The 138,248-nt window shown below is 42.3% G+C and overlaps 1 protein-coding gene across 5 annotated transcripts; it reads right to left on the reverse strand.

Moving 5' to 3' along the window:
• Nucleotides 1-47,375: 47,375 nt before the first annotated feature.
• TRUB1 (TruB pseudouridine synthase family member 1) lies at nucleotides 47,376-109,490 on the reverse strand. 5 transcript variants are annotated; one of them, XM_053312021.1, is made up of 9 exons: nucleotides 109,346-109,490; nucleotides 105,199-105,294; nucleotides 89,792-89,847; nucleotides 71,014-71,095; nucleotides 62,785-62,857; nucleotides 58,556-58,695; nucleotides 54,222-54,278; nucleotides 52,391-52,584; nucleotides 47,376-50,981 (listed from the first exon to the last, which is right to left on the reverse strand). In XM_053312021.1, exons 1-9 carry the CDS (start codon nucleotides 109,371-109,373, stop codon nucleotides 50,943-50,945), a joined length of 765 nt encoding a protein of 254 aa, XP_053167996.1. In that variant the 5' UTR covers nucleotides 109,374-109,490; the 3' UTR covers nucleotides 47,376-50,942. The 5 variants fall into 5 exon arrangements, with proteins under 5 accessions (XP_053167996.1, XP_053167994.1, XP_053167998.1 ...); XM_053312019.1 differs by having other exon boundaries at nucleotides 109,220-109,490; XM_053312023.1 differs by lacking the exon at nucleotides 109,346-109,490 and adding an exon at nucleotides 107,660-107,867 and having other exon boundaries at nucleotides 105,199-105,291.
• Nucleotides 109,491-138,248: the final 28,758 nt, after the last annotated feature.

Here is a 138,248-nt window from a genome sequence, read left to right on the forward strand (position 1 = left end):
TACAAGCCTTGATGGGCGTGGTCACGTGGGTAAGAGATGGCACAATGAGTCCTACTGAATCTGATCAAATTCAACACAGTTAACAGCCACAAATTAGTAACTGAATTCAGCAAGAAGAGAACACATTCCAAGGACACAGAAGAGAGGATGATAACATCTGAGGAAGACAAATCTGTGGCTGTAAAGAAATTGTGCCTTTGCCAATGTCTCAAATACAAGGAGTAAGAAAGATACTAGTATGAGCTCTGATAATATGTGCAAGACCCCACGCCAGGAAAACTGATTAAGAAAAACTCTCCCACACTAAAGGAGGCAAGCGGGTGGGAGGGACGTTAAATAACATTAAACAGTATTGTCATATCCATGAATTTGTAATGGGACTGTATAAAGCAGCCCTGATTTGATCTGGAGGCTGCCTCAGTGCTTGAGAGGGGCCGTAGATTTGATATGGGACTTTCAGTGGGGGGTGGTCCTGCTTTGCTTCAACCCAGTTCAAAGTGGTTGCTTTGATACAGGGCTGAAGCGGTCTCTGTCTGCCACTCCCTCAAGTGCTGCTCTGAAGGTACTTATCAGACCAGATAGGAGAAAGGCTAGAAGAAATTCATCTTATTCAAGTGGAGAGGGAGTGCCAGTGATGGCTTGAGATTGAAGACAACTTCTGGAAAGTTTTGCCCTACCGTTCCGGGAATTGTAGTCTTTTCCAAAGCTCCAGCCATGGCCACTGGTTTAAGTCTCAAGCCAGTACCGATACTCCAGATGAACTACCAGCCTCCTGCCTGAACTGGGCGCTTTCCAGATTCCCTGATGTTCAGTGGCAGTTTACTTCGGCTTGGCAGAATCGTTTGAGGATAATTTTGAAGCTGTAAATAGAGGTTGTTAAACAAAGCCATCAGCAGGGGAAGCAGTCTTTCCTAGCTTACACAAACCTCCCTGCAAGGGGGAAATACAGCTATTATTCTACAACTTCGTAGTGCTGTATCACAAAGAGAAAATCCAAAATAAGGCATTAGAAATGTGAACAGCACCTTGCTGACAGTGCAGAGAATGTGATGTAGAAACACAGGCAGTACAGAAGGACACTATTATTATTATTATTATTATTATTATTATTACATTTATATCCCACTTTCCTCCAAGGAGCCCAGAGTGATGTACTACATACTTAAGTTTCTCTTTCACAACAACCCTGTGAAGTAGGCTAGGCTGAGAGAGAATTAACTAGCCCAGAGTCACCCAGCTAGTATTATGGCTGAATGGGGATTTGAACTTGGGTCTCCCTGGTCCTAGTCCAGCACTCTAACCACTACTGCTGCAGTATCCAATCTGGAAAGTGCCCTGGTGAGTTCCTTCAGCTGGCAGAATGGCAGATGGGCCAAAACTAAGGTTTGGCAGTCTAGTCAAATTGGACCAATACTTTAATTTAGCTCCAGTTGAGCCCAAACTGTAAAGTTTAATTTAAGTCAAATCTGAATAGGCTTCTGAGGATTTGCACAGCTCTATTCAATAAATATTAATAATAGACACAAAGTAACACAGTCCAGATATGAGTAAGTATCATGACCCCAAGTGTATCCAAGTGTATCCCAAGTGTATCATGAAAATACACTTGAAATTAGCTGTGTTTGATCTCTATCTAATAGCATAGTGATACCTATATACTTTGGACCTGATCCACCTCTAGTTGTACACAAAAACTAGTGGTTCTGGATGGAGAGAGACACTCTTACCTGCATCAGGACACTTCAAGCCTGCGTGAACATCACAGTTTAGAGATGGATGCACATCTGCATCAGATGCACATATGGAAGAATGTCTTCACATTCAAACTTCCCTTGCTGGATTGTGACATTTGCTTTATCAAAAGGAATAGGATGATAATTTTCTGGATATTTTTTCAAAGTCTGCAGACCTTTTGCTTACCCTAATATCAAAAATTGTATTTCTTCTTTAAATCCAACAGTTATTTCTCAATTTCCTCTGTTATAATAATTTCTGACTGATGTGTTGATGGATAAATCCGACAAAAAGTTTTATTTCATAGTTCTGAATTACCTTTTCTCACTTGGACTGCATAGTAGTATATTATTGTCAAAAGCACTACAATATTGATGCCTCATTCATGCAAGCAGAGAACCAAGTTCTGGCTGTATAATAAAACATTTATTATAATGAATGCAAGAATTGTAAACCATAACAAACTGACAAGAAAAAATCATAGGTCATCAAATCTTCAAACATGCATAGAATTTGCAGGAATTTTTAATTCTATTCCATCCTGTCTCAGTTCATTCATGTGTATTTACAGTCCTGTAGTGCTCTGGAGTCTTCTATACCAGCCCATGCAATTAGAAAGGGGATACACCACGAGTGTGCCCATCGCAACCTCTTCTACAAATCTCCTTATGCCCTCCTGGCATGTCATTTGGGGTAGGGGGGACTGTTCATCTGAACAGCCACTCTATACATGCTCCAAGGAGCCATTCAGATTAATAAACTCTCCACATGATAAAGATGTGCCAGGAGGGTGTTGGAATGCTACAAAAGATATCATGACAGACACATTCTTGTCACATCCCCTTTCTAATTGTGTGGGCAGGTAAATTAACATCTGAATGGCTCCCTCTGAATTCAGAGAGTCAGGATATCCAGATGATCTCAAGATGCAGATGATATGGCTTTAGCTGTACTACTGTGTTTATTTATTGTTGGATTTTTATACTGCCTTTCATTAAAACAATATCACTGAGGTTTCCAAAACATTTCAAACAATATAAAACTTTTTTAAAAAGTTACACAATAAAAATATTAAATTGGAATATGAAAACACAAATCTAATTAAAAGTTTTAAAACTGCACACAATGACTCCATAAAATACAGAGCAGCAGCAACAAAATCATTTGTATAAAAGCCTGGGTAAAAAGCCAAGATCCCACTTGCTTTCTAAAACTGTGATGGAGGCTGAGGAGTGGCTGCCATCTAGGAGAGCATTCCAAAGCCTGGGGGCAATGACTGAGAAGGCCCTGTCCCACATGCACAGCAGCCAAGCCTCCCTCATTGTCGGCATGCAGAGCAAAGCCTTCTCTGATGACCTTGTCAATTGGGCAGAAAACCTTGGAAGCAGGCAAATATTTAGGGCCCAAACAATGAAGGCCTTTAAAGTTCAAAACCAGCACCTTGAATTGGACCTAGAAAAATATTTGCAGCCAATGTAGCTCTTTCAATATGGGTGTCACATGAACAGCAGACAGCTCTGGATAAAATCCTAGCTGCTGCACTTTGCACTAGCTGCCATTTCTGAATATTCTTCAAGGGCAGCCCCACATAGAGCATGTTACAATAATCCAGCTTTGACATGACTAAGGCATGGGCAACTGTGGCCAGATCTGCCTTCTTGAGAAAGGGACGCAGCTGACACACTAGCCAAAGCTGTGCAAAGGCACCCCTGGCCACTGCCTCCACCTGAGCTTCTAAAAGCTGAGCTGGGTCCATCAATACCCCCAAGCTGCGCACCTGCTCTTTCAAGGGGAGTGCAACCCCATCCAGAACTGGCCGAATCCCTTCATTTGTTATTGCAAAGAATTACAAGAAAAATGCATGTGCCAGCAAATGTTCAGGCATCGTGATGCATGAAGTCTGCAAGTTATTAATAAGTAATTACATTTCTTGCTCCCAGTCTATTCATACGTATGTATAACCTTGCTAGCAATAATGGCAATCAAAGCAGTCACTGTTGCCAGTTAGCAAGCTGGCCCTCTTTCAATTGCTCTTTCTAGGGACAAGTAGATGCCCCATCAATACATGACAGGCTTCTGAGACAATTTGGTAGTGGATGGATTTTCATCATTTGTTTATGCTCCCTTTCCCTCTGTCACAGGACCCATACACATATACATTGCAATTATTTTGGGAACTGAGACAAACAGTGCAACCAGTCACTGAAACCTATGTTCACTTCTGAGTTTACTCCTCCTGGTGGTCCATTCCTGTCTCTGTGGCTGATGCAAGTGAAGGTAGTGACTGTGCAAGCTAGGCAATCTCTATGGGTTCCTACTTTGGCTCACAGATGTCCTATGAACCAGGCATGGTTCACTACCACATTCATGTGCCCTTATCACTTTCATGTGCTTTACATAACATGATGCACTTCCGTGTATTCTCTTTGTGCAGCAGGTGTGTTCTTATATGCGCCGTCTAAGACCCAAGAGCTACTTCAGGTTCACACAATAGGATTGTTGGCTGACATGATGCACAACAGTAGGTCAGTTTAAGAAGATCTGTAGGGAGCCTCTAGTGGCCCGACAGAGATGGACTGTTGCACGGCCAAGTGGGAGCGGAGAGGGAATTTCCGCATCTCTTTCCTCCCTAAAAAAGCGTTTTCCACTTACATAAATATGTTCAGTCATGCATTTTGGAAAGAGGGGTTATAAGCAAAAAATACTTCCTCCTCCTCCTCCACACCCACTTGGCTGAGCCAAGGGCCATCTCTGCAGAGATGCTAGAGACTCTCTGAGGACCCACAGCTCTTCTTAAGCTGACTTACTGCTGCACATCATGTTAGCCATTATTATTAATAAAAATTACCACTAACAGAAGACTTTCCATGTTATATTGCACATCATGTACATTTGAAATTCTATGTATTTCAAAAGCTGCCTGGCATTCAGAATGAGGACTGCATGTGTCCAAAGTTCCACTGCGCATGCAGAATTAGTGGAGGTATTCTTCAGATCCTACCTATAGCTGCAAAGATTATATAAGCTCAACACACTGTGGCTTTACATGCATTTATTTTACTATTATCGATCAACCACAAACACACAGCAAAAAACTGAGAGGATAGGAATAACTACTGCAAGTGGCTTTCTTGCATTTGACTTTGCTTTCAACTCTCTCTCTCTCTCTCTCTCTCTCTCTCTGTTATCCCCATAGAATTCAATTTCTTCATACTGCAGCACTGAATAATGGAATCTTTGTCCTCTGGAGGGTAAAAAAGCTGCATTGTTACAGAATACAGTGTCTACATTGTGTGACTGCATAAGCAGCATCAGGAGGATACATGATTATGAAGAAACACATACACAATAAAGTGTACCAAGAACAGTGGATGAAAATTAGCTACTACATGACCTAGAAAGCAACTGTGTCAAACTGGTTATTTTAGCACATAGTGAGCTCATGCACACTGTGGATCAATTCACATACCTAAATTCCTCCTTCAGATCTAAAGAACTGCCTAGAGCCATCTGGGTGAGGCGGTATAAAAGTCAAATAAACAAACAAAAAAGCAAGCAATCCGTCTGGGGCTTTTTCGTTTGGAAAAGAGACCCCTACGGGGAGACATGGTAGCAATAGCAATAGCACTTACATTTATATACCGCTCTATAGCCAGAGCTCTCTAAGCGGTTTACAATGATTTTAGCATATTGCCCCCAACATTCTGGGTACTCATTTTACTGACCTCAGAAGGATGGAAGGCTGAGTCAACCTTGAGCCCCTGGTCAGGATCGAACTTGTAACCTTCTGGTTACAGGGCAGCAGTTTTACCACTGCACCACCAGGGGCTTTTATAAACCTGCAGAGGTTTATAAAATTATGCATGGAGGGAAGAGCATTGAGAAAGAGCCTATTTTTCTCCCTCTTTCACAATACCAGAACTGGGGGTCATCTAATAAAACTGACAGCCAGGAAATTTAGAATTGATGAAAGGAAGTACTTTTTCACACAGCAGAGATTGAATTCTCTGCCATGGGATGTGGTAATGGCTGCCAGCTTGGATGACTTTAAAAAGAGTTTGAACAAATTAATGGAAGACAGGTCTGTCAGTGGCTACTAGTGTGGATGATAGATAACAGGATGCCTCTAAATATCAGTTGCTGTGAGAGGACACACCTTCACCTCTTGCCTGTGGGCTTCTCAGAGGCATTTGGTGGGCCACTGTGGGAAACAGAATGCTGGACTAGATGGACCTTGGGCCTGATGCTAGGAATTGAACCTTGGACCTTCTACATGCAAAGCAGATGTTCTTCCACTGAACTATGGTCCTATTCTCCAACATTGGAGACATTATGACATATGGTCATAATCTGTTCTGGATGTTTGTGTAACCCTCTCTGGCAGCAGCTGACACACTATATCGTACTGATCTATTATCTATATGTAGAGCCTTCATTTCCTCCCCAAGGGAATGAATATATATCTATACATAACATATCCATATACACTTTCTGCATTGTGCTCCTTAATAATAAATCACACTCATATAGACCTTGAATGTTCCACAGAGTGCTTCACTTACATTATCTTATAATCCTGGCACCCAGTATTATTGTTCTCACGGGTGTAGTCAGCACATGGAAGACCTGTGTTTGCCACAATCAGACACCGCCCCCCACCCCGTGCGTCTCTTTCCCTCTCCTCCTCACCCTCCTCTGCCAGCACAAGCTGTTTGTGCTTCCTGCTTCTGTGTGCAGGAGTGGCAGAAATGGAGGCAGGCACTAGTGGAGGCAGAGGTGGGAGGCTGTAAGTGCCAACGTGTGGGAATGGTGGTAGCAGAGGCTGGCCAACTGGCCAGCAGTGGGAGGGGGGAAAGGGCATGGTCCCAAGGAGCGTATGGGCTCATGTTCTGGAGCCACCCTGGAATACCAATAGCTCCACCCCTGATTAGCCAAAAAAGAATTATTTGGCCTGTTTTGGTCTAAGACCGTAAATAAAATTTGAATTGAATTGAATTATTTGGCCTAAAGCTACCATGTGAATTCATAGCAAATTTAAATCGGTGACTTCCTGATTCATAGCTGTTTCTCAACCACTATACTGCTTTATTGTTTCTACTTACTTTTTACACCTCAATCATAAGCTAATCTCTCAGAAGCTTTGGACTTTTTTTTTTTTTAAGAAGATTGGGGATGGTAGGGAAGAATGGTGTGGATGGTATTTTTGACCCATTCAGTCCTCACACACACACCATTTCCTTGGACCTAATTCATCCTATTTAGCCCCCTTTCTAAGATCAGTTCAACAACACTGGTCTCTCATGGCAGAAACAGCAGCAATGAAATGCAAGACAACACATTTTCCCCTCCAATGATTGCCTTTCGTCCTAGATGTCTTTAAAGAGACTGTTCAAAGAAAACTGAGAAGAGGTACATGTAATTCTATTTATCTCTCACAGTCTTCCAATCTTCCTTCATTATTGATGGGTTTTTGTCAGAAGCCTTTTTGTGATGGGAAATTCCTCTTTATTCACTTAAAGGAAATCAATACTGTGTTAGGAAGTCCAATTTTTAATTCTCTATCTATTGTGGGAGTGGAAGTAGGTCTGTTTTTCCTTTTGTGTCAATGCAGATCACCGTGCCATACGATTAAAATGTTTTTCATTGTATCAATATTGATATTTAATTTCTGTAGTTCTGGCAGGTTTAAGCTAGGTCTTTTGCATTCTGATAGAAAAGGGATGTCTCAGAAAAAAATGGCCTGAAATAGCAAATTGCAAACCAGAACCATCAAATAGTACATTAACCTTATTTAACCTTGATCCTCTCCTACCATTTACAAGAACACAGCTTATAGTAGCTAGAGGTGCATCAAGGTAATCTTTTGCAGTCACAGCTACTTTAGTAGTTAAAAAAAAAAAACAGTCTCAGAGAAAAATATTAAACCTCATTCACAACATTTGCCTGCTTTAGAGTCCCCCCACCTCCACCCTCCTGATTCTTATCAGCCGGAGCAGAAAAAACTGCACTATTAACTTTCTCCCAACCTCCCTATGATTTGTTTAATCGAGTCAGCACCGATGCAAATAAAATCTTTTCCATGTCATAGGCATTTCACATATTCTCCCGAAAGCACAATGAAAACTTTCCATCCTCTACACCCTCCCTCCAGAAAAATCACACATACCCTTTTGTCCAAAATGGCTGTTACCACACTTGCTCAGACACATGTAGTGCCTACATGTCTACCTATGTTTTTAGGGCAAACTGGAGATTTAGCTCAAAACCAAATTTGCAACTGTGCATAACAACCAGTCTGGAGATAGGCAAACCCCAACATTAGGGCATCACAAAGGAGCAACAGACTCAAGAACGTTAATACAAAGAAATAGGTTTATTGATAAAGCAGAGGCACAAAGCAAACGGTGGTATTTGGCAACTTTGTTTTTATTTGTTTTTAAATATATATTTATATCTCTTGATTGAGGCCAGAGCTTGGTATCTAATACTAATAAACTGGGCAAGAATCAACTTAATGCCCTCTCGTCTCCTTCCCTTGTTATTATTGGATAGGCACTGCTCGAGCTGGTGGGAAAACTGTATCAGGAAACTCCGTACCTACGGTCTTTCGCCTGAGGCAATCCTCTCTGTGGGATTGGTCAGGGCCAAAGAACTTATTAAACGAAGGATCTAGGATATTGAGTTTCAGAATGTTTCGAGGACATCTAGGTCACTCCACCTGCTCAGTGGTGGGATGAGAAGTTGCCCAGCAGATTATCAATTCCTGCTCACCTTCCCTAAACATAGATGGGCCTTTTAGAGGGCCCATATGAATGCCCTCCCTTCGGAACTTTGGTCTGGTAGATATAGTAGAATGCCAACTGAGCAGAGATCTTGCCCCTGTAACTCTGAAGAGATTGAGTCAGTAGCACATGTGCTCCTGTGATGTGTCTTTTATATAGGTCTTAGGTGAAGGTTAATTGGCCTGTTTTACATAATCTGCCAGGATGATCAGATAAATTCTACGTCAAATATCTGTTAATAGATGTGAATCCGTCTATCACACACACAGAAGTGCAAATTTCTGTTGCTCTGAAATACAAGCTTGATGCGCTCTGCTTGCTAACGGTTTGATCCAGTGTACAGATATGTTATTAATATGGCTATGTTTAAATTTTACATTTGTTTTAGATGTTCTGATATTGGTCAAAGACAGTAGTAAAGACTGACCACAAATATTTATACCATGCCCGCCTCTCCCACTCACAACATTAATAAAACAGATACAAGGAAGAATAAAAGATTAGTAAAGTTAAACAAGTTAAAAGGCCAGGCTAAAGCCAAATTATTATGATAAATTCTTAAAATTATTACGATTTTTTTAAAAAAGTTTCAAATTAAAAGTTATTAATGAAAATCTAAAAACTGAGAACTATAAAAACGAAAGAACCTACCAGATATAAGTAGCAGATAAAACATTTAAAAGCCTCTTTTAAAAGAGGTGTTTTAAATTGATTTTTTAAAACACGGGGCGGGTGGATCGCAAAGCTGTTCTCCCTCTGATACTTTGACACTGATAGTGTCACAGTTGCAAAGTGAGTGAATGCAACTTCAAGGATTAGATAAGGAGCAAGGAGGAGTGAAGGCTCTAATAGCTTAGTGATTGGTGGTAGGGATGTGCACGAACCGAGGTTCATGCGCAGGTTCGGCACCATCGGGGGTGGGGGGAGCAGCGAACAGGACCTGCTCTCTGCCACCCTGTTGCAACATCACTCCCCCCAAGAACCCGCACATGGTGCCAGCACACACCTTGGTTCATGCACATCCCTAGTTGATGGGCTTTGGAATACAGGCAGAAAAAGGACTGGGAGAGATAGAGAATAAATGGGAGGGAAAGAGCAGCTTGTTACCTGTCCGTATATGCTGTTTCATGAGCAATGCCAAAAGGGAAGGACTTCCCACCAAAACAAGATCTGACACTCCTCACAAAAGTTTTGCCAAAGTGAGGGAAAGGACACACTGTGAGGTGCCAGGGTGGCTCCAAGGTGGCTGTGTGTGTGTGTGCCCACAGCTAGCAAAAGGGAGCTCTGGGGATTCCCAAACAGTCAGACACAGGGCTTACGCCATGACAAGCCCATCTAGAAAATGACCCATCCTCTCTAGTGTTCTGCTTAGGAGTCTAAGGGTTCTCAGGCTGTCAGGCTTAGGGATGGTCTTGTGGTGAGCCTGAGCATAAAGTAACCCAAGGACCCGAGTCTCTAAGACTGTCCAGAGCAGTCCAGTGCAGCTCTCCCCAAATTGTCCCACACCAAGAATGCTCAAGACTACTGATTTTAGCTCAGTAGTGATTCTGGATTCTGTGGCCCAGTGTTCTAAATTAAGGCTCAGCAGTGGCCCAGTGATTCAGCTTAGAGAGGGGAAAGGGTTTGAATACACAGGGATACTTGGCTGGGTAAGGCTTATGGAGCAGTAGCTGCCAGTTTGCAGCACTAGACTCCACAAAGGCAGCAGCAAAGACGTTCCTCGGGAACACACACACACACCTCTCTCTCTCACACACACAGAGACATGGTGGGAAAGCAGGGACTTTTATGAGGAGAGCTGGTCTTGTGGTAGCAAGCATGAGTTGTCTCCTTAGCTAAGCAGGGTCTGCCCTGGTTGCGTCTGAATGGGAGACTAGAAATGTGAGCACTGTAAGATATTCCCCTCAGGGGATGGAGCCACTCTGTGAAGAGCAGAAGGTTTCAAGTTCCCTCCCTGGCTTCTCCAAGATAGGGCTAAGAGAGATTCCTGTATGCAAACCTGGAGAAGCCCCTGCCAGTCTGGGAAGACAATACTGAGCTAGATAGACCAACGGTCTGACTCAGTATATGGCAGCTTCCTATTTTCCTATAAGTTTCTGCCTGCAGCAAGCAAAGGCAGAAAACTGTTAGGTTGCAGGGTGGACAAAGGGACTGTACTTGAGGAGGGTGTGGTTGTAGCAGTGGCTATTCAGAGGAAGCACAGGTCTTGTTTATGCCAAATCTACACAACTGACATGGTACTTGATTATGCATTCCTGGGTGCTTTTGACAGTACAAAGGCTCTCTAAACTCTGTACTCATGAGCACTAAAAACCAGGGTCTCTAGCTTTGTTAAGAACACACTAGGTTCAGTGGGGGTGCAGTAATTTCAGTGGAGGTATTTTTTAGCTCCTCTTAGGTAGTTTTTACATCAGCTCACCAGCGTGACACTGCTGCTTGATCCAAGCAGAGGCCATTTTTCTCTTTGGCACCAAGTGTCTGTTTATGCCAGGCCTGCTCAATTTTGCCCCCTCCCCCAGCTGTTTTGGACTACAGCTCCCATAATCCCCAGCCACAGTGGCTAATAGCCAGAAATTATGGGAGTTGTAGGCCAATATCTGCAGGAGGGCCAAAGTTGAGCAGATCTGGTCAATGCTCTGTCTCCATTGTTCTCTGTAGAAAGCCAGAGTCCCAAAGGATATGGAAGGGAAAGAGGCCATATGCTAACAGGGGCAATTACTGACATACATTATTATTTTAAAGGTAGCCCTCTTGAATCTCCATGGCAATCTCACCATTGGTGGTTCCATTTGCCAAAGATTAATGGATGAAGTGGAAATTCAGTGCTCATGGTTGAGAGTAGGCAGAAAAAACCCAAGGAATATGGGTGCCTGAGGTAGAAAATCCAAATGATTGCCCCTCCACCATAAAGATACAGTAAAAATATCATAATGTCCATAAGAACATAAGAACAGCCCTGCTGGATCAGGCCCAAGGCCTATCTAGTCCTGTTTCACACAATGGCCCTCCAGATGCCTCTGGGGAGCCCACAGACAAGAGGTATGTGCATGCCTTCTCTCCTGCTGTTGCTCCTCTGCAACTGGTATTGAGAGGCATCGTCCCTTTGAGGCTGTATGTAAATGTAGTTTTAAAATATAATAGATGAAATACTTGATATTTTGCTGTCCTTTATTGGTACTTCAGAATGTCCTACCTGAGGGGAGTCTCCTCACCCTGTCTAGTTATGGTAGGCCTCATAATGGAGCTTGGACATCTCCGCATGCAGATACACATCACACCTACACAAATCCACATACACCCAACATATGGCTGGCAGGAATCCCCACCTGTTTAAGGGTTAACAAGAACAGAATCTAGCCCCTTTCTGATGAGCACTGCCAAAATTGGTCACCCAGCCCATCCATTTAGCAGATGAGCATAAAGAAATCTCTGTATGCAAGAGCATGCTTGGAGCCCACCACTGTGCCCCAGAACTTATGGGCTGGTTTCCAATCAACATGCAAATATGTGTGCAAAACATATTAACAAAAAGCAGCAAATCGACACTCTTTTCAGGACGTTATTACTCTATATTTCAAGATAAAGAGTTCCTACTGACTAAGGAAGAAACAAACAGATGGTACATTACAGCTAGCTTTTACAATGGGAAGAGCACTCGGTGCAACCACTATTATAAGAGCATATTGTGTTGGGGAATTTTCTGCAGATTCCTGTGAATTAAATTGAGTCCACATACAGCCATAAAACAAGTGAAGCATGTCCACACATGAGTTTGCACCTGTTTGACTAAACAAATCTAAAAGAGAGAGTTCAGTGGAGGATCACTTCTGATTACTTCAATATTTCTGTTAGAAATGGTACATAATAGCAGAATCACAAAGTGTCTACTTCATGCACACTGGAAACATTCTGCATAGTGGACATTTTATCTGTTTGTATATATGGTATGGATGGGCGAAGGGGTTTCTGGATGGAATAGACATTTCAGTTTTAGAAGCTACTACTGCCAAATCTGCAACGTTCTTAAGGTGAAAATCTTTTGAGAGAAAAAGTGCTCCAGCAGCAATTTTCAGCTGTCGTAGAAATGATAAAACAGAATGTATCCAATTAATTTCAAAATAGAATTCTACTGGTTGTCAGGGACATATATTGTGCATTTTATATTTCCTTGGCAGATGGGTGTGGAAACCGGATGTACATGAGCTAATGCATAGCTCAGAGATCAGAATGTATATTTGGCCTCCTGTAAATGTATTAGCTTAAGCAATATTGCTCCCGAGTACCACATTTACTTAAAAGGTGATGTTATGGTAGATTGTCTCTAATATTTCAGTGCCAATTTATATTGCACATTATTCATGCATAATTGCATGGACACATTCAGTAATGAGACTCCACATCTGAATGAGACTGCATATGGTTCCCATCTCTTTCTTCCATACACTCATATCTTAAAAACCCAAAGGACAGTTTAATATGCACCATCCTTCAAGCTCTTAATGTACACTGGAAAATACCTTCCACACAAGAACAGAGAATCAAATCCTGGCCATCTGAGTCCGGTGGAAAGAGTAGCTATGTCCAGTGAACTGAAAGCCCAACATCAATATTCCCTCCCCACCTGCACCGCCACACCAAATGAGGTGAACATCACGGGTCTTCACTTTCCATTGTGGGATAAGGATGATAGAGCTCTTTAAAAAGGTCTTGCCCTACAGCTTTCAGCTTGAGAGAACAACGTGAAAATTTGCCACAGAGAAGGCAAACAGTGATAGTGAACGTGGTCTGAACAGGCTGGGCATTGTGACTTATGGGCAAAGTAGACATCTGCATGATGAGCTACAAACAGTCTCATGTGATAATGGAAGGTATGGTAGATTTGCAAGGACCGTCAGGGCCCTCTTATCCAATGGGATCACTCTCAGGGGCCCACCTGGCTTGGAGAAGGCTAAAGGCTATTTCATATAACAGCTTAGAAATATGAGGATGCCTGGAAATGCCTTCAGTTGAGCCTGTATCTATCTTTTAGACTCTTACCTTGCCCCCAGTAGGCCGTGAACTACATGAGGAAGTCACTGTAGCAAATAGTACACTGGTGATGCTCACTGGCAGAATGGCTGCTTCCTCAAACGCTTCAGTGCACTGTTCCTAACTGGTCTCTTTGCCCTTACTTTGCGAAGCCGGGGGGGGCAGGGGACAGGGAGTTAGGTTGTTCCTTACAGTCAACTGTTTCTACCTCATTTGTCAGTCAGTAGACTGGTTTTCATTGATTGGCTGCTTGAAAATTAGGCATGCCAGACTAGAACAGCAGCCATTCCTCCTCCTTAAATGAATGCCTGCATGGTAAGGGGGGGAAAGCCTGTTGAAAAACCACTGAGCATGTTGATGTTTGAGGCCTCACTGACTGAACTGATCATAGCACAGTAGCAACATTTAAAAAGAGCTATTTAATGTGATAATGTCCAATATTACACAAATGTCGAAGAAGGAGTGATGAAAGACATTCAGAGAGGAGGAGAATAAATGAATGGGAAGCAGGAGAGGACCGTGAAAATAAATTGGAATAAAAATGAAGGCGATAAATGCAATTTATTTATCTCCACCCTAGTTAAGGGGGAAATGAATTAAAGGAAATGAATGCAACTCAACAGGAAGGGAGAAATGAATTGGTGAGAGTGTGCGGAGTTAGTGTCGATGCCAAGCAATGCTGGAATGATCTGGTAGCCTATGATATCATGGAAAGAAGGAGGACAGAAGATCTTTGTAGGCTGCAAAATAATCCTATGCATGTCGATTCAGTAGTATGTCCTGTTCCGTTCTATGGGACGTATCCTTAAGTCACTGTTTGTACCAAAGAGTGCAGGCTTGAAAACTTTAGATTATTCAGTCTGCCAAGTTGTTCTGTTAAGGGAATGAGGGATGACTGGTCTGGAATACAGTGCTAAAGGCAATCTACAGATAGTAGGAGTCTGCACATTTTGTTGGAGATGGAGTTCCAGTGCATCGACCTTTTGCACCAATTATCCTAATGACGTCGAAGGGCATTGGGTGTAGAGGTAGTTAGTGACCTGTCCCTGCTTTGCCTCTACTCTATGACCGCTGCCTTGACTCCTCAGGTATTTCCTGTAGTGAGTAAGTTCTACTTCCTTTCTCCTTGGAGAGCAGATGGGAGCATCTCTCTCTCCCCCCTCCTATTCACTATGTATTTCATAGTTAAGATAGGTCTTTCCCATCTCAAATGTACTTAACCTAATAAATCTTATTTCCTTTATACTGCACTACAATCTCCATGCTTGTTCTTAACTAACTGCAACAATAAGGCTCTGCGCTACTTCATTGGAGTGGGCAGCTTCTTCTTGGTGCTTTGCTAAACAATCACAAATTACAACACATTTAAATGACCAAGGGGGATAGATGGACAGACAGAACAAAGAAGGTAGTCTCAGTCCTACCTGAAAAGTCCTTTTGACTGAAGATGCATGTCACTGGTTGTGTTTACTATATATGATGGATTTTATATGCACTTCCTTATGTTTATCACTAATAAATGTAATTTATCATTATGGCACAGCAGGTAAATGCTCAACTAACAAGCAGAAGGATGCTGGTTTGAATCTCCGCTGGTATGTTTCCCAGACTATGGGAAACACCTATATCAAAACACTGATATAGGAAGATGATGAAAGGCATCATCTCATACTGTACGGGAGATGGAAATGGTGAACCCCTCCTGTATTCTACCAAAGAAAACCACAGGACTTTGTGGTCGCCAGGAGTCAACACCGAATCGACAACACACTTTACATGGTACTTTTTTAAAAAGCAAGCAAGGGCCTATTAGTTTATGCTTTGCCTAGGACCCACTGATGCCTTAAGGCAGCTATTGGGACAGGGCGCATGAAGTCTCTCCTAGGACTAGTCCAAAAAGAGAAGAGACAGTAAGTGCATCTTCTCAGGAAAAGGAAGGCTGGGACTAAGTAGAGGATTCTCCCATTCTTTAGGACTCATGAACATTCTACTCATCTTTAGCCTACTTTCCAGTAGGCTTATGAGATCACCAGGCATTTTGTGTGTCCATGTGTGTGTCACCTCCATCAACTTCGCAACGCATGGACCAATATGAACCAAATCAGGTACAGTTGTAGGGACATATAAGGATACCTCAACAGCATAGTTTGTGTTGATGTCATCCACTCTGATTCAAGATGGCGGAAGTGTAAACTTTTGAGGTGCAAGTGGGATAACTTGTGAACCGCCTAACCGATTTGAACCAAATTTGCTATAGCTGTAGGGACACATATCGATGCCCCAATGGCGTAGGTTGTGATGATGTCATTAACCCCAATTCAAGATGGTAGATGCATGAATGTTTGAGGTGCAAGTGGGCTAACTTGTGGACTGTCCAACCAATTTGAACAAAATTTGGTACAGTTGTAGTGAGTGACACACAGGGACACCTCAATTCAAGATGGTGGACACATAAATATTTGAGGTGCAAGAGATCTAACTAGTGGACTTCGATTTGAACCAAATTTAGTCCAGTTGTAGATATAGTGAAAAGAAATATGCAGATTAGTTCTTACTAGAACAACTTATTTAAACTAGTACAAGTCATATCGACTAGTTGAGTATTTCATCCCTTTCCCCCTTTATGTACACTGAAAGAGATACTGAAAGGCTCTCACAGGATCCTCCTCCCTATCTGCATATGGAATCCCCACTGCCCAATCACCACAGTGCTTCTGCTTGCAAACTCTCACAAGAGCTGCTACACATGGGATCAGCCATGGGTATGCCTTAGAGAATTATATAGATAGATAAGTTATGGACTTCCCTAAATAAGTCAAGGTTATAGACTCCCTAACTATCAGACTAGAGGTACAATGGGTCTGTTCAGCATGCCAGATAATAAAGAGTAGGGATCTTATTTTCTTTTGAGGGCCAAACTAGACATGTGGGACAATCACATTTACATTAAATACATCTATCCCATTCACACATAAAGTGTGGATGGAAATCTCTAAAGAAAGAGGAACATGCAGAGGATAGAAGAGAATCCCAGCACCCTTCCCAGCATTCTTGCTGCATTCCATAGCTTTAAGCCATTTTCTCTCCAGCTTGCTTCTGGTGTCAGAGCCTACAATGGATCTGCCTAAAGATGAATGACAAAAACAACTTTCCATTCAGAAGTTGGCAGCATAGTTCTTTGGCCTTTCCTGCCAAGCTTAATCAATCCAACATAGCCCAATTTTCAGCCCAGTTCTAACTCCTGTTTTAGCTCTTTACTGAGCAAAATCAGACAAGCCATCATCTTTGACATTAAAGAAGCATGATCTCTAAAGCAAACTGACAAGCAAATTGCCATGAGAAAGTAGGGGCTCTTAATGTTATCTGGTAAGGAGGATAACAAGATTAAGGCAAGTACTAGGAACTGTGATTGATCCTTTGACAAATATGGTTTTGGAATGAAAGATCTGATGATGCATAGTGAAAGGGTGCAACAGCTGTCTAAATTGTCCAGTGCTTTCAGTGTAGTCCAGAGTAAAGTTCTCCTGGAAAACCCTGTCCTGGAGACAAGAGCCAGTACCATGGAAAGTTTTTTCCTGATGGGTCATGTGACATCAACTCCTAAGAGTTGAACATATTCATCAGTATGTTGGGAGAGAAAGAGGAGGAAGGGGAGCTAGTCTTGTGGTAGCAAGCATGGACTGTCCCCTTTGCTAAGTAGGGTCTTCCCTGGTTTGCATTTGAATTGGAGACTACATGTGAGCACTGTAAGATACTCTCCTTAGGGGATGGGCCGCTCTGGGAAGTTCCAAGTTCCCTTTCTGGCATCTCCAAGATAGGGCTCAGAGAAACTCCTGCCTGCAACCTTGGAAAAGACACTGCTCGTCTGTATATATAATACTGAGCTAGATGGACCAATAGTCTAACTCAGTATATTTATTTATTATTTTATTTATTATTAAAACTTTTATTCCGCCCTTCCAGAAGCTCAGGGCGGTTTACATTAAAATGGCCTTTACATGTGCCATTACATATGGCAGCTTCCTATATTCCTATCAGTCTGCCTAGGATTCTTGCAGTCAAGTACCTCTTCCAGGCAGTTCAGTGAAAATATTCCTTTAAAACCTTATCAATTGAAACTCATTGAAATGAATCTTCTATTCTGCAGCTGCTTTTTGTTTTGTTGTCACATGGCATCTTTCAAAGACAGACAACCTCAGGTACTCAAGTACTGCCCTTGGGGCCTGGATTCTAAATGACTGCAAGAATTATTGAAAGCTTGCAAGGTGAACAAAAGAGTAATGGAAGAATTGGAAGAGAGAGAAAATATCAGTGAAATTCAAACATAAAAGACAATATAAGATCTAATAAATCCGGATTATTTCCTTCAGAAATGTTAATTTATAGCTCCACGACATAACACAGTGTAAGTGATGGGTATCTTACTAACAAAATTCAGCCTGAAGATGCTGTTTCTTATTCAAACAGAAAAAGGTGGTGAAGGTTAAATCAAAGGGCAAAAGTTAAACATCAGAAAACTTTGCCATTTATTGGAATTATTCCTACTATCATTTCTTTGTGCAAGATTTAGTTTAATTGTATGAATGTTACATATTCTTAAAGATAAATGTGGCAATGAACACCATTAGAAGTCCTCATTTTTCCTGAAAAAGAAATCATTATCATATTCATTTCTCTAGGGCTAGGAAGCCATGAATACATCTGCAGCAATTTGACCTTTCAAATTACTATTTCAAATTCCTCTAAGGAAGGGGCGGGCCACATAGCAAGCAGGCCGTACATTCCTACTCCCACCTCTGGGACATTTACATGTTAGCCTACAGGCTCTTGTCAGAATCCTGAGGCTCTTGAGTTTTCATTTTTCAGAGGAGGACATTTTAGCTCCCATTGCTTTGCAAAGGCTACAAATGTACTGTAATCACAGTCAGTTCCTGATCACAAAAACTAGAGAGCAAACAAAGTGAATCCCAAGTGGAAAACTTTCAAGCCCCATATAGTGCTAGCCTATTGTTATGGGACAGACTCATCATATTGAATTCTTTGGAGATAAACAAAAATATACTGACCATATGTTTAATCCACCTTGCAATTTTAAAAAATCCCAAGGTGGCTTCCTTTTTAAAATATACATTATTATCTGTAAAATTAAACAAAATAGCAAAAGGTATCATAAAAACAGATTTTAAAACTCAATATTAAACACAGACCTAGACTTAAGCCCAATGAATTATTTACTGGATTTACCGCTACAGTCTCAACTCACCACTTCAAACAAAGAACTCCTTAGCCTCCTAACTATATCAGCAGAATTTGTCATCGCCTCACAATGGAAGAAAAAAGGGCACATTTCAATTAGAGCATGGTTCAACAGAATATGGTCTACAATGGTTATGGATAAAATGTCTTTACTGCTGAAAAATGATACTGATCAAAATTTAAGCGCACTATACTATGCCAGGTGGGAGCTCTTCTGGAAATATATAGAAGAGGGTAAGGACCCAATGCATGACTCTAATGCTCTAAACTATTTACTCTTGGTGAAAGTGAATGTTACATAAGAACAGCCTTGCTGGATCAGGCCCAAGGCCCATCTAGTCCAGCATCCTGTTTCACACAGTGGCCCAGCAGATGCCGCTGGAAGCCTACAGGCAGGAGTTGAGGGCATGCCCTCTCTCCTGCTGTTACTCCCCTGCAACTGGTACTCAGGGGCATCCTGCCTTTAAGGCTGGAGGTGGCCTATAGCCACCTGAATAGTAGCCGTTGATAGACCTCTCCTCCATGAAGTTATCCAAACCCCTCTTAAAGCCATCCAGGTTGTTGGCTGTCACCACAATTTGTGGCAGAGAAATCCACAAGTTGATTATGCATTGTGCGAAAAAGTACTAACGTTTGTTGGTCCTACGTTTCCTGGCAGTCAATTTCATGGGATGACCCCTGGTTCTAGTGTTATGTGAGAGGGAGAAGAATTTCTCTCTATCCACTTTCTCCACACCATGCATGATTTTATAGACCTCTATCATGTCTCCCCGCAGTCATCTTTTTTCTAAAGTAAATAGCCCCAGGTGTTGTAGCCTTGCCTCACAAGGAAGGTGCTCTAGGCCCCTAATCATCTTGGTTGCCCTCTTCTGCACCTTTCCCAGTTCTACAATGTCCTTGTGACCAGAATTGTACACAGTACTCCAGGTGTGGCCACACCATAGTTTTGTATAAGGGCATTATAATATTAACATTTTTATTTTCAATCCCCTTCCTAATGCTTCCTAGCATGGGATTGGCCTTTTTCACAGCTGCCGCACATTGAGTTGACACTTTCAACGAGCTGTCCACCACAACCCCAAGATCCCTCTCCTGGTCAGTCACTGACAGCTCAGATCCCATCAACGTATACTTGAATGTTCATTTGTAGAAACCAGCTGATTCTAGTCTGTATGTTTGAAACTGGTTAATTTAACAATGCAGGGGGAATTGATGTTATAAATATGTTATATGTTACAGAATAATAACTTATTGTTATTCCACCATACCTAACTGTCATTGTATTTTGAAGGGGGAAATTTTAATAACATTTTATTTAAAAAGAAAACCCTCAAAATATCAAAGTAGTAGTAAGAGCAAGTGTATGCTTCGCCTTTCCACCAGCTGATGCAAGGTACCTATACTATAAGCATTCAAAATCCATTTAAACCAGTTTCCTTAAAAGGCTAAAATGAGAAAGATACATTGAGGTATCCTTCAGAGGATCTTTTCAAAGCAGCTGGAAGCTTTCTGATTTTTTTTTTTTTCCAAAAATTAGAGCAACACTGCAGATCTAGGACAGTTGCCAACCCAAGATTGAGTTCCAGTCCAGTGCCTCAGTCTAGCAAATCACCTTTCTAATTCTTCGACAGTCAGGGCCAGGCTATGCACTAGAAGCACATGATATACTCAGATGCACAAGTTCACAAGCATATTTTCTGTAGCCTGACCGGGTAAGGAGGGGCAGGAGAGGAGAAGCCCAAGCCAGGGAGCTCATGGTAGCAGTTCCTGCAGAAAAACAACCAGTGGCCTGAGATAACTCTTTTTGCACTATGTCTCAGACCCATGTGCACCTTCACATTTCATATGAAAAGGTGAGATTTGGGTGGTCCAGGAAATGTTTTGTTGAGAAGGCAGGTTGAGGGGAAAGTTTTGAATAGAATGGATAGAATGGTAAAGCTGGACACTTTGTCATCTGGCCTTTTTACAACTTTCGCTATGAGAGGGCTTTGCTGCAGCTTTCTCTCTGTTCTGGCTTCTGCTGTCTCCCTGTAAGTTAACTTTGATATGTAACACCTGCTGGAGGGAGCCCATGAGTGAGACATGTGGCTGGCTCGCCTACTGATTAGAGGGCGGCCAGCAGCCATCCAGCACAGCTGTTGGTGTGGCCGCTGGGCATGACGCCTGCAGGCAGCCGCAAAGGGGTCCAGTCTTTGGTGGAAGTCTTCAGTGTGAGACAGAGGGTGGGTGGTGGGTTATGTTTGTCTTGCATTTTTGACAGCCTTTGGGTGGAGTCAGAAACATTCATAGTCCATTTTGGGGGAAGAGCTTTTTTTTGGAGATCCTTTTTGTCATTATGAAGGAACTCCTTTTGCTCTTTGTTAGTGCCTAGCTAGTTACAGTTATATGTCAGGATTCTGATACAGAGGAGGGAACCCCTTGGGGGTTCAGGAGTGGCTATTGCAGTAGTGGTTGGGAATAGAAGATTTGTCAGCAGGCCACTACCAGGAAAGGGAGACCAGAAATCTAATAGCTGTTTCCCCTTCTGGCTGTCCTGTCAATTATCAGGCCTTGTTGAGTAGTTCCAACCACCTTCCAACCTTGCTCCTTTACATTGCCAGGTCAGTTCAGAATAAGACCGAAATAATTTATGAGTCGATCATGGATGAGGGAGCTGACTTGGTTTTATAACTGAGACGTGGTTAGGGAAGGCTAGTGGGCCAGTATGGGCTCAGCTTCTCCCTGCTAGGTACTCTGTGGTGGAACAAGTTAGAGGAAGTGGGCAGGGGGTGGAGTGGCTGTGATCCATTGGAACAATATTTCCCTTACCAGAATCCTTGTGAGACAACTGGACCATGTTGAATGTGTGTATCTTGGCCTGGGACTCAGGATAGATTGGGGATTCAGTTCATGTACCAAGCATCCTGTTACCCAATGGAGTCCCTAACTGAGCTGATGGAGCTGGTGTTGGAGTCACCCAGGCTTTTAGGGTTGGGTGATTTCAATGTTCACTTCAGGGCTGGCTTGTCTGGTGCAGGTCAGGAGTTCATAGTGGCCATAACAACTATAGGCCTATCTCAATTGGTCACAGGGCCAACTCACAATGCTGGTAACACTCTCAATTTGGTCCTTTGCTCAGATCAAGGTTGTGTTCCATGGGTGGAGACTCCTAGAGTATCTCCATTGTCATGGATAGACCACCACCTGGTTACGGTTGGTTTCATGGCCTCAACCCACCTCTTCAGGGGTGTAGGACCTATTAGGATGGTCCACCCAAGAAGGCTATTCTATATCCTATAGGATTCTAAGAGGCCTTGGAGGATTTTAGAGTTGGTTCTTCCAGTGGTTCTGTTGATGCCCTGGTGGGGACCTAGAATAGGGAGTTTACCAGGCCAGTAGACACTATCGCCCCTAAGAATCTTCTGCTTCAAAACTAGCTCCATGGTATACTGAACAGCTACGGGAGCTGAAATGGCAAGGGAAAAGACTAGAGCATAAGTGGAGCAAGACTCTACTTGAATCCAATAAGACACAACATAAAGCCCATCTGAAGGCTCATTCCATGGCAATACGTGCAGCAAAGAGGCCATTCTATTCTACATGTATTGCATCCACAATACACACGCTCACGCCCAGCGGAGTTGTTCAGAGTTGTGAGGGGAATGACTCAAGTTCCCTCCTCTCTGAACTTAGATTTAGATGTTCATCATCCCGCTGTGATGCTTTAACAATGTTTTGCGGATAAAATCTCTCACATTTGAGCTGACTTGCACTTCACTGTTATGGCAGGGTCAATTGCAAAGGTGTCCAGTAACTCATCTCGTTCAATTAGAATGGATCAGTGTCAATTTGTGACTCCTGAGGATGTGGACAAACTCCTTGGAAGCATTTGGCTTACCACTTGTCCTTTGGACCCATGCCCAACATGGTTTATAACATCTAGCAAGGAGCAGGGGTGGAGCCACCATTGGGCGAACGAGTTCAAAGAACCTGGGCGGCTACCAATTAGGGTCTGTGCCTCGTGGCCCCAACACGCCCTGCGCATATGATGTCAGACGCGGGGGGGGTGTTATTTTAATCTCAAATGGGGCCACGTGGCCCTGTTTGGGAACAAAATTGGCCCGTGCTACATTGGCAGTGCAGGCTGGAGCAACTCTCCCTGCCTTTTAAGGCAGGAAGAGCCGCTCCTGGTCTCACTGCCAATGCAGCAGGGCTGATCTTTAAGGCAGGGAGAGTCGCTCCGACCCACACAGCCCAACGCAGCAAAGGCCAATCTGCCTTCCAAATGGGACCACACCCCTGTACCGGGCCCCTGCATCTGAAATCAGACACAGGGGCAGGACCAGGGGCTGCGGTGGCCGAACACGGGCCACCACCAGCCTCGCTCCGCAGCTGGCAGGGAGGCTGTTAGAGATGGTCTCGTTGACATCATAAATGCCTTGCTGAGGGAGGGCAGGATGCCTCCATGTTTGAAGGAGGTAATTGTGAGGCCTTTGCTTTAGGAGCCTGCCCCAGAGCCCTCGGTGATGGATAACTATAGATCAGTCTCCTACCTCCCTTTGGTGGGCAAGGTAATTGAGAGGATGGTGGCTGATCAACTCCAGGTAGTTTTGGAAGATAATTATTACCTAGATCCATTTCAAACTGGCTTTATAGCAAGCTATAAGGTAAAGACAGCCTTGGTTGGCCTGTTGGTTGAACTCTACAAAGGAATGGACAGAGGGAGTGTGACTCTGTTCATTCTTTTGGACCTTTATGCAGCTTTCGACCATGGTAGCCTTCTGGATCGTTTGGAGGATTTGGCAATAGATGGTACTGCTCTGCAGTGGTTCCGTTCCTATCTCTCTGGTAGATTCCAGATGGTGTCACTCAGAGATAGTTGCTTTGTATGTAGTGTGGGAACTTCCGTTGGTCCAAAATGCAGCAGCTAGATTAGTCTCTGGGGTTTCTCTGGGAGACCATATTATGCCCATTTTAAAACAACTGCATTGGCTTCCAATAGGTTTCCGGGCAAAATACAAAGTGCTAGTAACTACTTTAAAGCCCTAAACGGTTTAGGACCACGTTACTCTGGGAGAGCACCTTCTTCTGTAGTTTCGGTTCAGAAACAGCATAGAAGCTCAGAGAAAGAAACCAGAGAAGATACCAAGGGGGCGGTAGTAAGTAAGCTTGCACAAAGTGGAAAGAACAAGGGGGAAAGCACCACCATCATGCTCTACTAGTCTCCAGCAATTTTTTTAACTGCATTTGAGTCATCATCATATCATTGTAAGCTTGCATCCATTCCATTCACATCAGTGTTATATTTTACAAATCCACATATTAGTACAAGATGACAAAGGCAGGGGGAAGAAATTGAGGATTATTGAGCAAACCATTATAACTTCAGGGTGCATCCAATAAGCCAAAAGAAAGGCATCTTTCTAAGGCCACAAGCTCACTAGAAGTAAGATGCTGTATTAGTAGGTCTAAAAGCAAAGTCAGGATCCTTTTAAAACTGTAAATCATCTCTCACATAAATTTTTAAAGCAGCAGTTAAAATATGTCAAATGCAATCTGGTACATTTCAAAATTCAAAGTTAGTTTTGTAAGCATTTGCAATGGCAATTTATCAAAGCTTTGGTCCCAGCTGGAGAATCCCTGGCTCCAGAAACACAAACAATAAAACCTTAATGAGACAAGCACAACAAATAGAGCTGCAGTTTCAGATTTACCCTGAGTATCCACACTTACCCAATTAGTTGTTGGCAAACGCCTAAGCAGCTTTGCAGACTCCACTCTTCATAAAGAAGCATTTAGTGCAGGAAAGCAGAGAGAGAGAGAGAGAGAGCGCGCTAGCATTCATTACTCTAAATCCTATCTGAACCGTATACTTTAATATATACCCAGCCCTCAGCCATGCACTAATACATTGGCAGTGTCCTTTTCTCTTTTCAAGATTGAGCAGCAGATGTTCAAACAAGAGCTCATGTTAAGGCTCCTACCACTTTTACATAATACATCACTGTGTGCTCTGTGTCCTTGCTGTACAGCACTGCAAATAACTGCTAGACAAATGGAGCCAAGTGCATTTAGAAATTAAGAATCTGAATTGTTATGTTTGCCCATATAGAAGGGCAACATCATTCTGTTTGGGACTCCTTATGGATTCAGATGCGGAAAGGCAGGTGAACAGGATCAGTAGACTGACCACATCAATCAATCATCTTTATTATGTGTAGTGAATTAAAGCCTTTTTCTCAGAGCAAGCTCACATGAGAAAAAGAAATGCTGAATCATCCCTGCTGAGCTGCCTGGCTAGGCTTCTCCTAAAAATATTCTGTATAATCAGTAAGTTCGAAATGCTGCCGCCGCCACCATCCCTTTTGTCTACAGAAACTATCTGGGCTTGGGGTGGGATAACTCAGAAAGAAAAACTCTCTTAATTTGGCTCTTGGACAAGTACAAACATCTTCCACATGCAAGCCAACACGTGGTGAGAAAACTGATTGCTGCTGAAGGTCTGAGAACGTGTTTGCACCAGAGAAATCCCCCTTTGGGGCCCCCTATTCCTTAGTTAAAAACCAATTCGGAGAGGCTTGTAAAAAGAAAAGAACTTTAAAAAAACCCAGTTTTATTCAATTTCTAAAGACTGCTTCTGTCTGAGGCTTTCTCAGCTTTTAGATACAGTTAAGAATACTTAGTAGGATTACAAAAATAGGTTGTCTTAATGCATGTTTAAATGTTTATAGAGTCTTTTCAAACACCCTAGGTAGGATGGGCATAGACTAGTGTTTCTTATTTTATGCTGGCCTTGGGCCAAAATAAACCAATACATACATAGTGTTTCTTATTTTAATTACAGGTAAACAATAATAGAACAGTATCAGGAATATGCAAAAGCACACACACCAAAGAAATATAACATCCCTAATGCAAAGTCTGACTAAACAAACTTTTCCTTAGACTAAACTTCCCTTTTTCTTGAACTCACCAACTTCTGATGAGACTTCAAGCCTCCTGTAATCCTGTCTTCCCAGGCTTTACAGTTATTCTCCTGCAGATAACCTCCATGGCAACATGTCCTCCTGTGCACCTCCAGCTTAGCTTCTCTCATAAAGAACTCCCTTTTTCCTGGCAACAGCTCTATAGGTCCCACCCACCTGGTGTGCTTATTGGCTGAGCCCTGAAGTTCACCAGCCTGTCAGTCAAGACACGGTTCACTTCCTGTTAACTCTTTAGAGGGAGGGGAGGCTAGTCACTACACTATGGCCCAAGACCAGCATAAGAGATTGACCACATACCTTCCAGTCCTCATAGCCCTTTCACCTTTGCTTCCATACATTGACAGAATGAATGAAGGCAAAGCAGGATTGCACTCCCTGGCACTGACCTCTATGTAGTAGGTTAAAGGTGTGCCGGCACTATGCATTTACAACTATATGAATGCAGGATTTGCACTTCCAGGAAATCCTGACCATTCCAGGGTCCCCAATCATGTACAGAGGTCCATTCTTCTCACCTTGCACTGGATGTGTGTAGGGTGAAGAAAGGAAGCAGGAGGTGCAACACTCTTCGTTCATGTGTTCAGTCGACACATGGAAGAAGAGGTGAGAAGAAGGATAGTGATGGAACCCAGAAATTGGGTATATTTAGTAAAACACCTGCCATTATGACAAGTGTTCTTTTGGGGAGATCAGGCTTTTATCCTGGGCTACCCACTTCTGGATGGATGGACAGATGGAAGCAAACAAGTAGATTTGGGACTTATTGCAGTGTTCTCGTTTACAAGCATAATGCTTTGTTTTTCACCATTTGCATCAATGGAGGCCACTCCACTCACCTATATGGGAGAAAGTAAAGGGGAACAGTTTGGAACTCTTAACTAAATCTACCCCTGATAATCCCATTGTACCGGGTGACTGTCAGGTTTTGGCTCCTTTTCACAGCTTCCTACGCTCTAACACCCTCAAGGATCTATAATTCCCTCACTGTCAGTTCCATCCAAGGCCAGGGGGACACACACACACACACACCAGTTTAGCACAGTTTATAGGATATAAATACAGATTATACTAATTCATAGAGAAAGAAAGGTCTGTCACTAGCTGTTAGTCATGATGGCTATAATGTGAATCATCCAGATTCAGAGGCAATATCCCTTTGAATACCACTAAGTGTGGTCAAGAAATTATTCAGATTCTCAAATGGGCAAATACAGCTTCTTCCTCACAAACATTTAGATTAGGAGTACCTTGCCAAAAGATCTATCAAGATGGAAAAGACACAAAACTGCAGACAATTTAGGCAAATAGGTATTGGCCACAAATTTGATTTCAAATTGGCAAAAGGGCATCTTTTAAGACAATTCCCCATGATTCATTCTACAAAATCTTATTTTGATGCAACAAAATATTTTTCAAAATATTATCTTGATGCACAAAATATTGTATTATTGGCAAGGGAGGGGAGAATGTGTACTTCTTGGTTGTGAGTTTGTAAGCCTTTGCAACAGGTATATTTTATTCTACTGCAAGCTTATAAAAACAGACAATATGTAAATGATATTTGTATACACTGCTGTTATAAGCATAGGTCAGGGTTTAAAAAACCATATCACAGTCTTTCTTGGGGAGAGCCAGATGGGGGCACAGAGGACACTTTTCTCATTCCTTTTGCTATGTAAACATTGAGAAGCAGGCAGGTCCTTTCCCTGGGTTAAAATTGTGAAAAACACTGAGTGTGGAAAATCATACTGAGGAATAACTTAGGCCTAGTACCTTAAATAATTCACCCACTAGGTTTCCTGTTACAGGAGCCAGGCAGGAATTTCCTTTCAGTTAATATTGTGAAAAACATGGGGGGGGGGGATCCTGCTGTAATAGATTCAGGAACATAGGAAGCTGCCTTATATGGTTGCACGTTTTGTATTTTTTCTGTTTTGATTTGTACCAAATCCGAATCAACCCCATTATGTATTTTGTCTGAAATTAAGCTTTCCAAATCACCCCAGTTTTGTTTTGTATCCGAATTAATCCAAATCTGAATCCGGATTAATTCAGATTTAAAAATGGGTCACATGGTCAAAAGAGTGGGTGGGGGTTATAGTGCCCAATAAGTGGAAGCTACCACAAAAATTTCAAAGGTATTGGTCAAACTGCTGATTTGGGGTGAATTTTTGAAGTTTGCATGTCTTTCAGATTTTCCCCATAGGGTATGATGGAGGTTTCAGGAAAAGTATAGCTTCACACGGGTGGGCAGGAGGGGTGGCCCAGAGAGGAGTGTGGTTGGTGGTAGTGCCCAGTTGGTACAAGGAAGCTACCACAATTTTTTAAAGAGGAATTTGGCAAAGGGCTGATTTTTAAAGAATTAATCAAGTTACACATCTTTCATATTTTCCTTGTAGGGTATAATGGAGGTTTCTGCAGTCCCATAACTCCACTTGAGGGGCACTGGGGTGGCCCAGAGCAAGTGGCGGTGTAGTGCACATAGGGTGCCAACCACCCACATGGGTTGCCAGCCCATGAAGTACAGGGTTTTGTTGTTCTGGGAGTAGATTCTCTAGTAGCATATGAGAGTGGATAATTTGGTTTTTCATTAAAAAATCTCATTTGCTACCAGAGAACCTAAACTCAACACCTCAGAAACAACAAAGCCCAGTACCCCAATGGTTTAGCAATCTGGGGGCGTGGTTGGTGCCCTCTGTGCACTACACCACCACTAGCTTCAGGCCACCCCAGTGCCCCCAGGTGGAGTTATGGGGCTGCTGAAACCTCCATTATTCCCTATGGGGGAAAAATCTTAAAGATGCATAAACCTCAAAAATTCCTAAGAAATCAGCCCTTTGCCCTGTTTGGAATCTGGGTGCACCACCCTTGGGGCACTGCCACCCAACCCACTGTTTTGCCCCAGAAGCCCCACATAAACACGTTGAAAGAGTGAAGAGAATGATGAACAACAACGACATGTAATTTTTTGGCACAGTTATTTGAGAATTTTGCAGTGGGTGTGAGCCTGTCCCTGTGGCACTAGCACAGCAGCACAACCCATTTGTGGATTCAAGCAATCTTTCAATAAAAACACTCCCTCCCCATGGAACAGTGAGCACAGGTCATTTGAGATAGCAAGATAGACCAATGAACTGCCTTGGTACTATGGAACAGCTTCAAATGTTCTTTTAATTGAAATGGAGTGAGCCGTAGCCCAAATAAATCAGCCTACTGTTCAGAATTGTTGAGATTTCTCATCATTGCATTTAAGAAAGTGCAAAACCATGGATCACGGTTACAAGAAAGACAGACGCAACTAAGATTCCTGGGGATGTCAATAGACTGACAGCGGTATTCCCCACCCACCCCTCCTTTTGTCTCCTGTAGTCCCATGTGGATGACCTGTCCCTGCAATGGCAAAAGTTGTGAACCACTGGCTTAGACATCATGTCCCACCACATTACATTGTGGCCTAAATTATATTAGACTGCTCAACTTGGGCAACAAAACTTAGACACCACTATAACTCATAAAAATCAGAAGAAAAACAAAATAGCTCTTCAAAAGACCCCTGAACAAGTCATGAGATTCTTTCTAAACCTTTGGAAAGAAAAACCTGTGTAATTTCAGAACTTTCCTAACCAGCTTCTCGAAAAGCTTCTCTACACAATTTATACCATGGCTTTTAGCAAGAGCTTTGGAATTGCATTGAGCTCCCAAAGATATTTGGGTATTTCTGTCTCAAAATGCTGTCTTCCAAATCCCTTTGCAAGGTCAGTTTGCATTTCAGTCACATGGAATACAACACATACTTAACTAAACCATTCATGCTCAACAGATTTTTGCATGTCTTATCTTCTGCTAATCACTCAGTGCCTCAGCTGGAGTGGAGAGAGTCAGGGAAGTCAATTTGAATTGCAATGCTTTTTTGAAGAACAAAGCATTCTGTCTGAAACACAGTCATTTCGATTTGGAAACAAAAATCTCTGTTTTTTAATTCTTGATTTTGTTTTGGTTACAGAACCTGCGAAATTGCCATTTTTTGGGACAAAACATTTTGTAACCATATCGAAATGTACAAGCCTACTGGCTTATACCAAGTCAGACCATTGGTCCATTTAACACAGTATTGTCTACCCAGACTGGCAGCGGCTTCTCCAAGGTTCTAGGCAAGAGTCTCTCTCAGCCGTATCTTGGAAATGCCAGGGAGGATTCTCAGTAGTGGGAGGGTACTCAGTACTATTGTTTTCCGTAGGACATGCCAACACTAACTGGGTCACGAATTTGAAAATAAAGGTCTACTAGCCTACTTACCTGGAATGCTATCCAATGGAGCCAGGCACTTCTGCTGTGTCTAGAAACAACAAAGCAAAGGAGGAAAGGACTAAGCTGCTCTTTAGAAATGTGCCCTAGGGATGTGCGAACCGGTTCGAATTCGAACCAGGGTGGTTTGAAGGTTTGAATTTGGACCAGACCAGCCATCAGGTTCAAGCTGCAGGTTCGAATTCAAACCAAACAGGGGGTGGTTCGATTTGAACTGGTTCAAACTGGTTTCAACCTCCAAAAGTGGGTGGGGTGGTAGCTGGCACCCATGGGTACCTACCACCCAAACCCCAAAGCAATCGGACATTCGTACGATTTTTTAATGAATATTAGGGGGGGTATTTTTTCTCATAGGGTATAATGGGACTCAAATCAGCCCATTATTCTCTATTCCCCCTCCTAGTTCAAACCTGGTTTGAATTGGAACCGAACCGGGCAAACAGGTTTTGTGCACATCCCTAATGTGCCCCTTCTTCCCAATATGCCAACAGGTCTCTTTGTTCATGGCCCAGCCCTCACCGTGGAAAGTTGAACAGTCAGAGAGAAGTTGTATCTGAAGGAGTAATTGAAGGGCTACTGCCCAAGATTACTTTATGCCATTGCGCTTTATGTGATTGGCTGAAAATTCCCGATTGCTGAAAATATCTATTGGCTGATCATTTTCCAAATCAGTAGTTTCCATGGAACTTTTCTTGCCCAGAGGGGACCAAGACAAGAGAAGCCAGTTTGGTCCTCCAGGTTTTGAAAAGACTGGAGCAAAGAAACCTTATCATGTGATCTGTAATCTTCAGGTCCCTTTCTATGCAAGACCCATCGACTCATGATTCAGACGTGAGAGAAGCAATGGAAGAACCAAAATAAAACCAGGATTAAACAGTCAGCAGTCATTAAGGTCACACAGAAGTCATTGTTTAATTGATTTAATGCAAATAAATATTTGATTTGATTTATTTCTCTTTCTTGGGGGGAGGGGGGCTGGCCCCATTTGACCCTAAAGAGGAGCCTCCAATGCAAGCACCTGCACTTGCTATTGTAACAAATAGCATCCAGTATCTGTTGATGGATTTTTCATTTTTTAACAGCCTAAACGTTTATATAATCAACAGAATCAAATGGTAATGTTTCCCAAGACTGTATCATTTGAAAGTGTGATGTGGACAGGGGGAGGTGGCATGTTTGAATGTTCCCTCCTTCACCAAAAAAAAAAACACCCCTCCATCCGCTTAAAAATATAGGGCCTTTAGGCCTGTGTTGCTGGAGCATTGAATGAAAAATGTGATATAGTGTAAGAGAACTGTGGCTACTAGTGTAATTTTAGAACTCAATTTCCTTGGCAACAGATGCTGACATCTCTAAGTACTGAGAAACATGGTTCTCTAGAGTGGCTTGAAAAGGAAGGGAGAGATACATTTCTGCTGGAAACCAGGAAGAATACGCCTTTCAGAAATCATCACTTCTGATATTGTAGAATGAAAATTTTAATCCCAGATTGGCAGCTACAGGGCGGATCTGCCACTGCAAGATGAGAGTGGGAAAGAAGATGGTTTGAAGTTAGGCATGCATTGGGGATATCTGAGATGTTTTGTACTATGCATGTTTTTAGCAAGAGCAGCTTGATTAGCAGCACTGCAGGAATGAAATCAGCCAATGAGGGAGCTTGTGGAATCTTCTTCCAAGGGGCCTTTTAAAGAAAGATGGTGACATTCACCTCTTCTATTGTCATCTTGCATTTCTTTTGCCAGAGTTTGTGTTCCTTTCTGTTCTCATTTGGGCTGGATTTTCAATTTCTGAAGGAAGTCTTCTTTGCCTTTATAGCTTCCTTGACTTTACCTGTTAGCCATGTTCGCATCCTTCCAGACTTGGTGGTACCTTTCCCCCTTTTTAGTATACTATCTAACTCAGCTGATTTTCCTGACTTTTCCTGATTCTCCTGATTTTCCCTTTCAGTTTTCTTTTCACCAAGCTCCTCATTTTACAGAAATTTCCTATTCTGAAATTCCAAGTGTCTGTGTTAGACCTCCTTGGTGATTCTCTCCCCACATGTATGCTGAATTTGATCGCACTATGGTCACTGTTCCCTAAAGGGTCCATGACACTGACGTCACACACCAGGTCCTGGGTGCCACTCAGAATTAGGTCCAAGGTCGCCTTCTCTCTGGTTGGTTCCAATACCAACTGTTCTAGGGCACAGTCATTCAGAGTATTTAGAAATGTGACCTCTTTGTCATTACCTGACTGTGAATTTACCCAGTCTATGTGTGCATAATTGAAGTTACCAATTATTACTGCTCTGCCTCTCCTTGATGCCTCCCTGATTTCCTTCTGCAACTCCCAGTCACTGTCAGCATTTTGATCCGGAGGGTGATAGCACACCCACAGTAGCACATGTCCTTTCAAGACTTGTATTGTCACCCACGGGGTTTCTGTGGAGGACTCCAGACCTCCTATGTTTTCTAGTTTGTTAGATTCTATCCCTCCTTTAACAAACAGTGCTACTCCACCTCCAAGGCACCCTTCCCTGTCAATTTGTACAGTTTATATCTAGGGATAACAGTGTCCCTCTGGTTCTCACTGTTCCACCATGTTTGTTATGCCCCCTATATCTATTTCTTCATTAGCAACCAAACACTCCAGCTCACCCATCTTGGCTTGGAGGCTTCTGGTACTGGCATGTAAACACCTATAAGCTGAATCTGTTACCCGGTGTATGCTATCTTTCTTTTAGCTCTTTGATCTTTTTGACCAGCTAGTACAGCCTTCTGTCTGCTCTTTATGTGGTTCTGCTCTGTCCCCTTCTGTTTTATCTGAATCTTTTACACCCTGGCAACTTAAGGGATGGAATTTGTTGAACCGGATACTGCCCAGCTCCTGGCTATTCCCCAGGTGTCATTTTAAAAGCTCCTCTGCAACCTTTTTGATTTTAAGCACCAGAAGTCTGGTTCCATCTGGGTTCAAGTGGAGCCTGTCCCTTTTGTACAGGCTTTGCTTGCCTCAAAATTTATCTCAATGCCTAACAAATCTAAACCCTTACTCCCGTCACCAACATCTCATCCATGTACTGAGACTGTCTCACTGACCCTGCATGTGGAACAGGTAGCATTTCTGAGAATGCTACCTTAGGGTTCCTGGACTTCAATATGCTACCTATCAGCCCAAATTTGGCTTCCAGGACCACCCAACTAAATTTCCCCATAGCGTGGGTGCCGATGTGCTGATGTGCACCACCTTGAGATTGTTTTTAATGAAAGGCGGTATATAAATGTAACAATAAATAAAATAATAAAAAAATAACAGCTGGCTCCTCCCCAGCATTGCCTAACAGGCTACCTAGATGCCGCATGATGTCCGCAACCTTCACACCAGGCAGACAAGTCACTTGCAGCCTACACATGGGTCACAGCCCCATCTCTCTATACCCCTCCACTTCATGGAGCCCCCCCCCCCAAGGAGTATCCCCTGTGTGAGAGGATATGGGCTTATCATCCACAGAAGGGGTCCCTTCTAAGGAAGCATTTCCTCCTCTTCAGATAGATGTCATTCTTGCCCAAGACTTTCATTCTACCTGACAGCAGAGGAGCTATCAGCCTTAGAGTGGAATGCCTCTACCCTGTCCTTCATTCACATGCCTCTCTGTCTCTCTGGGCTTCTCAAACCTGCCACCTTGGTTTTGAGGAAACGAACATGTTCCCTGAGATTCCAGGAGCTCCTTGCACTGAGCACACACCCATGACTTCTGCCCATGGAGCAAATAGTCATACATGTAACACTCTATGCAATACACTGGGAAGTGCCCCCTGCCTTGCTGGCTTTCTATCTTCATAACTGGTTTTGCTGGCTGCTTACAGTATTTAGAGATTGTTTATTAGAAAGTTGGTTCTTAGCTGTATTGGTCAGCTATTTAACAGTTCAAACTTCATTTCTCAAGCATATGAAGGGGGGTTTAGTACTTCCCTTCTCTTTCCACTGGGCTCCTTGTGATCAAGAGGACTTGTTTCAGGCTCCCCTACACACTTCTCCCCAAAACTCCATGCAAAACTCCAGTGCTCTTTTTGCTATTCCTATTGGCTAAGCTCTGTTCGCTAAGTTCTCAGGCTTTCACCTCTTACATAGAGAGTAGGCTTCAAACTGAGACACAGGAATGTGACTCACAGGAATGTGGCCCCTCCACCAGGTGTGACTCACTACAGCCCTAGCTAACTCCTCCCTCTGTCCCCCTCCAGGCAGAGAGAAACAACAACTAAATGCCACAGAGCCCCCAAAGCAAGCCCTGGCAAGTGCTAGCCCTGACAAAAAATAACACAGAGTCACACACTGGAATTTCCCCCTTAAAGAGAAACAAGCACATCAAACTCTCCTCCTCCTGTTAGTTTGTTTAAAGGAAGTAGGCTTGCTGTTGTTTTGTATTTCTTCTGCTGTTTCTGCCACTTCTTCTGCTCTTCTCAGAGTAGGCTTCAAACTGGCCATGCCCCCACCCCAGTAGTTGTAGATTTAGCTTTAAATTAGTGTGAAAGGGGTCCTATTTGCATAGTTGTATGCACACAAGGCTCTTCTATGCCAATGTTTGCATTTTGTTTCTCATAGAATTCACATAATCTTGTTTATTGCATTTCTTACATTTCCCTAATTGGGATGGCTTTCCTCTTCCAGAAATAATGTACCTTGTTTCAAGCTCAACAATTAAAAATGGGTACAAGAGCCTAAGCCTTAGAGAATCCTGGTTCAAATTAAAGTCACATTGATTGCTTCTCCTCTCATCCAGCTCTGTGGAATTTAATGATCCACTTGATTGGAAACAAGGAATTTTGCTGTGGATTCTAATTACCTCAACAATCAGAGCTGCAGGAAATTTCCAAGGCATGTGCAACAATGTCAAACCTTCACATATTCAGCCTTGTGGGCATCTATAAACACCTATTTTTTTTCTTAAGGACTCAGCGAAGAGAAATTGTTGCTGTCATTTCTGCCCCCCACCCCCACCCCACATCCCATCCAATTCAATCCTGCTCTTTCAGCAATAAAATAACCAGCAATAAAACAATCTATAAGACACACTGTACAGGGCCCACTGGCAGCCCAGATCTGAATTTCAGTGAAAGAACTGTAGCTCAGAGGAAGAGTATTTGCTTTGCATATAGATGGTCTCTAGCATCTCCAGGTATGGCTGGGAAATATCCTTCTGAAACCCTGGAGGACTGTTGCCATTCTGTATAAACCAGGGGCAGAGGCGTATCTAGGGAAAACAGCACCTAGGGCAAGAAATGAAATTGCACCCCCTGTCCAAACATCTGACACCCAACTTTCAGATAACTTTACCATAATATCAGCTCAAAAATACAAGTCAAGCTTGTTAATCTTTTAATCTTTCAAAAACTATTTAGCAGTGGACGTAACCAGACCAGAAAATGCTGGAAAACGACAAATTTCAATATGCTGGGGCTCATGAAATACCCAAATACCACGTGGAGGTATACTTGGAAAACTAAACAGAAATGCCTGTCTAATTCTCTACTATGCATTGTAGCATCACTATTACATAAGTTTTAAAAATAAATGGAGAATTTGGCTTTTCCTGGATACTCTGAAAATAATTAAAGGACATGCAGAGTAAACTGTGTCACTGCTTGGAATATATTCTAGTATTTCAGAAAGCCAGTTAAAATGAAAGAAAGAGAGCAAGAAACTCCCAGTGGACTTAATACTAAGGATTTCACACTGATTCAAAGTCAAACTCACGATTAATAGCCATATTATTAAGACATCGCATTTAACTCACTTATCACAAGAAGCAAAGTAAGAGCAAATGAATACAATCCTAGCTCATAAGCTTCAGCTCAGTATTCACAAGCCCTGATTCTCTGTACATAGTGCCAAACTGAATATGTGTACAGTTACTTATATTATATTAATTAAAAAAAAAAATACCTGAAGCCCCTTCTGGGGGCTTCCTAAAGGCTGTGCGGAGGGATCTGCAAAGGTTCCCCCTTCCCCCACTGGCCTCTTAGTTCACCGCTGCAGCCTGTCCTGGGCTGATTTTGGGGCCTACAAAGATTGGTGTGGTGTCTATTTTGGAGGCTGCCACACATGCTCAAATGGCCTCTGTAAAGCCTGGTAAGGCCTAGGGCCTCACAGGGACCATTTGATCACATGTGGTGGCCTTTTTTTTTTTTTAAATTTAAAATGGCCACCAAAAATAAAATGGCCACCGTGCATGCTCAAATGGCATCTGTGAGGTGGAACATATGTGGTGGCCATTTTGTTTTTGGTGGCCATTTTAAAAAATTATTTTTTAAAATGGCAAAAAAAAAAAAAACCCCTTCAGGTGGCGCCCGGGGCACATGCACTGCCTGCTTCACCCTAGATACGCCCCCTGACCAGGGGTCCCAACCATTTTTGACAAGCATACTCCTGTCACAAATTTCAGCTCAGGGAGAGCAAAAATATTAATAGTCATTGGCTCATCAAGCATTCAAGACTAGTTACTCACATCAAATCTAAGTTATTCATTAGTACTCAAATTGAAATTAATAGTGGAAGTAAACTTGCCCTATTGATTTCAATAAGACTGCTGATGAGAAACTTAATCTGGGTGTGAGCCAATGACTGGAATAGCCTATTTCATAACTAACATTTAAGAGAGTGTGTGTGTGTGTGTGTGTGTGTGTGTACACATATATACATAAAAAACCAAATTTGAGTACCCTCATATGGTTCAACTGGCAGCACTTATCTAGGGTCTCGGGCAAAACCTTGCTGTGGGATGGATATATCCCTCAGGAGCTCCTAGGCTTGACACCTTCCAGTTCCCATTGGAATGACCAGTTTTGGAGAAAACTGACTTTCTGGTGCCCCCAGAGTATCGTGTCCCTAGGGCAAGACCTATGGAGCCATCTCTAGCTCTGCTTTCATTCAGGAATGGTTCCAACTTACTGATTGTGGGAGTTCATGCATGAAAATGTGGTACCTTCAAGAACATCAACTGAGCACTGCCTTTCTTCAAGGAAAGGGACAATTATCTCAACCATTCTTCAACTGATATCACAAGCAGGATGAGGGAAGATTTAAGCATCTCTCACATTTCAGCTTATTAGGACAAAGGCAAGGGTCCTAAAGTGTTCACACCAATCAATCTTAGCCAATATATTATTCATCTGTGTGGAAAAGCACTCTGTTTAATGACAGTAGGAAAACAGTATTTCTTGAGCTTTAAAAATTCCAGATTTCGTCTAGACCCTTCCAAGATTCCTGATCATGCTAACCTCTGCAAGGCAAGATGTCTTTGATTTTGCATTCCTTTTGCACATTTCACGCCTTCAAATAAACCCCTGAAACACTGCTATAAAAATGTCACAGCCACCATTGACTATTTCACAGTTATCAGGATTGTATTTACAACCAAAACTTAATTCCAGTCCAGTGATGTTAGCTCAGTTTCTTAACAGCTTCTTTCCCCTGACAGTTCACATCTTTGAGTGTGGATATCTCCTTTTGGACAAATCTGAAGTGTAGCACTTAGTGGATATTTGCCAGTATCTGCAATCATGAAACCCCCACCCCATCACACATGAACATCTTCTGAATGGTTCATCAGAACTTAACCTTGACATGATTATATCCTAATCAGCTTCTGTGCCAGGACAGAGAAAACAGAGCCCAGCCAAGGAACAATAATCCTATTCCCACATAAGATCACAATGGACATGGACCTATCTCCTGTTACTTGGAATCAGAGTGCTGCTTTGTAGGTGTGTCTCCTGACTCTTTACACATCATTAAGTGCAAACCGGATAGAAATTGATCATTTTTATTTATTTAAATGTTAGTTTTTAAACTTTTCTGTAAACTTTTAGAAGTTCAATTATAGTGTCTCTCTAAAAATAAATCCAAATTGCATTTTAAATCAACACAAGTCTATAGTTATGTCTTAAAACTGAATCATGACCATCTATCAAACACACACACACACACACACACACACACACACACACACACACACACACACACACCCTTCAAACAAAAATGATATTGATATTTGCTTCAATTCAATTGCACTGGCTACTAATTAGTTTCCAGACTAAATTCAAGGCTTGGTATCACCTTTAAAGCCCTAGATGACTTGGGTCCAAGATACCTGAAGGGCCATCTCCCACGCTATAAATCTGCTAGGAAAGCAGAGCTGGTCTAGGAGAGGAGAGCTAGTCTTGTGGTAGCAAGCATGACTTGTCCCCTTAGCTGAGCAAGGTCCACCCTGATTGCATATGAATGGGAGACTAGAAGTGTGAGCACTGTACGATATTCCCCTCAGGGGATGGAGCCACGCTGGGAAGAGCAGAAGGTTTCAAGTTCCCTCCCTGGCTTCTCCAAGATAAAGCTGAGAAAGATTCCTGCCTGCAATCCTGGAGAAGCCGCTGCCAGTCTGTGAAGGCAATACTGAGCTAGATAGACCTATGGTCTGACTCAGTATATGGCAGCTTACTATATTCCTATGCCCATTCCCTGTAGTCATCAGGAGCCTTCTTGTATAGTCTTCCTCTGTTAGAAGGATGGTCATTGGCTATATGGGACAAAGCCTTCTCATCGGCAATGCCCAGGTTGTGGCTCTGGGATATTAATCTTATCCTCCTGGTTGACTGCTTTTGGTGCAACTTAAAAATATTTAGCACCTCCACCATTCATTTCTCAAATTATGAATATTTATTCTATATTTGTATTTATTATTGATTCAATTTGACTCCAAAGGCTCTAGCGGTTCACAAAAATCCAGTATTCTCATCCTGTTAGCAACTGTTGCTAGGAGTCCTCCCCTATCTTGATTCCTTCCCTTCTTTACTGCGTTGAATCTCCCATATTAGGTTATACAGAAACTTGATTTAGTTGCAAAGCAATGCTTTAATTAGAGAAATTACTGGAAATCAGAAGCACCCAATGAAATCAATTGTCAGTAAATTCATGACAGGCAAAATACAGTCCTTTCCTCACAATGTGTAATGCATTTGTAGAACTCACTGCTACAAAATATAGTGATGTCCCTAGCTTATATTAAGTTAAGTTATATAAGTTACATAATATAAGTTATATTATAGAAATTTTGGGTGTGGATGTTGACCCTGTGAAAAACTGTAATTTATGAAAGTTTCCCAGGTTAATGCAAATATTTCATCTGAGGTATTCCATAAAGGAGCAGTGATAAAGGCACAGCTTCGGTTAGTGCGCCAGCTGTGTCCCTTTCTCAAGAAGGCAGATCTGGCCACGGTTACCTATGCCTTAGTCACGTCACGGCTGGATTACTCTAACGCGCTCTACGTGGGGCTGCCTTTGAAGAGCTGCCCGATGGGAGCACATCACACCCATTCTGAAAGAGTTGCACTGGTTGCCAATTCGTTTCCAGATCCAATTCAACGTGCTGGTTTTGACTTTTAAAGCCTTTAAAGGTTTGGGCCCGGGTTACCTGAGGGACCGCCTGCTTCCAAGGGTTGCTGCCCGCTTAACGAGGACATCTGAGGGGGCTCTGCTCTGGGTGCCGACAATGAGGGAGGCCCGGCTGTCGTGCACTCGGGACAGGGCCTTCTCTGTTGCTGCCCCCAGATTTTGGAATTTTCTCCCAGTGGCTATTCGCTCCTCAGACTCCATTACAGCTTTTAGAAAGCTTGTTGAATCTTGGCTTTTTATCCAGGCTTTTACATAATTGTTTTTATTGAGGCTTCTATGTGTTTTTATCTGTGTATCATTTTTATGCTTGTATTTTATAGATTTTAAATTTGGTTTGTTTTTATATTTTTAGTTATTATATTATGTTATTATATTTAATACTTTTATTGTCATTTTATTGTATGTTTAACTTTTGTAAACCGCCTTGTGATTGTTTTTAATGAAAGGCGGTATATAACTGCAACAATTAAATAAATAAATAAATAAATAAATAAATAAATAAATAAATAAATCTTAGCCATCGAAGCATGTTCCCATAGCTTTAATAGCCATTCATCCAAGGTCGGGGTTACCTGTGATCTCCAATTGGCACCATAGAGAATCCTGGCAGCAGTAATCATATATAAGGACAACTCCGTGTGTTTAGTAGGTATATAAGGTTTAGTCATATTTAACCAAAAAAAAAAAAAAGCTCAGGTGAATAGGGAAAGTTTATATTTAAAATTTGTTGCATCTTAGACTGAATTTTTTCCCAAAATTGTTGTGCTTTGCCACAAGTCACATATGATAGAATGTCCCTGCATGATTCTTACATTTCCAACAGTCTCCAGAATAATCACTGTCCATCTTCCTAATCAATGTGGGAATAATGTACGAATGAAAATACATTTTGTACCAATTTTCTCTTAAGGTACTATTTGCTGTCAATTTAATATTCACATTCCATTGATGCTCCCATTGTTGGATATCAATTGTCCTGTTTAAATTTTGCATCCTCTTAATCATGCAGTCTTTTTATCTGTTCTGTTTCTGAATTATATTTCAACAGCAACTTATATATCAATCCCAGTAAATGATCAACATTTTTAGTTATTAGTACTTCAAATTCCGTTAAATCTCTAAGTTTACTACCTTGTCTTTGTATTTCTTCCTGCACTGTAGAACTAATTTGTAAATACTGAAACCATGAAAGTTCCTCAGACCATTCCAAAGTGAGGATTTGAATATATTTGTTTTTCCAGTAGTTAAGCTTTACATATTGTATGCCTTGTCTCTCCAAGGATCAAACTTATTAATTTTTTCTTCTTTTTGGAAAAAAATATTTAAAATAGATGCCAAAGGTGATAGATCCAGGCTGATCCTTTTCTTATACTTCTCCCAAACACTTCACAGACTATTTCTAATTGTGTGAGATTTTATGTCCTGGTCATTTCTTTTCATGTTAGTCCATAAAAACTTATGTAACCCATTTGAAAGATCTGATCCCTCCATATCCATAATCGGACCATATGGTTCTTTGATCCAATCCGAAATCCATGTCAAACAACTGGCATGGAAGTATAATTTCAAGTTAGGGACAGCCAATCCTTCCTGTTCTTTTGCATCTTGCATAATCCTAAACTTGATTCTTGGTTTCTTATATGCCCAAATAAAGGAGTTTATATGCCTCTGCCACATATTCAACATCTTCTCTTCTATCTTAACTAGAATCATTTGAAATAAGAAATTCATTCTTGGTAAAATATTCATTTTAACTGATGCTATCTTCCCCAGTCAAAAACGATTTATTTTTTTCCACCTATTTAGGTCTGCTAAGATAAGATTCCACACTGGTAAGTAATTGTTCTTGAATAGGTCTTTATTATTCCCTGTTAAATTAATACCCAAATATTTAACCTGTTTTGCTGTTTGAAATCCAGTCTTATCTTTCAAATACAGTAATTCCATAACTGGTAAGTTCCATGTAATGATCTGTGTTTTGTTTTTATTAATCTTATATCCCAAGATCCTGCTGTACTGGTTTATATGTTCCATTGTTGTATCTAGAGCGTCTTTTGGTCAAGTAATTGTAAGAACCATATAATCAGCATACAATTTTATTATATGCTCTAGATTTGCCATCTTAATTCCATAAATTCTTTGCTCCTGCTGAATCTTCTTTGCCAAGGGTTAAGGGCCAAGATAAATAGCAATGGAGAGAGAGGGCACCCTTGTCTGGTACCCTTGTTAATGGCTCATTTTTTAATATCATCCAATTCACTATTATCTTTGCTGATTGCTCCTAATAAATACTTTGAATCCATGAAAGGAAATTTGACCCACAGTTCATTCTTTCCAAAATCTTCAACAAAAAGGACCAATCCAAATTATCAAAAGCTTTCTCCACATCCAGGAAAATCATCACTGCTTTGCTCTTCTTTGAAATATTGTCTATTGTATTGTCTTCCATATGTCTCTTCGGTATAAATCTTGTTTGATCTGGGTGTATTATATCAATCAGAAAGCCTCTCAACCTTCCTGACAGAATCGCTGCAAAGAGTTTACAATCAACATTCAACAGAGAGATTGGTCTATATGATTCTGGACGAGTTGTATCCTTCCCTTCTTTATGGATAAGAGAGATAAATGCTTCTTGCCAGGAGGAGGGCAATGCATGGCCTCATTTCTAAAGCCATCATCATATACCAGACTGTACAAAGTCTTTACAGCTTATATGGCACAGAAGTTAAGATGACCATAGTCATCTATGCCCTTACCTATAACATAGTGGCTGACCTGATGCACAGTCTTCCGTGCCACTAACACTCTGCCCCAGGATTGCTGCCTTGGGACTCCACAGTAGCCACAGGGTGGAGTGTCAGGGCGATGGAAGGCTGTGCATCATGTTAGCCCGTACTTTCACTTAACACACATCTTATCCTAATAGGCAAGAGAAATATCTCAGTTTGCAAAGATTCACTGTTGCCATCCAAGCCTGAGCTATAGGCTGAATTAACATAGCTCTGACAAGCAACTTGCCGAGAGGCTAGAAATATATTTCTTGAGGCTTAGCAGAACTAATTGGGTGCTTTCTAGCATCTCTCTCCCTCACCCCCACCCCCGTGCTTTCTTTCTTTCTTCTTCTTCTTCATGCATCTCTGCATTACTAGATAAGAACCTACCACAAAAAAGAACTCAGGGTTTTTTAAATAAATAAATAAATAAATAAATAAATAAATAAATAAATCACAAACACCTGAATTTTAACAACATTCAGCAGATACCCTTGAGCTCCTACGATAGTCAGACCAACGTTATGCTCAGTTGCATAAGAAACTTCTACTGATATTAGTGGCAATAAAACATGACAGCCTGTCCCCTCAACCCTACAACACAACTCGGAAATTTCAGCACAGCCATTTTCTGCTCAGTTAATTATCTAGAGAGAAGTTCTGCTTGTCCCAAGAAAGCTTAGCATTAGCATAACAATTCTGGCTTTCAGATGTGGGCAGACATTACCATCTCTACACAACAAGGACATTTTAAAATAACATTTTAAGACCCAGAAGTTCAGTATGAAGATGAATATAACTACCTTTTCAATGAACCAAAGCAAGAGCCATTTACATATCTCATATCTCTGTAATGCACAAATTTACTCCTAAGAGCATATTTGAATAATTATGCAGGCAAGTTATTAGATAGAGATTCAAAGTGCTACCATTGCTCTACCAACATTTCCACTCAAAGTATTTCTATAGCTTATACACAAAGCATAATCATGCATCTTTTTTCTGAATTTCAGTCTCTGAGTGGCAGCTTATTGACATGTAGCACTCCAGAGGTTTTACAAAAGATATAGTAAAGGTAGACTCAAGCAGAATTTTAGTTAATATATTTCAATATACCTTCTGTAGTATTTACAGACAAAGCATAAGTTGTGCATATCATTCTTTTACTTTCAGACTGGATTAACAGAAAAGATAGGTAAGCAGCCTACCAACTGGTATGAGCTTCAACCCCACCAAATAACTGCTGCAATCCTGCATCCATAAATCTGCACTTGAAAGTAATGAGTTGAGGATGCAGAAGCTCTCTTAACGATGAAGCCACACACACACACACACACACTTCATTTTCATCTATTCATCCATTCAACTCCTTATGCATGCTATACCCTGCCATAGGTTTTGCATTCCAATAGGCCACCTGTAATGTCTCCACTTGCAAACAGAGGCATCCAGTTATGATTTATGCTGCATACTGGGCACATCATCAAGAGCTATGGCTGGGAAGAGTCTGCTCACAGGGATCATCAAGAAAGTGTTTCAATCAGGGAAGCAGGCAAGCAATGTGCTCTCAAGCACCTGTCAAGGCACTGAAAATTTTATGAGCAGAGGATCACATCACATTTTCAAAAACGGGGGTTCTTTTTGACAGATTTTGTCTACTTATAGTGAATGTGTGTATAGATAACTTCTTGCCTAAACATTCCACTATTAACCCAGATTGTAAAACAATCTGTGATTAATGTTGTACCCCTTTTCTTTGTGCTGCTCATGATGGGCTCACTTGTGCTGTGGCTTTGGAGTGAATTACTCACACAAGAATTCATTTTTGCACAATGCAAGTAGAAGGGTGGACTGAAAATATCTATATGGCATAGCAAGAATGAACAATTTGAACTACCTCTCCATTTGTGGGGAATGAGTGCTAAAACAGGATTGAGCCAATATTATAACATTGACAGTAAGAATCCAAGTCAAATCCTACTGAAATTATTTGACGGGACCGTAGAGGTTGTCTAGTACAACTCCTCTGCTCAGCACACAGAACTGCTACAGCATCTTGTGCAACCCTTAGATTAAAACCTCTAATGAAAGACAGTCCATCACTGCACAAGGCAGACTGTTCCAGTTCCACGGGAACAGTCTCAGAGACAAGTTGCATCTAAATGCCAATTACAGGGGAGCAACAGCAGGAGGGGAGGCATGCCCTTACCTCTTGCCTGTGAGCTTCTCGGAGACATCTGGTGGGCCTCTATGGGAAAACAGGATGCTGGACTACATGGGCCTTGGGACTGATACAGCAGTTTATTTCTCATGATCCGGACACTATGCCTCTGATAACACAGCCTGGAAATGCAGCTGCATCACACACTCATGTTCAGCTTGCTGTCCACAAGGACACCGAAGACCCTTTCACATGTATTGCCACCAAATCAGGTCTACCCCAACCTGTTACTTGCGCATTTGCTTTTTGACCCAAATGCAGGATTTAACATTTGACCCTGTTGAACTTTGTGTTGTTGGTTATGACCCTGTCAAGATTTGATTGAATCTTCATTCAGTCTTGTAATGTGTTACATTACACACACACACACACACCCGTCATCTGCAAATGTGATAAGCTCCCCTTTACTCGCTCCTCCAAGTCATTTATGAAAATTGTTCCAACACCATAGGGCCCAGGACAGAGCCCTGTGGCACTCCATTCAATACCTCCCTGCGGTACGTTTGGAACCATTGAGGAGTACAGTTGTTCAACTAGCTCTGGATCCACCTAACAGTAGCATCACCTAGCCACATTATACTTACTTCTTAACATGGAACACAGGAAGCTGCCATATACAGAGTCAGACCATTGGTCTATCTAGCTCAGTATTGTCTACAGAGACTGGCAGCAGCTTTTCCAAGGTTGCAGACAGGAATCTCTTCCATCCCCATCTTGGAGAAGCCAGGGAAGGAACTTGAAACCTTCTGCTGTTCCCAGAGCAGCGGCTCCATCCCCTGAGAGGAATATCGTACTGTGCTCACATGTGGTCTCCCATTCAAATGCAACCAGGGCAGACTCTGCCTAGCTAGGGGGACAAGTGATGCTTGCTACCACAAGACCAGCTCTTGTGGAAGAAGAAATGAGTTCACCCAGATATGCAAGAGGGAGCACTACTGTGTACTCAGTATCTACAGAGATGATGCACCATAGGTGAGGCGAGGCAGTTGCCTCAAGCAGCAGATTACTGGGGCATCAGCAGGGCAGCACCTGCCTCCCACTGCCGCCTGTTGAACAAAGAGAAGGGTACATGGTGTCCTGCCTCAGGCACCAAGATACTTTGGGCCACCAATGAGTTTCTATGATATGTTTTAACATGGTTCTAAATACTATATTTTATAGTATACTATAACCACCCTGAGCCATTTTTGGAAGGGCGGTATAGAAATCACATAAAAAATTAAAAATATATATATTGTGAGTTGATTACAGAAGTACCTTGCACAACAGGGAGGCAAAAATCCCCACACACAAGGGAGATTGTGATTTTCACCAACTCCTCTATCTATTCACAGCATCCCCTGCACCACATCCCACACTATTCTCAAGGGTCCACTGATCTTTTAAGTTCACTGAACTTTTGGGGCGTTCTGGGGGCTAAAGCATAAACAAAAGGTCAAGAAAGCCCTATTCTGTGAACAGAACATAGTTGGTAGTTTTTTGGATTCAACCCATATGTTTTTAGCATGTGTGATACAGGTATAGCAACCAAACAACTAATTATTAAATAGTGGTCAAAAATGTTATCCCTTTGGCATAGGAAGGATGACCTGCAGTATGTAGGGATGTGCAAGGTCTGGCAGGCAGATGGTTCAGTGGTGGTGGTGGGTTACCTTTAAGGAGCAAAGAGGATGCTCTAACACCCCCTGCCATGTTTCCCCCACCAGGCTGTGCCCAGAATCGCTGTGTAGGGTGGGAGAGTACCTTCTTGACACCCCAGTGTGCACGCGCACATCACAGTGATATTGGGCACAGTGCCAGTGGGGGAAAACACAGCAGGGAGGGAGGTTAGAGCACCCTCCCTGCCCCTTAAAGGTATTCCCCCTGCCACCGATCCATCCATCTGCCAGACCTTGCACCAGAGCTGTGCCTGCATGCATACTGAACCATCCACCAACATACTGCAGGTCAGTCCATAAAAGGACTGCCGAACCAGTTCATGCACATCCCTGGCAGTATGTTTAGGTTCGAGTTAGTCATATTTGGTGAATCTCATCAGAGGGATAATGTTCTAACTAGGCCTTGATGCTCAGTATCACTTGGCCCCCAATTACACAGAGACTGCAGCAAAATAAAATACTAGCATTAATTCAACTGTTCAAGTATCCTAGCTTGAACAAAAATGAGCAATTTTCAAAAATCAGGAGCATTCTATATTGAGAAATTATGGGCTGAACATTTCCCCCCAAAGCTTACTAAGAAACAACTTTTTACAAATGGTTATTTTTCTTTCTTAAGATGAAGAGCAAACAAATTGAACCATGTCTGTTATCTACAGCAAGCACACCCTACAAGTATTGAATGTTGCTTAATTCCACTACACTCAAAAAGATTTCATGATAGTCCTTTGAATAACTGACAACATGAATCCAAGTTCAACTCAAAATATTCTTTTTAAAAATATGTTGCAATTGAAATGCAACTTCTGTAATTCATAGCAAGGTTTCTGATACAGTTATCAATAATTCTTAGAACTGATATTAATACCAGGATTTAAAAGGCATGAAAGATACTTACCTTTATCAACAATGTGGCTACATACAATTAACTCCACCAAAACATTAAAATGTGGCTTAGTTTGCATAACTCTGAACAGACTTATTTGAAATTCATGCAGAATTTCTGAACAATATTATACAGAACACACTCAAATTTGCGTCACCCAGCTGTAACTCTTTAAGGCTAAACTTTTTATCCCTGGAAAAAAAAAAGAGCTCATGTTCTGTCAGATAATTAGTATTCATACTACGTGCCCCAGAGAATTTCTCTTTGGAAAAATACACACTTATCCTTTCACTGTAGGACTGATTTTATTCTCATTTCCAATTAAAAGTAATTACATGGATGGGAAAGGTACTTGAGGGCATTTCACGTGTTACAACTGAAGCAGCTACATGTAAACGGTTTAGTGCCCACTTCTACACCATAAGGAGTGAGACAACTATGATAAAGGTACCTACTGGCAATCCTCTCAGTTACAAGAACATATTATTTTCTATACATTCTCACCAGAGCATTATTGCTGTCTCTGTGTGGTTTAAGACATTCTTGCAAAAATTGGGTTGACTCCAAAGAACTGCAAACAGAAGGGGGAAAGTCACTAGCGCAGTTGAACAAATGTTTGCACCTTTCCTGCAGTGCTAATAGGTAGAACAGAGCTCCTATAAAAGCAGGGTGGGGCAGGCGGAGTTGTAGAGCAGGTCTTCTCAAATGTAGTCCCCAGATTCTGGGCTACAACTCCCATCATCTCCAGCCACAATGGCATTTGTGGAATAATGGGAAAATTGTAGTGCAACAATATGTGGGGACCCAAATCTAAGAACCCTGCTGTAGAGAGAGTTCTCATGTTTCCCCTTGCACCAGAGCTTGCACAATCTTTTATGCCAACAGTGCAACCCACATCTTCCGCAACCCACATCTTCCGTCTGCGGAAGGGCACTTTGGATTCAATGCATAATTGCAATCAGGGACTTGATACATTCCTAACAGCTTGCGAAACTGGGGCTCAACACAGACTTTCAGAAGACAAGCAAGAGTCTTATGGCAGAAGAGGAATGCAGCAGAACCTAGTTTCCTTGGAAGATGACCAAGGCGCTTTCCTAAATCAGAAGAAAATAAAGCACTACTCTGGAGAAAACCATCTCAATGGTAGAGCACATCCTTCGTGTGCAGAAGGTCCCACATTCAAACTTTGCCATCTCTAGTGAGGAGTGGAAATGACCCATCAAAAAGGAGAACTGTGGCTAGCCAGTATAAAAATACTAACTGAAATGGACCAGTGGTTTGACTCAGTATATGGCAGTTTTATCAACTTACATCTTTCTTTTTTTAACACGAGGCTACATAACTACTCAGCTTTTAATTTTGAATGAACTGGAGTGTTGGCAAATTACAACGCTGTTCAACTGTATGTTTTCTGTTGTGCAAAATATAGAGCTTCCATGAAAAACAGTGCATATTCAAATTAAGTACATACAGGATTTGTAACAAAGAACTCAAGCAAGAAGAGATATTGCATTTCCACAACAAAAGTATGTATGCCAATACACAGAGGCAGTTGTTCTATTTAATATATATTTCCCATCAATAATAGTAATGTATTGCCTTTCAAAAGGTGATGACAGGACTCACAGCAATTTGACAGATAAAATAGAAACAACACTACTTGCTTCAGGATGCAACCATCAAGTTTATTGTGCAATCCTATTTCCTCCACAGGAAAGTTTACCAAGCTTCAAAAGGAGGTATTTGAATTTGAAATGGAGTCAGTGTGGTGGAGTGGGGACCCTGCGTGGTGTAGTGGTTAGAGTGCTGGACTAGGACCGGGGAGACCCGAGTTCAAATCCCCATTCAGCCATGATACTAGCTGGGAGACTCTGGGCCAGTCACTTCTCTCTCAGCCTAACCTACTTCACAGGGTTGTTGTGAAAGAGAAACGTAAGTATGTAGTACACTGCTCTGGGCTCCTTGGAGGAAGAGCGGGATGTAAATTAAATTAAAATTTTGTGTTCAGTTGAAGAAGCAGTTCAGAATTATGACAGAATAGAACAGATTCCTTCCTCTTTACACCACGCTCTTTTTAAAGAAAATTCAAAATTAGGGGAGGATTCTGGCTCACACGCTTTGCACACAGAAAGCCCTGAATTCAATCCCTGTCATTCCCAGCTTCGTGTTAATATTAAAAAAACCAGGTCTGAGCTGAAACTATGTAGTTTCATTTTTGTTATGTAGCTGCCACCCAGTTCTATTTTTCCTTCTCTGCAGAGCCAAAAGCAAACTGCCTCTATGAATCAATGTGCAGTGTATGGATGAAGGTGACCTACTGTACTCGTCTCAATAAGAAGAGTTTTTAATGGGACATCATCTCCCTGGTGGATTAGGCATGAGGTCTAGGTGTGCTCGTAGACTCCATTTTGCTGTTGATACTCAGGTATTCACTCCTGCCCAAGTGCTTCCCCCCTCAAGTTTGAACTGCGGACTGCATCCTCACCTGCTCGATACAGACTTTGCCATTATGTTTCATGTCAAGTATCTCACAATTCGATCAGCTCTGCTCTCCAGTACTGAAAATGGCAACATTGAACCAGTAAAGATTAACAATGCATTAATACCATCTTTTGGAACTAAAAAACAGGGTACAGGTAATGTATATATGTTTATCTTGGAGTACTCATGGTAATGCATATAAATACATTGTGTGGAGAATTCAAAACAGATTTGGGCAGCTAATGGAATACTGTATGCTTCAGAACTAGCAACAGTAACATAGTACATGTCAATTCTCTGAAAACAAAGACATCTTTGAATCTGTTAGACAAATCCTACCTAAATTCCCTAATCAATAAAGCCCTATTCAGACATTATGTTGTATGTGTACAGACATCTGTACACATGTACATGTTTTTGTGTGAATGACTGTACATGCATTCATTTTAAAAGTGAGCCTGGATACAGGCCCCTTCAAACACAAGAGGAAGTGTACTACTGTATGTGCTTTGAGCCTACGTGTGAATAACTGTAATGCGTACAGATCTGTACATGCATACACGATTCACAGATGTACATGTGTTGAACATAATGTGTAAATAGAGCTCAATATGCAGTCTGGTAATTTTAGACACCTAATAGCTGTATGTACTCATTGTTCCCAAGGCAAACAAGTAATCTGGCAATTCACTAGCACCAGATCTTACCAGCAGTCTCAGGGACTGGAAAAGGAAGGGATCAACACAACTCCTGCAGAGACGGGGGGCGGGGGGAGAGGGACCTTTTAAAGTGGTCGCTCTCATAGGTAGCGGGGCAGAGCAACTGTTCCTATTCATCCCCCCAATGGTTATAAATGCAAGACCCTTGTGTTTCTTTTTCAGATTATGAGCCCCTTTGGCACACGAAGCATGTAAACTGCTTTGAGAACTTTCTGTTGAAAAGCAGTATACAATAATACGCACAGCAATCACAATATTCATAATAATAACCATAACCACCATTCAATCAGAAGCTCTAATGGAAGCATGCTCAAATATGCACACACTTGAAACCAATTCATCATATTTCACAAAGGCTGTCATTTTTCATGGGGAAGAAACTTAACATTTCAATTGGCAGTCATTTTTATTTTTATACAGAAGTAGAATTTGGATATCCTTGTGTTTTATTCATTTCTTTTTTACATTCCACAGTATATTTGTAAGCTTTTTTTCAAAAATACATTCGCATGAACTGTGTTATCAAAAATTTTAAGTGTCCTTGTAAATAATTCAGATTTTTTATTTATTTATTGCATTTCTATACTGCCTAGTATAGAAATCTCTAGGTGGTTTACAGATTAAAACATGATATAACATAAAACATTTAAAATCTATAAAAACAGATAAAAATCACAATAGATTAAAAACACATCAAAACGGAATTTCAGTTAAAAGCCTGGGGAAACAGGTATGTCTTCAGGGTCCTCCTAAAAGAAAACAGAGAAGGAGATGGTCTTATTTCAGTAAGGAGTGCATTCCAAAGCCCTGGGGCAGCCACAGTGAAGGACCAGTCCCAAGCTGCCACCAAATGAGTTGGTGGCAACCATAACCGGACCTCTCCAAATGATCTTAATAGGCGAAAGGGTTCACGATGAAGAAGGCACTCTCTTAAGATTGAGATATATCTGGATTTGGTGAGCTATCTAAGGAGAACAGAGGACTTGCTAACTTCTTAGAATAAACTTCTGATGCAGAAGTTCTGGATTTTTGTCCTGAATTAGAACAAAGATCTATCTAACCAAGTACTGTGTCTCTCTAGCATCTGATAATCACTGGCATGCTGCCCTTGAACATGAAGGTTGTTTGGGTGATAAGACGGAAAACATCCAATGAAGCTAATAATCATTTTAAGAGGCCAGCTATGACAGTGGTCATCTCAAAATTATGGAGCAAATGATTTCCTATATTAAAATACACATAGTATGAAGGTGTACTTCCTTTTGTTTGCTACTGCCTGTTGGAGTTGCTTCTTTGCATTGAGCACAAAATATATGAAAGAGGGCAATATCACCTTTCCCTTTATCTGCTAATGACTAGAAAAGGTTCAGAGCTTCATTTCCAAGTAATTTAAAGGAATACTCATGTATATCCAAATTGTGCTCTTTTTGGCATTTATTATAGCAAATAAAAATAATATTGTTCAGACTTCCTACCGGACTTCAAACTCACTTCATACGGAATAAAGTTATTTTTATTTAAAGAAATCAGAATGGGGATAAGAGGAAGAAATCAAAGTGAAGCAGTATCTCATGTCCTTAATCTTTATATGCATGGAATTATGTTTACTTCAACATCCAAAAACATCCAAGCATCCTGACATGTTGAAGAAAATTAATCAAAGAAGTCCCATTGAAAATAAGACGACAAGTTAGACAATGCCTAACTTGTTCTTTTAATTCCAATGGGACTACTTTGAGTAATTTTCCTCAGCATGTCAGCCAACAACAGCAGTTGAAAAATTTGATTGTTTTTCGTGATGGCTATAGACAAATCACATACTCAAAAATAATGAATGGTAAACTGGAATCAATTAGAAATGTGTCCTACAAGCTCCTTTTATGAGTATAGCAATGAGTCTGCTTCCCTGACAAATACATTTACAATGCCTCATAGACAGAGAGGAAATTAAAAGCACTGGACATCATTTTGTGTTTGTTTCAGCATGAACAGAAGAGATATAAAGGTATCGTTTTCATTGCATTGTAATTTGTCATCCTCCACACGCAGAGCTGTAAATTTACAGGGCAGGACAAGACAATCCCAGAGCAATCTTAAAATGCCTCAGTCATTCAGTCTTTTTCCTTGACCTGACTTATCACTTATCTTCACAGCTCACAGTGTGTTCTTCAGACAACTCCGTCTTTAATTTTTTACGAGATGGTGCTGCAGGGAGAAGAGGCATGCAATGCTCCAGAGACTGGGCAATTTCACCAATTGTCCATTTGTCTTCATAAAGAACATGTTCTTCCAGTGTAAATGGTCCCTGTTTGGTTCGGGTCAGCTCCTGAACAGTGGCACAGGAGGACAGCTCTACAGGATCAAAAGTGAGGCAAGAAAAAATATCAAATCTATCAACAGCAAATCAAAATTTACAGCATCCTAATAGAAATAATTAAACTCCTTAAAAGGTATATTAATGTCATCACCAAGATAGAATATACTATTTTAAAGTCACATAATATGCATTTTTATACTATATTTTAAAAAACAATTAGCATTTCATTATTCAGATATACTATATGTGCCCCCTCCTGTGTCAGTGAAATCCTAGATAAACGTAGATTCTCTCATTATATTGCATAACCACTTTTTATAATATGTTTAAAGCCAAACTACTTGTAATGCACAATTGCATGCAACCTTACCATAACCTTTTCCCGGAACAGGTATCGGGGTCCATTTCCTCTACCCCACAGCCAACACCAACTCTACACTTAACATTACATGGTTGCCCCTGGGAAACCTTTGCAGGCTGGTGACTTGGGCAACATGCTTAATGAGTTAGGGAGAGGCAAGAAGAGGGTAGTCCAGGCCGGCCCAAAGCTTGGGGTGCCCAAGGCGAAGCAGGCATCTTGCACCCTGTTTGCCCATGTTGGTGGCCCATGCCCCATTTTTCCAGGTGGACACCTTCCATTGGGCAGGTGGTGGCCCTTGTTGCTCACCTGCCCACTTGCTTTTTTTACTGCGGCAGGCCGCCTAGCACCAGCCTGTCTGATCACATTATAATGAGGTCTCCATACGACACAGCAACGGGTCATGGCATGGCAGGCCGGCAGCAGAAGCAGTGGCCTGCTGCATTGAGGAGAGCAAGAATGTGGATCCTGTCACCTGCCTGCCCATTCTCCTTGCTGCCCCTGCCGCTGGCCCGCTGCAGCATGTTATAACCAAGTTGCCATACAATTTCATTATAACATGCGGCAGCAGGCTGAAGGCAAGAGTGGCAGGCTGGCAGCAGGAGCAGCCGCCTGCCACGGTGAGAACAGGCAGTGGGGATGGGGAGTGCCTGCTCGCTTGCCCGCTGCCTTGCTCCTGCCCATGGGGGCAACCTGTAACTTAGGCCATCAGTGCCCTCCCTTGGCAGCCACCTACTTCACATAGCGGGTGGGCCGGCCCTGAGGATAGTCTAGCATCGACAACAATTCTTAGTATACAGCTCTTGATTACCATGTTGAGCAGCATCTTAACTACAGTAACTTAATTTTTGAAAATGTAAATCAAGCCGTTTTTCTACTTACAAATGATCATGTAATTCCTTGGATGATGTATAACCACATAAAAAAAATTCTAATAGGTCACACTTTAAATTAGTGGTTCCAACCAGGGTTCCTCCAGATGTCACATTCAGGACTAGGTTTTGTGCATTCTGCTTTCAAAGTGTTATTTATTATAACCTTTAAAGATAAGAACTCTTTTGCTTCACCTTTCTAATCTCCTTATCTTCCAGCCAAGAGATCAATTTCCCCTGGTTCCAATTCTGTTGCCTACCTAACACTTTACTGATGCCCTCACACAACACTTTTATAGACATTCCCACAAATCCTCTTTGTACTAGAGATGCCAAACCTCACAGCATATACATCTGGCGGCCAGAGATACTGACAGTAAATATTGTCCTCTTGTAACAGACACCTTTGCTTCCTAAACGATTGAGCTTTGTCTGTCTTTACCTTTGCCAATGTCGTTGACCAAGCTTCTGACATAAAAGCCACCGCCACATTCAACATCTGGAATAGTAACAGTGACATGGTAAACTGTCAGAGTGCACAAAAATCTACTTTGCACAGAAATGTAAAACTGCACTAAGCAAACAACAGAGTCATTAAAATATTTATGGGTTATAATATAAATTATTTATCCTGTAACGTGTGGGTGAGATTGTGAAGCTAGCGAAGAGAGGAAAGCAAACAGGAAAAAGAGACACCAGCTCAACAATAATTCACCATATAAATTAACAATCATTCACCTTATAACCACTAGCTTCAGGATTTCAATAAGTACTTAAAGCGCTTCATCTGAAAAAACGTACCACATAAGGTCATGATATTTATCTACTGGTGATAGAAAAAGATGATTTCAAAGACCAAAAGATCGCAAAGACCAACTACCAACAATAAAGTACCAAGTGAACTTTAAAGCCTGTGTGGAACATGCATACCTGTCAAGACCTGAGATATTTTAAAATCCACCCCTATTTGTTTACCCTGCCTGCCACAAATCAGTTGCAAATTATCCAACCAATAAAGCAGCCACTGGAACTACAAAGCATATTGACATACAGTTTGTACATGGTGCAAAGGAGAAGTTCACTTTAACAGGCTGCAAGTCAACCTCACAACCAGAAACTGCTAGCCTTACTAACTGGCATTCAATATGACATTCAAAATGTGCAAAGTTGTTTACATCGGGGGTTTTTTTTCATTGTCTTCACAGCTGTCTCCATGAGATAAATTACCAACATGCGCTTCTTACAATATAAAAGACAAAGGCTGAGCAATAGTAAATTTTCCCAGGACACTCACCACATGCTGGCCTGTTTCCATACTGTTAGATATAACAGTATGCAACTGTAATACAAGTGGCCCTCGTGATCCATGGTTTTAGCACTCATTGTTTCATGTGTCTGCAGTTGGGCAATATATACCTGACCTCAGTATCCACGGTATGGGGGTTTGCATATCCGCAGTTTTCAGCAGTGCAGTTCTGCCCTTACATGGACGTGCTCTTGCTGCATGTGCTCATGGGTTGTGAGAGGAGTTTGGAGGGGGACAGTGGAGGGATTTGGTCTGCATGTTTAGAATTTTTTTGTGCTTCTAAAAGCCATTTTGGGTAGCACTTGGCAGCATTTTGTATCCTTACGGAGCCATTACTCTGGAGCTTTTGGAGACCTTTTGGAGCCATTTCTGTGAAGCTTCTTGGAGCCATTTTTGGAGCCTCTTGCAGTTTGTAAGATGCTAATTATCACTTTTCTAAATCTAATTTTGATTTTGATAAAATTTTATTTTTACTTTAAAATTTCAAATGAAAATGCATTTTGATTTTGATACTGTATTTAATTTAAATTGCAATGTCAGTGGTTGCACCCCATTTATGGAACAGCATTCCCAGTGAGGTTTGCCTGGCATCATCACTTTGTTCTTTTAGACGCCTTTCTGTTCACTCAGGCCTTTTGAATTTGATTTTTTAAACTGACTTTTAAAAAGGTTTTTGAATTGTTTTGTACTGTAGTGTGTGTGTGTTGTGATTTCATGTGTTTTATGTGTTTTTACTCAATGTTTTAATATGTTGTGAGCTACTCAGAGAACAATTTGATATGGGGCGGCTAACAAAGTGTATTTATTATTCAATTTAAATTAAATATTAAAATTAATTTTAATCATCTATTATAAATTAATTCTCCTCTTAGTCCCGCTTTTCACACATTCTGTGTGTCTTTACTTGAATTTGATTTAATTTTGTGCCTCTTCTGGTCTTGGACTATAATAGAGATCATTGATTGACTGGTACTCCATCTTTGGCCAACTTACCAACCAATCAGGCCAAGTGGCTTGTGCTGCTAAGTGCTGGACTTCAAAAGTGGGGTGAGGAAACGTTATGATTATGCATTACAGGAGAAGCTGGTGGGCATTACTGGAAGAGCTGAACAGCGGGAGGGCTGAGGTGTCCAAGGTACAGTGCTGTGCTCCATCTTTGTATCTGCTTTTATCCTGTCTTTTCAGTGATTTTTTTTTTTTGACATTTCCCTGGGCTCCAGAACCTAAGCCCCCAATTCCCACTGACTTAAGTTTTCATTATCCGTGGTTTTTAGTATCAGCAGTTGTAGGCCAGAACGGAACTTGCGTGAATAATAATGGGCACCTGTATATGGGACAGGAACCATCTTATTATTTATTTTTCTATGTAAACTACTTTGAGAACTTTGTTGAAAAGCGGTATATAAATATTCACTGTAGTTGTAGTTGTATCCTGGGTCTACATCCATCAACTTGAACATAACCCTTTCATCACACTTGATACATCATCATTATCATCTTTATTGTTAAGGTCGTTCGACCAGCAAAAACACTTGATACATGCTCTACAATTTCAGTCCAAATCATTCCTCATGGATGTTAGCCCTGCCTATCAAAGGGACTCTGCAGCAGTGTTCCCTGTAAGTGGGATTCCCAGATGTTGTTGACTACAATTCCCAGAATCCCGAGCTGCAATGGCTTTTGGCTGGAGATTATGGGAGTTGTAGTAACAGTATCTGGGAATACCTCTTACAGGGAACACTGCTCTGCAGGCATCTCACTATTGTATCCACAATAGCCTCCCTGTGAAACACAGGGCCTACATGTGGTATTGGACAACAGGCGATACCCAGAGATTCTCTGTGGAGATACATCAATATTGCATTGCTATGGAATGGAAACTACTCAGACAGCTACAACTTGTTCTATCTTCTACATGTATTCAATGGGACACCTTTTTGAGCCAGGACTGAGCCCTGGAATTCAAGATAGGGTCTAGTGTGGTGCAGTGGTTAGAGTGTTGGACAAGGACCGGGGAGACCTGAGTTTAAATCCCCATTCAGCCATGAAACTCACTGAGTGACTCTAGGCCAGTCATGTATCTCTCAGCCTAACCTATCTCACAGGGTTGTTGTGAGGATAAACATAACCATATATACCACTCTGCATTCCTTGGAAGAAGAGCTGGATAGAAATGTAAAAATAATAAATAAATAAAATAGTGTTGTTCCTTAGCTCATAGTAAGCCTTGTAGAAACCTGCTAAAGAAACTAAACTTCATGTGACTCATCCTAGGTTTTTCTTAACTGTTTTACATTAATTCACATTTCATTAATATTGGAAGCAACAGCAGTGTTATTTTTAATACAGTGCTATTGACATGCATGGTACTTTGTCAAGTTACATGAACAAACTCGGTACTTTAATGTTAGTAACTGGCTTTTTTCTATGTCTTTAAAATGGCCTTTTCTTATCACCAGTAGGTAAATATTGTGGCTGTATGTGATGAGTTTTTTTCAAATGAAACACCAGAAGTGTTTATTGAAATACTGGAACAAGTGGTTATATGACCTACAGCCTAAGAAATTTATCATCTAAAATAATCAGCAGGGAATAACCGAGGAAGGGGAGAAAGAGGCATAAGGGTAAGATAGGGTAAATATGGAAAAGTCCAGTTACATGTCCTTAAAACTTGATTGCAGTTGAGAATGAAGATCAATAACTTAAGTTAAAAGGCCTTTAAAGAGATACATGGGGGATGAGAAATAGTACCATCTGTCACTACAGAGAAGGAGATTCAGGCATGGCAGTGTGACTGTTTGGGTGTGTGTAGCTCCCTGTTGGAAGAATAGTTAGTTACATTTTTGAGGAGAGAGGCTCTGAGGTGGAATTCTTTGAGGAAAAGGAAGAGAAGAACTTGAGGAGAAACTAGATGAGACTCCTCCTATTTTGCCTTGTTTCTGCCCATGTAAATAATAATATTTTGAGGAAACTGGAATCCAGTGTTTTGATATAAATGCACATATGTGTAAATGTGTATTAATTTGAATTATAAATATTAGTGCTTTTAAGAGCTTATCCCCCCTCTGCCCAATTTTTCTCTGAATTCAGAGACCATTCATTGGTCTTTTGTCAGTGGAGTTTTGCATGAGATGAGAGGACTGAAGTATGGCAAAGAGAAATGAGAAGAGAAAAGAGATATGGAAGACAGGAAAGTATCAAGACATGAGCCAGATTTTTATCTCGGGGTGTAGAAGGATGGGCAGATTTTTGCAATTTTGTACAGAGTGTCATTGGATCCAGTTTGCCTTAGAAGAAATTTTTACTCCCATGGCTCTCTGATAAAGTCTATGCACACTGCATAGACTTCCAAACAGCTTTTATTAAAAGGGCACTATATTTTAATTTAAATGCAAATCATACCAGAATGGATGGAAAAGATGAAAACAACTGATCAGCAAACCCAACATCCAATGCTTTTTGACCCTTACCAAGTGTGAACAAGGGTGGCTTGAAGTTTCTGAGAGTGAGGCTGTATACCATTACTGGCCTGGCAGGCTTTGCTTCCACAGCATATCCCTCCTTAACTAGAGTTGACAACCTCTCTCCATCTTTCTTCAGGGCAGAATAGCTGATCAGAAAGTACACACAAGAGGGTATGAAAAACATCATTTGAAAAAGGCAGGAATATAATGCCTTAAGCATAATTAGTGAACGTAAGGTGGTTTTTATTTTTAAATGCTTTCCAAATGTTCTTAGTCCAAAAAGAGAGACAGAGAAAGTTCAAAGTTACTGCAATCTGAACTGACTGAAAGAAAATCCCGATAGAGTAGCTAGATAAGAGAAATATGTACTCCCCCCACCCCAATACAAAACGCTATCCTTACGGTTGAATTTGTAGCTTGTGAAGAGAGAAACTAGTAGGGCATCTTAGTCAGAACTATGCATACTCTAAGATGTATATTTCCTCTTACAGTTATGATTAGACAATAGCTCATACTGTAGGGTTGGGTTCCAGTGGTCATTCTGAGTCCCATCATAGCATTGCTGGCCTGCCTCCAAGCCCAGTATCCAATCAAGTACTAGAGGGTCTTAAGTGGAGTTAGAGAGTACTGCAAGACTAGTATCTTAGGTATGCTGAACTGACATTTGCATTAATACAGGTACACAATCACATGCCTGACAAATGAAATAAGAGTCTGTTCCTTGAAATTAGCTTTGCTCTCCCAGTAATAACACTTACTGAGGAATAAACATTAGTGAAATAAGTACATTATCACATCTGTCATGATGAACTTATTCCAGCAACGTTTATTCCTCAACAAGTGTTAAAGTTCTGGTTTTGAGTGCCACTCTTATCAGCAAGTCTGTACCTCTGTATATATTTGCTTTGCAAACAGTTTTACTTAAATGCAAATAAAACAATCAAAGAATCTCATATTCTTATGCTAACAAAATGATCAGTAAAAATAACCTGAACACTAAGTCAGGTCTTAGGCCACCTCCAGCCTCAGAGGCAAGATGCCTCTAAATACCATTTGCTAGGGTGCAGCAGTAGGAGAGAGGGCATGCCCTCAGCTCTTGCCTGTGGGCTTCCCAGAAGCATCTGGTGGGCCACTGTGTGAAGCAGGTTGCTGGCCTAGATAGGCCTTGGGTTTGATCCAGCAGGGCTGTTCTTAGGATAATATGTCAGACTGTGGAATACACATAAGGCCCCTGTGAAGTCTTTTTGGCTAAAACCCAAAACTTCTGGGCAATATTGTACATATATGCATCTATTGTATGGTAAGATAGACTGCTGATAATTTACTTAAAACTTAATCCTCTGGTTTGGTTTGGTTTGGTTTGGTTTGGTTCACGTATCAGTCTGCTTTGACTTGGTCAAATCTACTCATCAGCTTTCCCTATCCAAGTTGCCTTGCTCATGAGAAAGATTCTGGGCCTTTGGCATCCAAGAGCCAGAATAAGAGCTGGATCTCTTGCACTCTAAGAACTGGATCCATCAGCAGCAATTTCATTTGGTTGCAGCAGATGGAGAAGTTAGAGAGCCAGGCCCCTTCCATGGGCCCGGCTGAGACCACCTGTCATCTTATAAGATAGGCTGATGAAAGTTTTAATGTATTTATTGCTTTTTATTAACATGGTAACCGACTTTAGGAGAAAATTGGGATAAAAATCCAAACAAACTCCTGGCCTAACCTTTTTAGCATCCCACCAACTGTTGTGGATTTACTCACTGGGGGTGGGGATCAATACCAAGCAGCACCTTTCCATCTCCAAGGTATTAGGGATTCCCATTGTTGCTTTTGGGGAAGTTTCCCTCAAAAGTAGAGGGGGTTCAGAATAAGGGAGAAGGGACAATTAGGTAACCAGTCATACAAGAAGAGAAAGAATCCAAGGACATGATCTTACAGCACATGATATAACAACTATGCTGAAACTGTTCAGGGCTTGGTCTGGACTCTGCCTAGATGAGAGACTGCTTGGGTCTTTTAATTATACTATCTCAAGTTCCTTGGAAGAAAAGCAGCATATCAATGAAATACAATAAAAACAGAAACTGACAGCCAACTGGCTCGATCTCCCTCCTGACCTTGAACAGCTGTGTCAGGGCAAGTGTATGATGGGGTGGGCAAAAGGCAGATTATTATCTACTGGTGGACCACAAAGTGCCTGCTGGTTGCTGGGATTTTTGCAGACAATCCACCACCAGGTGGATGAGTAATTCTCATTACTCACCAGGTGCAAGGTAATTCTGATGTTCTTAAAAAAACTTGACTAAGGGTGTGCATGGACCATTTGCTGTGGATCTCCGAACCAATTCAGTCGAACCCACTGGCTGGGCCAGTCAGGTCGACAAACCAGTACGAAGTGGTTCGTAATAGAATCACTTGAACCAGCCCAATTCATGGCAGACCAGTTCACGATCAGTTCTGCACATCCGTAACTTTTACTTAGATGGGTGGGGGGGACTAAACTGACTCTGAGTAGACAACAACAAAAAAGATACAACTTGGATTTCAATTTTCTACAACTTCACATTGCTCATCTTTCTCAACCTTAATGTGGTTAGTTGCCCTGTTCTGTTTCATCTTCCCTATTTGTATTTTTTTGTAAATTGTGGTGCATACTCCAATGGTGTTGGGACCATGTTTATCTCAATTGTATTAAATGATAAACAAAAAGTACTATGAACCTGTTGCCAAGTGTCATTTTTGTGTGTACGGAAATGTTAGTATTGACCCCACTGTCTATGTCAGTGGTTCCCAAACAGAGGCCTGGTAGATATTATAAATGCTTCTTTCAGGTATGGCAGGATGCCTTTCTGTCTTAAGAAAGCAATTATTAGACCTCTTCTGAAGAACTCTGCATTAGATCCCTCAGGGTTAAGCAACTATAGGCCTATCTCCAACATTCCATGGCTAGGCAAGACAATTGAGAGGACGGTGGCTTCTCAGCTCCCAACAATCTTGAAGGAAACTGATTATCTAGACCCATTTCAACTGGTTCTTGGGCAGGCTATGGGGTGGAGACTGCCATGGTTAGCCTGATGGATTATCTCCAGTGGGGAATTAACAGAAGGAGTGTGACTCTGTTGGTCCTTTTGGGTCATTCAGCAGCTTTTGATATTATCAACCATAGTATCCAAATAAGATGGTGCTTATTGTGCGGGGTTTGAACTCAGGAGACAATTTCGATCTACCAGTTCTGGATGAAGTTACACTCCCACAAAAGGAAGAGGTACACAGTCTGGGAGTGCTTCTGGATGCAAACCTCTCTCTGGTGTCCAGGTTGAAGTGGTGGACAGAGGTGCTTTTTATCCACTTCAGCTGATATGCTAGCTGTGGGTAGAGGTGCTTTTTATCCACTTCAGCTGATATGCCAGCTATGTCCATATCTTGAGATTAATGACCTCAAAACAGTAGTACCTCTGCTGGTAACCTCCAGACTTGACTACTGCAATGCATTCTTTGTGTGGCTGCCTTTGTATATAGTCTGGAAATGGCAATTGATGCAAAATGCAAGGTACTGGATATAACCTATACAGTGCTAAATAGCATAGGTCCTGCAAGACTGCAATTAGCTCATCCTGATGGAAGACACCTATGATGCTACTCATCACCTTCCTAGCTATATATATTTCCTTCATGTTGATTCAAGGTACCATAATGAAATGGGCACTTACCCAAAAAGGAGAGCAACATTTGCAGGTTTCTCTAGCAAGTGACCATGCTCCTTGAAAGCCTGAAGACTGGACAACCATTGAATAAAATAGACTGCCTCAAGCGTCCCTTCAAAAGGTTGCCACCCACACCAACAGTCTCCCTACTCTTGCTATACATACTCCTCATGAATAGTAACCCCTGACAATTATGCAGTGCCATTTGATTGTGTTTCAAGTATCAAGGGCAAGATACAAGCTTGTATGGAATTTAGTGGTGATGGCCAAAGGCCTGAAATCTAGTCACCAAAGCTCGCACTGGTGAATAAATTTCAGGCCTTTGGCTATCACTGAGCTATTTGGACACAAGAGCTATTTGCATATGCTGTTCAAATTAATATCACTCATTGCTGTTACTCTGTCATGTTAATCAATTCTTTTAAGCCTGCCTTGTCTTGCTAATATTGTTCTGTAAAGAGGTCATTTTCTGCTGCAAGCAGAATGAATTTTTCCAGCAAGCTTTGAGGCAATGGTTGACTGTTGCATTAATACACTTACAGTGGCGGAACTTGCATTATGCTTCCCATAAACTTTTGCAGAACATTCTCAATATCATCTTTTGTTATCCAATCTGTCAAAAGCAAGAACACACACATATTCAGCATGGATTATTCATACAGTAATATACATTTTGTGGAAAGAAAGTTACTGCTCTTTAGTGCGAGATGAGAGAGAGAAACATCACAGACACAGAGGCTATCTTGACTAAGTCTGCATGCACACTGAGGAGGCATCCACACTATGGAAAGTTTCCCAACAACTACAGCAGTGGCACTTAGCAATTTTCACCAATCTCCCCTTCCCCCAGAAGTGTTCGGGGTCACCCAAACATATGTCCAAGGGTTGCAAAACCCTCAGGGACATGTTTTTGGGTTGCACTGGACACTTCTGAGGGAAGAGGAGATTGAAAAGTGAAAATTGCCTGTCCTGTGTGTTTGCTGCAGTTGTGTTAGTTGTGCAGCCTTCCACTGCACAAGCGGATCTCATGTAGCACACACAGAACCTTAGTAAGGATATCAGTAACAGACATTAACCTATGATTAGCAATAGCAATAGCAATAGCACTTACATTTATATACCGCTCTATAGCTGGAAGCTCTCTAAGCGGTTTACAATGATTTAGCATATTGCCCCCAACATTCTGGGTACTCATTTTACCGACCTCGGAAGGATGGAAGGCTGAGTCAACCTTGAGCCCCTGGTCAGGATCGAACTTGTAACCTTCTGGTTACAGGGCAGCAGTTTTACCACTGCGCCACCAGTGGTAAAACACATGGTTCAGAAATCAGAAGATATATCAGACATTATCAGAAGAGAGTAAAATGTGAATGAGCTAAAAAGTTGTTTCTGTTGGATGCATGTCTGCACATTCTACAATTCGACATGCTCTAGCTCTGTTTGCAGCCATAGCAAGGTATCAAGTCAAAGTCAAGCTCAAACATTTCTGTTAAAAAGGCATGTGTGTGTTTGTGAGCAATAAACCCACCAGCATACTGTACATTCACCTATCGCCGTTTCCCCAGTTGCTGATTTGAGTTCCCACGACTGGGAAATTGTAACCGCCATCGCCACCTGAGTATCCTCAATTTGGTGATTACAAAAGAATGGGGGTGGTTGGGTAATTTGGGGGGGAGGGTCCGGGGCAACCCTTCCGGGAGTCCAGGGATGATTCTTTCAATTTTTAACCTTGTTTTCAGTCCCTTTACAACCACAATTCCCCTAACTCCGTTTGCCATTTAAATCAATGGCTTGTCTACCATGAATTCGCCAACCACAAGGGTTTCCAGGAATGGAACCCTCGTGGTTGGTGAGGGAAGACTGTACAAAGTTTTAACTCCTTATATGAGATGAAAGTTAAGGTGACCACCTTAACTTGCAGTTTCCACACTTTTTAGAGCACATGTGAAAATTGTAAGTACTTTAATCTTAAAACAGAAGCTTTTTAAAATATCTGAGTTTAACACACATGGTAGCCAGCTGCTTTGTTCATACAAAATCCAAACCAAAATGTGGAATTTCAAGATACTTAAATAATACAACAGAATTCCAATATTCATCTTGCAACTATAAGGAGGATTTGAGTCTGGCTATCGCTTGTTCAGGTATTAAGCTGAACATCCTCTGTTCACCCTCCTTCTCTCCAGTGAATCCCAATGGATTCCTGCTGAAGAATAAACAAATAACATGAATGCCTTTTTCTTGTGCTTTAATCCCTGCTCTTTACTTTTTCTTGGCACTTGCAGATCTCTTCCTGAACAGATGGCTCTTGTGATACAGATAAGAGGTTATTCCCTGAAAAGAAAACATTTCATCTCTTATGCCATATCAGAAGGAAACAACTTTAATATCTCACTTTATACAAACAGAACATTTGGAACGTTAATGGCAGATGCTGACACTGTGCCCAGCAGCAGTCCAATGAAGTGTCATTAATAATAATGCTGTAGCAGTTCATAAATCAGTCAGGGTTGTAGAAGGAGAACAATAAATGCTGGAATGGGGAAGGGCGAGTTTGAATCCCTGGCATGGTGTACTCTCTTTTTCTCCTAAGACCAGGTTCATACATTATATGGAATCAGAATGCAAATGTTGCACTTCTGCTTTAAGCTCTGAATTGTGCAACTACAGTGAGAAACATATCAAGAATTTACAAATTTCAGGGATGAAATCTGCAAATCTTCTTTTCACATTACAATTGAGTTAGACGGGGAAGGAACCACATTGCTTCTTTTTTCAATATAGACTGGCCCAACAGTTCAACCACAGAGCTTATTCAGCTGTATTTTTCCTTCCCTGATCCAGGAATTGGACAAGATACTAGAAGCTGAGTCTGGGGCTTTATGGATGCTGTACCAATGAGCTACGAGTCTTCTCCATAACTCAGGAACTGGCATTTAGAGTAATCTGTGTAACCCAAAGCAAATTATATCACAAGCAAAGGGGTGGAGCAGCACTGGGCTTGGTGAGGGGCTTGGCAACCAGGTTGGTCTCCAGGGCTACCTGAAGAGACCACATTACTCCTATTTTAGAAGTACTACACTGGCTGCCAATTAGTTCTGGACAAAATACAAAGTGCTGGTTATTACCTATAAAGTACTGAGCGGCTTGGGCCCAGGGTATTTAAGAGAGTGCTTTCTTTTTCATTAACCCCCTTGCCTACTGAGATCATCAGGGGAGGTTTGGCTGGAGTTATCTTTTTTGTCCCAAAACTGGGCCTTCTCTAGGGCTGCCCCAGGGCTCTGGAACATGCTCCCAAATGAAATCAGAACCTCCCCATCTCTGGTTGTTTTAAATGATTTTTGAAAGTGCACATATTTTATCAGGCTTTAACTTTATAATGTTTTCAGTTTTATTGGTGGCTATTTTAATTGTAAACCACCCAGAGATTTTATATGGGGTGAAATAGAAATACAACAAATAAATAAATCTTGCTAAGTTAATAATACGACAAATAAATAAATCTTGCTAAAGTGAGCTGTACAAATTGCTCCAGGAGAAGGCAAGGAAACATGGGGAGTTCATTTAAAGGGAGTTGTAGTCCACAGCAGAAATGCTTTATTCTCCAAGGCTATGGACAACATGACCATTAGGGATGTGCACCAACAGGTCCTGACAGACAAAGCTTTTTTCCACATTTTATTTGGCAAGCAAATGGCTAAACAAAAAGAAAAGTGATGCTAAGTTTAGGCAGTAGATACAGATTCTGTTATAACTTCCTCTGCCAAAATTTTATGTATGCACAGTCAGAAAAGGGCAGTACATTTAAGTCCATGTGTCTCTACGTATCATGGAGGAGCAATAAACTGAAAGTGCACCAACCACAACAGTCCACATGTATTATAAAGAGCAAGAGGAACACTATTTTTGTATGAGTAAGTGTCATGGAAGTCAATCTAACTGAAGTTACTTTCCTCTCTGAGAAATAGATTGGGAAAGAATAAAACCTGTAACACCCTTGTGTGGTAGGTATTTTATGCCTTTTTAAAGAAAATCATCACTGGAGACCTTGGCAAGATTATAATTTTAGTATTTGCTTTGATTAAAAACACAGAAAGTTTCCTTAAGCCAATGGTATGCTCTGAGTCCAGCAGCATCTTTCGGAACATTTCCATACCTTTTTCCTTGGATGGCTCTTATGAACATAACACGTCGCCTCATGCCAAGTCAGACCACTATTCCATCTACTCAATAACATCTACACTGACTGGCAGCAACAAGGTTGCTAAGAATTGAATCAAGTATCTTCTACGTGCAAAGCATGTACTCTATTGCTGTTTATTGGTCCCTCGCTGAAAGAAATAGAATTCTTTTTAAATGTAGGGCCCCATTTTTACTCAGAGAGAAGCATTATTGTTTAATGCAAATTACAGTTTCAGATCATTCCGGCCCACAACTAAGTTCCCATTCTCAGACACATCTACTCTAAGACAACAGAAATTCCTACTAGTGGTCACATCCATGTGGGAAATTCATCTTCAGTCTAACAGCTTACTTGTACATAATGCTTCAGGGTTTGGTCCCACCCCCCACCTTCAACAGGAGCATAAGGAACAGCGCCGACCCTGTAAGAGTATCACACAACTGAGCATCTGTTAGTAACTTGGCACAATACTTTCTAACATGCAAAGATGCCTAAATGTTGCTGTTGCTCATTACAGTGTGCTGAGGTAATTTTGTGTAACTTTGACAATGGATCGCCTTGATAGCAGACCAGCAACACCAACCACCAACAAAAAGTCACTGGAAACTGAATCAAATGGAGGAAGATCTGTGAGCACTAAAGAGACTAAGATGTCATATGCCCCCAAAATATTCATAGTGCAGTTCTGAGGGGCATGCCAAAATAGTAACAAATGCTCGTGAAAAAAACATGCAAGAAATCATACAAAAATAAAAACCCAGAGATCCCTTTTATTTTCACAAAGTAATAGAAAATAATTAACTAGCATCACATGTTACTGGGTATTATACATACAGTGGACTGTATAGCAGTTGCTAGGAAACCAGCTATCTATAGCTTTCTCTTCTAAGTTGTGAAGGAATTATTGCAAGTAGTAGCAAGTTTGCTTCCCAATTAGCAACATGTTATTTCTCAGAAATACAGAGAAGAAACATCTTTGCATACAACCAATGCAAGGCAGGCAAGAAAGCAAAAAAAGGTGGATGCATGGTGTGACTCACTGTTGCCATTCAGTAGCTCGTGGTGGGAGCATGGGAACCTGGGCTGCCCTACCCCACTGTTGAGAGCTGCAGCTGCTTGTTGGTCTGAAAGCTTCATCTCTGCTTTCACACTTTTGGTTTGGGCCCTTCCCACCTCAAGATGGTGTCATCCCCCTTGGGCTTCCCATGCCCAGACTAGTTGGTGCGAGGGGATGGTGATGCTGAGCAATGGTGTCAATTCCTGGGGCTTTGGGCTTACAGGGTGTCCTAACCCTCCTGAGAGGGAGCCTGCCAGGGTATTCCCCACCTCAGAAAATTCCATGAAGAGGAAGTAGGGGGAAGAGAAAGAAGCAGGGAGAGGCAAGGGAGGTAAAGGCAGATGTGGAAGAAATTTTAGTGTTTTCTTACTCTCTCTCTCTTTTTCTTAAGAAGAGGAATAAAAGCAGGAAAAAAGTGAAGAGAAGAGAATCTCACCCAATCTGGAGAAAAACAAAAGCAAGATGGAGGCTGGAGGCCTCCCCTAAGCACTGCCCACCCCAACCACCGAAGAAAAAAAGTAAACACATTATAACAACTAGCTTAATCCGTGCAGAGCATCGGTGTGCTAGTACTTGATTGCTCCCCTCACCCACCACCACAGCACTCTCACCTCAGAGTTCTCTCCACCCTCACCTGAGCTGTGCTCCTGTTCCTCCTCCTCCCCATTGCCTCCATCCCCCTCATCCCCTCACCCCTCTTGTTTGCTCCTCCATCCTGTTGCTCCATCCTCCTCACCCTTCTTGGTCGTGGCTGCAGCACTGCCAGTGCCAATTGGCCAAGCCGCAGCCCCCTAACTCCAGAGACCTCCCCACCTGGGCCTGAACTCCACTCCTGCTCCTCCCCACATGAGTAGCAGTTGACCAGGCCCTTCCTTACTGCTGCCGCCATGGCTGCTCGTTCCCCTCAGGACACTGACAGGCTCAGGCCCATCCCTCACCTGCCTCCCTCCCTCCACCAATGACCTCTGTAGCTCCAAGCAGCAGCAATGGTTGACCAGACCCTTCCTCACTGCTGCCGCTACTGCCATGGCTGCTCATTCCCCTCAGGACACTGACAGACTCAGGCCCGTGCCTCGCCTGCCTGCCTCCCCTCCGCCAATGGCCTCTATAGCTCCAAGCAGCGGCAACAGTTGACTGGGCCCTTCCTTGCTGCTGCAGCCACTGCCAGCATGGCTACTCATTCCCCTCAGGCTGCTGACAGACCCAGGTCTGTCCCTCACCCTTCCTTCCATTTGCCATGGACCACTCAAGTCTTCTATATATATACAGATACACAGGCTGTGGCAACAGTGTGTATGTATTTCCACCTCCCCCCCCCACACCCCATTTTGGGAGGAAAGGATGAAAAAAATACCAAAGCTGCTGAAATCAGCCTGTATATTTTTCGTTGAGCGTGGGTGGGCATTGATTCGGAGAGCCCCTGATCAGAAAACAGGATAGCTTGATTGGCACCTTATCTGGCCAATCATGGGAGAGAAGGAGGCTCCAGCAACAGCAGCGAGGAGAGGTTGAAGCAAGCTCACTTCTTTTCAGAGGAAATGGCTCTTCTCCCCCCCCCCCTTCTGATTAGTTTCCCTTCTTAACAAGTGCATTTGTGTGCTTGGAGGAGTGAGGGCACAGCCAATGACCAGCCCGCAATGCACTAGTCTAAGTACAGTAGGAACATACAGCATAACAAGGCAATTAGCCGGATGATGACTATTTAGACAATGTTGAAGATTATTCCAAACAAGCTGTTGCAAACCATGGGTTTGCATGCTCTCCCTTTCCTCCATGCACAACAGGAAGAAAGGGAAACTTTCAACTAAACCAATTTCCCATTACATATGAACTTAGGGACCAACACTCAAACTAGTGCTGTGCTCACACAAACACTGCACTACTATGACATGGTGCAAAATAATTTTGCTAAGATTTTTTTCCTGTTCCTGACTAGTGTTACATTCATGCAAGATGTACATCTTATTTCAGCTTCACACAGCTCTGCAATTTTAAACTGCATACACCTTCTCTTGTTGCACTAGGAAAGGAAAGGTTGTGCCATTGAGTCGGTATTGACTCCTGGCAACCACAGAGCCATGTGGCTTTCTTGATAGAATACAGGATGAGTTTACCATTGCCTTCTTCCGCACAGTATGAGATAATGCCTTTCAGCACCTTTGTATATCGGTGCTGCCCAATATAGGAGTTTCCTGTATTCTGAGAGGCACACCAGTGGGGATTTGAACCAACAGCCTCCTGCTTTCTAGGCAGGTTGCTTCCCCACTGCACCATTAGGTGGCTCCTTGTGGCACTAGTGCAACATTAATTTGGATGTCAGCCAGGGAATGATGATTTATCCTAACTCTAGTCAAAAATGCATGGTATCAAACCACAGGTCGTTCATGATCATTGCCATGGGTAGTTCATGATCATTTATATACCATGGCTTAAAAGTTACATGATCATCTGATCCATTATGACTCATGCCTGCGGGCCATAGAAGCCTTTCCCCTTATGATTATGCCTTCACAAGCAGTCATCACAAAGATTTACTCATCCTCAGCAGGGACTATCCAGTGGTTTCCTCTAAACTGCACTTATAAGTCTTCCCTTCCAGAAAAACACCCAACCCTGTTTTTTCACCATCTACATACTTCACTGTAAATGAAATGAGGAAGAAGTTGCACATCCTGTGCCATTCGAAGCACACTAGGTAGTACCTCAATAGCACAACACAAGCTCAAGAAAGAGCAATACTATACAGTACTAGTACTCTGATTTAAACCATAAGCACTGAGCCACACTGAACACATAACACACAAGCTTTTTACTGAGGTATGAGTACCCTGATTCAGCACACATCATTCCCATATGAGCGGAAGGGAAAAGAGAGAAGGGTAGACTTCCTCCTTTGTGTCTCCTTGGGAGGTGATGAGTAACTTCATGGTGAGTAAGCGGTATCATCTCCTAGTTTTATACAATCAAGGAAATTTTAAAAGGCTGATACCTGCTAGTCCATAGTCCCAGTTCACAAAGCAAATAGCTTACTAAACTCTGTAGAACATGGTATTTTTTTAAAGTTTTGAATGCCTCTTGGATCCTAGAATATGGATTGGAACAGAACAATCTTGCAAATGCCAACAGCTACTGGGGAGAGAACAATGTAGAGATAAAATATAAGCAATTAGGTTTAGTGTCCTCCAAGCACGTTAGAGATTATCAGTTTATGCCATTCACCTTGTTACTAGCTTCTTAGAAGTTTGAAGATAAATTATCAATTGAACATCAATGATCTAGCTTAAAATCTCGAAGCTCATATTATCTTACATGTGCGACTTCAAATTTCTCAGACATCAGAGTTCTAAAATTAACATACAATCCCCATTTCAAGGTAGCATTACATACAGTATTGCATATTGCTTGGCTAGACTAACATCACTACTTCAAAAAATAAGTTCAGATTCTCACCTTGATCCTGCTTTAATTCAGTTTAAACAAAGGACTGCAGTAAACATATAAGAATGTATCAAATCAGTTTGTTCTTTACCATAAGGCATTTCTTCTGTTACTTTTCCAGTTGAATCAAACGTGTCAGTAGCCTTCCCCAACTCCCCAACAGCTGTGTATTTCTACAGGGAAAGAAAATAATTAGTGTAACAGGCATGAAGAAAAGCACAGAGAGAGGTTTAATGAAAAATATTGGCAATAACTTGAGGTAATATTCTTCCAACAGGCCAGACAATATGAAAAAAGAAAACATGTATGTAGGGATATCTAGTTCACAAATCATCTCTGATTTAGAGTATTCATAAAAATAGAAGTATACTAATTGGTTGTTATAAAAACTGTAAGTCATATTCATGAAAGGGCATTAGTGTTAGAATATTTTAGTGAAATAACAAAGAGCTGAACATGGAAATACACTCCATCTGCTTCAGTGAGCCTGTCAGCAAGAGGGATTTGTACAGTGCTATAAAATCAGATCACAACAAAGAAGAAAGAGATGGAGATGACTTCAGTCCTCGCTGTAAATGCTGTCATCTCTGGGGAGAGAAAAGGAAACTGTACACGAAATAATACAGAATGGACAAGGAAAAGTGGAAGAATATTATCTCTAAATAGATACTGAAACTCAGAAATTTCAATCAAATTGAGCACTGCTTGCAACACTGCTTCTTTAACCCTCCTACACATTTGAGGTCATAGTTGCAAAAAGGCTTAACAAAGGTTTTTGTATTAAAGGGGTACAAAAAGGGGTATGCAAGGTTTTTTCATAACCATTTCCTAATAATGTATCATCCTTCAAAAACATGATTAATTATTATCTGGTATTCCACATCCAATTGTGTGTTTTCAAGCCTGAAGACTTCACTAAGAAGGTACTGAGTAAACTTTAGAAAAACACAAAAGACTACACACCCAAGATACTGGAGACCCACTGTGTTCTTACAGATTAGCATGTTCTTATTAGGAGATTAGAAAAAAATATTCAATATAGGCCTGTGGGCTCAAAATTGCCCACCAAAAGAGGCTTGCTGAGGACAAGGCACATGGCAATGTCATAGTTCACTACTTTTGACACCACCACCCCCGTGTTGATGTTAATGAATAGGAAGCCTGAGAATATGAGGACCATACCTGGCTGAGCCAGCCTCAAACGCAGCCACTGACAGGTTGTGGGGGTGGCACTAGGCAGCAACCTCACCCTCTACACCTGTTGAGAAGTAGAGCAGTCCTAGTTGAGAGGGCCACTCAGAGAGAGAGGGCCAACACTCCTGAAGATCTAGGATACCTCCTACAGCAAGAGTTGGCCTGGCACTTCAGGGGAAATCACATTAGCCACCCACAAAGGAACAGCATCCAAAGAAGCTCCATGTGAGAAGGGAGAAGGGAAGAATGAAGGCCCTGTAAAGAAACGTGGGTCCCGGATGGAAGAGGGGGAGAATGTGGTATCTTTCCCTTGAGGGTGTTCACTTCAATAAAGAACCTTTGAATTACCGCTTTTGAGATACCGCATGGTCTGTTTCAATTATTCCCAGCCATCCCTTGGGGTTTTGATGTCAAACTATCTGCAGCAACACCCACAAGGTCTATTACTATTAGTCATGATGCTATATGGAACATCCATGTCTAGAGGCAGAAAGCCTCTAAATACAGTTTTGGGGGAGGAGGGCAACAGCAGGGGAGAACTTTTGCTTTCAAGCCCCGATTATGGGCTTCCAGGAGGCATTTGTTGGCCATGGTAAGTAGCAGGATGCTGGACTAGATGGACCCTTGGTTTGATCCAAGTAGAGCTCTTTCTTCTGTTCTTAAACTAACCCAAATGCATACTGCTATTGCCTCAAAATGACAAGAGCTGGGTTCTTACTGCTATGATTAATGGAAGAAAAGTAGTAAGCCAGTTGGCAACTTTGAAGATAGCCAAATGCGCCTCTTGCAGAACGCAATGGAATAATCTATGGCTAGAGCATATGGTGCTGTCACCATCAGAATGCCAAATATTTTCTGCAGACACTTAATACCCACCCCATTGTCTATGATGTTTATCTGCACTTCACACATCAAGCTCAACCATCATGCTGAGTCTTCATGCTCCTTCCAGCAGCCACAAAAAAGTGGAGAGGGCCAAGGACAAAGAGACTCACAAAGCACAACTCTACATGGTAAGCATTTCGAAGTGACACAGAATTCAGTTGCTATGGGAAGGCTGTTTTCAGGTGTCATCCCACTAGCAATTGGCCCACCTGCTCTGGCCTTCATGTGTCCAAGGTGCTTCATATTATTTGTGGCATCCTATAGGGCAGGGGGAAATGAACGGGTTTTCATTACAAGGAATGGGATGCTTTCCCCCCCAGTCCACTTCACAGTGATGGAAGACACTGGGCAAAAAGCCAGGCATACTATTTACAAGTATAAATTATGAGGAAGAGTCATGAAAAGCCAAGCTTTCTCCCTTTGAATTGCTAATAGATATCCATTTCAGTGGGATAGCAGCCAAATTCCTGAACCCCTAAATTATCTGTTTAAAAGCTTTTAGAAGCCACAAGAGAACGACTTTAAAAAGAGATCATCAACCTCGGAAACACAACTATATGTAGCAGGCTGAGTTCCCAATGTCTCGCCAGCCTCCTACAGGAGGTAATTTGGCATAAAGTTTGGTTTTTACATTGATCCAAGACAATCTGATAACAGGTTATGGAATCTTTTGAGTATTGCAGAACCTTTGGTCAAACTGAAGCATAACAGATAGAAGACATCTGTCTTTGGAATAAAACTTTGTTACACTCTATTTTGACTCTTTGCGAAGCTTTTAAGAAGCGTAAATTCCTTTCTGGGACTAGGACCAGGAAGTAAAATATATTCAGCAGTCATTCACCAAATACTCTTGGAGGAAACAGATTATCTAGATCAGGGATTTTCAACGTTGGGTCCCCAGATGTTATTGGACTTCAACTCCCATAATCCCCAACCAAAGGTCACTGGGGCTGGGGATTATGAGAGTTGAAGTCCAATAACATCTGGGGACCCAACGTTGAGAATCTCTGATCTAGATCAATTTCAATCAGGCTTCAGGCCCAGCTTCGGAACAGAAACTGCTTTGGTTACCCTGTGGGTAAGGATGTGCACAGAACCTTGGGGGGGGAGGCTTGAAGGCGGTGAGGGTGCTGCTTTAAGAGCAGGGAGGGTGCACTTACACCTCCCGCCGCTATCCAGTTTTTTAAAAGCCCATTGGGGAGGCAGCATATCTCCCTGCCACCCCATTGCCCCCATTGCCCAGATATGACCACAAGTCTCCGACACACCTGCTCATGCCAGCACGGGCACGCACACTTGCTGGCGCACATAGGTGCATCAGACTTCCAGTCATGTCCAGACAATGGAGTGTCAGAGAGGTACACTGCTGCCCCGATGGGCTTTTAAAAAAACAGATAACAGCGTGGAGGGAGAAGCGGCAAGAGAAGTAAGTGACCCTCCCCCACTCTTAAAGTTATACACACCCTTGCCATTGAACCGGCAGAACCACTGGTTCTTCGAACCAGTTTGGAGGCCATAAAGGGCCTCCGAACCGATTCCGTGCACATTCCTACCTCTGGCTAACAGAGAGAGAGAGAGACAGGGCGGGGCGGGGGGGAGAGAAAGAGAGAGACGGGGCGGGGAGGAGGGAGAGAGACAGAGAGAGTGTACAACCCTATTAATTCTCCTGGACCTATCAGCGGCTTTCAGTATGATTGACCATGGTATCCTTTTGGATGGCCTGGCCAAGTTGGGTGTGGGAGGCACTGCTTGGAGGTGGCTCCACTCCTACCTTGAGGCCTGTATCCAAAAGGTGGTGTCAGGAGATTACTGCCCAACCCCTTGGCAGTTATGCTTTGGGGTTCCACACTTTCCCCTATACTGTTTAACATCTACATGAAACCGCTGGGACAGGTCATCGAGAGATCTGGCCTGGATCAGTGTCATGCGGATGACACTCAGTTGTATCTTATATCTTGTATCTTATATCTTGTAGTTGTATCTTATGGGCCTTCTCCATTGCTGCCCCAAGGCTTTGGAACACACTTCCTGCTGAAATAAGAGCCCCCCCCCCATCTCTTACAACTTTTAAAAGGGCAGTCAAGATGCATTTGTTCACCCAGGCTTTTAATTAGATACTGTTTTAATTGTCTTAATTGTGATTTAATAGTTCTAACTTTTTAATTTTAATTGTTGAAATGTTTTAATCTTTTATTGGCTGTTTTTATTGTTTTGTAAACCGCCCAGAGAACTTGTGTTTTGGGCGGTATAGAAATGTATTTAATAAATAAATAAATAAATCTTTTTCATCAGACACAAGTGAAGTAGTGACTGTCCTGAATCTGTGCCTGGAAGCAAATGGACTGGATAGGGGTGAACAATCTGAGACTCAATCCAGACAAGACAGAAGTACTGCTGGTCAGAGCTTCCTCTGCCCAGGTGAATGATGTTCAGCCTGTTCTAGGGAGTACTCTTGCATTCTCCCAGAAGGACCAGGTTTGCAGTCTGGGGGTGCTCATCAATCTAGCATTGTCACTAGAGGCTCAAGTCGCCTCTGTGGCTCAGAGAACCTTTTATTTACTTTGGCTGATACACCAACTGCAACCTTACCTGGGTAGAGATAGCTTGACCACAGTTACTCATGCTCTGGTAACCTCTCGCTTAGATTACTGCAATACATTGTACATGGGGCTACCTTTGAAAATGGTCTGGAAATTGCAGCTGGTACAAAATAGGGCTGCAAGATTATTAACTGGGACTGGGCATTTCGAGCATACTACGCCAGTGCTTTGTCAGCTGCACTGGCTGCCAATCTATTTCTGGGCCCAATTCAAAGTGCTTTTTAAAAACATTAACGCCCTAAATTAGGCTACCTGAGAGAGCGCCTTGCCCCATATGTCCCAACCAAGACCTTAAGATCTTCTTCAGAGGCCCTCCTCCAAGTGCCCCTGCCAAAAGAGGTGAGGCAGGTAGCTACTAGAGCAAAGGTTTTTTGGTGGTTGCACCCCATTTATGGAATAGCCTCCCCAGTGAGGTTCGCCTAGCTTCATCGCTTTGATCTTTTAGAGGCTAAAGAAAAGACCTTTTTGTTCACTCAGGCCTTTTAAATTTAAATTTTGATTTTCAAATTGATTTTAAAAGATCTTGAATTACTTTATATTGTATTTTCTTTCCCCTGCTTTGGTCTGCCATGATTCAATGTGCTGTGTGTTTTTATTGTATGTTAATACTGTGTTGTGCGCCACCCAGAGAACAATTTGTTATGGGACAGCTAACGAATAAAGCGTATTTATTATTAATCATTATTATTATGTTGGAAAGAGAGTCACAGGTAACAGCAAACCTTAAAGATTCTATATGCAGTGGGTTGACCTGCATATATATTCCTTTCATTTCATCAAGAGAACTTTACCATGAATCAGCAGGTGCTAAATATGGGGATGGAGCAGGTGGGAGAGAAGGGGTAAAAGCAGGATACTGTGGCAGACACTGAAAAGAGTAAGGGAATTATGGGTTAAGAAGGTAATTATAACTTGTGTCAGGGAATGTTAAGTTCATCATCTATTAAAGAGGCAAGACACTACAAAGAAAGCAGTTGCCAGGTTTGTCTGTTTCACTGCTCTGTCATTTTGTATTTTTGCCTTGCTTTTGTTATTCTATTGTACTGTATTTTAATAAGAAGGAAGCCAACTTGAGCAAAAGGAGCTAATAAGCAATATCAAATAAATATGCTGGCAAATCAAATAAATATGTTGGCAATGCACTGGTTAACATCTAATCCACTCCTAAATCAACATATTTAAGGCATGAAATTAATCATGCCTTAACATGAACATATTGTTCACAACTGAACATATTGAACAATTGTTCAATAAAAATTGAATAATATTTTTGTTGTTTTTAGTGGTTTTTAATGTTTAACTGATTTTAAAGTTTTAAATGTAATTTTTATTAAATTTTATTGTATTCTGTAAGCCATCTTGTAAAACAACTTTTTAAAACCACCTTGAGATGCATTATGAAAGGCGGTATAAAAACTGAATAATAAATATTTAAGGCAGAAATTGTGGGTTTTTAAATTAGCAAGAAACTTCACATTTGTATAACTGTACCCACATATCCATCTCCTGTACATAGTGGAAACTGTGATGGACGGAGATGATCTGGGTTCAAATTCCTCTTCATTTGTGAAGCTCCTTGTGCAATCCTGAACCTACTCATTCACTCACTGTCTCAGCCTGAACAATCCTGTGAAGTAGATATGGAGATAAAAATGGGATAACCCCCCAAAATTGAGGATAACATATGAAATTGCCTTTTATATAATCTCACCATTGGTCCATCCTTTTGTCTATTGTTTAGCAGTGGCTCTCCAGGGTTCCAAGTAAGGCTATACATGAAGTGGATTTTGCGTTTCATTTTGAAATGCAACACAAAATGCTAGAAATGTTTCATGGAAACAGCAGCCAAGCCGGCTGTTTCAACAAAAACTTAAATGTCTTGAGTGTTTCAAGTGCTCCTGTAAGGAGTTAAGCCTTTGACTCAGAGTCAGCTCACGTGAGAGGGAAATGTGCTGAGTCACCCCTGCTGAGCTGCTTGAGTTGGCTTCCCTTTTAAAATGTTTTACTTTAGACCTTTGGTAGGATTAAAATGCTGCCACCAGACACTCTTTTATTAGAGCCTGGACAGCCGGGGCTGGAGTGCCTCAGCCTAGACTTCTCTCTTTATCTTGCTATTGAGCAAATATAAAATCCTTCCACGTGTATGTCTACACGTGGGGAGAAAACAAAGTAGCTGAGCTGAACTTTCAGAGACGCTGTGCACTAGTGGGCTTTCCCCCTACTCCCTTCCTCTGAGCTAATAACCAACTCTGAGAGGCTTGTAAGAAGAAAAGAGCACAAAAACACCCCTGTTTATTCAGTTGCTACAGACTGGTCTGTCTGCGGCTTTAGCTTTTTAGATGTACTTTAAAAATTCTTAGGTTGGTTACAATAATGTTTCAAAGCACCCAGATCTTTCTTGGGCAGTATGTAATAGAACTTAGTTGATCAGTTACAAAGAACAGATATTTAGGAATATGCAAAGCACACACAGAAAGCAAAATAAATTTCTAACGCAAAGTCTGATTAAACAAACCTTTCCCTATGCTAGATTCCCAAAGCCAAAAAGCTTCCTTTCCCTTGAAAACTCACCAAAACTCCTGAGAACCAAGCCTCCTGCAATGCTGTTTTTCAAGGATCTGCAGAGTCATACTGCGAGAGCATGCTGGATTCCCTGCCTCTCTGCACTCTCCTTCCACTTCCTTCTGCCTCATCCCAGAAGCCTCAGCAGCTCTCCTCACGTCCCACCCACCTGGTGGATTGATTCGTCAAGACCTGGAGTCACCAGTCTGTCCATCAAGCACAGGGGTTCACTTCATGTTAACTAGCGGGGGTGAGGAGGCTAGTTATTACAGCTCCAAGCACCATTTGGGAGAGCTGTTTTTCTGCAGAGAGCTGGTTTACCAATTGGGGGCGGCGGGTAGACCAGGCCTCCACCCCGGAGTTGGCCCGCCTCAGAGGACTGGTTTCTGGCAGACCAGTCCTTCAAGGTGGACCAACGAGCTAAGTCTGGAGCAGAGGCCTGGTCTACCCACCAACCCCAATTGGTATACCATCTCTCCCCAAAAAACCAGCCCTCCAAAATGGCGCTCAGAATACTCGAAACATTCCAACTCAGAACAAGGTTGTTTTGAGCTCATAACACTTAAAATGGCCTGTTTTGAGTGTGAAACATTTCAAGTTTGAAACGTTTTGCATATCCCTAGTGCCATGTAGGAATCTTTCTCAGTGCTATCTATAAATGCCAGGGATTAAACCTGGGATCTTCTGTCTGTAAAACATGTGCTCCAGCACATAACAAGTGTATGGGGAAGACCTTGCAGATGTGAGAGCTCAATACCATCTGAAAAATGGAAACGCTGCCCACAAAAAAATGAACTAAGATGGTGTCAAACAGATGTTCCTTGAAATGGCATTCCAACATCTTGGTGGCACATGGAAGAAGATTATGTCCCTCATGCCCACCCATCATACTCCTGATGGTAGGAAGACCTAGAGCACTCAAAACAAGGCAGGCGGCTGAACCCAAACATTTGGTGATGCAGTACTCCATCAACACAGGGGCTGCAGTCATGCACAGGGTCCTTTTGTGAGCCGAAAGGATCTTTGCAGCAGCACAACTCTCCTTCCACAAGCAGAACGTGCTTCCTACAGAGCACTACTCCACCAAAACTTTGGATAACATCCAAGCTATATGATTTTAGGATTCTTTAACTACCCACAAAGTCGTATCACTAACTCCTAAACAAGGTATGCCATTATATATCCTTACCATAGTGAGCTCTTAAGCAAGTCTCCTGCTAAGCTTGATAATCTAAAAATGCCAACTCAGAATCAGTATCTCTCCCTACATAAATAAGACAAAACAACAGGGAGTAGAAGTTTAACATATGATTATATAATCAGGAATTATATAATAAATTATTATTTGGTCCCAATTACATCCAAGGACTTAAAAAAACTATGTTAATAAATAATAATTTATTATTACTGAATGAAATAATATTGAATCAAATGAAAAAAATAATTCATTCAAGGCCAAGGGGCAAGAGCTGGAAGCCAAGAGCAGATGATGAGTGGACAGAGCAAATTTCAAGTTAACAAGCAGCCAATGTTGCATCTTAATTCTGAGAAACGTTACATCTCTTTTAGAATAATTTTTCTCCAGAGAGAAAAAGCTGACTTTGTACTAACATCACACTAAATTTCTTTTACTGCCAGGTGCTGTAATTATTCTGTCACTGTTGAAGAACTATTAGATCTTTACCCTACAACTAGTCAGATCATTTGACCCTCTATATCCACCTCTACTTTGAGTCTGGGCTAACTCACAGAATGTCCAGACTTTCGGGAAAGAGAAAAATAATGAAATACTTAATACAAATGAGTTTAAAGAAGAATCTGCTGTGGATGACTTCTCTGGTCAAAGAGGTTTATATCCATGAAACACTGAGTACAGTACTTATGTAAAGGTTCCTATGAAACTTTCACTGTAGTAAAGTAAAGGGTGCTGTCAAGCCAATTTCGACTCCTGGCGCTCACAGAGCCCTTTGGTTTTCTTTGGTAAAATACAGGAGAGTTTTACCATTGCCTCCTGTCACGCAGTATGAGGTGATGCCTTTCAGCGTCTTCCTATATCGTTGCTGCTCGATATAGTACCAGTGGGGATTCGAACCAGCAACCTTCTGCTTGTTAGTCAAGCATTTCCACGTTGCGCCACTTAAGGTAGTTCTATTAAAAAAACAAGATGGACTCTTCCAAAATTTAATAAGATATCATGCTGTATTGCAACACTATTTTCTGAACAGTATAAGAATTGGCTCTAGATTGTGCCATATGCTTGTTCTCTAGTTATTCCCAAGACTATGTCAGTGTTACAGTGAATGAGAATCTGCCTATTGAAGGGCATGAGTTCCATTTATTTATTTTGCTTTGCTTTGCTTTGCTTTATATACTGCCCTTCCTAAAGTGGTTCAGGGTGGTTTACACTAAAATAAAAAATGTTATAATTAAAATAAAAAACCAATTAAAAGCAGATTAAAATTACTATTAAAACTATATATTGTTAAAGCGCCAGGCTAAAAAGATGGTTCTTTAAGGATCCCCCGAAGGCCTCCAAGGAAGATAACCCTCTTATATACACGGGAAACGCATTCCACAACCTAGGGGTGACAACAGAAAATGCTCTATCCCATGTTGCTGCCAGATGAACTGGTGGCACCCGAAGATAGATCCCTCCTGAAGATCTTAATGAGTGGCAGGGACAGAGGTGCACCTAGTCCAATCTGGCCTGCTGTGCTACAATCACAAGTGATAAACATACATGTGTGAACAAGCCCAGAAAATGCCATTCCCAAACGATGCCTTTACTCAGAAGAAAAGCACTCTGCTGCTGTCAGTACTGAAGAGCTTGGATAAAACACACTGGGATCATTTTTATGCCACTATTCCACTTTTAGTGGCATAAAAATGATCCCAGTGTGTTTTATCCAAGCTCTTGAGTGCTGACAGCAGACAGGGTGCTTTTCTTCTGAGTAAAGGCAAGATTTTTATCTCCTAGAGTTGTAGGTTCTAAAATGGAATGGCATTTTCTGGGCTTGTTCACACATGTATGTTTATCACTTGTGATTGCAACATTAGGTAATGGTGTATATATGTGAATGAGGCATCACCAATCTAACACCAAGGAAACAACTCTCATGTCAACTAATGTCATTTATATAACACAATCAACAGGCAGAATAGCAGAAAATTTAATTCCTTATGGGAATATTTAACCTCTATTTGTTGGTTGAATGGATCTTAAAAATAGAGCAGTGAGTATGATGGGGAGGGGGGCAAATTCAGCTTTATGAACAAAGCAGAAAGTCATCCTAGTAAAATATCCCTAAATCCTTGATTGCTTAGCAAAGCTAGTCTGCAGACTTATTTAAATACATTCATGAGAACTCCAATCCAATTCAAAATTGTTTATCATCATTTGCAATAATTACTTGCACACTACAGGTGTTTAATGGATTCTAGGCTTTGCCGGAGCTACAGTAAAACTGTCTACCACTAAAATTTACATCATTGCCATGAATTAGCAGTTCCATTAGAATGAATGGCTTATTGTGCTAAGTATGCTTAGCCAAAGTGCATACTGCGGTATATGTGGTTCACCAAAAATATGCACAGTTTGCTATTTCCAAAGCAACACTATGCAAAGAACACTTTTTCAGGAGAGAATGGCATTAAATGTATTAGTAGATCTTACCAATTAACTCCAATTCAGCAGATGACAAAAGATAATAATCTCCTTCCACAATAATCTGAATTCATAAGCATGGAACCATTAGGCAAATATCTCCTGAAGCACTTTTGTGAGACCCACAGCTCATTAAAATCTCAAGATTTTCAAGTTAGCTTTTGAGTTTCAAGCTCTCATGGTTCTAGATAAAACATCCCAAGTATGATGGACTAAGAATGATGTGCCTAAAAACAAATGCCTTTCATTGTGTATTTTCCAGCTTCTTATAAGTTTCCATTCATCAAGTTTTCTGAGGCACACTAAACCAAGAAAATTTCTACACATTCAACTTCCTCTCAAATGTACAGGGAGGATTGATTCACAAACAGAAGAGAGGATTTCAAAAATGAAAAAAATCACTCATGGTATGAAATGTGAGTTACATATTACAAGTTCCTGCTCCTATACAACGTCTACCTTGCCTCGGCATGAAAAGTTTTAGTGTCTTGTGTGAAATGGCTCTTTGATATTAAGACTGAATCTAGCTTTTCTTTATAATTGGATATGTATATTTAAGTATAAAATACATGTGTATCCTGTCAAATGAAAAAGGTGTGTAGGTGTAGAATGAGGAATACGTTGCTTTAGAAACTGTGGCAACAGCGACCAGAAAAATATATTAAGACTCTAAGCTGGCAAGGTAGCCTGCCTCTAAAGACAAAATGGGACATCATCCTGTAAGAATCTCTCTGGCAGCCCATGTTACCAAATAAAATTCAGGAGAACCTTGCTATTTGTGGTTCCGCGTATCCACAGATGTCTAATAGACACCCATTTCCAGTATCTGTGGATACAAATGGGTTAAAACCCACGTATCTGCGGTTCCTAGAGGGCCAGAAGTGGAGGTCACTTCCGGGCTGTCATTTCATCTAAAGAAGAGGGGAGAAGACAGGAGGAGCCATTTTGTGGCTCGTTTTCCGGTGGAAAAGAGACTTTCCCCATGATTTTTTGCCCTTTGTGGGGCATGCCTTGGCACATGGGGAACCCGCAGAACACAGCACAGTAAGTTTGGGGCCCTCTGGAAGCCTTTTGGGAGCTTTTCCCCCTCCATCCTGGAACCTAACCCCCCTTTCCCCATAGCCCCAGTGCCTCGTTACTCGCGGTTAGGAACATAGGAAGCTGCCATATACCAAGTCAGACCATTGGTCTATCTAGCTCAGTACTGTCTTCACAGACTGACAGCAGCTTCTCCAAGGTTGCAGACAGGAATCTCTCTCAGCCCTATAGGGAACTTGAAACCTTCTGCTCTTCCCGGCTTCATCCCCTGAGGGGAATATCTTGCAGTGCTCACACATCAAGTATCCCATTCAAATGCAACCAGGACAGACCCTGCTTAGCTAAGGGGACAAGTCATGCTTGCTGCCACAAGACCAGCTCTCTTCTCCACCAGCTCTCCTCTCTGTTACTCACGGTAGTAGGCAAGGAACAGAACTCCCTCAAGTAACAAGGTTCTCCTGTAGTACTGTTTCATTTAAAAACTGAATGGCTAATTTGAATGGCTTCCACTGGCCATTTGTGGATCCCTGGGATTTTTACTATAAAAAAACCTGAGTAGTTCAACACCAGGCCTAGTTCAGTATCTCCCTTATATCCTTGATTTCTTGTCTTCTCTAGCCTCAGAGACCATTAGAAGCTTGGATTTGATGCTATCAAGGTGACATTTCAACAAAAGTCCTCTCTGGAGAGACGGCAACCTTTGAGATCAAATGATCAGTTCACCACCTGCCTAAACAAGAAGTTGCAATTAATGTAGGGAAATCAATTCTAATTTTCTACAAGTGACAGAAGCTTCTGGGTATTCCGGGGGGGTGGATGGACCCAGCTAGCTTTATATCTGTCCATTATCAGAGAGCAAATTTTCAATAAGTAGTAAACTGAAGAGATGCTGGGCCCCTCATTCCCAAGTGAAATTACTCTGGTTTAACCTACTTGTGGAATCTAGGGCTACCTTTGCATGGAAAAAACCCCAAAGTGGATTATTTGCAATGTAACAAAATGAATCTGAAGGGATGCTACCCAACACTGGGATCTTTGACTTGTTCAGTAGCCATTAATGCACTCTTCCTTAATTATCTGCACCTTCCCTTCAGAGCAAAACTGAGCACAGGGATTCAAAACAGGGGGTACTCAGAGCTCTCCTGTCTCCCCATGCTGCAGCCACTCTATTTGTACCCCATCTGAGGATCACAGGCTTGAAATCTATGTGTCCTCAGTGACATGTCTGCTGAAGAAAGGGAGGGAAGAGGGAGAAGACCCTCCTCCTCTGCTCCTGCTTGGCTGGCTATATGCCATTCCCTTCCCATCAGCCCGACTGACAGACTTCAAAAGAATTAGCAGTGAGTAATCCCATTGAAATAACTTGTTCTATTAAAGTAACCCATCTCATAACTATAACATTTAAATTTCTGTGTATGTACGCATTCTCTCTCTCTCTCTCTCTGGGTTACCTGAGCTGAATGTTTGCGACAGAACAGGTGCACTTGTTTAAAAAAATTGGGAACCTCTGGCCTAGTAAACCACAGCTTTGTGAAAAGTAACTTAGAATGAACTGAACATCACCCAAGTGCATTGTATAACTGTGAGTAGCTAGAACTATTGCTTTACCTAACTTCTGTAGGGGAAACCACAGCTAAAGAAAAGCAAAAACAATTTTCTCAGCAGGATACTATACAAATTACAAGTACATTTTAAGGTCAACCTGGGCTGTTAGGCAATGACCCCTCCACCCCCATCTCCGTTTGCCCTGAAATAAATTCCATGAAATATTTCTATATGCCAAACATGGCCTACATCCAACTTTTCAGGTACAGAAAGTTGCAAACTTTCACATGGGTTGTGTTCAAGAAGTGCTTTTGTAAGTCACATGTTCATAACTTGGAACATAGTATTTTTCTCTGTCCTGCAAAATCTTATTAGAAAGCCAGAAAGCAAATCTTAATTTAAATATGCGTTATAGCTACAATTATGACAGTTTTTAAAACAACACAATCTTCGAATCTGACATGCTCAGATACTATAATTAAGTTGTCAAGAGTTCAAGGGCAGAGTTACTATCTGGTACAGTTCTGTACTTGCACAGCTAGAGATTAATAAGTGCTAATCTTATTCTTCATGCCTTGAAACTGAGGCCACTCTCTTTTTTGTCAGTACATATATTTGTGAGCAAGGATGAAAACTCACCAGCATGGATAAATTGAGATCTCAATTAACCAAGAATAATTTCCAAAACAACCAAGTAACTGCCACTTCAAATCTCACACCAGAAGTTTCATATGCAGTATCAAAGAGGAAACGTAACATATCCTCCAGCTGTGTCCAACATGTTCATTCAGATTACATTATGTTATGCTTGTTTCCCTTAACAAATTATACACATTAACTGTACTTTTACACCCTGCAGGTTTATTGCTACTGCCAACAGCATATGTAAAACTGAAAAACACATCTACCTATGTGCTAGAAATCACAAACATTTTTCCTCTGCATTGGTTACATCTCTGATATAAAATCTGAAGGTCTAAGTTCATATTCCGCCTAGCTGCACACCTTGTATTTATTTTGCATTCATACTTGTGAAGGTCAACTCAGTTGAGCATCAGTAAGCAGAACTGAATAAAGCCTAAATAGGGACATCCCCATTTAAGAAATATATAATTTACTAGCTGAACCCGCACAGAGCATCTGTGTAGTAGTTTACTTACTTGGGGGGAATTCGTTGGGGGGAATTCGTTTGGCTGGTCCTCCCCTTTGTAACTGTGCATTGCACCGTGTTCCCCTCGCTCTCGCCACCGACTCCCACCCGCCCGCTCACCCCCCCACGACTCTCGCTCACTCCCCCCCACGACTCTCGCTCACTCCCCCCCACGACTCTCGCTCACTCCCCCCCCACGACTCTCGCTCACTCCCCCCCCACGACTCTCGCTCACTCCCCCCCACGACTCTCGCTCACTCCCCCCCCACGACTCTCGCTCACTCCCCCCCCACGACTCTCGCTCACTCCCCCCCCACGACTCTCGCTCACTCCCCCCCCACGACTCTCGCTCACTCCCCCCCCACGACTCTCGCACTCACTTGCTCTCCCTGATTGAGCGAAGTTTTTGGGGCGGCAGCATTCCTCCCTGCCGCCCCTGCCCCCATCGTTGCCTGGAAGTCTCAGTAATACGATCACGCATGTGTGCGTCGCAGCGCGCGCCTGCCGCCACTGTGCGGGCATGCGCCGCCTACGTCACACGCAGCATGCATGTGACATAGGCGGCACACGCACGGCGGCGGCAGGCGCGAACACGGCGGCGGCAGGCGTGCACACAGCGGCGGCAGGCGTGCGCACGCTGCGACACACACATGCGTGATCGTATTACTGAGACTTCCGGGCAATGACGGAGGCAGGGGCGGCAGGGAGGAACGCTGCCGCCCCAAAAACTTCGACCTAAATTGCAGTGCCGGAGGGGGAAGAGCGGCGGGAGGAGTAAGTTCTACCCCCCCACCCTTAAAGGTAGACCCCCCCTCAGTGCCGGACCGCCGGATCGGTCCGGTTCCAAACCGGTTCAGAGGCTTCCAACATGGCCTCCAAACCGGTTCGTGCACATCCCTACAACAGTATAAATTCCCTCTCAAAATATAAATTTAATGCTGTACATTGCTGCCATCTTGTGGTGTTTTTTCATCATACATTGTTTCTATGCAGAAGGATTCCTATGTTGCTTAGGAACCGGATGAGATAATCTCATTAAGTATCCCTGCAAAGGAAAAAACCTCTCTTCAGCATAAAAGTGAACCAAACTTTTTAAAAGATATACAAAGGGAGGAGCACAGAAACACAGCTACAGAATACTTCTGTGTCCATGTGGTTTTCCTATTAAATGCCAATTTATTGTGTCGTCATTTCATAAAAAATAAAAATGCCTTCATTCTAAATAAAGTGACTTTTTTTCCTGAAAAGCCTCTGTCTACCTTATTTACAAGAAGGGTGAGGTCCCCAGATGAGTTCACCAGATAATCCCACCGAGTTGTAGAAGAGACTTTCATTAGCATAAGGAGTGACCATGCAGGTGTTTACCAGCAGGAATGATAACCAATCAGAAAACTCAAGGATGATCATGTGGAGAATTGACTCAAAATGATAAAACAGTGTGAAGCAGGAAGTATTTCTCTTTCTACTTCCTGAGAGCTCCCCAGAAATCATTCAGTAGCAGAGAAAGATCTGTAAATAGCAAGTTACTATTCCTCGTAACAACCCCCAGTATTAATTTATTGTCCCCCTTTTGTAGTTTAAATGAGGTTTCCTGGAGTGGGTTTAAAAAACTAAAAGCATGGCCATTTGGGAGGGGCTGTGGGTGGAGGGATTGCTCCATTTTCAGATAATTCCTGGATTATTATCAGTGTTGTGTTTCTTTTCTGTTTGTTTGTTTGTTTGTTTGTATATTTGTTTTGAATGGCTTACATTTCATTTTAAATCTGATCTGCCCAATGTGTTGAATTGGGTCTTGGTATTTCAAGGGGATAATTTATTTTAGTGTGTGTTTAATACTGTAGAATACGGAAGAGAGGACTAGGTTGTTTAGACACTAATGGTATTTGTTCATGCTGTAAGAGGCTTTTTTAAAAGAGGTATTCTTTCTGAAACATATTCTAGGGTGGGGGTGGAAGGACAGGGCCAGAACGTCTAGGGTGAAGGTGTACCCCTGGTTCTGTCTATTTCCTAGGACGTTAACTCCTCCTTTGACCATTTCCCGTGACGTAAGGACCTTCTGACAATTCCCATGACATTAGCACCCCACGTGGGCGCCATGACATCATTCCTCATTCACATGTTTGTTTGTAAACAAAAGCACATGGATTTTGATAGCAACTATGTCTCCTAAACTACTGATAGATTGTCTAAAAAAGTACTTCATTTCTGAAGTGCACAACTGCTAGCCTTTACTATAATTACATAATAAAGAGAAGGTGGAACCATGTGTTCTAACAGAAAACATGTGTCTGCTGGTTACAACAACCAGAGGGAGAGGAGAACTTGAAGGGCAGGATGAGCAAGTGTAAAGCAAATGGCCACCAGGCCATTTTGAACAGATGAATCTGATTATTGGTTCATCTCGGTAGATACTGTCTACAAAAGGGCTGCACAACTTTATCCCTCCAGTTGTTGTTGGACTACAACTTCCATAATCCCAGACTACTGGCCATTGTAACTGGGGATAACAACAATTGTAGTCCAACAGCAGCTGGAGGCCCAAAGTTGTTCAGCTATGGTCTACACCAACCAGCTCTCTAATTTTTCAGAAAAAGTTTTTCCCACCCCTTCATGGAGATGCTATGGATTGCACCTGGGACTCTTTGCATACAAACATGTTCTCTGTCAGTAAGCTATGGCTATATCCCCATTTTCCCTTGCAGCTGAGCTTCTTCTCAGAGCCTGGCTGCATAAACAACAGTTAACATAAGAACAGCCCTGCTGGATCAGCCCAAATGCCCATCTAGTCCAACACCCTGTTTCGCACAGTGGCCCACCAGATGCTTCTGGGAAGCCCACAGGCAAGAGCTAAGGACATGCCCTCTCTCCTGCTGTTGCTCCCCTGCAACTGGTATTTAGAGGCATCTTGCCTTGGAGGCTGGAGGTGGCTATAGCCCTCAGACTAGTAGCCATTGATAGACCTGTCCTCCATGAATTTATCTAAACCTCTCTTAAAGCCCTCCAGGCTGCTGGCTATCACATCTTGTGTGGCAGAGAATTACATAGGTTGATTATGTGTTGTGTGTGTACTTCCTTTTGTTGGTCCTAAATTTCTTGGCAATCAGTTTCATGGGATGACCCCTGGTTCTAGAGTTATGTAAAAGAGAGAAATAATTCCATATCAACTTCCTCCACACCATGCATGATTTTATAGACCTCTATTATGTCTCCCCTCAGTCTTTTTTCTAAACTAAAGCTCCAAGTGTTGCAGCCTTGTTTTGTAAGGAAGGTGCTCTGGGCCCTTAATCATCTTGGTTGCCCTCTTCCGCACCTTTTCTAGTTGTTCTTCTTAAGATATTTTACCAGAACTGTACGCAGTACTTAATGTGTCCACACCATCGTTTTGTATAAGGAGTCATTATAATATTAGCAGTTTTAATTTCAATCCCCTTCCTAGTGATTCCAAATATGAAATTAGCCTTTTTCACAGCTGCTGCACATTGAGTAGATACCTTCTGCAAGCTGTCCACCATAACCCCAAGATCCCTCTCCTGGTCAGTCACCGACAACTCAGTGTATCATCAGTGTATTTGTGAAGTTGTTGGGGAGCACCATCATAAAGAAACCAGGTAAAGCACTGTTCTTTTGTTTATTTATAGATTCCCTGCTGAAAATAGACAGTACCCACACACCCTCTCCTCCCGCCCGCCCCCACACCCAATGTTAGTGTTGAAAGTGAAAAACACAGCTAGGAACAGCTTGATTTTCTGTAACAAGTGAATTCAAATATGGAATTAAGATATAGCTAAAAGTTAAAAATATATATTATGAATCTGAAGTAATAATTTTCAGTTAAATGAATGACATGAAATGTTAAAAAGGCTAAGAAGTATTCTGCATTAAACTAGAACAACCAGGATTCAAATGTAAGATCGGCCTCACTTCTTTTAGCTGGTCTTGCTTTCTCAGAGTTATTACATTATTAGGCAGAGGTTCTCAAAACACAAGACCAAAGGCCCTTGTAGCTGTGGATAATGGGAACTGTCGTCCAAGAGCATCTGGGAACCCATGTTTGAGAACCCCTGGATTAGAGTAATGGAACCTAACAGTGACATTTCCAGCCTTCACTACTTGTCAATTCTTGTAGTATTTAGTAGTTTTAAAATACTGGTAGTATTTTTCCCCATTTCATGATACATTTGTTTGTCGAAAGTGAGACTGAGGAAAACAGGAGGTACCACTCATTCCTTACCTTAGAACCTGCCAACATGCTGCTCAGAATTTTAGTTCCTTTTCCAATGCCAACCACTGTTAAGGAAGACAAATATTTAATTCATTTATGTATTTAAAAAGAACATTTAGCAGACATGCAATATAATAAAGATCAATTGAAAACCTGGGCAAAACATATCAAAGAAAAACATGAAGAAAGAGTTGCACAAACAAAAGGTGTTTGTTCTGGCTACTGACAGAAAGATTAAAGAGGCTATGTATACTGAACATTAATATGTCAATTCATACTGAGGAGGAAACAAGAGAGGCAATGAAATTTATTGGCCAGTAAAAGCACAAATAGTTAATTTTGGAGAGCCACTCGCTTCCCCCGCCTTCCTTTTCTCCTGTTCTTGGATTGGTCACTTCAGCCGTAGTTACTGTATTTAATTTTAAGTGTTTCCAGCTGCTTGAAAAAGAGCACTGATAATGGTGTTTGTACATTGAAATGTGTTTGCTTCATTTTGGAAGATCTAATAGAATGTTTATTCTATTTTACACATTGAAGAGGCCTTAAAGTATTTATCATATTTATAAACCGCCTAATATGTGTATCTCTAGGCAGTGTACACAATTTCAAACACAATATAAAACAGAGCAAAACAAAACAATTACACTGAATATCAAGTTAAAACAATTTCATGGGATAAAAACAGTTTGAACTTAATTTCAGTTAGAAGCCTGAGAAAACATGTGTGTCTTGACGGGCTTCCTAAAAGCAATCAGAGGTGGAGATGCTCTTATTTTGACAGGGAACATATCCCAAAGCCCTGGGGCAGCCACAGAAAAGGCCCAGTCCTGAGTTGCCACAAAACAAGCTGGTGGCAACCATAACTGGACCTTTCCAGATGATCTTAATAGGCAACAGGGTTCATGACAAATAAGGCACTCTCTATTATTTATTTATTTGATTTCTATACCGCCCTTCCAAAAGTGGCTCAGGGCAGTTTACACAGAGAAATAACAAATAAATAAGATAGATCCCTGTCCCCAAAGGGCTCACAATCTAAAAATAAATATAAGATAGACACCAGCAACAGTCACTGGAGGCACTATGCTGGGGCTGGAGAAGGCCAGTTACTCTCCCCCTGCTAAATTAAGAGAATCATCACGTTTAAAAGGAGCCTCTTTGCCCAGTTAGCAGAGGACGTTTAGTACCCTAGATCCAAGTTATTGAGGGCTTTATAGGTAATAACCAGCACTTTGTATTTTGCTTGGAAACGTATCAGCAGCCTGTGCCGTTCTTTCAAAATTGATGTTATATATAAGATGCCTTCATGTTGTCCCAGAGAACAGTCTGGCTGTCGTATTCTGTACCAATTTGTAGTTTCTCTACTATGAACAAAGGCAGCCCCATGGAGAGTGCATGATGGTAGTCAAGCCTAGAGGTTACCAACATAAGCACCACTGTTTTAAGGACAATTACCTCTAGAAATGGGCACAGCTGACATATCGGTCAAAGCTGATAAAAAGTGCTCCTGGCCACTGCCTTTTATGGCTTCAGGACTTGCTCTGTCATTTTTGTATTCATTGATTTCTGTCACTCTAGGCAGAAACACGATTTTGCACACTTTCAGAATTTTACATTAACAGATTCGAAATGTTAATGTGGTCTAGAAGAAGAATTACTGTCCTGCATTTCTGTGAGCTGAGAAAAAAGCAGCACAGACAAGTGTAACTCATTGCTAGAATGACCTTAATTCTACACTTTGGTCATTCCTTGCCAAGGGCATTTCTTGCAAGCACTGTTACAAAACTCCTTAGCAGGACTATCTAAGACAGCTGCGTGCCATTGCTTAAGTCTTAGAAAGGTTCATCAGTTGGCAAGGAAAGCCATCACTATAACTAATGAACTATTTAAAACATTATTGGCATTCAGTAGGAACCCAACTATGGCGGCAGAAGATTACTAAGGAATTAATTTACCACTTATTTTCTCACCATGGTCCTATAAAATAACTGCGAAATCTGAGATTATCTTAGAAATATTACCAATAAATAACGGATTCTACAGATCACCAGGAATCAGATGCTGATCTAACAGCTTTAATGGGTTTTGTGGGTTTCATGTTGATTTCTTGCAACATCATCAAACATTGCACAAAAGAAGAGGCAAAGGCAATACAAGAGGCAAACTAGTATGTATGCGAAACAGTGTTATATAAAAGGATTTCAAGGTTAATGACGATCTACCAAGGTGAGCTTCAAAATAAGGACTTGGATGTGGGCAGCTACTGTAACACGCTTGGCTTTCGTTAACACATTGAAGCTAAGCAGGAATGCAAAGGTTCACCACTACACTGGTTCACTACTACACTACAATTAGAGAGACCATTCAGGGAGATTTTCAGAAAAATCTCTAGTGTTTTTGCAAATCTGTATTAGTAGTGAGCAAGTGCGGCAGGTGGAAAACACAGGTTCTTCTAGAACAGGGCTGCACAACTTTGGCCCTCCAGCTGTTTTTGGACTTAATCTCTCATCATCCCCAGTCACAGTGGCCAGTAGTCAGATATGATGTGAGTTGTAGTCCAGCACCTGCCGGAGGGCTGAAGTTGTGCAACCCTGTTCTAGAATGGGGCGAAGATAGAACAAGACTTTTATCTTTATGTTTTGATAGTTTAAATCTGTCAATTTCCCCCCTTTCCACACACTTTTGAAACAAATATATTACCTTTTTGTCCAACAACATGCTCAGACAGTGGCTCAGATGGTGCAGTGCAGCACTAGAGTCTTTTAAGGTGCCTGTGTGGCAGACCTCCCACTACTGCCTGCTACTCACAGGAATTCTGCCCCTCACTGGTCTGATGGTTTGGCCATGGAAACAAAAACCTCCTCTATCCAGTGTGGTGTAGTGGTTAGAGTGCTGGACTAGGACTGGTGAGACCTGAGTTCAAATCCCCATTGCCATGATACTTGCTGGGTGATGCTAGGCCAGTCATTTCTCTCTCAGCCTAACCTACTTCACAGGGTAGTTAAGAGAAATTTAAGCATGTAGTACACCGCTCTGGGCTCCTTGGAGGAAAAGCGGGATATAAAATGTAAATATTATAATAAGTATTATAATAAGTATATGTATTATAATTACTATTATTATTATTGTTGTTGTTATTATTTCCAACCATACTGGACAGGTCTCACCAGAGGAGCCAGACAAAGAGTGCCTCTCCCATCAACAATATGGTGAGACATAACTTTAATAAATCTATACCGGATCGGTCGTCACCCGGGTCAACAAGGACCGCGCCAGGTGCTATAGTCCCTGGACATCTGGTGGCAAGTGGGCTACAGGACTCGGGATCTTCAGTTGACCAACCAGGGCTGGAGACAGCAAAGCTACTGGAAGAAACGTCGCTTAACCAAAAAATATATACAAAAAATGCCAACAAGGAAATAATGATCTGCTATTACAAGTCTAGTCCAACTAGAAGAGGTTATTTAAAAAGAATGTACCAAATTTGGAAAGAGAAGCATCCAGATACAGAAATAACAGAACAAAGGCTAGCAGACCAGAGAAGATTCATAATAAGAAATAAAGTATTCATAGGAGTTGAGCTGGAAGAACTGCAAAGAGCAACACAGGCTCAAGATATGGAAGAAGAATTACCACCAACTGAAGCAGTTGCTCAGGTGCAGATGGAGGAGGTGTTGGAAATAGAGGATACCACCATTGCTGAACTGTTTCAAAATCAAAACCAGGCAACCTCCCCTTTGCCTTCACCTCAAAAACCCAAATGCCGTTTAACAGAAAAGCAACAAGAACTAAAGCAAAAAATAACTGAGCACATGAACCAAACAACCACCAGGGTTCGACTTCCCGCTCTAAAAACAGTTGCCAAAAAACAACTTGCTCAGGCATTAAAAGATGTCAGTGCTGCACTTGCAGAAATAACAACCAATAATTTGCAAGAAACAAACCAACTAATATACAGTGCAGCAACAATAACAACACAAGAGCTCGGATATAAGATCAGTGGACCTGTAAAAAAAGAAAGCAGTATATCACCTAAATGGAAGATTAGATTAGAAAATAAAATCTCCAGGCTTAGATCAGATGCTAGTAAATTGAAAGATATGAAAGACAAGAAGCTGAAGAATGAAAACACCAAACAGTATCTGATCCAAAAATACCACCTAGATTCAAGGAAAATTAGAGAAGTCCTGGAAATAATAAAGCAGCAAATAACAGCAGTGTCAAAGAAGGTTAGCAGATATGAAGCCAGAATTACACAACACAGGCAGAATCTCCAATTCCAGTCAAATCAGAGACGTTTCTACCAAAGCATAGAAGGAGAAACTGCAAGAAACGTAGAAAAACCAAATAAAGAAAAAACAGTGCAATTCTGGTGGAAATTATGGGACAATCCAATAGATTATAATAAAAAAGCAGGCTGGATGAAAGAGGTCAGAAAATGTAACCAACAAATGCAAGATCTAATAATAACACCAGAATTAATAAGTGAAAGAGCAAAGAAAATTAAAAATTGGACTGCGCCAGGCGACGATGAACTGCATGGCTTCTGGCTTAAACACCTAACAAGCCTTCATAAACAACTATCAAAACAGTTCAATCACATTATGAAAGGTGGTGATATTGAACAATGGCTAACAACTGGGAAAACTCATCTCATTATGAAAGACCCAGCAAAAGGTGCAGTTCCAAATAATTATAGACCGATAACCTGCCTGCCAACCATGTTCAAATTATGAACTGGAATAATAGCAGATGAAGTGATGCAACACTTATTAACTAACAAACAGCTTCCAGTTGAACAGAAAGGAAATTGCCCGAACACCAGAGGCACAAAAGACCAGCTGCTGATTGACAAAATGATCTTAGAAAACTGCAAGAGAAGAAAAACCAATCTAAGTGTTGCATGGATTGACTACAACAAAGCCTTCGATTCATTGCCTCACACATGGATACTAAAATGTTTAGAAACAACAGCAAAAACATTCAGATATTTATAAAAAAAGCAATGAGCATGTGGAGTACACAGTTAACAATCAATGGCGAGACACTTGGACAGGTTAGCATTAGAAGAGGCATTTTCTAAGGGGACTCACTATCCCCTCTATTGTTTGTAATCGCCATGACCCCACTTTCACAAATACTAAACAAAACAAGTCTCGGATACCAAACATCTAAAACATCCAGTCAAATCAACCATCTGCTGTACATGGACGATCTGAAGTTGTATGGAAAGTCCCAGTCAGAAATCGAATCACTGCTAAACACTGTCCCTATATTCAGTAGCGATATAGCAATGTAGTTTGGACTAGACAAGTGTGCTGCATTAATAATGAACAGAGGGAAAATAACAAAAACAGAAGGAATAGAACTGCCCAATGGAAGCAACATCAAGAACCTGGAAGAGAAAGAACATTACAAATACTTGGACATTCTCCAGGCTGATAACATCACACACACTGAAGTTAAAAGAAAAATTGGAAGTGAATACATCAGGAGAGTCAGAAAAATCCTCAAGTCCAAACTCAATGGCGGGAACATCATACAAGCCATAAACACCTAGGCTATACCTGTTATCAGATACACTGCAGGGATAATAGACTGGACCCAGGCAGAGCTAGAGACGCTAGATTGTAAGACCAGGAAAACCATGACCATCAATCATGCTCTGCACCCCCGCAGTTATGTAGATAGGCTCTACCTCCCTCGCTGCTCAGGTGGAAGAGGAATGCTGCAAGTCCATCAAACAGAGGAGGAGAAAAGAGGCCTTGAAGAATATATCAAGGACAGTGAAGAAGATGCACTTCAAATGGTCAATAACGAGAAACTATTCAACACCAATGAAACAAAACAGGCCTACAAGAAAGAACAAGTCAAGAACCGAGCAGAAAAATGGAGAAATAAGCCCCTGCATGGTCAATATTTACACAATATAAGTGGAAAATCAGACATCACCAAGACCTGGCAATGGCTTAAGAATGGCAATTTGAAGAAAGAAACAGAGGGTTTAATACTGGCTGCACAAGAACAGGCACTAAGAACAAATGCAATAAGAGCAAAAGTCGAAAAATCCACCACAAACAGCAAGTTCCGCCTTTGTAAAGAAGCAGATGAAACAGTGGATCACCTGATCAGCTGTTGTAAGAAGATCGCACAGACTGACTACAAACAAAGGCATGACAAGGTAGCAGGGATGATACACTGGAACATCTGCAAAAAATACAAGCTACCTGTAGCCAAACATTGGTGGGACCATAAAATTGAAAAAGTTGAAGAAAATGAAGATGTAAAAATATTATGGGACTTCCGACTACAAACAGACAAACATCTGCCACACAATACACCAGATATCACTGTAGTCGAGAAGAAAGAAAAACAAGTCAAAATAATCGACATAGCAATATCAGGGGATAGCAGAATAGAAGAAAAAGAAATAGAAAAAATCACCAAATACAAAGATCTACAAATTGAAATTGAAAGGCTGTGGCAGAAGAAGACCAAAATAATCCCAGTGGTAATTGGCGCCCTGGGTGCAGTTCCAAAAGACCTTGAAGAGCACCTCAACACCATAGGGGCCACAGATATCACCATCAACCAATTACAAAAAGCAGCTTTACTGGGAACAGCCTATATTCTGCGACGATATCTATAACCATTGACAATAAAATTCTGGCATCCCAGGTCCTTGGGAAGGACTCGATGTCTGGATAAAACAAACCAGTCAATAACACCTGTCTGTAAACAAGAAATAATAATAATAATATCAATATCATCCCCTGAGGACCCACCAGCTCTTCACTCTTCCTCCCCCCTCATCTTCTTCTGTTCTTCTTCCTCCACAACTGCCATCCTCCCAACATCCCACACTCCTTGGCATCAGGAGCCCATAAAAAGAAATACAGTGGTAACAGAAAGCTATAACAACACACTGTCCAAATGCAGTGTCCATTGTTGTGTTTTGCCCCAATGACAGTAAAATTTGAAATGGTACTGTTAAACAAGTAGCTATTGCAAGTACACAATTTTAGCAATTTATATGAAGAAGACCAATTCAATCTCTGTTCCATAAGAAGAGAAAGGGAATATGTGGCCAGGAGCCGGGGGTTGGGGGAGGGGAGAGATAGCTAAGTGTACAGAGGGGCTCCCAAAATCAAAATTGTGAGCCAGTGAGGTACAGAAGACCAAGAGTTGTATGTGTATTCAAGATGGTCAAACCCAAATCCCTGCTCAGCCATGAAGGAGTCTGGTGGCTTTGGGCAGGTCACTGTTGATTACTTTAACTCACAGAGCCATTTAGGATGATTATGATGATGATAATTTTAAAGCATTTTGTACTGAAGTACTATTAAATCTAGACTCCCAATAGCACTGAAGCACATTAAATTTGGCATCGGCTTCCTCTCAGTAGCAGAGACACTATATGAGGCTTCAGGAGCACAAGTGATGATCAGTTGTTACAGGTCTGAAAATGTCTTAATAAAAAGGGAAACATGCAGGGATACCCACCACCACCTGCAATCAACCTGGTTTGCTGCTTCTATTAAACTGTTTCCTGAAGTCATCATTTACCAAGGATGCAAGTGGTTCATACTATTCCAATGTGCCATAAAATTAGCTTACTTGTAGATGACACCATTTTATACATGACAAACCCCCATCCTTCTTACCAATAATTCAGAAGTTGCTAGCCCAGTATGGAAGCAAGTCTGGGTTTAAAGTTAATTAATTAATTACTTTTGTCTCTGGGCGGTTAACGTAAAAACAATTAACACACATATGAAAGTTAAAACAATGCAACAATTTTAAAACAGCCATAAAATTAAAAACAGACAGTTTTTAAAAGCTGGGAAAGCCTGGGTGAAAAGATTGGTTTTCAGGTGTTTTTTTTAAATTGCCAGAGATTGGGAGGATCGTATCTCAGCAGGGAGCGCATTCCACAATCTCAGGGCAGCAACCGAGAAGGCCTGTCTTTGTGTAGCCACCAAACAGGTTGGTGGTAGCTGGAGACAGACCTCCTCTGAGTACTTCAATGAGCGGTGTGGCTCTCTTAAATACCCAGGGCCTAAGCCATTTAGGGCTTTATAAGTTATAACTAGCACTTTGTATTTTGCCCGGAAACCTATTGGCAGCCAGTGAGGCTCCATCAGCAGAGGAATAATGTGGTCTCTCCAAGATGACCCAGAGACCAGCCCGGCTGCCACATTCTGAACCAACTGGAGTTTCTGGACTACGTACAAAGGCAGCCCCACTTAGAGCGCATTACAAAAGTCAAGTCTGGAGGTTACCAACAGATCTACCACTGTTTTGAGGTCATTGATCTTGAGAAACGGGCACAGCTGGCGTATCAGTCGAAGCTGATAGAAAGCCCATCTGGCTACCACCTCAACCTGAGAAATCAAGGAGAGGTATAGATCCAGAAGAACTCCCAGACTGCGAACCTGTCAGGCAGGCATTTAGAGAGGATATGCCAGCTCCTGAGGAAGTTGGCATGGAGAAGTAGATCTGGGTGTCATCAGCGTACTAGTAACACCCAGATCCAAATCTCCGGATGATCTCTCCCAGTGATTTCATGTAGATGTTAGGAACATAGGAAACATAGGAAACTGCCATGTACCGAGTCAGACCATTGGTCTATCTAGCTCCGTATTGTCTTCACAGACTGGCAGCAGCTTCTCCAAGGTTGCAGGCAGGAATCTCTCTCAGCCCTATAGGGAACTTGAAACCTTCTGCTCTTCCCAGAGCGGCTTCATCCCCTGAGGGGAATATCTTGCAGTGCTCACACATCAAGTATCCCATTCATATGTAACCAGGGCAGACCTTGCTTAGCTATGGGGACAAGTCATGCTTGCTACCACAAGACCAGCTCTCCTCTCCATATTGCGCCGCGCAGTTTCCGCTCAGCCTCGCGTGGAGCTCCGCTGCCACCGCCAGCATATCAACCAGTGGTCCAGCTGGAGCTGCCCTTGGCAGCAACCTCCGCCTGCAGCAGACTCAGCACCAAGTTGATGAGGTGGTGGACATCATGAGAGTCAATGCTTAAAAAGCATTGGAGAAAGTACGGAACCTTGAGGGACTCCATACTTAAGCTCTGATCTCGAAGAGCAACAGTCTCCAATCGACACCATCTGGAATCTGTCCGAGAGGTAGGAGCAGAACCACTGTAAAACAGTGCCTCCCACCCCCAAGGGGTGGGGGATACACTTGGGGGCAATAATGTCTACTGCCCTGGTGAGCAGGTTGTTCCAATTCTCACTAGGGCATCTACAAGATCACCAGCAAAGTCAACATTGAATCCCTCCAAGGCTCCTTGGAATCTTACTGGATCCAATAACCTCTTCGGGCGGACCATTCTAAGAGGCCAACCACCCCTTCGGAGGTGGGAAGTGGTTGTAAGTCCAACCTTAACCAGATGGTGGTCCGACCATGACAATGGGGAGATCAAAGGAGTCCCCACCCACAGAACACCACCCTGATCAGAGTAAAAGACCAAATCAAGCTTGTGACCTGCAATATGCGTCAGTCCAGAGACCGCTTGGGACTTGCGCATAGTTGTCATGGCTACTATGAACTCCTGAGCTGCCCCAGACAAATTGGTCCCAAAACCAACACTGAAGTCCCCCAGCACCAAAAGTCTGGGAGACTCCAAAACCGAGTTCTGCGACCAAGTCCGTGAGCTCAGTAAGGGATTCCGTTGGGTAGCAGGGCAATCGGTACACCAACAGAAGTCCCAATCTATCCCTGGTCCCCAAACTCAAGTACACACATTCAATATGGTCCGATACCCTAACAGGGACCCTGGTAAGGGAGATGTTATCCTTATACACCACAGCCATTCCAATTCCCCACCCATGTCCCCTCACCTGCTCCTCTACAGAATAGCCTGAACGGAGAAGCTGGGACCAGACTGAACCACTAGCCTCGCCCAACCAAGTCTCGGTAATACATACCAGGTCAGCCCCTTCATCCATAATCAAATCATGGATGAGTTCAGGCTTATTGTGGACTGCCCTGGCATTGCAGAGGAGCAAGGTAAGGCTATGTGGGTTGTTGGCAGTGCTCACCGAGGTCAAAGAGCTGGCAGGACAGCCAGAAGGGGAGACAGCTAATACATTTCTGACTACCCTTCCCCTGGAACGGCCTGCAGACCTGCCAACGTTTCTTCTTCTATTACCCACCACCACCGGAATAGCTGCCCAACAGTTAATGAAGGTGCCCCGTTTCCCCATATCTAGACAAACCCAAACACATTGCAGCAACTTCAACCCAATTCCCAAATAGCTAAAAACCAATGAAACAGAGGCCCTCTAGCCCTCGTTCTCACCCAAAGTGGTTCCTCCAAAGGGGCGACCCCCTTTGGTGTCGCCCTGCCGGTGGTGGGCCCGCTGCCACAAGCAGCCTCCTATAAAGCCCAAAACTGAGCAGATGAACAGCTGGGTCACTCAGGGGCTGGTCCCAATCCTGCACTCACTCTCCACACACTCCCCACAGATGTTACCTACAGGCAGCAGCCCCACAGGGGAAGCAGGAGTAGCCAGGCAACAGCAGAAGGAGCCCCCAAGACTCACCTGGTCTCTCACCCCAGGCAATATTGGGTGGGAAGCAGACGGACTTCTCCCTCTCTTCCGCTGGGCTTCTAACACCCTGAAGCCACAAGCAGCCTCCTATAAAGCCCAAAACTGAGCAGATGACCCAAGGAACAGCTGAGTCAGTCAGGGGCTGGTCCCAGTCCTGCACTCACTCTCCACACAGACCCCACAGATGTTACCTACAGGCAGCAGCCCCGCAGGGGAAGCAGGAGTAGCCAGGCAACAGCAGAAGGAGCCCCCAAGACCCACCTGGTCTCTCACCCCAGGCAGTATTGGGTGGGAAGCAGATGGACTTCTACCTCTCCTCTGCTGGGCTTTTGCTTTTATGCAAAATTGGGGATTATATTACAACCCCAAACTCCTCTATTGTCAAAACACTCCACTAATCCTGAAAAAAAACAAAATCTGGGTCTCAGTTAAAGTTGTGCATAGCCAGAAAAAAGTTCAGATAATACTTTGTATAACTCAACTGTGCAGCTCATGACCCGCTCATGGAGAATAACACTTAGATGTAGACAGCATCACTGATCAGGCCAGCTACATAGTGGGCAGCCAGGCATATATAACTGAAGGATCTCCAATTCTTTTCAGTTGACAAAGCATCTAGAAGTGTCAAGTTGCTGTAAAACTCAACATTACAGGAAATTAGAGAGACTATTCAGTTGCAAAATGCCAAGATTTATTCTGACATACCATGGCAGTCAAATTCATAAGCACAAAAGACACTCAATTACATCAGAAACACAACTTAATAATTTCACTCGTCAATCAATAGTGAGTTTTACTCAGTATAAAGAATCTACAGCAAGTGGTCAGTTTGTACTTCAGCTTGGTTTGAATATATGACCCTGGCTACTGAGTAACCATCTGTATATCACTCTTAACTACTCACTCTCTGACATGAAGGATGTGTTTATACACTCACTTATCCCAACAAAATAATCCCTGTTGCATTTCCAACATCTGAATTGTTCATATATTCAAGGGACACATCAGAGTGAATCAGCTGCTCCTAGCAAGACCGTATTTATCCTGGGACAGCAACAACAACAAATAACACGTTCAGAGGCAGTATGCCGTTTCTGGGAAGCAAGCACAGGAGAGAGGCACTGCCTTTACACCCTGTGTGTGGGCTTCCCAGAGACATTTGATTGGCAGATATGAGAATGAGGACCCTGGATTGGATGGACCTTTGGTTTGATCCAGCCAGTGGGGTGTATGTGGTTCTTATATTATTTACAGGGCTGCTATCTTTAATAGGTGGAATTCATAGTTCTATAGGCAAACAACAGGAAATCCATGGTTATTGACCTACGGTAGCTAGTAGCCAAGGATATGTGGATGTATCACCATGGTATACCTTTTTCTTCTGCATGGATAATTCTAGACTACACATAGTATACTAGAATATTTAGGCTACACCTCATTGGCTGCATATATTCCAAATTGTTTTCAGATAGAGATATGGTGTTGCATGTTACCTGATCAAAAAAAAACCAGGAAGCACAAGTAAAGTAAACTCCCTTTTTTGTACCAGCTGTGTTAAAGTAAACTGCATAGGAGATACAAACAAGCTGAGTACAGAAATTAGGCTGACCTCTTCTCCATAGAATTCTTCCCAAATGTTATGGCAGCTACACAAAAACAGGAAGCATAATTTATTTGTGCTTCCAGTTTTCACAGTGGCCAATAACATCCTCACCTCAAGAGGACTAATTTGTCAACAGTACTCTGAACTCCATTCAGCAAACAGGGCGATACCTAAAAGCTCTTACTCTATAGGCAAGAGTAAGGGCACCCAAATTATGTGGGTGACAACACAAAGCCTGAAGGGAAATGTGATACTAGGGACATGCTATCGCCCTCCGGATCAAAACACTGACAGTGACTGGAAATCACTGCAGAAGGAAATCAGGGAGTCATCAGAGAGACAGAACTATAACACTAGGTGACTTCAATTACCCACACACAGTCTGGGTAAATTCACATTCAGGTAATGACAAAGAGGCCAGATTTATAGATATGCTGAATGACTGTGTCATAGAACAATTGGTCATTGAACCAACCAGAAAGAAGGTGACCTTGGATTTAATCCTGAGTGGTGTACAGGACCTGGGGCGGGAAGTTAGTGTCATGGAGCTTTGAGGAAACAGTTACCATAGTGTGATCCAATTCAGCATACATGCGAGGAGAGAATCGCCTAGGGAGTCTAACACAGACACTTGGATTTTCAAAAGAAGAAATTTCTCTAAAATGAGGAGTTTTGTGAAAAGAAAACTGAAAGGGAAAAATCAGGAAAGTCACTTTGCTCCAGAATGCATGGAGTTATTTAAACCCACAATAATAGAAGCCCAGTTAGAACATATACCAAAAAGGAGGAAAGATACCACTAAGTGTGGGACTAACAAGTAAAGGCAAGGAAGCTATAAAGAGAAGGAAATGTCAGAAATTGGAAGTCCTGCCAAAATGAACAGCAAGGAACACAAACTCTGGCAAAAGAAATGCAAGAAAACAATAAGGGAAGTGAAAAGAGAGTTTGGGGGAACCTTTAGCTGAAAGCATCAAGGAGAATAACAAACTTCTTTGAATACATCAGAAGCAGGAAACCTGCCAGGGAGGTGGTTGGTCCATTAGATGATGAGAGCATGAAAGATTATTAAGGAAGAAATGGAAATTGCAGAGAAGCTAAAGGAGTTCTTTGCATCAGTCTTCACAGCAAAGGATACTGTGCCTGAACCAAGCTTCTCAGCGACAGAGGCTAAATAACTGAGTCAGAGATGACAAGAGATCATGTTATAAACTGTGTGGAAAAATTAAAAATTATCAAATCACCAGGGCCAGATGGCATCCATCCGAGAGTCCTTAAAGAACTCAAATGTGAAACTTGCAAAGATACTGTGTGTATATAGCTTTTCCCTACAATCAGGCTCTGTACCGGAGGACTGGGAAGTAGCCAATGTAACATCAATTTTCAAAAAGGGATCCGGGGGCATCCGTGAAATTACAGGTGGGTTAGCTTAATGTCTATTCCAGGAAAATTGATGGAAAGCATTTTTAAGGATAAAATTGTTAACTATATAGAAGAACTGGCCTTGCTGAAGGAGAGCCAGCATGGCTTCTGCAAAGGTGAATCTTGCCTCACCAACCTTTTGGAGTTCTTTGAGTGTGACAATGAGTGTGTGCATAAAGGTAATCCAGTTGACACAGGATACCTGGACTTTCAAAACGATTTTGAGAAAGTTCCTCATCAAAGACTCCTGAGAAAACTTAGCAGTCATAGGATAAGGGACAGGTTCATATGTAGACTGCTAACTGGTTGAAGGTCAGGAAACAGAGGGTAGATATAAATGGACAGTTCTCTAAATGGAGGGAAGTAAGAAGTGAGGTCCCCCAAGGATCTTGACTGGGACCGGTGTTTTTTAATTTATTCATAAATAATCTACAAGTTGGGGTAAGCAGCAAGATGGTCAGATTTTCAGATGACACCAAACTATTTAGGGTAGTGAAATCCAAAAGAGATTGTGAAGCGCTCCAAGAGGATCTCTCCAAACTGGGGGATTGGTAACAAAATGGCAAATGAGGTTCAGTGTTAGCAAGTGTAAAGTGATGTATATTGGGGCAAAAAACCCCAACTTCACATATATACTGATGGCGTCTGTGCTGTTGGGGACTGACCAGGAGAGGGATCTTGCAGGGTCGTGGTGGACAGCTCGTTTAAAGTGTTGACTCAGTCTGTGGCAGCTGTGAAAAAGGCCAATTCCATGCTTGGAATCATTAGGAAGGGGGCTGAAAATAAAACAATATTATAATGTCCTTATACAATACTATGGTGGGGCCACATTTGGAATATTGTGTACAGTTCTGGTTAACATATCTTAAGGAGGACATTGTAGAACTGGAAAAGGTGCAGAAGAAGGCAACCAAGGTGACCAGGGGCCTAGAGCACCTTTCTTACAAGGCAAGGTTACAACACCTGGGGATTTTTAGTTCAGAAAAAAGACGAGTGAGGCAATATAGCTCTAAAGATCAGTTGCAGTAGAGCAGGGATGCTCAACTTTGGCCCTCCTGCATATGTTGGCCTACAACTCCCATAACCCCTGGCTTTGGGCCACTGTGGCTGTGGATTATGGGGGCTGTAGTCCAAAAACAGCCGGAGAGTCAAAGTTGAGCAGCCCTGCAGTAGAGCAACAAAAAGAGAGAATGCATGCCCTCAGCTCTTGCCTATGGGCTTCCAAAGGACCTGGTGGGCCACTGTATGAAACTGGATGCTGGACTAGATGGGCCTTGGGTCTCATCCAGCAGGGTGTTCAATCATCATCAGTACATGTAACTCAGAGGCATTTCAGGATTCTTATCTGTTACAGAATCTGTAAGCCTCACTTCTGAAAACCTTAATTATTCAAAGAACATAATGAGATTTCTAGAAGCCAAGACCTAACATCTAAGAGTCTTTATATTTACTCCACAAAACTTTAAAAACTTAAAGACTTTAAAACTGCAGGTATGTCCCAACAATTTCCTGCACAGTGAAGACGAACAGAAATGAACACTGAAATCTGAACATTAATGTCAGAGGGGGAGGTGTGGTGTAGTGGTTAGAGTGCCGGGCTAGGATCAGGGAGACTCGAGTTCAAATCTCCGTTCAGCCATAAAACTTACTGGGTGACCATGGGCCAATCACTTATCTCTCAGCCTAACCTACCTCACAAGGTTATTGTGAGGATAAACAATTATATACACTACTCTGGTCTCCTTGGAGGAAGAGCTATATAGGAAGGATATAAATATAGTAAACAACAATTCTTGGGGGATACATGCAGTTCTTTAAGTTACCTAGTACTCCTGTAGCCATGCTGTCCAGAGTCCCACCATGTCCAATCTTAAAAATGTGTTTCCTCTTCTTCCAACGAGGTTTTGGTAGTCCAGCTTCTGGGGGAAAGAAGAATCCAAAGGATATTATTTAAAATATTTATACTCCGCCGCTCCAATGCACTACTGCTCGGGGCGGCTCACAACAATAAGATAGACACGAGATACAATAGTTTTCAGATTAAAAACCACAATCATCATTAGGTTCAAATTAAAACTGAAAATTATAAAAAGCTATAAGATAAGAATAAGAAGTTGCATATAACTTTTCCAGAAATAACAAACAAGGCAGATATGCAAGTCTGACATTGATATCGGAAAGTTCCAAAGTGGCACAATTAATTCAGTGAAAACATCTTAATACCAAGAGGATAGAAAATTGTGAATTAGAATCATAAGAATTTCCACATCAAAATGAACAGCCAGAATTACTTCTCACCTCTAGCACTAGCTAGCATCAGAGAATAATTTTAATATATTTAACATTCAGCATGCTTTATTTTCCACAGCAATATACAAGGAATCTCACATTTACTTATTTGTTACAGTAATAAAACCGTAACTGGTAACAATCAGAGAAATCTTCTAGTGTTGCCAATAGGGCACAGCAGTCTTTCAATATGTTTCCCACATTTAATTACATATAATGGCTTAGATCCAGAAAACTGCATGCACAACCAAGTCCCTCATTGGCTATGGAAAGATAACACACAAGATTGCAAACTGTTCCATAAATGACAACAAGAAAGCCCTGGCTATATTTCCATATCCCAGCTACTGCATCATAGGCAGATGGCCACATAGTGCTCAAACGAGAGTAAGCAGTTTGTACAGAGGTAAAACTCAGGTTCAACTCTTAACCAATTTCTGAAGCTCACAAAAGTCCTGTTCAAATTTCTAATGTATTGGGTACAGTATATTCAGGTACAGGGGAAAAGAAAGTCCACCGAGAAACGATACCCAGGTGCTAATGCATACCTACCAACATGTCCCTATTTTCCCATTCAGGTGAATGAGAAAATAGGGACATGTTGGCAGGTATGCTCACATGCTCCAGAATCATGTTGTCTGCCCTCTACAGCTTCAGTACACCACTATGTTCTCAATTTCCCCTCTATCTGGCTGTTTTGTACCCAGCTGCTTATATGTGAACAGGGATTATGTTTTTACCTATTCATGGGATAGGTTGTGAGGTTAACCTTGTTCTGAATCACCTGGATGACGGGCGAGGTACACATGTAAAGACATTTTAAAAACTCAACAGGTTGCATATTGTAGACTGAATGGGATTGGACTATTGTGAGGCGAGTCTCACAATCAGTGAGACTCACCGTAAGGGGGTTAGCGGGGAGAGCGGGCTTAGCAGACGATCAAGGCAGCAGCTGTGGGCGGCCAGATCGACTGCCCACACAACTGCCAGCTGTCACAGAGCCGGCGAGAATCGGGGGCCACATAGCACCCAGAAGTCCCCAGAAGTTCCAGGATGCCCCGCGCAAGTGCGGGGGGCATGCTGGAGAGACCCCCGAGCCCCGGAGGAGGGCTCCTCGTGTGTTGCCACGGTGCGGAGCCACTCCGAGGCAATACACAATAAAAAAACCGCAGTTAACAGAGCTCTCGCTCCGTTAACCTTGTTTTAGGTTAGGGCTACTTAAGTGGGTTACTCACTTTAAGGAAACCGAGCTCGCCTGCGAGCCTGGTGGTTCTCACGCTCGCCTAAAAGTGGGCTAGGCTCCCTTAGCCCACTTTCTGGTGATTGTGAGAATCGCCTCTGTATATTTCAATAGTGAACAACATACAGTGAATAAGGGTTAATACTATTAATTAGCAACCTTTACAATATTATTCCATTCTAGAATTTTTACAGATACAAAACAATACAAAATTATTTTTTCGTTCCAAGGAGGTTATTCAATCTGTTCAGTCCAGACTCAGTTTAATACATTCAAGTTTAGGTACTTCTTGGCCCTCTGAAATCAGAGGGCCAAGAAGTACCTAAACTTGAATGCATTAAACTGAGTCTGGACTGAACAGATTGAACAACCTCCTTGGAACGAAAAAATAATTTTTCCCCCCCAAGACACAGAAAAAATACTAAGAAGCTAACTTACAACATATCCCCACATCTTGCTAATATATGTTGGTACCATGTTGCACCCAGAACCCCAGTAAGAGATGCAACTTGTACATTTAATAACTTTAATAAGTTATTGGATTTAATAAGTTGGATGTTAAACTTTGATAAGCACTTTCAATATGGATCTGTCATGAACACCAAGCCTGACCCCATAATACCTGGGTCTGACACTGAAGACTCACAGGACAAGGTTCGGTTTGGGAACCTAAACCACTAGGGATGGCTGTACCCCCTACCCTATCCTACTGACTCAGATAAAGCTGAGACACTACTAACTTCACCAACACTTACCCAGCTCCACCATAACCAGTATTTAGAAAACAGGGTACAGGCCCTTTAAGACCTGGGGCATTCCAGGCTCTGGCAGGACTGCATTTCTCACTCTTTTCAAGGCTTCAGTTTGTTTCTGCCTCTTGTGTGTGGATCCAACTTTGGTATGGATGTTCTCTGACTGGTTCTGGTTTCCTGATCACCTGCTTGTTGTGACTTTGCCCTGATTTACACCTGGTGGACTGATTTTTCTGGCTGCAAGCTGTGATTTTGACCTAGCTTGCTCCTAATGAATTGATTCCCTTACATGCTGCAACTTTGGCTTTGCTTACCCCAAATGGTTTGCTTTCTGACTCATCTCTTGACGGAGCATTCTCCTGACACACCTGTCCACTCCAAACAAGACAGGATCCTCAACATGAAGAACAGCCTACACACTGCAGAAACAATTCCTAAGACACAGGCAGTCCCAGTCAATGTGGTTACTGCCGCCTCCCATTCTTAGGCAGACAAACTGAGCTCAGAGATCAACAGCAGTCACTCCACTGCTGCCATCTCTTTAATGTCACAGTCAACTGTTGTTGTCTAGGACAATTAAGGGAAGCTTGCTTTAATCAATCCAGTCCTGAGTTGGATTCTTAGATCAGTGCTGTATTTCCAAGTGAGTTGAAATACTCTTAAAATCTTGTCAAGTCCGATGAATTTCGACAGAATTTCTTCCTCAGTGACTTTTCATATATTTTCATTTTCACAAAGACATGATGCCTCCTGACTCACCCTTCTCACTTATTGGCACATTTTTATTCTGTATGTTGTGCCCTTATTATTCAAATACAAACCAAATACATTGGCTTAAAATACAAACATTTAATGCAAAGTTTACAGGACTTCAACTCACTTGGAAATATAGCACTGAGTTAATAAGAATCCAAGATGACTTAGCTCACTTGGCAGTACAATATTACTACATATGTCTGAGGACTTTTACAATATTACTACATATGTCTGAGGACTTAATCAGCATATATGTGAGGATTTTTAATGTTTTATGACTTTTTTAAAATTCTTGAGTTGTAAGCAATTTTATGCAGGATTTTTAATTTTTATCACTAAAATATCCATTTATATTATTTCTTTGGAGTTATATATTATAGCTTAGGATTATATTAGATTTTCCTGATCTTTTATATTGTTTTGGGCACACAGGAACGACACAATTGTGCAGTGCTGCTGAGCCACTCACTGGAGCGTATCAATTCCCATCTGTGTTCAATTCAACCACTGCACCAGAGTCCTTTCATACCAATGCCAACTGGGGAAACACTATCTACCAAGTCAGTCCCCACTTATTGTATTGGGAGGACAGAGAACGAATGTGGATACTAATCCCTTACAATGACTGTGTAGGAAATGGCCAACTTTATTTGTCATTCGGGGATTCTACTACACAGTACCCTGAGTCCCCACTTCTCTCAAAGCCACCCATCCTCAGCTGCGCTGTCACGTTACCTAGCAACAGCCCCAGCCCACCCGCTATTTCCAAGACATTCCCTTCCAGCCCTTTCCCCTCAATAGTGGTACCTGTCAATAGCTTCTCCCTAAGCTGGTTCAGTACAGCTGCAGAAGTGGTCCCTTTGGGTTTATATACAGCAAACAGTCCATTAAGAGACAGGAGCTTAGCAGCTACTGTTTTACTTGTTACCGCACCTAACACTCCTTGCACTGTCCCAGCCATAAGCTATAGGAACAAGAGCACCACAGTTCTGTGGCATTGATTCCTCCAGCTACAGTTCCGCTTTCTGACCACGTGGCTCTACAGAAAATGCAGCGGAGTCCTCGCAACAGCGGCTACTTCCCTTGGAATGAGAAAGAGCCCCGCCCATAAGCTGCAGAGCCTTGGGGGAGTTGTAGTCCTCTTTTTTTGTTTCGGGTGAAGGGGCTTGTGGGAGTTGTAGTCTACACTTCTTATTGGACTGTTTACAAGATGCAGACTACGATCGAGCAGAGTTCTTAGTTTTAATCCGAACGTGCTCACTTTGTCTTTACAATACCAGATGCAGAATCATAATACTTGTGTGGCTTCAAACTGTACTAGAGGTTGACTAACGAGCTTGACTGAAATGGGTTCATAATAAACGTAGGGGCTTCTCATCATGAGATCCTTCTTCAAAAAGGTTTGCAGTAACCTTTTTGATGAAGGATCATCTCTTCATTACTATTACTGCTACTACTACTACCTAACTAAGTTAACCACAACATCAAAATGAGCCTTTAAGCTAGTTGCTGCAATGTGGAGTTCTTTTTGAATTCAGTTGTGGAATTCTGTTATATTAAGCACACTGAACGCGTCAAAAAACCCCATCCCGTACTCTGAAAAATATTTAGCTACATCTTTACTGTACATTTTATCCTCTGGGCACATGCATAATGGCATAACAGGTGGTGGGTTTAGTTTCTGTGTTTATTTACAGACAATAGCATCATCCCTCAGTAGTTACTTGAAAAAATCCTATTGATTTCCATTTCACACTTAATGCACTGTCAGGGAAGTATTACAGTTCTTCCTTTAGAATTATATTGGAAGGGAGGGTGAGATGAACTGGAGTTCTTCTGAGTAAGTCTGTATCTTATAGGCAACATGTTATTTATTTATCTTATCATATTTCTATACTGCCTGATATAGACATTTCTAGGCAGTGTACAAATTAAAAACACAACAAATATTAAAACAGTTAAGATTCACAGTAATAAAAGATCACAGATAAAAACACATTACATTTAAAAATCTTCAGCTAAAAGCCTGAGAAAACAGGTACGTCTTGAGGATTTTCCTGGAGAAAAACAGAGAAGGGGTTGCTCTTATTTCAACAGGGAGCATACTCCAAAGCCCGGTGGCAGCCACAGGCAAGGCCCAGTACCGAGTTGCCACCAAACATGCCGGCAACAACCAGAACTGAACCTCTCCAGATGAACTTGGTAGGTGACAATGTTCATGACAAATAAGGCACTCTCTTAAATACCCTGGAAACAAGCCATTAAGGGCTTTGTAGGTAATTAGCATTTGTTTTTTCACACAGAAACTTATTGGCAGCTAGTTCAATTCTTTCAAAATGGGAATATGGTTCCTTCAAGTTGTCTCCAAGACCAATCTGGCTGCTGCATTCTGTACAAATTGTAGAGACTACATACAAAGGTATCCCCATGTAGAGTGCATCACAGTAGTCAAGCCTAGAGGTTACCATCATATGCAGCACAGTTTTGAGGTCATTTATCTGCAGAAATAGTTGTAGCTGACATATCAGCCGAAGCTAATTGTCGTAGCTGAAGCTAATGTTCGTAGCTGACATATCAGCTGAAGCTGATAAAAAGTGCTCCTGGGCACCACCTCAGCCTGAGAAACCACAGAGAGTTTGGGGTCCAGGATGACTCTCAAACTAAGTATCTGATATTTCAGGGGGAATGTAACCCCATCCAGAACAGGCAGACATAAACCATCTCTTGGATCCCATCCCCCCACAGTCAGTACCTCCTAGTTATTTGGTTACAACCTCAGTTTTCTATTCCTCATCCAGCCCATTACCACCTCCAGGCAGCCATGCCATTTCCTGATGAAGTTGGTATGAAGAAATAGATCTGGGTGTCATCAGCATATTGATAATACCTTGCACTAAATTCCCTGATGATCTCTCCCAGTAGTTTCATATAGATGTAAAACAGCATTGGAGACAGTATGGAGCCTAGTGGAACTCCACACTTTAGTTCTCACTTTGCAAAGCAACAGTCTCCAAGCAACACCATCTGGAATCTGCCAGAAAAGTAGGGACAGAACCACTGCAAAAGCAGGTCCTCCCAGAAGGATACCATGGTCGATGGTATCAAAAGTCACTGAGAGATCCAAAACGAATTACATTCTTTCTGCAAAACAGTTCTGCCCAGAAGGATACATGGTTGATGGTATCAAAAGCCACCGAGAGATCCAAAATGAGTTACACTCTCTCTGTTGACAGCTAACTGGAGATAATCCATCAGAGTGAACAAGGCAGTCTCAACCCCATAGCCCTTCCAAAAACCCATTTGGGATGGGTCTACGTAATCCATATCATCCAAAACTGTCTGGAGCTGAGAGACCACCACCCTTTCAGTTACCTTGCCCAACCATGGAAGATTAGAGATGAGTCTGTAATTAGCCAACTCTGAGGGGTCCAGTGAAGCTTTCTTCAAATAAGGTCTAATAGTAGCCTCCTTGAGGTCATCCTGCCTGCCATCAAGGAAGCATTTATTATATTTACCAGACCCTCTCTGATAACACAATTATCAGTTAAAATAAGCCAAGTTGGACAAGGGCAAGAGACAAGAAAACAGATCATAGGATGCACAGTCTGAAGCAGTTTGTCCTCTTCCTCAGTTTGTCAACTTCCAATCTAATCCTATAAGAGGAGTTGCTGGATACCTACCTATACAGTGGACTCCATCTCAGCCCAAATTCGAGTTATTTTATCCACAAAAAAGTCATTAAAAAGTCACAGTGAGCAACTGTTGGTTCCAAATTCAGATTCATGAGGGAGGGGCATAAACAAGCCCTCTCACAACCCTGGACAACTGAGCTGGGTATGAGTTTCCAAAAGGAATGCAAGCAGAAAAGAGCCACTTCGTTGCTGCTTCCACTACCAGACCATAGCTCTTTAAATGTGCTCTGTGTTGTAATCTGTCAGACTCAAGCCAAGTCTTCCTCCATTTGAACTCTAGTTGTCTACCTTGCCCTTTCAGCTTCCATGGCTTTGAATACCATGGGGCTGACTTTAAAGCAGGTCGGAGAGGACACTTAGGAGCGATTGTGTATACTGATCTAATAATTTTTTTATTCCATGTTTGTATCAGAGCATCGACAGAATCACTAATTCTAAACTCTTCCCAGTCTTCTTGAAATCCAGTTGGATCCAACAACCTTTTCAAGTGGACAAACCTAATGGGTAACTTAATGGGTCCTTTACCCCAGTAGAGGAGGGTTGTCATTGCAAGTCCTACCTTAACCAGATGGTGATCCATCCATGACAATGGGGAGATGACAGGAGTACCACCTACAGAACATCTCCCTGATCAGAATAAAAGACCAAATCAAGTGTGTGTCCAGCATCATGTTTCCTTCCAGAAAGAAACTAGAATAGGCCCATAGTAATCCTGGCCACTATTAACTCCTGAGCCACTACTGACAACCCAGTGCTGAAATGAACATTGAAGTTCCCCATCACCAGCAACCCTCCAATACCAACATCACAACCAAGTCCGTCAGCTCAGTTAGGGATTCTATTTGGCAGCGAGATGATTGGTACACCAGCAGAAGTCCCAGTCTATCCCTGGTCCCTAGACTTAAGTGCACACATTCAATATAGGACAATTCCCTAACCGGAATCCTGATAAGGAATCCACAAAGCCACACCACCTCCCCGCCCACATCCCCTCACCCATGGGCGTAGCAAGGTTCCCGGTGGCCAGGGGACAAAGTTAGGCAGGGGGCCTAAAGCACATGCACCCCACTGCCGAAACCACACACCCTTCATCTGTGAGGGCCCCCCCCCCATTACCTCTGGAGATGTGGGGCCTCGCCACCACCACACCATCACTACTGCCCCTCTTCGCTGCCAGGAGAGCAGTGGCGGCAGGCTTCTCCCTGGCTTCCTTCAATTCCACTACTGGCCTGCACGCAGGCTTCCCTTCTTTCAAACAGCACTTCTGCTCTCTTTGAGTATGGAGACCATCACATGCTGTGAAATCATGGCACGCGACTGTCTCCATACTCCATACTGTTTGGAAGAAGGGAAACCCACGTGCCGGTCAGTAGTAGAGTGATGGGAAGCCAGCCCACCACCACCACTCCCTGGGGGGCAAAGATGGGAAGTAGCAGCGAACACAGCGAGGACGACAGTGTGGTGGGGCAACTCGTGGATTAGGGAGACTGCTCTGAGGGCCCTCGGGGGCCTCTCATAAGAACATAAGAACAGCCCTGCTGGAGCAGGCTCAAGGCCCATCTAGTCCAGCATACTTTTTTGCACAGTGGCACACTAGATGCCGCCGGAAGCCACAGGCAGGAGTTGAGGGCATGCCCTCTCTCCTGCTGTCACTCCTTTGCAACTGGTACTCAGAGGCATCCTGCCTTTGAGGCTGGAGGTGGCCAACAGCCTTCTGACTAGTAGCTGTTGATAGACCTCTCCTCTATGAAGTTATCCAAACCCTTCTTAAAGCCATCCAGGTTGTTGGCCGTCACCACATCATGTGGCAGAGAATTCCACAAGTGGATTATGCGTTGTGTGAAAACCATGTGGGTCCAAGTGCAATTGTCCGCCCTTGTCCAATTGAAGCTATGCCCATGCCCTCACCTGCTGCACGGTGGAGTGCTTGAATATCTCACTTGTGTGCACTATTTACACATAAATACCATTTCCCAATCACCTTAGATGGGTACATGGTTCACACTCTATCACCTAGTAGAAACAGAAGAACTTTTAGAGACAATATGTCACATTGAGCAAAGAAACGCCACTGCTTTCTGATAAATTGGCTTCAAAAGCTGCTGCTTCTGCCTTCTTCTTTCCCATCACTGGGATAATCATTGCACTTTCATTGTGTGACTTAAAAGAATTATATGACATTGACCAGTTGTTCAGTTCATTAATCTTAACTGCTTCTGTAGAATCCTATAAAGAAGAATGCCTAGTGCTCACTTCCTTCTATCCTGGTCTTAGTCATTCATTTCCTTCCGTTTCTGTGTAAAATGCATCACTCAGAGTCACAGGATACACTCAGGGGCAAGATGTACCCCATAGGTTTGGTTGTCTGATAATATGATGGAGCCAATGTGATGTCTGTACAGCATGATATCTACATGATATTGTCATTAACTAAGATTTGGATCCTGAGAATGCACTGCTTAATACTAATGCAGGTTCTGGTGGGGGGGGGGAGGTTTGCATTCCTGAAGCACCCATACTCAGCATTGCTAAAGGCAAGCTAGTTTCAGGGGAAAGGGCCAGTTTTTTCTCATGACAGACAAATGATTGACAAGTTCAACTGTGGAAGTGATGATGTGAAATACCCCTGCTAACTTGGCAAAGAGGCACCTTTTGATTCTCTTTATTTAGCAGGGGGGGAGTAACTGGCCCTCTCCACCCCCAGCACAGTACCTCCAGTGACTGTTGCTGGTGTCTATCTTATGTTTCTTTTTAGATTGTGAGCCCTTTGGGGTCAGGGATCCATTTTGTTTATCCGTCAGTCCCAGCTACAATTTATTGAGGCTGGGGATGATGGGAGTTGTAGTTTAGCAACATCTGGAGCCCCTCAGATTGGGAACCACTGGTCTAAGGGATGCTTCTCTAGAGACACAGTGGAAATGACATCTTAGAGTCAACATGGCAGACATGGGGCAGTAGCCATTGTGAGTCTGAAATATGGAACTGGCTTATATTCATATATATTCAATTATATAATGTTTATCTGTTGAGAATAATCTGGTAGATTAAATAATCTGATAGCATTACTCAATAAGATACTAAATATTTGTCTTCCACAAAAAAGGAAAGTTCACTACATATTGAACAAGCAGGCATTATTTATAGTCCCTCAGTCTGTGTAGGGTGCCTGAAGCTCTGGACGAGAGTAGAAATTCATTTTATAAGCCTGTCTCCACTTCCTACAAAAAGTTGGAATTTGGTCTTCTCTAAAGTGTTACTAATGGACCACAGCTGCAAAGGGAAAAGACTCTGAAAGGCAGATTATTTACTGAAGACATGTTAATGGAAATCTGTGAGGGAGCAATAATGTTAAGTGGCTCATTTTGTATGGCTTCAGCTGCATTTCCTATTACATATATGGAATGAATATTTGTGGAGAGAAATGTTGTATCATTTTATCACAAGCAGAAGCAAGGATAATGTCAAGTCCAAGTCTTTTAATGTTCCTCAGCAATAGATAGAGAATCACCCTGGCAACTCTTTCAAGATCTCTTTATTATTAGTTCAGTTTCCCAGGTGGAAAAAAGGGGATGAGACACAGTAATTATTTTTTGTCCACTGAGTCCATAGCTTCACCAGCTCTCTTGCTCTTTTGACTAATGGCAAGATCCTAAGTATCACTATAACCAAATAGCAGCTCACTGGGTCTGCAATAAGTGTCTTCTAACACAATCAATCCTATTGCTGTTTGCTTAGAAATAAGTTACATTGAATTAAGTGGGACTTACTCCCAGGTAAGTGTATAAGACTGAAATCCTATGCATACTTACCTGGGAGTAAACCCTACTAAAAGCACTGGGAGTTACTTCTGCTTATGAATAGGATTACTCTACTAGTGACAACATGATCTAATCAGCTAATGCTAACACAGAAGCTTCCTCAGATTGCTCCTGCAGTTTTCCATAACCCCTTTCTAGTCCAGCTTTGCTGAACAATAGACATCAGGAGCTAGCAAAGACATTCTGAAAACCATTTATTTTCCTTGGAGTGGTGTAATTCTGTGCAAATGTACAACAATAATGATCGATATTTCTTTATAGTCTGGTATAGATGTATCAGATAAGGAAATAGGTTTAATTTCTATTGTATAGACTAAATCTCTTCCTCTTGACTTTAAATACCCTTTGCCAAGTGTTAGAGTTCCTGTGCAAAGAACTCTGCTCCATGCTGCCTCTGGGGAATGCTTGCTACACGGAAGCAACTCTGGAATTTCTAAGGCCTCTGCTGGCCCAGCCCTGTTATTGGCTCCTCTACAGACAGGATGAATATATATGATACTTAAGATGCATTTGCACCTAACACAAAACCACAGTTAAATTGGACAGAGGTTGAAATTTGTGGATGCCCAGATACGTGAAAACATGGTCTCACGGCAAAAGCAGGGGCGTAGCTTTTTGTTACCACTATTCAGCCTCATTTAAGATTTCTTTACTTCATGAGCTGAGCTTCAGTGAGGGGAGGGGGGGCATTTAAAAATCTTCTCTCTGAGCCCACTCCAACCTTGCTACACCCCTGGGCAAAACTTATCTGCAGTTTCCCTTGCCAAACTCCAGTTTGAATCTTCTGTTTATAGTGAGTTTCACTGCCCCTATGTGAGGTTTTGTGGTGGTAGCGTTACGTCCGAATACAGACACTGCTGTAACCACAGTTTTGTGCTATTTCTGGAGGGCAGCCCATAGAGAGAGTGGCCCAGACCCACTCAGGATCATGCTTGCGGTCCTTCTCATTGGCCACTTCTCTGAGCACTTGCACCACCCCCGTCTTCAATCTAATAAAGCAGTTGCCTGGCAACAGGGATGCCACCACATCCCATCCCATCCCAAGCTTGTCAGCCTGTCAAACAGGAAAGTCACATGGGGGCATGCCCTCTTCCTACTCTGTCCTTTGTTCCCCCCTCCTGGCAATCAGGAGAAAAAGGGGATGTGATGGCAAGATGGGCACTATGTGGTCTGCTCTCCGAAAATGAAGCAATAGATGTATGTTCACAAGCACATGCAGTCGTGATGGCAACATAAACAGAGCAACCCCATTAGATCACTGGGATGGTGACATATGGCAGGGCGGCGATACCTGGGGTCAGGTTTAAAAGGCAGCCCCACCCAGGAATTCTTGAATGGCTCAGCTCTACTTTTTGTACAATGGCTCTGGTATTAATTTTTGTTGGAGAAGAGGGCCCCAGCCCTTTCCCCTTGGGTTAATTTATTTATTTTATTACATTTATATACTGCCCCATCCAAATGGCTCTGGCTGGTGCACAGTAACCAAAACACACGAATCAGTCATTTTAAAATCAATACAAAATTTTAAAAATGGTTTTAAACCATTACAATTTCTAAAACCCTGGAAGGCCAGGCCAAACAGATAGGTCCTAAAGGCTCTCTTGAAGGCCAGCAATGAGCCCAAACTACAGCTATCTGCCAGGAGCACATTCCACAGTCCAGGAACAGCTACAGAGAAGGCCAACCTCCGAGTCACCACCAGACATACCAGTGATAACTGGAGACAGACCTTCTCAGATGACCTTAACGTGCGGTGAGGATCATGCATAAGAAGGCACTCTCTAAGGTAACCTGGACCTAAACAGTTCAGGGCTTTAAAGGTAATAACCAGCACTTTGTACTGTGCCCGGAAACATATCAGCAGCCAGTGCAACTGTTTTAAAACAGGCATAATATGGTTCCTCCAGGTTATCCCAAAGACCAGTCTGGCTGCCGCATTTTGAACTAACTGAAGTTACTGAACTAAGTACAAAGAGAGAATGGGGGCCTCATACAATCAGGAGTGCCTTTTTCAGGATGGCTCAACTCATAAGGGTGCAGTCTGACAGAAAACCTAAGGTTTTTGAGTCTAAGGTCCTCCCCAGTAGACTGGCCCTCTCATGAGCATGCTAATCCCCGAGCAGTAGTCAGATGACATGGGGGGCAATAGTGTGGTTTTTGTCTCCATGAAATGCTTTGCCTGGTTGAGCCATCACAAAAGCAGCCTTGGTCACAATGGGCCAGACCCCATGATCCTTTGTCCTTTCTCCTATTCATATCCCCTCCTAGGAATTCATCCTGTTCCCTTCCCTTAGTAACAGGAAACTAGTGCCCATCAGCATCTCCCTGCTCACTGAAATTGTGATTGTGCGAGACTCTTTTGTTGCCAGGCTCTTATGAGGGAGGCGGTGCAATCGCTGTCAAATTAAGGGCTAGCATGGCATTTAAATGTCCATTCCACACAGGCACCATCACAGTCAGCAGGCCCCCTCGAAAGTCATGGCCAATGATTACCCTGCAGACATTCCAAAGCCTTGCCTACAGTCTGGCGACAAGAGCACTATGGCGCTTTCTGGGATGTGGACTTGGTGAACCAGGGAGAGGGAGAGGCTCCCTTGCACAGAAAATGTAGATTGCAGGGCTGCAGTTGGGCAAACATCTGCAATGCAATTCATTGTTAGAAAAATAAACCCCGGGTTCAGCAACCTCTGATTTCACATTACATGCAAATGTGGCCTTATTGTTTGAAACTGCCCTTGCCTTAGTATCAAGTATTCCCTGATCTGGTGCCCTTGTCTCCGTAGTTTGCCTGTCTGATTGGCTTGACTCTTGGCTTGTTTTGGACTTTGGATTACCTGCCTGACCCCCTGGCTCCTGACTATTCACCTGGCTTGATCATTGGCTTGTTCCCAACTCCTGTCTGATCCTCTGGCTACTTGTGACTACTTGGCCTTGACCCTTGATGTGTTCCTGACTTCTGGCTTCAGCCTGACTCTCCTGATTGTCAGCCCGACTTCACTCCTGGTGAACTCACAAATCCCCCAGTCCTGGCTTTGAACTTGTGCCCTCCAGGTATTGCTGCCTATGGCCCAACTGCTTGACAGTGAGGTAGTGAAACCCCTGTCTGAACTAAATATTTCTCTATCTGAATTTTTGCATAATCCCATAGCCATGTCTCCCCCACCCGCATTTTTTTGGCCAGAAATGTCTTATAGGCAGCTCCTCTGTGATTTAATCAGCTATACTGAATTTGTGACTCAACTCTAGTCAGTTGTTAAGAGCACAAGCCCCAGTCTTGCAATTTACTCCCCTCGACATGTGTTAATATAGAAAACATTGACCAGATGATGACGCATCTGGTACAGAAGCACCACCCACACATCCCTGGGTGCTGGGTGTATTCTTCTCTACTCCTAGGCTTGGCCTTAAGTAGAACTGACCTGAGCTTAACTCACTACTTATAACAGCAGTGTATAAAGCCGAATTGGAAGAATGACTGTAGCTCAGTGAGTTGCATGCAGAAGTTTCCAGATTCAATCCCTGCCATCTCCAGGTAGGGCTGGGAAATATCCCTCTGAAATATTGTTGATCAGTCAATGTAGACAGTATTGAGCTAGATAGGTGGGCTGAAGGTATGACTCGGTATAAGGCAGCTTCCTATGTACGGTTAAAATTGCAGAACTTGTACATTCAAGGAAACTCAAATATTTCCTTAAAGTAGACATCCTTTTTCTAGATTCCCTAGCTACTACCTTATTCAATTTATACAAGAGCTGTGTGGTGCCCAGTATTTAGAAAGAGCTTTTCTTTCTAGCCAGAGTAGGAGAAAACCTATAATTAATTCTAAGCTGCATGTGGTTTGTCATCTCTAATATCTGTCTGCCTGCTTCTGAAATGACATGAGACCCAGCAAAACGTGATAACAAAATAATTAGGAATGTGGAAAGCAAACAAAGTATATTTTTGCAGTCCTTTTAATTTGTTCCAAACAGACAGTTTCATAAGCTCCTATCCCAATTTGAAAGATGTTTTATAAACATAGTTTTTAGGAGCAAAATGAATTTTCTAAACATATTGCACTAGTACTAACAAATGGGAAAGAGGCAGGGAAAATGACAGATCAAAATATTAATTGCATATTTTATTCTTCTTCTAGTCACATTTCTCTTACAAAGTCAATGCCCAACATGGCTTATAGATTAATACCTAAAATTGTTTAAGACTCAAAGTGAAATGATCATTTAAAAAATTACAGGAAGACACTGGAGTGTAAGTCAGCAAAAGACAAAATACCAAACACACAATCCTTTAGAGAATGTGTCAATATGAGCAACTGAAAGCCTGGGTAAACCTGAAACTTTTTGGTTTGCCTGCATCTGAAGCTAAGAAGGGCATCATTTTGATAGACTTCCTGAAGAAAGAAAGGAAACATCCTATAACTGTGGCACCACTTCTGAAGAGGTTTATGACTTTGTATACACTGCAGAACATGGTGAAAAGTGTATTCATTTGAATTCATTGGTTTACATCAGGCCTGCTCAAATTTGCCACCACCCCGCCCCCACACCCAAGCCACAGTGGCCAATAGTTAGCGATTATTGGAGTTGCAGGCCTATATCTGCAGGAGGACCAAAGCTGAGCAGGCCTGGTTTACATGGTGCTGTATCACCATCCCCTCAAGGGGAAAGTGATACACAATAAGGACTAACAGCAACAAGAGAGGGAAGCCAACCAAAGAGAGATTCAAACAACAGAAGTGCTTCACCAACAATGACTAGTTCTTCCCTCTCCTTTGTGTCCTCGTGCATTTTCTTGTGCAGTCTTTTGGAGATGTCCTACACCCTGTGGTTTCTTCACCCAGGAATACAGTGCTTACCCCCTTCTTCTTGATTCAGGCATCTTACATGGGCCCAGTTACATCACAGTAAACACCATCTGCTTCCCCCAGGAAGTCTTCCTCGCAGGTTTCCACTCCTCTTAGGATGACTCTTCTGCCTCCTGGTACCTTCTCAGCCTGTGTTCTTCCAACTGCTTTCTCTGCTTTAGGCTTCCTTCTGCACCAACTGGCAGCTTACCTCTGGAAAACTGGGGCTTTTCTACTCTTCAGGTTCCTTTTTATCTTCGACTTTAGTGCCCCGCCCATCCAAAATATGCAAGCACCTTGGTCAGGTGTGCCACCTTTGTGTCCCCCCACCTTGGCCAGGTGTGCTTGATGAGCCTGGGTGGCAACTGCTATTTCTTTTTGCTGTTTCCAGCCAGGTATCCACCCCACAGCTGCAAAGTGATATATCTCTGTAACACTGAGCCCTGGAGCTCCTGTGGAGTTCTGAACAGCCCCAATACTGCTCTGAACAAGCGCTTGCGCAAGCAGCATTGCCACGGTTTCCATCTTTGTTGTGAATGAGGGAAACCGCAGCAACGCTGCTGCATAACTGCTTGTTCAGAGCAGCATCGGGGCTGCTTAGAAGTCTGCAGAAGGCCCAGATCACAGCATTATGAAAACATGATACTGCACATCATGTGAGGCCCTGAATGCTGAAAGTGCCTGGCCCTGGCCCCAGCACAACTGCCTTCCCTTCCTGTTTGCATACAAATGAGAAGGGACAGAAAGTGGAAGAGGAAATGGGGAGGATGGCACTTCCCCCCTTTTCCATTACAAGCATGAGGAAACAGGAGGAGATAGTGACAGGGAGCACCTGCTGAACTGGAACAAAGAATTCCAGAGAATGTCCCACTGCTGCCTCTTGCTTCTTCCAAGAGGATGATGGAGGATAAGCAGGCAGGCAAGAGCTCCAGGGTGCCACCCAAACATCTGGGGTACATGCCCCCTGTGTTCAGTGCTAGCAACGCAATGTGAAATACACTCGACTACACTTGTTCAGAACAAGGACTTTTTAAACAAGTACTACTTTATTATTCCACAGAAGCAGCCTAGCACTGTAAAACCAGTTTCTGGGCTAAATGTTGGCGAGCCTTGATGATGGCTATTATTGTGCAGTTGTATATTGAAGCATTAGCTGGAATGTTAAGAACGTTGTGTTACCTAACTTAGAGATGCGCAAGGAGGCTTTGGCGTGTGTGCCTACATGTAACCAAATGGGCTGGCCTGATGTCTTTTCTCGGGATGTGCGAAACATTTTGGATACAAAACGTTTCATACCCAAAACAGCCTGTTTCGGGTGTTTTGTAGACAAAACAAAACACCCATTTTCCAGATCCAAAAGTTTTGCAGATCCAAAAGTTTTGTATACAAAACAAAACATCCCTGTTTCGGCTACAAAACATTTTGTTGTTTTGGACCTCCATTTGTGGTGATCTCTGAGTCAGTCTCCATTTTGTGTTTGACATCTCTTTGAATTTCCCACCCTTCCAGCCTTCTGATCGGTGACCTAAATCATGAGCTGACCTGCTGACAATTCCCTCCTTGACCCCACATTGGCCAGGGGAAGGGTTGCTAACCCATGGGGTGCTGGGTTCTGTTGTTCCTATGGTTTTCTGAGTGTAGATTCTCTGGTAGCATATGAGAGTGGATTCCTGTTTTTCACTGAAAATCTCATATACTACCAGAGAATCTGCAACCTTGGAGAAGCCACTGCCTGTCTGTGAAGACAATATTGAGCTAGATAGACCAATGGTCTGACTCAGTATATGGCAGTTTCCTATGTTTCTAATTCTTTTGAGATAATTCTGGAAGTTTCCTTGCCCCCATTAGGTACTACCACCCACCACACTCCGCTCTGGGTCATCCCTTTCCCCTTGATTTGAAGTGATACATTTGCTGGAATCCCCATTATTCCCTATGGGAAAATTCTTAAAGATGTGTAAACTGAAAAATTTCACAAAAAATCAGCCCTTTGCCTAATTCCTTTGAAATTTGGGTGGTAGCTTCCACCCATTGGACACTACCACCACCACCCACTCTTTTTGCCCTGGGACCCCTTTTAAAAATCCAAATCGATTCGGATTCGGAAAATTCGGCTACAAAACAAAACAGGGCTGATTCGGATTCAGAAAATTTGGGTACAAAACAAAACGGGGGTGTTTCGATTAGGATACAAATCGAAACAAGAAAATTCCAAAATGCACACCCCTAGTCTTTTCTAATATTGTCTAATTTCAAGCTAGGGTGTTATCTGAGAGGTTATTAAAGTTGCTGTGTTTCTGAAGTACATCCATTATTCCTAAATCCAATGCAGCATGTTTTTTCTCTCTCAATGCTTCTTAGTGGAACATTAATGAGAAGCTCATGCCCAGCCATACAATTTGTCTGATTAGTTCATTCATATTTAATAAGCTTGCTGCTTACAGTTCTGCCCAACACCAGGTACTGGATAGAATTGCATTTCATAGTCAGAATGCTCCTAAATTTAGATGGGAATGAGTAATTACTGTGGCTGAGGACAGTTTGGCATTCGATTTATCTGAAAACTTATGAGTGTAATGTGCCTACATTAGTTGCCATTAGTTGCCATTAGTTGCCTTAGAAATAGAAACTTGACTCATTTTTTTACTTCACGAAAGAAACATGCAGCATTGCCCTCCTGGTGAAAGGGGAAGTGGCTTCATGGAAGTGAAGCACTACAGATTTGGTCACTACATCAGGTCAGGAACATATTACATTTCTATTCGTTGACCAGAATTCTGACCATGCTAGACTCCCGAGTCCCAGAGGTGCAAGAGCAGCATAGCAAAAGATAACACATCTGCTACAGGACTTACTTCCAAGTAAGTATGCTTAGGATTACAGCTCAATTCTAGGCATGTTTCCTTGGAAACTAGTGCAATTGGCCTCCTCCATTCTACACATAGCCCAAGTCTTATAATTGGAAGAGACAGCACCAATCAGCTGCTTGAAGTGGGTGGGTGGGGGGAGTATATCCAGCCCCTGGCATTCTCTATCAGATTGATACTATCTCTACTTTTTAGGCTACTTTCCAGTATGCTTATGAAATCAGCCAGCATTCTGTGTTTCTGTCTTTTTGTGTGTTTCCCCCTATCAACTTGGCAATACCTGGACCAATTTGAACCTAATCAGGTACAGTGGTACACATATGGACACCTGATCAGCATTGTTTGTAATGATGTCATCCACCCCAATTCAAGATGGCAGACACATAAATGTTTGAAGCGCAAGTGGGCTAAATTTTGAATTGCCTATTTGAACCAAATTTGCTACAGCTGTAGAGACACATAGGGACACCCCAAGGGTTTAGTATATAATGATGGCATCCACCCTTATTCAAGATGGCGGACACGTGGACGTTTTAGGTGCAAGTGAACCTATTTGGACCAAATTTGGTACAATTGTAGGTACACATAGGGACACCTGAAAGGCATCATGCAACAAGAAAGCCTAAGATTAATGCACAAAGTTAGGCCTTCATAAGGAGAAGATCACATGTAAATGATCAGTCCTAGGTTACCATCTCTTTGTGGTTCCAGACGAGGTTTTTGGAACACAGAACCTGTTCCTTTAAGATATCTATTGGCGACACCACCACTGGGAGAATTAAGATGTCTGTTCCAAAAAAATATTGATTCCAATTTACATTTTTTTAAAGGTACCTATCTGAGATACAGTAGACCCAAAATAACCCACTCTCCAAATTTCTTTTGTAAAACAATGTATTTCAAGACATCATGTAAATTGCTTGTCCAATTATGCAAATGTTACTCTCTCTCTTTTTAGAAGTTATATCGGGTGTGTGATCTGTTGTATAAAACACGTTTTGCTCAAGAGAGGTGCTATATTTATGCATGGGTTTGCCTCTAAAATAGTTAAAAGTCCAGATGGGCTTCCATGTTACAAAAGCAAGATGTACATGTAACATTTTTCCTGGCACTTTGCGTGTCACTTGAGGTAGAGCCAGAATAGATGGGCACATAAAATTACTCTTTCTTCAGTACAGGCCATTTTAATAGCTCTTGTTCCATTTCACCTATGCAGCGAATTATAGCACACATTGAAAAGATAATAGTGTGACCAGGATAATGGTCCATTGGGACTGCAAATCTCCAACAGAAGACCATATAACATTTATATAACTGACAAGCCCACATTATAACAAAAAGAAAAGACCATAATATAACTGCTTATTTCTAATCCTTTAATGGCTTTGTTGCATGACAACAGAACTGATGTGTACATGTGTGGAAATAGCTTAAAACAGACTGCCATGCTTTGAAGATGTAAGATGATAATTCTCATTATGAACACCTAAGGAATGAGGATGTGCAAGCAAACTAATGGAATAAGGTACATCATTGCAGGCCTTGTTTGCTTTATTATGGGTCACCTTGGCAACACAATTTGGGTTAAGCACGCTCTCCCCACAAACCCCCTTCTGGCAAGTCTCACTGATCGTGAACTCACCTCAATAAGTGAAAATAAAACTCTGAAAGAGTTTTCTTCCCAGCTATATGGAAACTGATACCACTATGTTTTTGCCCCTTTAAACCATGCATTGCTTTGTCAGTTGCTGCCTTAGATAAGTTAGACTATTTTATAAACAATTGTCTGCAAGTCCCATTTTATACAATGGACTTATTTCCAATTTAAAATATCATTACTACTACAAATATCAATATGCTGCTTTTCAACAGAAAGTATTTTCAAAATGGCTCACAATCTAAAACACACAAACAAGACATCAGCAGCAGCCAGGGGTGGGAAAATGGGCCTCCATGTTGTTGAACTACAACTCCCATCATCTCCAGCCACAATAAAAAAATTGTGGCTGGGGATGATGGAAGTTGTAGTTCAACAATAGCTGGAGTGCCAGGTTTACCCACCTTTAACAACAACTTATATACTGCTTTTCAAGAAACATTTCCAAAGCAGTTTACATTAAAAAAAAACAACAAATAAAAATTATATATATGATCCCTGTCCCCGAAGGGCTCATAATCTAAAAAGAAATATGAAATAGACACCAGCAACAGTCACTGGAGGTGCTGTGCTGGGGATGGGTAGGGCCAGTTACTCTCCCCCTGCTAAATAAAGAGAATCACCATGGTAAAAGGTGCCTCTTTGCCCAGGTAACAGGGGTTAATAAGAGAGATGCTATGCTGGGCTGAAGTTGCTCTCTTCCCACTAAGTATAAGAGAGTCAACAGTTTAAAAAGTGTACCTTTGCCCTGTTAGCAGGGGACTAGAACATAGAATGGGGCTATGTGGCAGACACCCTCAAACTTTTATCACCGTTACACCCAACATTCTTCCACTTTGTGTTATGTGGGTAAACTGAGAGGAAAATGGACCCTTTGCTTGTTCTCTCAGCTTCCCAGAAGTGCACTTAATGGTAAATGACGATGCTAATTAGGGATATGTCTGAACCACGGTTTAAGCACTTTAAATTAAAAAATGAATTAGAAAGGCAACTTTAAGAAAAACGAAAGAAGGTGCTTACTTGCTCTCAGCCAACCCTTCTAGCTTCCTGCTGGGGTGGTGTGTGTCCCCAAAAGCCGTGCACCCCATCAAGCACGCACATGGTGTCTGTGCATGTGCGGGCACCAACTGAGTGGTCTGCAACACCATGCAGCCCACATACATGGTGCCTGTGCATGCATAGATGCCATCTGCATGCTGAAAGCACACGGGGCCTTTTGGGTCACACACTGCCCCCCGCAGGAAGATGGAAGGGCTGGCAGAGAGCAGGTAAGCACCTTCTTTCCTTTTTCCGTAAAGTTCCCTTTCTAATTTCCTTAAAAGTGCTCCATCTGCACTTCAAACCACCGTTCGGGCACATTCAAGGTTGGCTTTCAGGACAAAGTGTCTTAGAGTAAACAATAGCCAACTTGTTTACAGTAAACAAGTTAAAATCATCCATGCATATTTGGTGCCTGACCTTACTGAATATAGAAACTACCCCCAAACCGCAAAAATGTCCTGCAGTGCAGGATATGACCAATATTCTCCCAATACACGCATTTGAAATCCAGCCTTGGAAGAGAGTTCAAATTGTGTTTTTCCTCTGCTTTGAGCACAAAGCTTGTACAGTCCTTGCATCTTGGAGCAGAGATTGAAATTAATCCTGCAGAGAATATTAGTTAGAAATGCCTGGAGGTATATGCACAAAACAAAACACTGCAGCCTTAGCTTCTCTTCTGGATGCTGGGAATGGTTTGCTGGGATTTAATTATTTCTCTTCCTTTTAAACACTCTTTGAAGCAATCATTTTTAATCAGATATAGATAATACACAATTTCTGGCCAGGTGCCCTGCCTGCTGTGTATGTTAATCCTTCAGAATAAGTCTGTCTAGGTTTATGTAAGTTTGTTAATAAGAAAAGTTGTTCAAAATGTGACGTAAACTTGCCCCATTAATTTCAGTAAGACTGCTTATCTTAATCTGGATATACACCAGTGATGGGAGTAGCCCATCTCATAACTGTAAGAGTGAGTGAGTGAGTGAGTGAGTGTGTATATACATATATGTATTAAAGAAATTAATAGCCTTTGCTGTCAGTGACCTTTGATACCATCAGCCAGGATATCCTTCTGGATCACTTTTTGGGGTTTGAGTATAGTATAGTATAGTATAGTATAGTATAGTATAGTATAGTATAGTATAGTATAGTATAGTATAGTATAGTATAGTATAGCTGGACTTCGAAAAAGCTTCTGACAAAGTTCCTCATCAAAGACTCCTGAGGAAACTTAGTGGTCATGAGATAAGGGGACAAGTACATGTGTGGATTGCTAGTTGGCTGAAAGACAGGAAACAGAGTGTAGGTATAAATGGAGAGTTTTCACAATGGAGGGAAGTAAGAAGTGGGGTACCCCAGGGATCTGTACTGGGACCAGTGCTTTTTTATTTATTCATAAATGATCTAGAAGTATGGGTAAGCAGCGAAGTGGCCAAATTTGCAGATGATACAAAACTCTTTCAGGTAGTGAAATCCAAAACAGATTGTGAGGAGCTCCAAAAGGATCTCTCCAAACTGGGTAAATGGGCAACAAAGGGGCAAATGCGGTTAAATGTTAGCAAGTGTAAGGTGATGCACATTGGGACGAAGAACCCCAACTTCAAGTATACACTGATGGAATCTGAGCTGTCAGTGACTGGCCAGGAGAGGGATCTTGGGGTCGTGGTCGACAGCTCGTTGAAAGTGTCAACTCAATGTGTGGCAGCTGTGAAAAAGGCCAATTCCATGCTAGGGATCATTAGGAAGGGGATTGAAAATAAAACTGCTAATAATATAATGCCCTTATACAAAACTATGGTGCGGCCACACCTGGAGTACTGCGTACAATTCTGGTCACCACATCTCAAAAAGGACATTGTAGAACTGGAAAAGTTGCAGAAGAGGGTAATCAAGATGATCAGGGGCCTAGAGCATCTTTCTTATGAGGCAAGACTACAACACCTGGGGCTTTTTAGTTTAGAAAAAAAGACGACTGTGGGGAGACATGATAGAGGTCTATAAAATCATGCATGGTGTGGAGAAAGTGGATAGAGAGAAATTCTTCTTCCTCTCACATAACACCAGAACCAGGGGTCATTCCATGAAATTGATTGGCAGGAAATCTAAGACCAACAAATGGAAGTACTTTTTCACACAACGCATAATCCATTTGTGGAATTCTCTGCCACAAGATGTGGTGACAGCCAACAACCTGGATGGCTTTAAGAGGGGTTTGGATAACTTCATGGAGGAGAGGTCTATCATTGGCTACTAGTAGGAGGGCTACAGGTCACCTCCAGCCTCAAAGGCAGGATGCCTCTGAGTACCAGTTGCAGGGGAGTAGCAGCAGGAGAGAGGGCATGCCCTCAACTCCTACCTGTGGCTTGCAGCAGCATCTGGTGTGCCACTGTGCAAAACAGGATGCTGGACTATATGGGCCTTGAGCCTGATCCAGTAGGGCTGTTCTTATGTTCTTATGAGTAAGTAACATCACTTTGGAATTGTTTTGCTCATTTCTGGAGGTCAAATTCCAAGTGGAGTTGGGAAACCTGTTTGTCCTTGTGGGACTTGTTCTGTGAGGCTTCTCACAGAGTCGAACTGCATGTTGTGTTTCTCAACATATACATGTAACTTCTGGGAGAGCTTGTCAGGGCTTATGAAGCTCCAACTCTTTTTCTTCTTTTCATTAAACCTTGTGAGACAGTGAAGTCTGTGAATGTGTGAAGGATTGGATAGGAGTAAATGAACTTCATCCAGATAAGACATTGCTAATGATGACCTAATGGCGCAGCGGGAAAGTAACTTGCCTAGGGAGCAAGAGGTTGCTGGTTTGAGTCCCTGCTGGTATAGGAAACACCTATATCGGGCAGCAGCAACATAGGAAGATGCTGAAAGGCATCTCATACTGCGCGGGAGATGGCAATTGTAAACCGCTCCTGAATTCTACCAAATTAAATCACATGGCTCTGTGGTCGCCAGGAGTTGACACTGACTCAACAGCACAACTTTACCTTTAATGACGAGCCAATACACCAGCCAGATGGGGGCTGCTTGTTCTAGATGGGATCATAGTCCCTGTGGGTCCTGCTGGACACACTGTTGCTCCTGAATTTCCCAGACTGCAGCTGTGGCCCTGGGCGTTTTGTCTCTGCTTCTGTTGATATGCCTGTTATGCTCATTGCTGGAAGATATAAAGGAGACAATAAGAGATGAAAAAAAGAGTTTAAGGAGCATATAGCTAGATGTGTCAAGGGGAATAACAGAAGCTTCTTTAAATACATTGGAAGCAGAAAGCCCGACAGGGAGGCAGTTGGACTTTGAGGGTGTGAAAGGGGTGTGAAAGGGGTTATAAAGGAGGATAAGGAGGTTGCAAAGAAGCTGAATGAGTTATTTTCATCTGTCTTCATGGCAGAGGATACCGAGAAATCTTTCTCCTTCCCTCACAACGTTAGAACCAGGGGCCATCCCATGAACCTGAATGTCAGGAAATTTGGTGATGGTTGGTATGCTTGATGGTTGGAATCTGCAAGATGTTGTGGTTGGTACAGTGGACTTACATGGACTTCAAAGATACTGTTTTTGAGTGTCCACTGGTTTCCTTTTGCCTTGGTTGCCCATGTACCTTTTTTTGAAAGGGCGCTTATTGTAGGGGTGATATTTTCTGAAGTCCCTACGTTCTTGTTGGTGGAAATGCAGTCTTTGTTTTTGGTAGGACTTGAACCTTGAATGTGTATAAGTAGAGGTGGATGGGGCAGTGAAGGTCTTAGCAGTGTATTTTGATCTTTTCATCCCCGCCCCTCCGCATGGTTTGGTCTCTATGTTCGCTAAATAAGCCTTTCCCATCAAAGTGCAGACCTTCAATTTTATCTTTCATATCAGCTTGAAGAGAGGCCGAACATAGCCATGCATGTTTGCGTAACAAGACGGCTGCTGTCATAGCCCTGGATTCTGTTTCCGCAAGATGTATGGCAGTGCTAAGCTAGTGTTGCATAACCAAAGTGGATTTCACCATAGTGTCTGAAAAATGTCTGAATTCCTCTGGGGAAAGGTTGTCTATTTCTTGGTATAAGTTTTTCCAAAGCAAGTAGTTGTATTTAGTTGGCAAGATAGTTGACAATCTTGATTGATAGACAAGCAGTCATGTACACCATCCCCCCGCCATCACATCCAATTTTCTTCCTTCTTTATCTGCAGGGGTGATGTGCCTCCGTGAGGACTTGGATGATGTTGTGCAGTCAATGACTAGCGAATTTGGAAAAAAATACTTTAGCAAGTAAGTAGTGTCCTCCTCTTGAAGGTACAGACCTTCTATCTATCTATCTATTTATTTATTTGATTGATTGATTCTAAACGTTTAGACGTGGGCGTAGATGTATTGATGACCTCCCAATCAGCAGCTCTTGAGATGACCAGTAGCAAAGGGAGGGCCACTGGCTATGCAGCCTGGGAAGCTGCCATAAATTATCTACAACTGTGGATCGTCTACGACCGTGGACTGAATTTTAAGGTCAAGGCCTAGTGCTAGAGAAGATAAAATTTTAACTCTTCTGTGGTTGATACGTGCATAGAAAATGGGACGTTGTGTGGAGGGTCCTCCGGTTCAATAGTTTCTGGATCTGATTCAAAATTGAAGGAGCTGTTGTGCTCTTTTTTAGGTGACTGAGGAGGATAGGTAGGCTCAGAATCCACTGGAATCAGCATCTTCTTACCCTTCTGGGTTTATGTCTGAGTCTGCGTGGTAGATGTTTTCTTGACCACTTCCAGGGAAGACTGAGTTTGGGTAGTTATGGACATTCCAGGCTTCATTCCTGGATCAGCAAGTAGTAGTAGTAGTAGTAGTAGTAGTAGTAGATATAGATTGGTTTATCTGTTGGTAATATAACTGGGGAGACATTTGTTTGTGATACTGCAGTCATCGTTACAGATTTTTATGCTGAAATGTAGGGAGATCTGCTGCTGCCAACATGGGGTTAAGCAGGCTGCTGTGACTTACTAGGTAGCCAGGAGAACAGCACCAGGGAGCGGTGCGAAAACTCACATGGATGCCATGGTGAGGAGGTTGAAGTCTGTCCCATTAGCTGGCTTGCTGACAAGGCCTGGGGACATTCCGGGGGACCAATATTTTGAGGTGTAGTCTACATGAAAAGCACTACTTCCTGGTCATCATCTTCATTTGCTAGTGTTTGCAACAGAAAACCTTTAAAAAAGATTGTAGAAGGTGTGCTAGTACTCGAGTAGAGTATCGAGAGCAAGGTTTGGGCCGTGGATGGGTCTAGACCAGGGGCCCCCAACCTGCGGCCCTCCAGATGTTGCTGAATTACAATTCCCATCAGCCCAGCCACAATAAGTTGTAGCTGGGGGGTGATGGGAATTGTAGTTTGGAAACATAGGGCCGCAGGTTGGGGATCCCTGGTCTAGACCAGGCTTCCCCAAACTGCGGCCCTCCAGATGTTGCTGAACTACAACTCCCAGCATCCCTAGCCACAATTTATTGTGGCTGGGTATGCTGGGAGTTGTAGTTCAGCAACATCTGGAGGGCCGCAGGTTGGGGATCCCTGGTCTAGACCATCATTTTCATTGTCTAGCTCATCTTTGGTATAGAAAACTGGAGCTGGTGATGGTTCTCGATACCAAGGGGTTACGTGCTTCAATGCTGAAAGAACTGGTGAATGTACTTTTGGAGAGTTGCTTGTGTCTTGAGCTGTCGGTGTCGATGATCCTCCATATTGATCTTCAAGTGATGTTGCTAGTGGAGATCAGATGGGCGTGACTGCTGGAGATATCAATGACAGAAGGGATGCCATAGATGCCAACCTTGTCAGTGTTGTGGGCATAGGGGTCAAAGGTCTCGGTACCGATGGGCTCAGTGTAGAGGGCTTTGAAGTCAGTGTCAACTTCAATGTCAAGGGCGCCGACTGAAGCCCCAAAGGGAACGGCGTTGCCCTTGAAGTTCCCTCACAAGAATCATGAGGAAGAGTCCCTCATGACTCTTGTGCTTCTTTGCAGTCATTATGGAGGAGTCCTCCGGAACTGAAGCATGCCTCTTCTGCTCTTGGCGTGGGGGAGAATGTTGTGGTGGCTTAAAAGTAGGCATTGGGGGTTTAGACTGTTTTGAAAGTACAGACCCTGACATTGACACCTTTGAAGTAGGTGCCCTCGATGTTGAAGGGGTTGCCAGCCCTGACATCAAAGGGTTCAGGGCGTTGGCGTAGAGCATTGCACCCAACTAGGGCCCTATTTCGCCTGCTCTGCTTTGAAAATGACTTGCATATCTTGCAAGTAGGTGTATTATGCTCCTGGGGCAAATAAGGCAGGAATTATGCTTATCTTGGGAAGGTACCATATATACTCGAGTATAAGCCGAATTTTTCAGCACCGAAAATGTGCTGGAAAAATCAGCCTCAGCTTATACTCGAGTCATCTATCTGCCCGTGCTAAAATGTCCCCCTGTAATAAAGTACCGTACATACTGGTCACAATATACCCCACTGATGTATCAATTAATGTAATTTTATTGGCATTTATTTTGATTATTGAAACTCACCAGTAGCTGCTGCAATTCCCACCCTAGGCTTATACTCGAGTCACTCAGGTTTTTTGTTTCTTAGGTAAAATTAGGTACCTCGGCTTATGTTTGGATCGGCTTATACTCGAGTATATACGGTAACTTCACCCACAGTTCTCACAGCGCTTAAAAGATTTCTTGTTCAGTTCCATGTCCATTCCACTTCTATCCAGAGGATCCGAGATAGCGTCAAAACAGTCCATTTACTGAGAGAATAGTCAAAGGCAGTCGATCTGTCCAAAAAACACAGTCACAACAGCCTGAAAGAATAGTCAATAAACAGTCCAGTCAGCAGATAAGAAACTAAACTCCCCCCCCCCCCCCCCGGAACACACAATGAACCAATTCAACAAGGAGCCAGAGCGACCAGAGGTGCAAACACTATGGTAGTCAAAAAGGAACTGATGAATGGCTTCCTGCCTGCTTTTTTATACCATCCACACTGAGCATGTGGGGAGGAGCCTGGATGTCGAGAGGAACTAGAGCACTTGGCCATGAGGTTCATGCACAGGTGCAGTACTTATGGATTCCAATGGATCACAATCCTGATCAGGTACATATATGCAAATATGTAAGCAGAAACATTTCAACATGCAATTTAACACATTCCCATCCCACATATTTATGTCTCCACTCCCTCCTCTTTTTCTAAAGCATCCAGGACAGGTCACAATCATACTTGGCCACCCAGCGCTGTGTGGGCCAGCATTGCAGTGCAGCGACTGCACCACCCAGAACAGACTAAAGAGGATTGTGGCCTCCAGGGGTGTGGAGGCCCTGGACACTGGCCCCCAAATCCAGGGGTAAGAGCGCCTGTGTATGGGCCTCCCTGATTACAGTATGGAAACAGGGGCACACCTAGGTCATTTTGGCAGCCAGATCGCCCCTGGTGGGAGGACCACCTGTGCCCACCCCACTAAACTTATATTTAAAAAAAAAAATCCAGCCACCATGCAGCAAGGAGTGGCTGTCCTTCTCCTCCCACCCCGCCCCTGGTGACAGCGACCACCAGAGCGACACTGGGGCCTGCCGTTTGGCCCAGCTGGACTGCGAGGCATACCTGCGTAGTTGTGAGAGATCATCATAAGCCTGTGTCATCATGAGCTTGTGACGATGTCTCACAACCGCGCAGGCATGCCTTGCAGTTAGAGATGCTAGGCTGAAAGGCAGGCCTCCATGTTGCTCCAGTGGTTGCCACCGCCGGGAGGGTGGGGGGAGGACTGCTGGGCTCAAACCCCCGGCAGCCACCCCTCGGCCGCGTGGCAACTGAAATTTTTTAAAAGGAAAGTTTGGCACAGCGAGTGCCCGCCCCCCCGAGGGCTCCTCCGGACATTGGAGGCCATGGGCTGGGTCCCCAAGGTCTGGAGGTGAGAGCACCACTATATGGGAATTCCAGCTTAGTACAGAATGTGGTGGCTTGCCTGTTGGTATGGACAGGTGCTACCACATAATGCCAATTCAGAGTGCTAGTTCTTACCTTTAAATCTTTTAAAGATTTAGTCTTGATTCTCAGGGACGATGTCTTCCTATTCAACTTCCCCGAGTACTCAACTTGTTCTGATGAGGTCCTATTCTGTGTTCCATCTCGTGTGGAGACTAGGTTCAGACCGTTTCTACAGGAAACCCTGAAGGCCTCCTGAAGAGTGGTGCACACACATATGTGCCATACAGCCTCCTCACTGCTGCTTTCTTCGGAAGATAGTGAAAACTTTGCTTCTTCTTAACGCTTCTAGATTGATTTCTCTGTTCTTTGCTTTATTTTATGCTATGATTTAATATTTTGGGCACTCTAATGCTGTTTTTGCTGATTTGCTTAATTTTATTTTTATATTAATGCTTTTTAATTTTGTCAATTATGCAGATGCTGTTTTGAATCTATAGACTACTGTGATATTATGTATGAACAAGGATGTACTTACAATTATGAATTCAAACATAAAAGATTTAGAATCTAAATGAAGTTTGACTCCTCAGTCCTTATGCTTCTAGAAAGCTCACAGATGAAACATTATTTTCCAAGACAGTGATCTGATAGAAAACCCACACAACCAACCTTCTCCCTCAGCAAACCCCCCTTTAAAAAGTCCCACAAAACACTTTAAAAGCATGCTTACTTGTCAAAATGCAATAGGCCCAGAAGAAAAATGCTTTAAAAAAAATGCTTATTGTTGGAAGTGTTGGTCCTTCTAGTAATACATACCACTTGATTGACTTTGTAATATCCTCCCTAGAAACATTTCTTTGTATAACTTGATCTAGAGTGGAAGAATGGGTCAGCTGCGATAATCATTTTCTTTTGCTTTTGAGTGGCTTTACTAAGTTGTTGAGGCAGGAGGCCGGCATTCGGTGCCAACCTAAACTGAGGAAATGCTAGTTAATCAATGAAACTAAAATTAATTAAGGGCATCATTTGTTTGATAGTGACTGCAGCCATTTTGTGAGCTTGTAAAACATCTCTCCCCCCACCAATTCTTTAAGCCATTCTTCTATACATGTTATGTATTGAGTGGAATATTCACAACCAAGTTCATTTTTCTAGAATCTAGCCAATTTCAATGCAGCTGGCTTTTTAAATAAAGCTTTGTACATGCTTATTCTCATGGCTATTTGTACACCCTCCCCCCCCCCCACCAGGGTTTCTAGCGCTATCTGGAGATGTCAGGGATTGAACCTAGAACATTCTGGATGGCATGCAAAGTATATGCTCTAGCACTGACTCTAGCCCTTTCCCCTAAAATTCACTTTATATTTTTAGGGAGATGTGGAACATAGGTACACACCTAAAAACATACCCTTTGAAAATGGTGCAACTCATTTATAATGAGCAAGTGGCTAGTTTTCATGGTAAACACTATAATTCCATTACTGTAAGCAGAACAGAACCAATCAGTGTCAAGTACAATAAAATCTATTAGCAAAATTTTAAAAATTCACAATGCAAGTTTCCATGTACTGAGAAAAGGTCTAGTTTCTATAACTAGTATTACTGGGGCTTCCTACAGCATTTTTACTGTGCCATCGTTGCTATTATCATTGTGAACAAAGCTATGGTTTTGCTCCTCTTTTGCGAATGTGTGAGTATAATTGGATAATGCAAGATGGGAAATCTGCAGCCGACCTTAGCAACATACTTGAGCTTCTGCTGCTTCTCTCTCTTTGTAGCTAATATTCCTGGCAGCTGAAAGGGAGAGAAGCAGGGAAGATATGCTGCATTGAAGGCAGGGCCGGATTAGGCTAGTGTGGGGCCTGTAGCATATGTTATAAAGGGGCCTAAATTTTTAAAAAATGCTCATAAATATTAAAACATACATTATTTTCTTGCATAGTAAAGTAATTCAATTTGAATGAAATTATTTATTCGTATCATGTTATTAATGACGTCCGTAATGATTACGTACGACTTCAGTCATGCTCGAGGAAGAACACCATGATGAGTTTGCACGTATATTTTCTCTTCCCCCTCCCTCCCTCAAAGTGGGCATTTATACATGGCACACAATCACACTCGCAAGTCACAAAGTGACAGTAATTAATTGACAGTCACTGAAATCTGACTGCGTCTAGCCCTGGAGTCGCACATCCCTTGTCGCAGGCTCTCCACGGTGGCACACCCTCCAGTGGTGTAACAGCGCACGCTACAACGGCTTGGGAGCGTGGGAGATAGTACAAAGGACACCACACCTGCACATGACACAGCAAGGAGCCAACCAACACATACCTGCACACATGCAACAACACGTACCATGCAGCATGCAGCTCCCCACAACATGTAAACAACAGCATTGCCAGATTGTGAGAATACGGTGAGATGCCGATTTCACCAGACAGCTTGCAAACATTTAGTGCGGGGCCCTCGAAAATGCGGGGCCCGTAGCATATGCTACTTTTGCTACTAGGTTAATCCGGCACTGAAGGTTTCCACGAATAAGTAGCAGCAGCTGTCACTTTTTTTTTTTAAGCTCCTCCCCGTAAACTCCATGTATATAAACAGACACACTCCAGGGAACTTTTTTGGCAGCTTAAAGTGAGGTCTCTGCTCCTTGCTGTGCTAATGCCTAGTTGCCAGCAGCAGTATTTTGTTTTAAGATGGGAAGTATTCACAAATGTGATCTACCCCCTGCAGTCTCAAGGGAGAGATTTCTCCCAAGTCCAGTCTACCACCCCATTTTGCAGCATGTGTAAACCAGGACTCAGTTTAAGCTGCTGCCATTTCTTTTGTCCAAAGAGTGTTTTCCAAAGTTTTGACCAGGCAAAACTGCACTGCTTCTAACATGGCATAATGTTCAAAATGTGTTGTTACTACTACTAGTACTGCCACTATTAGTGGCAGCTTGGAATCTCTGGCTCTGAGGACTCTAGGAGAACTTTTGTAAAACTGTTCCATTCCATGACAGGTGACAACAATTTCTGGGCCTTGGTGGTATGACTGAGCCATACAATTTACAAAAGACACATGGGACTGGTTTGGATGATACTATTCCCACCCATGTAATCAGCAAAGGGATGCGCCAAGGACACAAATGTCCCAGCACTCTCGCAGCACACCTCTTGGTTGCATGGAGGAGCTGTTCATCCAAATGACACCTCTACATGCACTCCAAGTACTGTTTTAAACCACTATTTGCAGTGTGTGTATAAGGGCCGTGTATAAGGCAAACAGGGCCCCTCACACAATAAAGGGATGTGCCAGGAGGGGGTCAGGATGTCCCAACAGGCATGCTTTCAGTGTGTAAAATCATCAGTCTAAATGGAATACTATTGTGTATAAGATGCTTTATTCTTATTGTATTATTTATTTCCCACCCTTTCTACAAAAACAGGGTGGCATACCTAAATCTACACACACACACACACACACACACACTTTTTATCCTCACAACAACCCAGTGCAGTACATCAGGCTGAGAGGTAGTGACTAGCCCAGGGAAATCTAGAGAGCTTCATGGCTACAAGAGGATTTTAAACTTGGATCTTGCTGGTGCTAGCCAACACTCTGGCTCTCAAGCTACACTGTCGAATGCTTTGGAGGCCCATTAAAGAAGTCAATGGAAACATTTCCTCCAAGTTCAGCTGACCCTGATTTAAGTCCTGAATCCTTCAAACTGTTCTGCTTCACAAGTGAAATATCTGAGTATGTAAATACTAGTTCCAATGAAATCTTTTAAATGAGGTGATTGGGTAGAAGAGGTATACTTAGGAACATAGGAAACTGCCATATACTGAGCCAGACCATTGGTCTATCTAGGTTGCAGGCAGGAATCTCTCTCAGCCCTATCTTGGAGAAGCCAGGGAGGGAACTTGAAACCTTCTGCTCTTCCCAGAGCGGCTTCATCCCCTGAGGGGAATATCTTGCAGTGCTCACACATCAAGTCTCCCA

This window comes from Hemicordylus capensis, chromosome 3, assembly GCF_027244095.1.
Source record: "Hemicordylus capensis ecotype Gifberg chromosome 3, rHemCap1.1.pri, whole genome shotgun sequence".
Classification (NCBI taxonomy): Eukaryota; Metazoa; Chordata; class Lepidosauria; order Squamata; family Cordylidae; genus Hemicordylus; species Hemicordylus capensis.

Bases quoted from the DNA above. Each gene is read 5' to 3' on its own strand.
- TRUB1 (XM_053312019.1), bottom strand. From the start codon at position 109,373: ATGGCTGGGACAGTGCAAGGAGTGTTAGGTGCGGTAACAAGTAAAACA. The intron at 71,096-89,791 runs GTAAGGAATGAG...CTTTCCCTGTAG, and splicing joins GCATGTTGGCAGGTTCTAAG to AAATACACAGCTGTTGGGGA. The intron at 62,858-71,013 runs GTAAAGAACAAA...TGCTTTTGACAG, and splicing joins AACAGAAGAAATGCCTTATG to ATTGGATAACAAAAGATGAT.